At 39.0% G+C, this 144,179-nt stretch overlaps 2 protein-coding genes across 6 annotated transcripts in view; both read right to left on the bottom strand.

The window, feature by feature from the left end:
* Window positions 1-41,820, bottom strand: part of GRIA2 (glutamate ionotropic receptor AMPA type subunit 2) — a 151,053-nt gene extending 109,233 nt beyond the window's left edge. For all 4 annotated transcript variants that reach the window (XM_060011926.1, XM_060011924.2, XM_060011923.2 and 1 more), the window contains exons 1-2: window positions 41,493-41,820; window positions 40,795-40,935 (exon numbers count right to left, since the gene is read on the bottom strand). In XM_060011926.1, coding sequence (XP_059867909.1) covers window positions 40,795-40,935; window positions 41,493-41,580 — 229 coding nt within the window. In that variant the 5' untranslated portion in view covers window positions 41,581-41,820. The remainder of the gene's footprint in view (window positions 1-40,794; window positions 40,936-41,492) is intronic.
* A 28,970-nt stretch (window positions 41,821-70,790) lies between these two features.
* GLRB (glycine receptor beta) lies at window positions 70,791-140,181 on the bottom strand. 2 transcript variants are annotated; one of them, XM_060011579.1, is made up of 10 exons: window positions 140,050-140,181; window positions 137,966-138,116; window positions 110,478-110,584; window positions 108,539-108,606; window positions 94,562-94,791; window positions 94,372-94,454; window positions 92,662-92,802; window positions 87,488-87,640; window positions 79,856-80,148; window positions 70,791-73,236 (listed from the first exon to the last, which is right to left on the bottom strand). In XM_060011579.1, exons 2-10 carry the CDS (start codon window positions 138,085-138,087, stop codon window positions 72,940-72,942), a joined length of 1,494 nt encoding a protein of 497 aa, XP_059867562.1. In that variant the 5' UTR covers window positions 138,088-138,116; window positions 140,050-140,181; the 3' UTR covers window positions 70,791-72,939. The 2 variants fall into 2 exon arrangements, with proteins under 2 accessions (XP_059867562.1, XP_059867563.1); XM_060011580.1 differs by lacking the exon at window positions 87,488-87,640.
* Window positions 140,182-144,179: the final 3,998 nt, after the last annotated feature.

Genomic DNA, 144,179 nt, shown 5'->3' with positions numbered 1-144,179 from the left:
ATGGTTCCAAGTGGAGCTTATTATTATCCCTTCGGAACCTTCTTATTTCCCCTTGCAAGCTAATCAGTAAACAGCCCTCTCAGTTGCTCGGGACAAGAGGCACATCCTTGCTTCTCTCCTCCACATGGAATCAGTCGCCAGGTCTTGTCAGTCATGCCTTTTAAACATCATTCAGATATGCCTTCCTGTCATCTCTGAGCGGCTGGTCCAAGCCACCGTTATTACTGGCCTGGAGCTCCTACCGCAGCCACAGCGATCTTACCCATAATTTAATTCTGAATTGTGCTTAAATTTTCTCTCCGAAAACCATTCAAAGACTTCCTATTACTAGTATTTTATAATCGGAAATCCCTGGGAGACCCTTGCAGGATTAGCCACTGACTCCCTCTCCCAGCCTCAGCTCATAACATCCGCCCACTTGAGTCCCATGTTCTGGTCTGAGTCACACTTGGTGATGCAGAAAGAGGCAAAGACTTCCGATGGTAGAGCCTGGGTCCCTAGATGACTCAGGAGATAGATGCATCCTAGCAGCCCTCCACCAGCTACATCCAGGCCGTTATATGGGCTAAGTCACAGCTGTGGGGTCTCTACTACACAAAGCCAAATCTATATTGTAATTACCAGCATGAATTCAAAAATGGTAGGTAGTCTGATAGGACCAAAGGACAGGATGTCCAGGAGAGATCGCTGGAGTGAAGGAGTGAGACCGGAAAGTGAAGCCCTAGGAAGTCTGGACTGAGAAGGCTCACTTCTCTGCAGTGGGAACCACAGACCATTTTCTAAAGGACTAGGACGTGACCAACTATGCACATTAGAAAGGTAAGCCAAGTAAGGAAGAAAGACTGGACATGAAAGCAATGAACTCTTTTCTCGTAAGAGTCTGACATAAGCTTGTGACCACAAGAGGAAGAGCAGGAATGAGGAGAAATTGTCCAATTTGGAGACAGAACTGATGAAATTGTGCAAGTATTTAAATTAGTCAGAGACTAGCTAGAAGAAGACATAAATAATAATTGTAATCAAAGATAATCTTAAGTTAAGTAACAGGAAAGAAAGTACAGTTTTAGTGGTTGCAACCAGTAGGTTATAAGGATTCTTTTTTGAATCTGTTAAGTTCTGATCAAGTTTAAGGGACCCTTGGAAGCACAAGTGTGAAGTAACTGGAGTTAGAGCTACCCATCTATATCTGGTACTCTCCCAAATACAACGGCAATGGAAGACTTAGTGGTAAACAAAATGGACGAGGAAAATCATGTAAAATGGAAATAAAAGCACAGAAAAACAGAATCGTTATATGACGTTCTTCTTTGAAATTACTTTGTTTTGTTCCTGCTCCAGGATATAGGATGAACAGAACGTAAGATTTGTATTATCTTGGAACACCAAATGGCCGGTGAAGTAACCTACCTGTAGAATGACGGAACCATTGGTTTTCTGGACCAACCCAGTTCGTCACATGCAAAGCGGACTTGTCCAGGGGGGCTTCACTAAGATGGTGGAAAGCTCCCCAGTTCCAGGGGCCTATGTCATAATCTGATGCCCTAAAATTTGTCAGTCATAACAAAGGCAGTCGAAAGCTTTTTCCCTTCCCCTTCACTTCATCTTCTAACATTTCTTTCCATTTCTTTCTGCTTCAGAACCACTGGGACCCTGAGAGCTTTTCAAGATTCAGTCATATTGAGGTTCATTTAGCAAGATGCCGTAACATATGGGAAAAAAAAAATATATATATATATATGTATAACTGAGTCACTTTGCTGTACAGAAGAAATTAACACAACATTATAAATCAACTACACTTCAATATAATTTTTAAAGAAAAGAATACATAGGGAGAAAAAATGTGTGTCTTTAAATGCTAGTCACCTGCCTGGCTAACAGTTTATCACTGTTATTCATTCATTTGTTTGTAAGGCACAATGTTTAAAAATTTAGAAGGTAACCATCATTATCAGGGACATTATATTAAACGCTTTTCCCTAATTCATCAGAAATAACAGGAAACGCTTCCTAACTGAATGGGAGAGTTGCTGATCACTTCTCTGTTATTTCTGCAATCGATTCCAGGTCCTCCAACATCTGCATCTGAACTAAATCCTAACTACTGTCCCCGACCCTGCTCAGTTTCCTACCCCTCCCTGTCTAGATTCCAGATTATCCCGCAGTTCCCTTCTCTGAAGTTGTACCCCCTGCCAGCTTATAATTATTTAGTAATTCACATACTGTCTTAATCCAAGAGCTGCATTTTTCAAATTCATCACCGTACATTAATAGTCAAAATTTTAATATTTTATTACATACTATATCAAAGGGTGTTAATATTCAATACCTTGTAAGATTCAATTAGACAATGAACATGCCATCTCATTTGTATTTTTTTAAGTTTTGCATTCTTCATAGACACTACCACAATTCCACATATGGAACTAAACCACAGTGTGACTTTTGTTTTGGTGTCCTGCTCTAGTTTTTATCTGACATTTACTTGACACCAACCTTTATCTGACAATTCCTTGTTTTGTTTCCCTTGAGTTCTTTTACAATTTTCTTCCAATAGAGTAAAACTACATCTCAAGGTAACAGAGGGGCAAATGTTTCCTACGTACAGCCATTATATTCAGGGATATGATTTGTTTCATGATATAGATGATTTCTTTCAACTTGGGTTAGTTTTTCAATGGCTTTACTAAAACTAGAATAATAACGTTTTTAAAAACTCTACTATAAAAATAATGCTTGCACAGAAATATCTCACTTAATACTCACAATGACCTATAGATTTAAACATCCAATTTTATAACTGATGATTCTAAGAATCAGAGAAATCAAGAAACTTATAGAGCATCTTCAAAATTGGCTCTCCTGATTGAACAATCAGTTTCCTTTCTATGCATCTCAGAGTTCATTCTACTTTCTAGATATCAAGACATGATAAAAGAAAAGTTGTGATTTCTCCTAGTTTCAGATATAAACTCATCTGCCATTGTATTACAGGGAGAGTTTGGAAGTGTCAGCTAGATTGTGGTGGACAGCTCTTCAGTTTCAAGAAGTTAATTACTTAAAAGGAGAGAGGGGTTCACAGAAAGTTTACTTCCTAAGCCTCCAAAGGTCCAGCGTGGCCATGATTTAAGAATTAATTTATATCTCAAATCAGTGATTTAACTTGCGTCCATTTTGTGAACTGATTATGTTCTTTGAATTTCACTAGAAAAAGTTAATATTTAATGAGCCTACCATATTCAAGTACTGTGTTTGGTAAGCATAAGACTTCAATCTAACTATATTTACCACTAATACATGTTCATTGTAAAACAAATTTTTTTTAAAGGAAAGAAAAGAAGAGACAAGTCAAATGGTAAAAGAAAATGAAAATCTCTCATAACTGCGTTACTGATGCAATGCAGCTCTCACTATAAGAAGATATCCTCGGTGTATACCTTCCGAAGACATTTGATCAATGCATATAGACATGTATTACACACACACACACACACACACACACACACACACACACACACAGTGTATTTTTATAAAAGGAATCACAGCATTTTTATACATAACATGATAAAATACTTCTATCTCATTGTATATAAAATGACATATACTTTCACAACTGCACTGAAACCTGTCAAGTTGAGTTGCTATCATTAATTTAGCTAATTCATTATTGGTAACCACTATTTTTACCATTGAAAACAATGAACATCCTTTACTCATATCTTTGAGCATGTAAGTGAATATCCCAAGAATAAATTACTAGATGTGGAATTGCTAGTTTAGATGTCACATTTGGACACTTTGATATCCTTCCAACTGGGCATGAGAGCCTGTTTCACATGCCTCAACTCTGCATGGTTCCAATCTTTATAACGTTGTCAATTTGGCAAATTATTCATTTGTTCACTGGATATACATACCTCTTCTTCTTATTGTATTTCCTGACCTTTAACAACGCTTGCCTTTTTCTTATTAATTTGTAGGAGCACTTTACAAAGATTATACACTATGCATATCGATCATTTGTTAATTGCATATATTAAAAACATTTTCCAGATATGTTTTTTTTTTTCACTTTTCAAATGAGTAACATAAGATGTTTGAGTCTTCTGCTGTCAAATCTATTGTTTCCCTTTGTGGTTCATGTTCTTTGGATACATGCTAAGACAGACCACCTCCATCCCTATACAATAAACGGATTCTCCTAAATGTTCTTACAGTACACATAAGAGGTGGGGAGCTTATGTTATCTTTCTGAATAATTATCTAATTGTCCCCAAGTCATTAAAGGACTAATGTAACTTTTCCCTTCACTAACTGAGCCACTTCCTTTTTCCTTAGAGTATAATCACACTTATGTATTTTGAGTTTCTGGAGAGAAAAATAGAGCATTATTTCCTCTCATTTTTAGTCCAACCCCATGACCACCAGTGTAAAAAAACAAAAGTATATGTGTGCCCTTTCACTTTCAAATATTTCTGAGAAGACTGCTCTTTGGATAAATTGATTTATTTTTACTTGTATTTGACAAATCTATTACAAGAATAGATAAAAAGAATTTCTCTCTAATGTTTACTTTGCTTTTTCCATTATCCACATAAGATACATTTTGCTTTCTGCTAAAAGTTGGGGGAAAGCAGGATTCCTACCAGAGGCAGTGAGAAAAAAGCAGGAGGATAATAGACTTTGAGCTCAACTTGGCACTGGCTTAAAAGTGTCAATGAAATTCTCTGCCTGGGTTAATTTTCCAGGATCTGAAAGAGGAAGAATAACTGGGCCTCACTGAATATTTTGAGCCCTAAAGAGAAGCAATTTTCCCCAGATATAGTAATGTCAATAAGCTTTTCTGAAAGAGATCGATCAAACAAAATGTTTGAAGTTCCCAATTGGTAAGTTCTGGTTTCCATGACATTTTCAGTTCAAGCTTTGAAGTTCCAGAGGCAGAAAGTCTCCATAGACCAAGACCGCAGTTTTCAAATATTTGGGGCTCATCAATGTATCACACTCTTAAAAATGATCAAGGACCTGAAAAACCTTTCTTTACATGAGTTATACTTGTCCCTACTTACTGTATTTTAAATTAAAACAGAGATGTTTGAAGTATTTACTTATCAATTAATTTAAAACAATAAGCCCATCACAAACTAATATTAACAACATATTTTGTGAAAAATAACTACATTGTCCAAAAGAATGAGAAGAGAAGCACTGCTTTCCATTTGTGAAAATCTCTTTAACGTTTAAAAAAAAAGACACTCTGTATGACAGACTCTAGGTCCATCCACGTCTCTACAAATGGCCCAAGTTCGTTCCTTTGTATGGCTGAATAATATTCCATTGTATATATGTGCCACATCTTCTTTATCCATTCATCTGTCAATGGGCATTTAGGTTGCTTCCATGTCCTGGCTATTGTAAATAGTGCTGCTATATACATTGGGGTACATGTGTATTTCCGAATTATGGTTTTCTCAGGGTATATGCCCAGTAGTGGGATTGCTGGGTCATATGGTAATTCTATTTTTAGTTTTTTAAGGAACCTCCAAGAGAAAAACAAATATCATATATTAACACATGTATGTGGAATCCAGAAAAATGGTACAGATGAACCTAGTTCCAGGGCAGGAATAGTGATGTAGAGGTAGAGAAAAGACGTGTGGACGTGGGGGCAGGAAGGGGAGGAGGGATGAATTGGGAGATTAGGATTGACATGTATACACTACCATGTGTAAAATAGATAGCTAGTGGGAACCTGCAGCATAGCACAGGGAGCTCAGCCGGTGCTCTGTGATGACCTAGATGGGTGGGCTGGAGGTGGGAGGGAGGTCCAAGAGTGAGGGGATATGGGGATGTATGTATACATAGAGCTGATTCACTTTGTTGTACAGCAAAAACTAACGCAACTTTGTAAAGCAATTATACTCTAAAAAAAAGAAGCAGCAGCTGGACATAAAAAATGATAATAAAATAAAAGCCTAGAAACACCCCGTCCCCCCCAAAACAGACAGCTGGTTCTCGTATTTTACTTTGGTGGACATACATTAAGAAAATCTGGGGACTTCCCTGGAAGACCAGTGGTTAAGACTTCATCTTCCAATGCAGAGGGTGCGGGTTCAATCCCTGACTGGGGAGCTAAGATCCCACAGGCCTCACGGCCAAAAAACGAAAACATAATACAGAAGCAATATTGTAACAAATTCAATAAAGACTTTAAAACTGGTCCACATCAAAAAAAGAAAATCTGTCTTCACATACACATGTAGTTTTAAAAGTGGCAAGTATTTTGACAGCCTTTTCACACAATTGTGATACTATTCTTCGAAACCACACTAAAAGTTGGCAAGAGGTAGTTTCTTAAAGATTAGTTGTTATGTGGAATCTGAAACCGTATAAATGAACTTTTTAGTATTCTCTTCCATCAAAATCTACTAATATCAATATATCTTGGACTTCGAGTATATCTTTTACTCATGCCTAATTCTGCAATATTGTGCATCGGTCATTTGGAAAATATGTGTTCACTAAGTTAAGTAGTTCTTCCAGATGTTGCTACAGCTCATTATACAACATCAGAATGTTGCATTCCTCAACACTGCTGCTCATCTTTTCAGAGAAGCCTTTAATTATTGAGAAGGTGACAAACACACAGTGACAGATTCACGTTTCCCAAAATCCTATGTTTAACTTAAAAGCTTGAATACTGCCATTGGCACCCCAAATTGTCAGTTGTTTGCCTTAACGTGACAGACCCACTTTGTTCTTTCTCCAAAAATGTTGGTGAAATTATCAAATCTAAATAACCCTAGGATGTCAATTCCTCCTTCAAGCAAAGACGCGGCCTGTGAAGTAAGTAAACAAATAACTAAGTGCTTCATACATACTTTTCATTTTGTTTCACAGAATACAAAGAGGTCTACTTAAGGATTCGGATTCAATAAAATCAACAACCGTTACTGCTTTACGAGAGACACTCTTGCACAAAAACCCTTTATTTTGGGAGTAGGTGACACCGATGAATACGTGGCTTCTCGGTAGGGTCTGGGCCCGCAGTCCTGGTTCATGGTAATGGATGCTCTTGTACCATCAGTTCAAAGCCAACAAAGCGGAAGACAATGTCTTGACATTATTATAAAATAATTCTGACTACAAGGACCTTCTTATACGGTCTCAAGAATCCCCAGGATTTTCAGAGGACACTTGGAGAATCACTCGACTAGTATATAAGGCTTCTGGCCTAATACTGACTACTGATTACACTGATCTTAAAATGAATGAGTGAATGGTTATCAATTTCCCCCTGAATTTCCGTACCCACGGTGGCACGAAGCAAAAGCTAATCCTAGAAAAGGGACACTTTATTGTGAAAGTGTCTGTAGTTAGCAGTGCTATTGGAAGCGCATTTCATCTGTTTGTTCTTCTTTATTAGAAAGATAAGCATCTTCATTGGCTTCATAACCCATTCATAATGTCAGCATTGTTGGTGGGCATCAGGGGGTTGTCAGTACCAAGAAAAAAGAAGTAAAATTAAAGCGGAAAAGTACTAGAGGAATAAAGGAGCTCCTAAGATGAAGTTTTTAACTGAACAGAATCCAAGGAAGAAGCTTTATTCTGTAAATGAGCAAATGAGTGAATGAATGGACTGAAAGGAATTTTCTAAAAGAAAAAAAAAGTACAAGCTAGAAATCCTTGCTGGTTTTGTCCTGCCCCTCCCAGGATACTCGTGTCATATTGTTTCTCTTATAGGAATCTACCTTGTCAGAAAATATTTTTAAAGGTTTTAAGTACTTTTGAAGACATTCTCATGGCCTGTCTCTTTTCCAAGATCCTTCAGATCTTCTGTAACAATGACATGCGTTCCACTCTCTCTCCTGGTTTCTATGGCATTGCTTCCTTTAAAATGACATGATTAGTATAAGACTGGAAGATAAATAAGGTTTTTGGTAGATGCCCAGGGTACTGAGGAAATCAGGTTTCCGTTTTCTATTTCCAAGGTTATATGTCTCCCACTACTCACTCCCTGAAAAGAGATGAAAGGAAGAAAACTTAGAAGGTGGGACAGAAACATGGAGAAGAAGGAGAAGGAAAAGGAGGAGAAGGAGAGGCAGAGGAAGAAGAAAAGCAAACAGGGCAAGACGGCCGGAAGCCCCCTCTCCTATCACTTTCTCTTGCCTTTTCTGATGTCCTAAGATGTCCCCAGGATCACAAAGTACGTGAGGTGATAAGGAGTTTCACTTTGGGAATAACTTAAGAAGATTATGGTTTTTGTAACAGGATGGGGGAAGGTACTTTTATTATACATCATGGCTTCATATTCTTTTCATTATTTGTTATTTTTGCTGGGGAGCAAGATGGAGTTCTTGATTTAATGGTGGGTTTTAACTTGAGAGTGGAGGTGCTCAGGTGTGTTTATATTCTATCTCTCATCGCTGTTGCCTTCTCTATAGATTTCTATAGATCTGTGTCTTGCAATCATTCGAAGGAACTGGGCCCACTGAAACCTTCAAAACTGGATCTGGTCCTACAGTAGAATCAATAAGAAGGAAGGGTCTATAGATGTTTATTTAATACATGCACCTCCCAAGCAAGAAAGAAAGACCCACCATGATAACCCCATTTCTTCAATTATGAAAATTGACCCTGCTCAGCTATCACCCCAGGATATAGTAATTAACCTCCCTGAGTCTCAGTGACAGCACAGAGCACAACCTGACAGTCTCTTTCCTAAGCCCCTCGTCTCCTAAAGTATTTGCTTAAATTTGCTTTAAATTCAGACATATATCAATTCAATAAGCGTCTTCAGCAAGGGAAACTTAATCGCATATGGTTTCATGCTTCTAATTTTACTCTCCATGGGACAATGTCTTTGCTCAAGGGATGCAGTATTGAAACACTTAAACTTGTGCCTTGAACGTAAAGCTTGGAGCTGTAAATATCTCTCAGCAAAAAGGGAGCCATTTCCCTTTGAATTGTGGGATGCGATGGTTCTTGGCAGTCCCGGTAATGCATAATCACTAATTCCAATTTAAGGAGTGTCTGCATAAATGGTAAATTGGAAAATATCTGAAGATCCCAACAGCCAGTTCTCTGCAATATAAACAATCAATAATCATCTTTACTAGAGTAATGGCCCAGCCGATGACCACTGCTTAGTTGCACGGCTCAGGAACCATAAATATTCTCCTTTACACTAAAGACACAACGACAGTAGATCTTAACACTAACATGGTGATTCTCTTTCAAGATTTCTACTCCCTGCATATGAAGATAATGAGAAACAGGTCTGCGTTTACAGTTATTCAGTAAATATATGCTTACCATCTACAGTTGCCTCAGCTCTGCACTGGGGCTCTCGAATATGCAATGCAAGTGTAAAGCGCCTTCTATTCTGAAAGAAATTGCAATCTAGTCAGGGACAAATTGACATCTAGTGAATAAAGCCATCATTCACTGAGCGTCTTCTATAACCAGGCACTTTGCCAGGCACCTGACCGATTTCAGAGTCAGAAGTTCTACACAAATCCTGGCTCTTTCTGTAAACAGCTGTGCTACCCTTAACAAAATCGCTTCATTTATTTGGGATGAGTTTCTCCTTATGTTAAAAATTGCTAAATATGTGATAGTAAATCTATTCTAGCTCTGACGAGTCTATAATTACACACTGTGACTAAAACAGTTCGGAAGTTCTAAAGACACAGGGGGCGGTGAGGATTACAATGGTCCAGGGTGCAAAGTGGATGAGAACTTGGTTTTGTGTTGAGGAAGTATCCAAGCTCATATATATATGTATATATATATATGTATATATATATATATATCTGTGTGTGTTACTGAAGTATGATTGACAGATAACAATTGTCTATACTCAGGTTACACGACGTTCTTGAACAGTCGGAGGAGAGCGGGCACAGCAAGCGCGCATGTGGAAACGGCTTTGGAGGTTCGTAAAGCCCCTCCCGAGACTGCAGAGCCCTTGGTGGCATTTTCCTAACCCTTAGCACAGTGCCTGGTGCATAAGAAGCACTGACGCTATTTTCAGAAGAAAGGGAAAAGAGGCAATACGGACTAGAGCAGAGAATTTATTCCCCAGAGACGTGAATACAGGAAGCCATAAACTAGGCAGAGCTGACGGGCGACGCTTTCCCAGCAAGAACGATCGAAATAAAGGCGGGGCATCTCTGTCCTGTAAACCAGAGTCCAACCCTAACAGCTTCCTCCCAGTAACGGCAGATGCTGTCTGCACGGTGACTCCACTTTGCCTGTGCCTGCGTCACCAACTCTACTCTCCGAAACCCACCTCCTTGCACCCGCCTGCATGCATCGTCATCCTGGCTGAAAAGCTGAAATTCCCTTGAAGTCAGAGCTGGACTTGGGCTCCATTTTGGTCGGGGAGCTCTGATCTCAGCCTTCTCCCCGGGGTTCACGGCAGGGCGGGTGCCTGCTCCCCCCAAATCGCCCTGCAGCCTTCGGCCAGGCTTGCACCAGTGGCTTCTTTCCTCCCAGCCCCGCATTTACATAAAATACAAGGCTGTTCCCCAGTTTCGCCCCTCACAAGGATCTCTGCATCTTCTAGACCCACGCATGACAGGCATGTAGGGACACACGGTATCCCATTTGCAAATCTTCAGTGTGTTTGCCTTTTTGTCTTATGTGCTGGCAGAAGATGACTCTAGGTTCCTCCCTTCAGAGGACCTGGCACAGAGGCACCGGACATACACCTGGAAAGCGCGCGCTGATGACGGAAGAGCACAGGGCATCCAGCCGTATGACCGAAGCTTACCTGATAGGTCCCAAGTGTTACAGACTTTCATCTTTATCTGGGTGAGGCAAAATAAAAGGAGTAGCCAAGAAAAGAAAATGACTTAAATCATAATTAATACAAATGCAAATTATAATTAGAAAAAGGGGTAGTTTTCAATTTTTACCACTAGCTTTTAAATAAGAATACAGAAATCCAAAGAGAAAGCAAGGAGAAAATGAAAAATGAAAATTTAAACTTCATATAGTTTTACATTAGAGTCTGAGAACATGTTTTCCTGAAACACTTAAGGAAACAGTGAAGATTAAGAATGATAATCACTCAGTCTTCCTGAGGAGAAAAACCGGCCCAAAGCCCAGAAGTGCAAATCCCTACAAAACTACAAAAAGAGAGCCTATCAACTGTAGATAACTTCATCTTCATTTCAATATTTGATATTATAGAGGACCTAACAAGATACGCAGCTCACAGCCACTTAGTGGAATAAATCCTGAGCAGATTCCAAAGTAAATTTCTCAAAAGCAAACCAACTTCCATGACGCTGATTTCCATTCTATGGTTTATACGTTTGAAGACAGTGATATTACCACTAAAGTATGAAACTGAAAGAGAGGTAACCTGATTACATCATAAAAATTGTTTACTAAACATTGGGTAAAGTTGAACAAACATCATATTTCATTATGAATACATGTATTAATTTCATATATTACATGTAAAAAAGTGAACTGTACTCAGGAAGAAAACTTGCATTTTTTGAGCACTTCCTATACACCTACCATGTTATTTTTATAGAGACAATATCACCTTAGTCAAATTTCACAGGCAAAGTTACTGAGGCCAAGAGAGATCACATGGCTAACAAGTGGCAGAGTTAGGATTCCTAACCAAACACAAGAATAATGAGGGAAAACAAAAAGTAAAAACAAAACAAGAAAGATCAGGGAGCATCAGAGACCTACTGAATGTACGTTCATCCGCACGATGGCATTTTTCAAAACTCAGTGTAATGTTGGAATGTATTCAATATAAAATGGCATAAATTATCTCAAATATAAGCCTCTACCATCATCAAAATTAGCTAGAAATTATTACCATTTCACCTAGTAGGCCTCAATTCTCTCTTTTTTTCTTAGTAAAACAATTTGGAATTCAGTCATATATGGTAAGAAAAATAAACCAGAGAACAAACTCATGCACTGTGAGAAGGGCTGAGTTCCTTACACAGAAAACAAGGCTGGTTTATGTGCCGCCCTGGGGCAGAGGAAGTCATATCCTGATCAGGAAGCAGAGACCTTTCCGTCCCTTCCTGAGAGGGCTGATTAAAAGAAAGGATGTGTAAATTACAGCAGGACAAAATTGAGCTAGACAGAAGGCAGAACTTCCCAACAGGAGTTATTGGGTGATGAAACATACTATCAAGAGAGGTCTTGAAATCTCTCTCCCTAGACAGCATCCCTGAAATCTGACAAGTAACTGCCTTTGCTATGTAGCACGACATCCATCCTGGGGTTCCGAGGTCGTGATGTTTTACAGTTGGATTTCATTTCTCTTATCATATTTCTAATAATGCAAAGAAGCTTCCTAATCGCTCCATTTTACAAAGTCGTTTGGTTTTAACAGTTCCCCCAAGTATACCCTGTCCCTAACCCATTCCGAATACGTAAAAATCCTAATGAGATACATAGGATATGAATCAAGAGGGCTTAGGGTCTTGGGTGGGATGCTACTTCTTTGAATGACCTGGGACTCTAAGTCTGTTATCACTCACCTAAGAAGAAAGAGAGAGCAAAGTGGGTTTTTTCACATGGAAAGCAGAGCTCACTCCTCGGACACAGATTAAACCCGGCAGCATAAACAAACCCTGAGTATATGATGCCACCGTAATTATCACCTGGAAATAAAAGCAATAGCTGAGTTTGGGGATAACGGTGGGAGGCACACCTCCCTAAAGGATCTGTGTACTCACTCTACGTGCCTGCTACCATCTGCGTGGTAGAATACCCCCATTTTCTGTGTAGACACCTGCTTTTGTCCATGAGAGAAACAAAACAGGCGTAACATAAACTTTTAGAAAACTGACAATCCTGATATTATGGGTTTTTAAGTAGCTTTTTTTTTTTTTTCTACCAAAGAAGATTCATATTCCCGCCATGGCAATGAGGACAGATCAAAAGATGAGCAAACTGAATTAAAATAATACCTCTTTTAAAAGTTTTAAAAGATGACCAAATTCAATTGCATGTTTCTCTCCACCCTGGCTTTCAAGGTGGAGGGGATTCATGCAGCCGATGACCTGTCTCCAGGGAGAACTTTCATCCTCACAGCCAGGAACTGACCCTGCCTCAGCCTTGGAGCTGGAGAGAAACGTGGCGGCCCAAGGCCAGGCCTGCCAGCCTGCGATCCCCTGGGTCTCACAACAAAGACTGCGTAAGTCAAAGACAGCAGATGCCTCGTTCAGAAAAGAGTTTCTGCACCAAGTCAGGGACAAAGTTTGAAGGTCCTGATTTAAAACTTCAGGACAGCATCAGTCACCTTATTTATACAGACAATACACAACCCACAGACCACAAGGCCCTGTCAGCTAAGAACCCAGCCTAAGACTTTTCTCGGGACGTCTCTAGTGGTACTGAACAGGTGACCGCCCCCAAAAACCAGACAAATCCAGATGTAATCAAATGAAGCTATTCTGTCGTCCTAAAGCGGTTCTGTGCGTGTGGAAATAGCATTTGCTCCTTCCCAGTGAATATTTTGGTGGACATTTTGCTCTGATGAAGCTGCGGTAGGGGGATAAGATCTTGGCGTTGCCTTTTGGTTTACCTTCCAGCCTGAGGTGCCTGTGAATCTCGAATATGCATAAGTTAAACCAGGGCTTAACGCTTTCCCTCCCGCTGAATCCCAGCTGCTTGGCCAGCTCTCTGCTTGCCTCCTGAGAGAGCTCACACATCTCATCTTTCCTCGTTCAGGCCCTTCCTGTTCCCTTGCTGGAGAAGATTATCAAGAGACACGGCCACCGGATGAGCCTCTAGCAGGACCCATAGAAGGAGCCGCACCTTATGCCCAGCCCCGTCCTTGGCCTGTACCTCCCACTGTGCTTCCAGCCCAGAAGCCCTTCAAGGACGCAGCCTTGCGAGGACGATGCGGGGCTGGGACCATCTGCAGGGTGCATGTGGTTAAACCCAGGAGAGCTTCTTTTGCTTTTTTTAATTTTTAAATTTCTTTTTATTTTTTTTTATACAGCAGGTTCTTATTAGTTATATCTTTTATAAACATCAGTGTATACATATCAATCCCAATCTCCCAGTTCATCCCACCACCACCACCCGCCCGTCACTTTCCCCCCCTGGTGTCCACACATTTGCTCTCTATATCTGTGTCTCTATTGCTGCCCTGCAAACCGGTTCATCTGTACCATTTGTCTAGGTTCCTCATATATGCGTTAATATACGATATTTGTTTTTCTCTTTCTGACTCGCTTCACTCTGTATGAGTCTCTAGATGCATCCACGTCTCTACAAATGACCCAATTTCGTTCCTTTTTATGGCTGAGTAATATTCCATTGTATACATGTGCCGCATCTTTATCCATTCGTCTGCTGATGGACACTTAGGTTGCTTCCATGTCCTGGCTATTGTAAATAGTGCTGCAATGAACATTGTGGTACATGACTCTTTTTGAATTATGGTGTTCTCAGGGTATATGCCCAGTAATGGAAATGCTGGGTCGTATGGTAGCTCTAATTTTAGATTTTTGAGGAACCTCCATACTGTTCTCCATAGTGGCTGTATCAATTTACATTCCCACCAACAGTGCGGGAGGATTCCCTTTTCTCCACACCCTCTCCAGCATTTGTTGTTTGTAGATTTTCTGATGATGCCCATTCTAACTGGTGTGAGGTGATACCTCATTGTAGTTTTGATTTGCATTTCTCTAATAATTAGTGATGTTGAGCAGCTTTTCATGTGCCTCGTGGCCATCTGTATGCCTTCTTTGGAGAAGTGCCTGTTTAGGTCTTCTGCCCATTTTTGGACTGGGCTGTTTGTTTTTTTAATACTGAGCTGCATGAGCTGTTTATATATTTTGGAGATTAATCCTTTGTCCATTGATTCGTTTGAAAATATTTTCTCCCATTCTGAGGATTGTCGTTTGGTCTTGTTTGTAGTTTCCTTTGCTTTACAAAAGATTTTAAGTTTCATTAGGTCCCATTTGTTTATTTCTGTTTTTATTTCCATTTCTCTAGTAGGTGGATCAAAAAAGATCTTGCTGTGATTTATGTCAAAGAGTGTTCTTCCTACGTTTTCCTCTAAGAGTTTTATAGTGTCCAGTCTTACATTTAGGTCTTTAATCCATTTTGAGTTTATTTTTGTGTATGGTGTTAGGGAGTGTTCTAATTTCATTTACATGTATGTAGCTGTCCAGTTTTCCTAGCACCACTTATTGAAGAGACTGTCTTTCCTCCACTGTATACCCTTGCCTCCTTTGTCAGAGATTAGTTGACCATAGGTGCATGGGTTTCTCTCTGGGCTTTCTATCCTGTTCCGTTGATCTATATTTCTGTTTTTGTGGCAGTAACATATTGTCTTCATGACTGTAGCTTTGTAGTATAGTCTGAAGTCAGGGAGTCTAATTCCTACAGCTCCATTATTTTCCCTCAAAATTACTTTGGCTATTCGGGGTCTTTTGTGTCTCCACACAAATTGTAAAATTTTTTGTCCTAGTTCTGTAAAAAATGCCATTGGTAATTTGATAGGGATTGCATTGAATCTGTAGATTGCTTTGGGTAGTATAGTCATTTTCACAATGTTGATTCTTCCAATCCAAGAACATGTTATATCTCTCCATTTGTTTGTATCATCTTTAATTTCTTTCTTCAGTGTCTTACAGTTTTCTGCATACAGGTCTTTTGTCTCCCTAGGTAGGTTTATTCTTAGGTATTTTATTCTTTTTGTTACAATGGTAAATGGGAGTGTTTCCTTAATTTCTCTTTCAGATTTTTCAGCATTAGTGTATAGGAATGCAAGAGATTTCTGTGCATTAATTTGGTATCCTGCAACTTTACCAAATTCACTGATTAGCTCTAGTAGTTTTCTGGTGGCATTTTTAAGAGGCTCTATGTATAGTATCATGTCATCTGCAAACAGTGACAGTTTTACTTCTTCTTTTCCAATTTGTACTCTTTTTATTTCTTTTTCTTCTCTGATTGCCATGGCTAGGACTTCCAAAACTATGTTGAATAACAGTGGTGAGAGGGGACATCCTTGTCTTGTTCCTGATCTTAGAGGAAATGCTTTCAGTTTTCACCATTGAGAATGACATTTGCTGTGGATTTGTCATACATGGCCTTTATTACGTTGAGGTAGGTTCCCTCTATGCTCACTTTCTGGAGAGTTTTTATCATAAATTGGTGTTGAATTTTGTCAAAAGCTTTTTCTGCATCTATTGAGATGATCATATGCTTTTTATTCTTCAGTTTGTTAATATGGTGTATCACACTGATTGATTTGCGTATACTGAAGAATCCTTGCATCCCTGGGATAAATCCCACTTGATCATGGTGTATGATCCTTTTAATGTATTGTTGGATTCTGTTTGCTAGCATTTTGTTGAGGATTTTTGCATCTATATTCATCAGTGATGTTGGTCTGTAATTTTCTTCTTTTGTAGTGTCTTTGTCTGGTTTTGGTATCAGGGTGATGATTTGATACCATCATAGAATGAGTTTGGGAGTGTTCCATCCTCTGCAACTTTTTGGCAGAGTTTGAGAAGGACCGGTGTTAGCTCTTCTCTAAATGTTTGATAGAATTCACCTGTGAAGCCATCTGGTTGTGGACTTTTGTTTGTTGGAAGATTTTTAATCACAGTTTCAATTTCATTACTTGTGATTGGTCTGTTCATATTTTCTGTTTCTTCCTGGTTCAGTCTTAGAAGGTTATACCTTTCTAAGAATTTGTCCATATCTTCCAGGTTGTCCATTTTATTGGCATAGAGTTGCTTGTACTAGTCTCTTAGGATGCTTTGTATTTCTGCGGTGTCTGTTGTAACTTCTCTTCTTTCATTTCTAACTTTATTGATTTGAGTCCTCTCCCTCTTTTTCTTGATGAGTCCACCTAATGGTTTATCAATTTTGTTTATCTTCTCAAAGAAGCAGCTTTTAGTTTTATTGATCTTTGCTATTGTTTTCTTTGTTTCTATTTCATTTATTTCTGCTCTGATCTTTATGATTTCCTTCCCTCTACTAACTTTGGGTTTTGTTTGTTCTTCTTTCTCTAGTTCCTTTAGGTGTAAGGTTAGATTGTTTATTTGAGATGTTTCTTGTTTCTTGAGGCAGGCTTGTATAGCTATAAACTTCCCTCTTAGAACTGCTTTTGCTGCATCCCATAGGTTTTGGATTGTCGTGTTTTCACTGTCATTTGTCTCTAGGTATTTTTTGATTTCCTCTTTGATTTCTTCAGTGATCTCTTGGTTATTTAGTAACATATTGTTTACCCTCCATGCATTTGCGTTTTTTACGTTTCTTTTCCCTGTAATTGATTTCCAATCTCTTAGCGTTGTGTCAGAAAAGATGTTTGATATGATTTCAACTTTCTTCAATTTACTGAGGCTTGATTTGTGACCCAAGATGTGATCTATCCTGGAGAATGCCCCGTGTGCACTTGAGAAGAAAGTGTAATCTGCTGTTTTTGGATGGAATGTCCTATAAATATCAATTAAATTTATCTGGTCTATTGTGTCATTTAAAGCTTGTGTTTCCTTATTAATTTTCTGTTTTGATGATCTGTCCATTGGTGTAAGTGAGGTGTTAAAGTTCCCCACTATTATTGTGTTACTGTTGATTTCCTCTTTCATAGCTATTAACAGTTGCCTTGAGGTGCTCCTATGTTGGGTGCAATTATATATTTATAATTGTTATATCTTCTTCTTGGATTGATCCCTTGATCATTATGTAGTGGCCTTCCTTCTCTCTTGTAATATTCTTTATTTTAAAGTCTATTTTATCTGATATGAGTATTGCTACTCCAGCTTTCAAAAGATATTCCATGGAATATCTTTTAATATCCAAAAGATATTCCATGGAATAGCTTTTTCCATGCCTTCACTTTCAGTCTGTATGCGTCCCTAGGTCTGATTTGGGTCTCTTGTAGACAGCATATATATGGTTCTTGTTTTTTTATCCATTCAGCAAACCTGTATCTTTTGGTTAGAGCACTTAATCCATTCACGTTTAAGGTAATTATCAATATGTATGTTCCTATTACCATTTTCTTAATTGTTATGGGGTTTTTTTGTAGGTCCTTTTCTTCTCTTGTGTTTTCCACTTAGAGAAGTTTCTTTAGCATTTGTTGTAGAGCTGGTTTGGTGGTGCTGAATTCTCTTAGCTTTCGCTTGTCTGTAAAGCTTTTGATTTCTCCGTCGAATCTGAATGAGATCCTTGCCAGGTAGAGTAATCTTGGTTGTAGGCTCTTCCCTTTCATCACTTTAAATATATAATGCCACTCCCTTCTGGCTTGTAGAGCTTCTGCTGAGAGATCAGCTGTTAACTTTATGGGAGTTCCCTTGCATGTTACTGGTCATTTTTCCCATGTTGCTTTCAATAATTTTTCTTTGTCTTTAATTTTTGTCAGTGTGACTGCTATGTGTCCCGCCATGTTTCTCCTTGGGTTTATCCTGCCTGGGACTCTCTTTGCTTCCTGGATTTGGGTGGCTATTTCCTTTCCCATGTTAGGGAAGTTTTCAACTATAATCTCTTCAAATATTTTCTTGGGTCCTTTCTCTCTCTCTTCTTCTTCTGGGACCCCTATAATGTGAATGTTGTTGCAGTTAATGTTGTCCCAGAGATCTCTTAGGCCGTCTTCATTTCTTTTCATTCTTTTTTCTTTATTTTCTTCCACAGCAGTGAATTCCACCATTCTGTCTTCCAGGTCACTTATCCGTTCTTCTGCCTCAGTTATTCTGCTATTGATTCCTTCTAGTGTATTTTTCATTTCAGTTATTGTATTGTTCATCTCTGTTTGTTTGTTCTTTAATTCTTCTAGGTCTTTGTTAAACAATTCTACATCTTCTTGATCTTTCCCTCCATTCTTTTTCCGAGGTCCTGGATCATCTTCACCATCATTATTCTGAATTCTTTTTCTGGAAGGTTGCCTATCTCCACTTCATTTAGTTGTTTCTCTGGAGTTTTATCTTGTTCCTTCAACTGATACAAAGTCCTCTGTCCTTTCCTTTTGTCTGTCTTTTCTGTGATTGTGGTTTTCCTTCCACAGGCTGCAGAACTGTAGTTCTTCTTGCTTATGCTGTCTGCCCTCTGGTCCAGGACAGCTTCAATATAAATGTTCCAGATTCTGCCAGGCGGGGCGGAGATCTACTCCCCTCCAGGCTGCCCAGCACAAGCCTCATATGTGAGTCCCTGGCTTATTAAATCTGAACCTACTGATCTGAAGCGTCTGCCTCTTTCTTTGGTCTCTCCCTGCCCCACCCCTTACAGGAGCCAATTTGTGAACCAGCTTCCCTGCCAGTGATGGTCTTTCCCCAAGCCTTCACCTCTCAGGCTTGCCTCTCTCTGCCTGGTCTCAGCTCAGATCTCACCCACTCCAAGAGCACACCTGTTTCTCCAGCCAGTTTTCCCATCATATGGGGATTTCCTTTCACACACAGACCTCAACCTACAATTGTGTCTCTCCTGTGTGTGGATTTGGTATCACTCACCCCATCCTAATGCTCTGGGAGGATGTACACCTCCCCAGGATTCCTTGCCATGAACCTCTGTGCTTACAACCACGCTTCACGGGAGATGGACGATACCAGATTCCGTTAAGCCCATGTGAAGCCAAACCATGCGCACATTATGCACAGACACACACAACAGCCATAAAGAAAAGGGACGTCTTTTCTTTATCTCCTTTCCCAGTAAGAAGACTGGCAAAACATGAATGGAAAATAACCTAGGACGACACAACTCACAAGAATGATTGCTTCCTCGACACTTCAAAGGAGCTTAATGCCCTTCAGTGCTTTAAACTTTTCACATTTAGGGGACATTTATTAAAGAAAGAAAATAAAATAAAATGCTTTGTCCTTCAGCTGTGCCATCATGAAATTGAATTTGTAGGAATAAGCATTTTCTTCTCCTTTCAACTCCTTCAGTAGTGTTTAAAGAAATGTCAGTTTCTTATCCTTTCAAATCTAAGGTGTTTTATCATCATAGGTAATTATAAACATTTCAAAGCTGGGTGAAATACCTTAACCTCTAGCAACCTCGTAAAGTAAATAGAGAGCTATCGCCCAAACTAGCTCAAATCAAACAAACAGAGTCAGTTCTCATTATTCGCTAATTTTGTATTTGTAACCTCGCCTACTCACTCAGATTTATTTATAACCCCCTAATCAATACCGGCAGCCCCTTTGCAGTCATTCACGGGTGTGCCAGTGATCGCCCGATACACAGGTTGCCCAGCTGTGGTCAAACAAGACAAGAATGCCTCTTGCTTCAGCCCTCATACTACAAACAAGTGTCTCTTTCCCAGTTTACGTAGTGCCACGTGTTTTGCACTTTTGTGCTTTTTGTTAGTGCTTTTGCCGTTTAAAATGGCCCCCAAGCTTGAAGTCTTGTGCTCCTAAGAGCAAGGTGGCATTTGTTTGGCTAAAGAGACACCAACGTATTCTGAGATGGTCTTGAAGAGTTACACCTAGTAACGTTTAACCAAACATTGGCTTTTTCCCTTCCTACTCATTGCATGGCTATTTGAAAATATAGCTTTTGTGGAATTTTGAAAACCATAGAGAATCACTGGGATAAGAGAAATATATTTCCAAATAATGATATAAACAATACAAACACAAAGACTGAACATTAGAATGAGGAAAACAGAGGAGCAGGTAGGTAAATGTGAGCAATGACATAAATAATATTAGATATTAGGTTTGTGCATTCCACTTTCCTGACTCTTATTTCATCTTTGCTCAGGTGTGAGTTCTAGCCTGCTGGCCACGAGTTTAATGTTAGGGCATCAACAATATATATTAAATAAGGCAACTGAAACAGAGACACACATCAAAGTCACGTATTGATTAGTTGATGAAAATGTGGTGACCAGAGGCTCTATACTTCCCGGGAGCAATGGTCAGTATTCTCTAATTCAGTGTTCACAGCGATTGTATAGAACAACCACAGTGAATAATGAAAATCAACTGTACTTTTGTGGAAAGAGTGTTAAACTCTTCTGAAGAGTCATATGACCTGAGTAATCTCACCAGCACCTCTATCATCAGAAAGCATTCAAATCCATCTCCCTGAATTTCACCAGAAAAAAAAATTATTTCATGAACTGCACCTTCTCTCAGCCAGAAATGTATCATTCATGTGATTGCCTAGTCAGTTGTTCTTTCATTTTCTGAGGCTAAGGATCTCCATTATCACCAAGAAAAAGGAAATGTTAACAGTGAAAACATAAAATCCCGAACTCTCCAGGGCTCTCTTTCTTTATTCAAATACTTAATATGTTTTTCTACTTAATATTTTTACCCTATTTGATCATTAGTGATGTATCTGGTAAAACATAGGTGAAGCCTCAACCGGGCTGATTTTTAGAGTTAAGATCCTAGAAATGAAGCTTATGGTGATCTTCACATTCAAAATTCAAAAGCCATATGCCTAAGATGAAATATCAAAGAGATATAAAAAATCCAACTACGTTGGCAACATAAAGAAGGAGATGGCAAAGATGAAGGTGGTGAATACAGTCGTCCCTTGGAATCCAAGGGGAATTGGTCCTTGGATACCAAAATCTCAGAATGCTCAAGTCCTTTATATAAAATACATAGTATTTACATATAACCTATGCACATCCTCCCGTATAGTTCAAATCATCTCTGCATTACTTATAATACTTAATACAATGCAAATTCTATGCAAATAGTTGTAAATACAATGCAAATGCTATGTAAATAGTTGCCCCCACGAGGCAAGTTCAAGTTTTGTTTTTGGGAACTTTCTGGAATATTTTTTCCAAATATGTTTGATCCGTGGTTGGTTGAATCTATGGACCTGGAAACTGCAGATACAAGGGGTCAACTGTGTATAGGTTTTACAGAACAGTTGCAAAGAGCAAAGAAAAGCAACTTGTAATTAAATACAAGATGAAATAAGAGTCAACAATGTGGCATGACTCTCTGGAATAAACCAGATATCTAATATTATTTAAGTTATTGCTCACATTTACCACCTGCTCATCTGTTCTCCTCATTCTAACGCTCAGCCTTTGCTGTTTGTATTGTTTTTATCATCACTTATAAATATGTTTCTCTTAGCCCTGTGAGTCTCTGTGGTTTTCAAAATTCCACAAAAGCCATTCAATGACTAGGAAGGGAAAAGGCAGGTGTTTGGTTAAGCATTATTAGGTAGAGCTGTTCAAGACAATCTCAGCATTGGTTAGTGTTGTCTTTAGCCAAGCAAATGATATGTAATTTCTTTTAGTTGCATGATATTAGTAAAAATTAAAAAAGGACAGCTTCATGAAAAAGTTGATGGGTGGCCTACTTTCAAATGTTAACATTTGAAATGTTACATTAAATAAATTCTAAATAAGAGCAGAAGTCAACTAAACAACTATCTAGAAAGAAATAATAAAGAAAACGGAGGAGGGAAAATCCTCTAAGTAATAATGGCTAAGAATTTTCCAGATCTGAAAGGGGAGTCTGTTTTCAAATTGAATATTGAGTAGGATGGGGAAATAAATGCCCATCTGGGAAAAATCACTATGAAATTTTTTTTAGGAGACTAAAGATAAAGAAAATCCCAGAAGCTTCCAAACAGGAAATAGTAAAGGCACAAAAGAACAAGGACACAACATGTTATAATAGAACATATGTAGGATTCCTTCTGCGTTCTAAGAAAATGTGATTTTTATCCTAGAAATCAGTATCCAGCAAGGCTTATATATCTATGTATGCGTGCTTTTATATATATATATATATATATATATACACATATACATATACATATACAGAGAGAGAGAGAGAGAGAGAGGATGAAGTTAGGAAGTTTCATTATTTTAGAAAATTGTTTTAAAATAATTATTATAAATGATAAAGAAAAATGGATTTAGCGTATGAAGAAATAAGCCAAGAGTTAGAAACACAAACGGTCAACCACAGAAAGACGGTACTATCCCTGCATAGGAGGATTCAGACCAGTCAGTCCAGACTGCATGAGGAAGATGGAAGCAAGTCTCTGGAAAACTAGAATTCAAGAACTAGATACACAATAGGAAGAGCCTACAGAGATATTAAGGCTACATCATGCAAGAGGAAATATGGGAAATTCAAATATCCAGGAAAGAAAAAACAGTCTGCAATGAAAAATACTCAAATAGCTATAGATAATTATGTAAATAATACTTATTTAATTTCCAGCTTTCAGAATAAACTTATATACAAAGCATATGTATGTAAGGCCAATTATAAACACAGAGGAGAATGTAAATATTCTCAATTTGGATTCAATAATGTTATCACCTCATAAGGTAGGCAGTTGCAAGAGAACTGTTGAAATAAGAGGTATGGTTCTGAGTATATTGATACAAGCTATAATGAAAAACAGAGCAATATAAAATTGATGGTATGATCATGTTATGAATATAGAGTTAACCACTAGCAGAATAACAGAGATGGTTAAAAGTGGCCATCTCTAGAGAAAGACTAGACATGTAAGGAGAGAGACGTAAATTGTTTTCCACTCTGTCTTTCTATGTGATTAGAAGCTTTAAATGTGTGCAGATGTACTGGAGGGGAAAAATTCCAAAAAAAAAAATCTTTGAAACAATACTTGAAAAATAATCCTATGCAAAATTGAAAGGAACAATAATAAACTTAGGCAAAAAATTAAGTAGGTTTTGATGGGCAAAGGGGTCGCAGTTATTGTAGACATTAATAATCTTCTCCAACATACTGTTCTCCTCCTTGGACCCAAGGACAGTTAGTCTCCACTGCCTTGGAGCTGGACACAGCCATGTGAATAGCTCTACCCAGTGAAACGGCTGCTGAAGTGGCCTGGTCCTTGTCTGGCCACAGCATGTAACTGCCCGATGGGCAACTCCCTAGCCCCATCTTCCTCTCCCACACTGATCTTGACTAAATAACTTATGCAACTCAATGGGGAAAAAAATACCAAGATGGCAATGAAATTTGGGTACAAGATTGTAATAAACAATTTGTGAAAAAAAAAAACATAAATGTGTAACAAACATGAAAACTTGTTTTATATAACAAAAAGGATCTTCTGGTGATGAAATATATAAGGATGTTTAAAAATAATAACACTGATCTGAGGGTCTGTGAGATTAGACTTTTTATAGACTCTTGCTAGGATTATAAATTGGTATGGCTTTCCTTAGCGTTTACCAGAAATACTTAACTAAATGCTTCATGGCCTTTTATCCAGTGATAATACTTCAGAAATGAGGGAAAATACATATGCAGAAGATTTGTATTTGCAGCAATATTTTACAATGGATAAAAGAAGGATTCAAAAAAAATCTGTAAAAATAGGAGACGAGGGCTTCCTTGGTGGTGCAGTGGTTGACAGTTCGCCTGTCGATGCAGGGGACGCGGGTTCGCGCCCTGGTCCGGGAAGATCCCACATGCCACAGAGCGGCTGGGCCCGTGAGCCATGGCCGCTGAGGCTGCGCGTCCGGAGCCTGTGCTCCGCAGCGGGAGAGGCCACAACAGTGAGAGGCCCGCGTAACGCAAAAAAAAAAAAAAAATAGATGATTAATTAATCTAGGGGATAAGTATTACTAACTCATGAAAATTAAGTTTATAAATGGCTTTACTGCCATCCAAAAATGTTTCAGGTATGACATTAAGTACAAAAGAACGCTGGTAAATATTAACAAGTGATTATTTTTTGAGTAAAATTAATGTTGATTTTTATTTTCTTTTGTGTTTTCCAAGTTTTCCACCTAATAAGTACTTTTATAATTAGGAAAATTTTTCTAATCAGAACTTTAGAAAGTTTTTATGTTAATTTTGGAGGAAGATTTAAATAAATGTGTCCTGAATTACATTCACCTGAGAAACATTATGATGTACAAATGCCTTGAGAAAACTTAGAGCTAAATAAAAATGAATGGAAATAAGGACAAATATGATTACAGAGTGCTTTGAAACCTGAATTTGCCAAAGAGAATTAAAAGTAAATGGAAAGCTAATTCAAACGTTGAGGTTTTTAAATCAAAACAAAAAATTATTATGACATATATTAATATCTATTTAGACACAAGTGTAAGTACAGCCAAAAAAAAAAGTAAGAAAAGAGAAGCAGAAGTCATCCCTTAAAAGAGAACAGGGTCTGTGCTCCATGGAGTCCTTTAGAAAAATCTGTTTAGTCCACCTTTGTCCTGTTCCAGAAAAATCTGTTTAGTCCACCTTTGTCTGTCCTGTGGGACCAGAACTACATTACATACACCCTTAGGGGTACATCAGCATCTTTAGTTCTGAAAAATGGCTTTTTCTGACTTTCCTTTGCCTTTAGGAGTAGAGTACGGAATGAGACCAAGCCAATGTTAGGAAAATATTTAATTTGTTTAAAGTATTAGCATAAAAAATTAACACTGAAGTTCTGCCTATGTAACTGTTTTATGTTCATCCAGGTAACATTTTTCTATTCTCCAAAAGATATTAAAATAGAAACAGATGACTAGAGACTTAAAGAAACTGAATGAAATACATTTTGTAAAATTGTTATCTCGAAAGTTAAAATCTTTCCATTTCAATGAGCATGGAAAGGCACTTCAGGGCCACATTAAGTTCAGAGTTCCACAAAATGTAGTTGTTAAAGATTTATAAATTCCCTGATGTTTGGCCAAAAATTGACAGTGCATGCCATCCACCATAAGGCAAACCGAAAGCATTCGTTGATGAAATTAACAGTTTAGTATTGTATTTAGCATTCCAGTTTAAATCAGATTTATACCATAGATAGCTGGATACTTGGCTTTAGAGAGACCACATAACTAGTTTCTAAGACAAACTGAGGATGAAACTATAAGCTAATAAAACCACGAGCATCTGAATTCCTTTACCTTTATTGCATATGAACTGCATCCTCTGGTTTTAATATTCTGTTTGTGAACGTATATGGATTGTGACACTAAGTTATCTTCAAAGGGACATTCGAAACCCAAGTCATAACCATAACCCATTACTTAAGCCTTGATACAGGTTAAGAATAGGCAAACCAGCAGTCCATTTAAGTGACATTCGTGCTGTAATGCAAGCCAGAAACATAACACAATCCTTTATTTATCCCTCTGGGCTCAGTGAAACTTCAGAGTCTGATATCCTCTTTATTGATCTGAGACCACAGTGACACAGAACCACAATTTATAGGGACAGCATTACTCAGGAAACAAGTACCTTGCAGAACTTACATTCCTTTGCCTGTAATAGAGTTTTAATCTTGTTTATTTCATTTTCTGCGTAAGTTTCCTTTTTGTTTTTAAATCCCTGAGGAACTATTTACACAAGAAGAATATCTGATGGCATTTCAAATTGAGGAGGAAAAAATGGGTTTTTTTTATAGGCTGTGAAATTTGGCTAACCTTATGAAAGAAATTTTAGTATTTATCCCAAATAAATCCAGATGAAAGATACGTTTCAAATCTTGAAACCAAAATAGGATGGGTATTAAGTAAAAGGATGAGCGGTTCTTTTTCTTTAAACCACCCTGAGTGGGAAAGTCTTTCTGAGCAAAGCACAAAAATCCTGAAGCAATAAAATAAACCACTTCTAAATTTCACTGAAGAAAATTTAAGAATATATGCATTCTTAAAAATTATAAACAGAAATCATGGTTTTAAAAAATCATGAAGAGGTTAAAAGAAGAACAACAGACATGAGAACAGACTTGGGGTTGCCAAGGTGGAGGTGGCTGGGGAGGGATGGACTGGGAGTTTGGGATTAGCAGATGCAAACTAGTATTTATAGAATGGATAAACAACAAGGTCCTACTGCAGAGCACAGGGAACTATATTCAATACCCTGCGATATACCACCATGGAAAAGAATCAGAAAAAGAATGTGTATATATGCATAACTGAATCACTTTTCTGTACAGCAGATCTTAACACAACATTGTACATCAGCTATACTTCAATACAAAAAATCTGGCTAAGATAGTGGCAACTCATGACAAGTAGGTGTTACTTTCATGTATGTTGTATCAATAAATAATAAATAGAGCCACAACCCAAAAGAAAACTAGGCAAAGCTATGAACAGACCCTTGAGTGCGAGCACATGCACAGACATACGCAGAAAGGCAAATAATGTGGTGAGAAACGTTTAACTTCAGTCAAAACGTATCGTTGTAAGTCTAAGCAGTGAAATAGCAATAGCAAACCTTAGACAAGTTTAATGTTGTACACTAGTCCTAAGTGTAGGTGAAAGCAGGCATCGTCCTACACTCTAGGTAGCAATGTAAATCGCATACCTTTTTTGAATAGGTAGCAAAATTTTAAATGCAAACATCCTTTGACTCAGTCATTCCACTCACAGAAATCTATTCTGCAAACCCACTGGCACACATTATTAACATAGTCAGGAAAAGATGGAAACAGTCATCAACAAAAGACAGGCTAAATAACAACAGAATACCACGCAGGAACTCTAAAGGAGGAAACTGTGCAGGTAAAAGAGGTCTCCAGTTTATGTTAATATAGCAAATTATCAAGATATGGAAAGAACAGTGTATTTATGACACTAGTATTTCTGAAAACCATTGATGGTGATTATCTGAGAGAAGCGGAATTAGGGGAGAAAAGACATAGGTAGTATTTATTGTATCCCCTTTTGTAATGTTTAAAAATTACCACGTGACTGAGTTACTTACTTCATAATGTTTAAACCTCAAAACACAATCCTTAAGAATCTAAATTCTAATTTTTGCATGTTTTAGGTTTTAAATCACCCACAATACCTAAATGATATTGTTGATCAATTTTTAATACTTTTATATATTTTTTCTACATGTTAAAACTGATTCAATTTTTTTCAGATAATCAAGATTTTGCCACCTGAAATTTTCAAACTGTTATTATAATCGTTTAGATCATATAAAATCTGTTTCAACATTACAGGAGAACTAGCCAGGTGTGTCTCTTAGATTACTCATAATAGTTATATGCATCAACATTTTTAATATTTTATACAATGTATTACAGTATTGTAAGACTTGCAACCTGCTTCTTCAGTAACAAACTAAAATAGTATTTATAATAATTAAATAATTTACTCAACATCAAATTATTTTATATAAAAAACTACCCAGCAATTTCTGCAGTCTATGATATTTCAAACTGAATTGAAGAACTTTTGGCAGAGAGGCCAAAAAAAAGGAAAATCTTGCAAAATAAAATATAAATTATCATCTCCAAATCTGATTCAAAACTTAAAATTGTTTACAAAAGACCTGCAATTCACATCACTGTTAATATCACTAGTTCCTCATTTAGTTGCCCCATTTTTCAACAATATATTCTAAGTCAGTAGACAAGCAATGAATTTTCAGCTTCTACCTCTTTTATATTTTCTTCATAATTTTTATAGTTACCATTTCTGCTCTTAAGACACTTTGATCCAAATCTAGTTCCAAGGCATACGATAATATTTATACATGATCCGGAAACAATGAGTACACCGTACATTCTACAATAATACGAAAATCATGTAGCTGACCTGGATTAACTACTTCTACTTTTGTCATAAAATAATTCTGCACCCATGAATAATTTCCAATACAGAAACCTTATCTTGTTCTTTGTCACCTGAGACATTACCTAAAAGATTGGCATTAAATAGGTATCTACTAAAATTTTAGAAAGGTAAAGAAAGAAGAGAATCCTGTGATGGATTTGGATGTAGTAAGAGGCAGACGACTGATCCACGGGGAAGAAGCCATAAGGAGCCAGTCCCGTGTCTAATGTCACCCTCGTCATGGGCAACGACACTATCATTTCTATTTGCTCGAGTGTACTGATGGTGGAACGGATAACTGAACAGTATTACATATGCACACTTAACGATAACCCAAATCTGCATTCTTTACCTCATGCATGATTTTTAGTTCTTAATGCTTATCTGTTTTGGGATCAAGAACACATTAAAATTCTTGGTAAATGTGCACACTCACCAGTATTCTAAAAATGACAACAATAAAACCCTAGTCTCCAGTATTAGCTCAAATGGTTGTATTAAAGAAGCTTACTAATTTAAAAATTACACAGAGAGCTATGTTAGATCTCCTTAGCTACTTCCCTTCCATGCCTCTAAAAGCATGGAGCTAAGTGTATGTAATTAATATGCACTCGGGGAGATAGGAAATCACTGAAATTAGCAGCATCAGTCACTGTCTTATATGGAGCAACGATTATCTTTGGAATCTGACAATTTCCTCATGAGGCAGGTATTATAATAGCCCCCATTTTACAGAAGAGGAAACAGGATTAGAAAGTTTAACTGATATATACGAAGTCTCACAACTGGTAAATGTTGGAGCCGTAATTTCAAACCACACCTGCTCATTTTAATATACTGGCTGCCTTGCCCTCTGACACTGTGAAAACACTGACCCAGGAAGCAGAAGATGTGTTTTCTAAAAGAAGTTCCTCCACAAATTTAGAGTTGCTTAGAACAACTCCAATTTGTTTTCTCACCTGGAAATGGGTATAATAATAATTCCATTTATCCTATAAACTGTACAGAGCTACAGTGAAGACCAAACAGCTAGGCAAGTGTTTTGAGAAGACAAAAGTTATGCATAAATATAAAGCTATCGAACATATAAGCTCTCTGAAGACAAGAATTTCCATTTTATTTTCCTCCACCTCTCCAAGCACACTGTTTGGTTCACAGTAAAAGGCTGGGATACAGGGAAGAAGGGAATATTGGGGTCACTTATGACAAACTAATCAAGGCTCTTATTTTCTCATTTCAACCCCCAATAACAACATCAGGCATGATGAGGAAACAGCTCCATCCCACAAAAGAGAAAAATGCACGCTTTGTGTCGTAAAGCTCCTAATCATATTCAAACCCACATCTGTCTGGTTCTAAAGCTTGGGTTCTCTCATCTGCTTTTCATTTAAATAAATATAATTTAATTAATTAGGTGAAATAAATCGTGAGGAATCTATAATGTGTACAGTTAGACAATGTGTGTAGCTATCTTAATTATGTGCTTGAAAGCCCCTCCAGGGATGAACAGCCCAAACTGTTCAACATCCTCCCGGAAGCGACACGCAACATGGTGATAATGCTTGAGTTTCAGCATCTTGGCTTCTAAAAACCATTCTCCTATTTTAGCGCGCTAAACATATCTTTAAGGGGCTTATGCGGTTTGTTTCGTTAGTCTCTTCTTCGTCACCCAACAGTCCTGCCCTGGTATACAAACAGCAGAAAAAGATTCCAGCAAGAAACTAGAAATGCATTTTCCTCTGTCCTCAACACGTGCTTATCAAAACCATCCAAAGATCTCAACACAGAAAGTGACAACAAGCCCGCTAACTTCCATGCACTTAGATGTGCCCAACACAGGCTTTTACGCCTATTCTCCATCTCCAGAATAATCCTATAATGTATGATTCCCTTTTACAAAGGTGGAAACGGAGACTCAGCTGCGCTAAACAACTTGTCTGATGCCACACATCTAACAGTAGGACCAGAATTCCGTTCCAAGTTCAGACTCAACTAACGCTCTTCTGTGTCCCAGGACACCATGGCTGCAAACTGCAAAGAAGCATCGTCTTTTATTTTTGTAGAGAAAACGCTTGCGCATTTATCATTAAGATGACGATTCTTGACTTGTCTGTGTCCTGAGAGATAAAGAAAAAAACCGAAACGCTATTGTTCCTCGATATTCCCTCTGAATTGTTGCCTCTGTTCCTAAAATTTCCTCTCCAGATGGAAATTAATAATAACACTGTAAACTAGTAAAAACTTAAAAACTGATAAAACGAATAAAGCTACAAACTGTGAAAGTGCTCAGGAATTACAAAGCTCAATACCTCCATTTCATACACAAACTGAAAATGAGATTGAAATCTTTCAATTCCTCCCAAGCACAAGATAAGATATGAATAAAGAAGAAACTCATGCCCTAAACTGAAGTGTATCTCTCTAGAAAAACTAGCAAACACACACTTTCCCTACCACGGCTGGAGATCGGCACTTTCAGAACTTTCCTTGCCAAATTCTTGTGAGGAAGAGAGACTTTTTTTTTTTAAGGGAAGCCCTCCTCCCATTCTAGAATCCAGGAGCTACTTCTGTGGTAGCTGGATTATTGAAAACAGGCAGTCCTTTTCAATATCTGCAATTCACAATAAATAGCTTACATGAAACCTTTGAGGAATATGTTTAAAATGTTCCAAATGAGTGCCACTAAAATGTAGATGACAATATTCCCCAATATATGGACTAAACTGATCCCCCTACACCTTACAATCTTTATTCTTCAGATTGAAACTACTCATTGTGTTCTGCGTTTCAGTCCCAAATTGCGCTTCAATAATTTTTTGCGTGACTAACTTTAATGACAAAAAACCCTATATATCACTCAAGAATTATCATTAATTTTGTTAAATATTCTTGTAAGACATGCTAACATATTTTAAAATATATCTAGGATTGTAATGACCATTATCTAGATGTTAAAAAAGGAGAATAGGGCTTCCCTGGTGGCGCAGTGGTTGAGAGTCCGCCTGCCGATGCAGGGGACACGGGTTCGTGCCCCGGTCCGGGAAGATCCCACGTGCCGCGGAGCGGCTGGGCCCGTGAGCCATGGCCGCTGAGCCTGTGCTCCGCAACAGGAGAGGCCACAGCAGTGAGAGGCCCGCGTACCGCAAAAATAAAAAAAAAATAAAAATAAATAAAGGAGAATAAATCACCACCAGATAACAAACTAAAAGACAATTTTTTCTGTGTTCTGCTGATAAGCTCTATTAGCATTTATCAGTTGTTGTGTTGCTAAATCATCTCAGGAACCCCAAGCAGGAGATAAAGTTTATTACGACTCTCATAAATTCAAACCCTAGTAGTATGTTCCACATTACATATTTTTAGCTACAGCGTTTTCTGAAACTTTTCTGTCAATGTTTTACCGAGAACGACTCTTTTAACCAGCCTAGAATGATAAAGTGCCTGAAAGTGGTGTTTTTGCCTATGAGGGATCCAGAATGTTTCTTTTCTTTCTTTTCTCCCTCTGGAAGTAGTTAATAGTATCTAACAAATTCTACCTATCAAAAGTAATATTATGATAAGAATTCAGTGTTTTATAGTAGCTCAATGTTAGTGTAGAAGCCTGACTGCAGCCATGCAAACTAAGCAAACACCAGGTCAACGAGAAGCTTAAACAGAAAGAGAGAGAAAAGGAAAAACTTCCCAGTTCCAAATTCCAACTCCTCTGCCTAGTACACCCAGTTACACTGCCTCTTGGAATGTTTCCTGTTTGTCCACAGTCCCCTTCTGACACATTAAGAAATCTTGCAATTTCAATCTACAACAAAGGATTTTTTTTTCCTTTTGGCGTGAAAATAATTATTTCAAAATGCTCATTCTATCCTTTTATTCTTGCATAAACAATAAAAAATACATAATCACATATTGCTGACATATTCTTACTGCAGTGGACCCAATACTTATGCAAGGGAAATTGTAAAATGAATACTAATTCTGAAAGAGTATTTTAATGCAAAGTCTTAGTATCAGCTGCAAAAGGTTTAAGGGCTGAGAAAACCTTTTTTTTATCAAGTTATATAACATGACCTTCAATTAATTTTATGCTGAAGTTAGAAATGATTGACCAAGGCCATATATTATGTTGTAGCGATGAAAAATTAGGTAACACTTCTCTATGTTTTCATAACAAGCATAGATACACTCAGTTTATATAAACATATTTCTATCACTTCCATCAGTATCACTGGGTTTTTATAAAGATTAGACGGAAAATATGTGCATTGAAGGAACACCTTCTGAGGTACTGAAATTTGATCAGAGTACAAGTATCAGAGCAGCATAAAGTGAATACCATAGTATTTATAGTTTGAAATTAACTTTACACAAAGGGTAAATAGCTCAGTAGAAATATGATGCCCTGTTCAGAGGACTGTAGACAAACTAGAATTCAGGCATTTCTCAATTCAATTCAGTTTGGGCTCATACTGTACATACTAAAATAAAATCAGGAAAAAAATGTAGATATTTACATAACTAAAACTATAAAGTGAAATTCTGAATAACAATTTAAATAGTAAAACAGTGACGGGTATATATCATTTCTTTAAGAAATGTTGAGGTGAAAAGTAAAACAATCTAAGAAACTATCTCCTCATAAATCCCCTTCTATAATGAATCCTTATCTCCCAAACCTACTTGTTCTATTCAGTTGAAGACTCTTATAATTGTCAAGGTTCTACATTTTAAAACTGTCCTTAACCTTAAGCTACACATTAGTACTAAGCATTTTGGATGATTTTTTGCAATATTATGTTAATTAACATATGAAAAATAAAACTATAATTACAAGTTGGGTTTTATTTTTGCTGAAGCAAGCTATCAATAGGATAAAGATAGCTAAATTACTGGAAAACAAATTCTAAGGATAAACTGCCAATACAAAAAAGAAAAAAAAGGCACGCATATAAAATTATCACACCCATTAGTGCAAATATTAAAGCAACTGGTCCGTAAGAAACCGTGTCTATAAATTTCTCATTCTCAAATATCTCTAAAAAAATATATTTTTGTAATTCGGTGCTTTGTAAAAATTTTGCTATGGTTACCAAGGGGGAAAGGAGGTAGGGAGGAATAAATTGGGAGGTTGGGATTGACACTACTATATATGAAATGGATAACTAATAAGGACCTACTGTATAGCACAGGGAACTCTACTCAATACTCTGTAATGACCTATATGGGAAAAGAATTTTTAAAAGAGTGGATACATGTATATGTATAACTGATTCACTTTGTTGTACAGCAGAAACTAACACAACATTGTAAATCAACTATACGCCAGTAAAAATTAATTAAAAATAAAATAAAATAAATATTGGAGTTTTTTTTAATTTAAATAAAAAATGAACGAATTCACAGAAAATTGTGGTATATAATATCCTGGGGATGGGGGGATGGGGGAGATAAGACAATTCTGTGGCTATTCAAGATATATGAACAGTCACTTTTTGTGGAAAGTCCAAAACACAAATGGAAGTGGGGCACACCCATAATCCTCAGGGCCCTGAGAAAGGATCCCTGTATTCTAACCACTGCAACATGGCTTCTGCATCACCCCAACAGCATTTATTTCAGCAAAGCATTTTAACACGGAGCAATGTAGCTTTAGGGATAAATATAATAACTTTGAACATATCTAAGTTGTAGATGAAAATGAAAAATGTGTCACACCTCTATCTAAATAGGATCGGAGGCAGATTTTACCAAATAAATTCTTTCTTCTGAAATCCAAAAGTAGCGTGAGAGCAAAATTCTGACTTAAACAAGTATAATTCTATAACAAGAAATTCCGCTATATGCAGTCTGTGTAACAGATAAAAAAATCGTGAAGGATACAAAGCCAGCAGTAGCATGACCCTGCCATTAAGAGAGGCATGTTTTCATTCTCCACGTTAATTTTTAAATGCCTTCATTCTATAAATTAACATTATCAAAAATGACAAAATACTTTAAATTGAAGAGTAACCAAAAATAATAGGTATTAGACTACTAATGGACACCTCTGTAAGAATCACATTCATTTTTCTCCCAAATTAGTGAAACCTGCTTTGAGAAACCTTTTAGTTTGGGGAAATTTTTAAATCGTGGGTGATTTTGAGATTCGAAAAAAAATCGTGGGTAACCTTGAATTCAGCAACTAATTTTCCTATTGTATTGACGAGGCATAGTTACTTATGACATTTGGCAATGAGTTATTTAGAACATTAGAGAAAACCTCAGAAAATCTGAATGAAAATTGCTGGAATAAAAGAGCTAGGATTTTAATCATGTCTGGGGAGTCTTCAGTAGAATTCAGTTAAAGAAGAAAAATATACTCAGTGGCCACTAACATCCCAATAAAATGTTTAAATCTAATACAAGATTTTAGCTCTGTGGAGTATATCCTCTGCTTACCTAAAAAAAAAAAAAAAAAAAAAAAAAGCTTTTCAATTTAAGTTTATTTCCTGTAATAGCATCTGCTCTGCAGATTAAGCACTTTCAGTGACTTTTTTTAAAAGGGAGGAGAACAGAGGAAGAGGAGGGAAAACACCCCACGCTCTTTGAAAAGTCAACCATACGGCAACACCTGATGAAATAACCAGGGAACAACTGGTCCTCTACAGCCTTCCTTAACATCGTCAGGGCTCCAGAACGTCTGAAAGTGTGAGTGTTTTTGGAAGAGATTCCGAGAGAGAGTCTGGGCTCTGGCATGAATCAGCATTTTACGGTCCTAATGTCAAGGTGCAATGACCCCATCACTTTAAAGGCTTGACATGAAAGGGAAACCTCTTGAGTCAGCAGGTTGAAGTCTGCAAGACCTCAGAAAGGAATAGCACAGGAATAAATTCCTGTTACTATGAAGCTTCTATAGTTTCATACAGTAACTTTTATTTAAATACTCAGTTTCTCACATCCTAAATAGAATATTTCAACCAAAGCCATTCTTTGATTTGTTCGGTATAATGTCTTTTCTTGAAATTCTCTTGTGATATACATGGAGTATGAAAGCTTAACTACAAAAAATCCAATGATAAATTAATTATTCTCACGTATTAAGAGCTACTTCATCCTTTGTAACTTCCAATTGCTTATAATCGAAGATTTACACCCCAGGTTGTAAGGTAGTGTGTTCTGGTACATTTGTCCCCAGTTTTCTTCACACCACAAATTCTCATAATTGCTTAAGAGCATCCAAGTTGATTCTGCTTTTATGAAATTTTGGCATACATTAAAGTGGGTAACTCCAGGCTCTCGTAATTACCTCGACAAAATGACAAAACATGATAGCCCAGCCAATCTATAATTACTCAAAATCTATAATTATAATATAACTATACAAACACACACACACAAATTCATGCAAAGTGTAATAAAGGTTTACCAAGCACCAATTAATGTGATGAACACAGATACACAATCTCAAAAATTCATGACTAAAATTCAATGATAATAAATATACCTTAAAATAATATCTGAAGGACCTACTGGATAGCACAGGGAATGCTACTCAATATTTTGTAGTAATAATAAAGGAAAATTATATATATATATATATATATGAATCGCTTTGCTGTGCACCTGAAACTAACACCACATTGTAAATCAACTCTACTCCCATAAAATAAGTAAATAAATAAGATCTGAAGAGTCAAGGTTAAAAAGCCTTGATTCTTTCTCCAAGGAAAAAGTATACTTTTAGAATTCTCTCTCGTCCAAGAGCATTTATAATCAATGATGTTCCTGAATTTCTTTCCAAATCAAATTCACAAGAAGATTGAAGATAATCTATTTTTAAAATAAAATCGAAGGCACTCTTTTTAAAAGGAATTCGGAGTTATTTTTCAAACACATCATTTTAAGTGAGTTTTTCCAAAACAGATGCCATTTACACATATTTCTTCCATCTCTCTAAATGAATGGGTTTACGTTGCTTCAAAAGGCAGTGTGCGCAGCAGTTTTACAAAAGAACAGTATTTCTCCAACATCTCCATCTGCTGGCTTAGAGGAAAAGTAGATTTTATCTGGTGTTTCTTGAAATTTAATATTTTTATAATTTATTGTTATGAAATTGAAATATGAAACTATTAAATTATTTTTAAATAGCCTAATAGCTATTTGTCAAAGTCTTTCAGTAAAAAATAGGAGAGATTTTGAAGAGGACATTTACTATTTAATATTTTTAATTCCAAAGCCCTATGTGATCAAATACTCATGTTCATAGCCCTTTTAGACAGTTTTATGTTGTTTAAAATAAAACAAATTTACTAAAATAAAGTTTTAGTAAATAGTACATTAAGCTTTATTAAAACATTTTAGAATGTAAACATATGTAGTATTCGCCTAAAACCTGCTGTTGATTTTGTTAACCTAGACACAATGTGTGGTGTACACACATATGCCAATATCACATTTATTATTGTCACAAAAATGTTGAGTTACAGTAATAAATTGCTTTTGTAGAAAAACTACTAGAATATCTCCACATCCTCAGACTAAACTTCTTAGACGAGACCCAGCAGACAGTTCACAGGAAAGGCGCAGGCCAATAAGGATTTGAAAACTATTTGAAAGAGCATTGAGGGGAAAGGTTAGGAAAAAATGAATCACTATAGGAACAGCATTCATTTATTCTCTGACATCTAGAAGACACTCAGAAAATACTGAAGGGGGCAGGGGGGAAGGAAGGAAGGAAAGAATTCTTGAGGTCCATTACTGATTCAACTGTTGAATATCAGATGCTAATTTATTTATTTTTCTGATTTCATGGATTTTCTCATATTGAAGTCTTATGTTTGAGCAACCTTCAGGGGAAAAAAAAAAACACCTCACTTTAGTAGGCTCTCTAGCTAATCAGAAAGAAGGAAGAAAGGAAGTGGGGAGGGAGGGGAAAATAAAAGGAGAAAGTAAGAAATTGGAAATCTGTCTTTATTTCCTCAGGTACCCATGGAAACAAATGGGAACAAGTAGGTTCTTCCATTATTCCCACTGTGACTGTGAAAGAGGGAGTGGGAGGGAGTTCAGAGCCTGCACAGTCACTTACCCAGTTCAGAATATAATGACTTCATTTCGTTTGCATAACTTTAACCCATTCCATGGATCCTGCTGGACCCTGAAAGCCCCAGCGGCCTCAGCAGTTCCAAAGAAGTCCCTCCATCTCAGGAATACAACCAAAATTAGCAGACTAATATCTTTTCTATTTTGAAATTATATTATTAAGGTTTACAACTCTGCTTTCGTAATATATTAAATTTATACGTTACATTTAGGGTTAAATTTACCCTATGGGATTTTTACGGTTTAACTCGGAGGAAGGACAAGCTACTTTATGAACACTGATTGATGATACACATTTTAATACTGGAGTGAAGAAGCAGAATTCCTTAGATTTCTGGAGGAAATGGATGAAAGTCGGTTGGGTTTCTATCAACAGATTTGACATTGCTGCTTCCACTTCATATAGGAAAGAATCATGGACTCCCCTGTCTGAGAAGACAAGGAAACAAAGGCTAAGGAGAAAAAGCCTTGAGCACGATTTAAGTGATCAAGGCTCATCTTAATAAATTTGATATTAGAGATCTCCATTCATTTCTTGACTGCTGACTTTGTGTGTGTAGTTTATACAAGCATCTCTCTCTCTCTCTCTCTCTGAAAAGAGATAAACTAATTTTACATTTTCTATTGCTCTTGGGAAAAAAAAAAAGGATACAAACACTCCATTTCATTTTGCAAACTCTAGATTGTAAAATTCCCAAAGGAATGAAGAAATTGAGTGCCTGGTCGATGAGTTAATGTCAACTCCAGAAAATTCTATTCAATGAGTCTCTCTTCCATACCAGGGCCTCAACTAGCTCTGCTCAGCAATCAGTAAGACTACTTATAACACGGGAGTTCCAGAGACCATGGCTCTGAATTCCCGTGTCGGGAACTTGAAAATGCATTCAATTCTTCACCATCATTTGTTTTACTGTCCTAGAATAATCCATGGAGGAGAAAATTTGGGACCTGGACACATGTAACTTTTTATCTCAGCTCCATTTTCTATGAAAAACAACAAGAAAAAAATCTGTGCAAAATGAAGATCTGATTTTCCCATTTTCTCAGAATTATGGTCAAGCAAATTAAATTGTGTTTTTTTTAAATGAAATCTATCTCTTATTACATGGATATACTCATTCTGTGGAAATGTATGGATTTATATATGTGTTGAATATATGTACAGTTTCTGCCTACATATCTTATTTCAATTAAATTTATATTAAATAAATCTACCCAAAAATACTGAGACTGAGGACCTAAACTAGTCACCTAACCTTACCTAACCATTACTTTTTAGTCTTTACAAAGGCCCAGCACAGTCATTCAGCATTTGGGATGAAGACATATTCATTGCTTTCAGGGGACCTATCTCCTGTGCTCTCAGCCAGGCCCTGGCATGATTTTCACCAATGAGTGAACTTCTCTGTCATTGACCATATTCAAATTCTTTTCACCTTGTTTTAAAAATCTAGATCCTTCCAATAATCATAGTCTTGCCTTAGGTTCCTTACTTTCCACAGCATTTTCACACTAGTATACAATTACATACAGTCAGATACTTAGCACAATTGTGTGTCAAACTCACAATTCAGGGGAAAAAAATGGAAACCTGATATCAAATAAAATGAATAATCAAAATCTGATAGGTAAACAGGTCAAGCATAAAAAACCTTCAAAACTTAAACTACAGCCAGTTTCTTTGTATACATACATATATATATATATAAATTTTCCAAGATATATATTATTATATTCTTCTATGGAGTTTTTTTTTAACTGCAAATCCACTTAAGCCTCTCTCTCTCTCTTTCCCTCTCTCCCTCTTTCCCTCTCCCTCTTTCTCTCTCTCTCCTCCCCACCATGCCCAGTTGCTTTTCTCACTTAGAACCAATATCTGAAGAAAACACACAACACTGAAATCCTCTTAAACAGGTTTTCATAAACAGTTGACTTCTAAGCATCTAACAGGACCGTGATGACGACCCCTGCTCTATCGGTCAAAGCCGGTGGTTTCGTTCCTTCATTCATTCGGTGGACGGGAGCTTCAAACCGAGCGGATGCTGTTTCTGACGCTACAGTCAAGCTAACCCATGGGCTCTACGATTAAGGCTTATCACAGAGCAGCGGGACGGCCACCAGCTGCCTGTCTACCGTGGGGACTCCGCGGTCGGCCTTTCTCTGCGGTCATGTTCCGCGGGCTCCTTTGCAAGTAGCCAGAGTGGGAGGGGAGCCATCTGCAAGTCCCCCCGCGAGACTGTCAACTGTGCAGTAAACACTGAGAACGTCAAGTCCGAAAAGAGTCCCCGCAACCCAGCCGGCAGGAAAGGATGCCAGCCGCTGGCAGAGGGCAGGGGGTCCGGGAGCGGCCGCGCCTGGACTCGGGCCCGCCAGCCTTCCCACGGAACCGCGCGGGGACTTAATTGCTTGGGTCCCAGCACTCTGAGGCCTGGATGGAGCTCCGCGGCCGGTCCCCGGACACCGCGCTCCGCGCCGGGACTAGCAGGACGGCTGCGAAGACTAAAATGGCTGGTCGGCGGCTTCTCCACCTTCCGAACTCGGCGCATCCCGCCGCTTTCGGGTCCTCCTCCTCCCGCTGCCTCGGCGGGAGCCCCGCGACCTGCGAACCAGCGCCCCGGCCGGCGAGGGCCCGCGGCGCCCCGGGCACGCTCGCCGCTGCGCTCGGGCCGCAGCTCCCGGGGCCGCGATCCCCGGCCTGCGTCAGCCGCGCCGCGCCCCTCGGGGGGCCTCGGGTGCCGAGCGCACTGCGGGACCGCTGTGACAACGTGTCCCGTCTCGGGGGAGCATACAGGCTCACGGGGTCCGCACGGGGACCCCGAGCGGGGCCTGCAGATTTCAACCCGGGCCGTGGCGTCTACCCAGCAGCCCGACGGCGCGCCCCGGGGCACCGCGTGCTCGCGGGGCACAGGGGTGAAGGGCTCGCCTTGAAGACTCCAGCTACGCCGGTAGCCCTGCACCCAAGGGCGTCCCCTCACCTCCGACACCCACCCCACCCGAGCCCCAGAGCGCACACTCCCCGCCGCCTTTCGCTGGCTCTTCACCGCCCCCCAGGCCCCAGCCAGCGGGCGTCCGCGCGATCGCCGACACCTTCCCCCGACGCTGCCACACGCACGCGCGCGTGCAGTCACTGCGCCCCGACACGGACACGCAGGAACAGACACACACACCAGCCCGCTTTCCGCGTGCGGCCCCCCGAAAGGACATAAATATTCCTTACTCACAAGCATTGGTGACTGCGAAGCTGTTGGCTACCTCCAAATTGTCGATGTGGGGTGTCAGTCTGAACTCCGAAGTGGAGAACTGAACCATCCCTACCCGAAATGCACTGTATTCCTGATCGGCGCCCCTGGGAAACAGCCCCCCTGCAAAGAACAAACACCAAGCGGGAGGACAGTGTCAGCGCCCGGCGGAAAGCAGGGGAGCCCGCTAGCGCCCGACTGCCCCGGAGCCCCTCGTTCACACTAGCAGGCCGAATAAACACATCCACGGACCCGGGAGCCGGTGTGTGTGTGTGCGTGTGCGTGTGTGGGGGGGCGGCAGCATCCTAGGCCGAGGGTCAAGGCACAGGGGGGCCCGAGGACAAGGTGGGTGGCCAGAAACATCCTCCCTCCCTAGTGATCACAAGCTGTGCGTTCAGAACCCCTACAGAACCTGAACAAACCGGAAGATGCTGTGACGGCAGAAGGAATAAAAATCTGGGGGTCATTAATGAGAAGCCCTTTCCCTCTCTTGTATCAGAGGCATAGTCTTCTGCCCTTGCCTCATCTTAAGAAAAACATATATATTCCAGGCAGTTTAAATCTGGAATGCAGTCAAGGTATGACATAAGTCTACATGACATGAATTAATTTGTCCACCGTGAACAAAGATTACCACCAAATTATGCACAATTCAAAAGCAGAGCACAAAGGGTACCTACCTATCTGTATGCTGTTAGAAGAGACACCAAAAATCAGTCCCCACAAAACAGGAGAAAGGAGGACAGATATATGCATAATCTTTTGCATTTCCAAGAAAAGTAGAGCATCCACAAAATACCCTTTTTTTCCCCCCTTTTCCTCCTCTTCCTTCTTTGGCCGTTCTCCTCGGCAAATTAGATCCTCTGCATTTTGAGACAGCAATGTAGCACCGAGCTGCTAGAAACCCGACGTGGTGGCAGAGGAATCCCTATTTCCAAGGTCCTGCGGGTGGCTGCCGCCCTGCGCCCGGTCCCCGCTCGCGAAGTCCGGAGACTGGCTGGATGCAGCTTCCAGCAGGCTGCCGCTGTGGTCCCAGCGCCTCGGAACACTCAGCACCCTCCCATGCACTCACACACTCACCCTCGCGCGCTTCTCCCTCTCCCCGCTCTCACACGCGCGCGCGCGCGCGCACACACACACGCACACACGCGCACACGCGCACACACACACACACACACACACACACACACGCACGCACGCGAGTCTCAGAGACGGGTCCGGCGCGCGTGCGCGAGTCGCGGCGGGCGGGCTGCCGGGGCGCCCCTCCCCCCGCGCGCCCCGCGCGCCACGGCGTCGCGCGCGCGGGGCTGGGAGCGCGGCTCGGAGCCGGGGTGCCGCGGCCCCCGGGCGAGACCTCGGGTCTCGCGAGCTGTCGCGCCCACCGGCGCTCGCCTTTCAGCACCGCGGACAGCGCCCCCGCTCCCGCCTGCGCAGCGCGGCGCGGCGCTACCTTTGTGCCGCCGCGGCAGCTGCGGCGCCGCGAGCTGCTCCAGCACGGACCGGACGCGGCAAAGCCCGTTTCCGGCTGCCGTGCGAAGCCGAGTGGCACCGTGCTGCTGGCGGTGAAGTGTTCTCTCACCAGGCCCTGCTGCCGTACGATACAAGCAATTCTGATTTTTATCTTCCAGAGCCTGTAAAACCCTCCTAGCAATAGGGAAACGCTGCCTGCCACCGCACCTGATCCACCAGGAAAGCAAGCGAGCAAACAAAACACCCATGAGGAGGGGTTCCAAAACTGTCAACTTTAGCTAAATGGGAGGTAGCCAGGATCCAGGGAAAACCCCGAGGTCTATCTTTAAAGGCCAAAGCCGCACAGGAGAAGATCGAGACTGAACCTTTGAAATACTTTGCATGGAAATCCCATCTTTACACTGTGCCCAGCCTGCTGCGTGCGGGTCCCTCTCGCAGCTTTCACTGCAGACTTCCCCCCCTTCCCCCCCAACCCCGTCGTAGAGACATATGTAGTCTTGGCTCCGTAGAAGTATGTCTTTACACAGCTTGAAAGCAGACGACTCCGTTTCAAGGAAAGCTTCGTAGGATAAAGAAATTAAAAGATGAAGCAAGTCTGGAAAGGCCGCTGAGCTGCACACCCTTTCCCAGAGACTGAGTTAGAAACCGGCTGCTGCATCGCGTTTTGGTCGCGAGTTTTGAAAATATCACCGGCCAAAGAAAGTAAACTAAGCTCTCACCCCTTTGAACCCGCGAACTGGAGACCACTGGAGAAGAAAGATGACGCAAGGGATTAGAAGTTTGTGGGGAGGGGCATGGTGGGCAGGATGGAAGCCTGGACTTAAGTGTGGGAACTTACGGGCCTCACACTGCCTGCCAAACTGATGCCTGGGACCTGCTGTGGCAGAAATTCCTCACTCCGTCTATGGCTTTTGCGGTTTAAATGAAGAAATCAAGGACGACTGAGTACAAGTGACTGTTTCCAGAAGGCGGGAGATCGGAGCCCACGATACGGAAGGCGTAGCCTGGTAATATGTCAGAACGCCAAGAGTTAGTCTATCGTGCTGCTATCCTGGGCACTCGTCCCATGAGTATCATTCGTACAGCCTCCTTGTTGACCTTGTAGGGTCTCATACTTGACCCTTAATCACTTTGGGCCTCAATTTTTTTAAAAAAATGAGAAAGATGAGCAAAGCGGCCTCTATGGCTCTCTAATCCTGTAATCCTGATTTCAGATCATGGTCTTTCCCTGTTTTTGATTTTCGGTATGTTTTCCTAAGCCAGGAAGTAAAAATATCCATAATCAATTATCAAGTTTTTTTATACCACAGGTAAAAATACCTCCCAATTTTGTCACCGAGAATTTATTTTAGTCCGTTAATAAACACTTCTCTGCATATAACAGGTGTTGTGAGTCAAAATGCATTTAGCCTTTTAAAAAATTTAAAAAGAATAAAAATGGTAAGGAGGACATAAATAAATATATATCCAAGTTTACAATATAAACAATAATTAAATACATCTTATCTATTCAATCACTAGTTGTGATGGAAGACACCAAAATGATTTGAATTATTCTCTAAAATATTTTTAATGGGTAAAAGAATGAATAACAGCTCAGGGCAAAATAAAAAATACTTTTTTCAGCCATATTTTTTCTTCATTCAATTTTTTTCCACAAGAAAAACTTCAACTTCATGCCAAGTAACTAGGAATGAAAGAAGAGAGAGAGAGAGAAAGTTAAATGTGGATAATTGGTCATGGTTGAAGTATGGGTCAATGTAAATTAATTTTTTTTTTAAAGAGGACTTTTTAAAAACTATTTTCATCTTAATCTATTTTAAAGTCAGGCGAAAAGATGGACTCAAAATGGACTGAATTACATTCTATAAAAACAAACAATATAAAATAAGAATTTGCTGAATCATAGAAGCACCTTTCCTAGTAAATCATATGTAATAACTCAAGGCAAGTATTACTGTTTAGTGGCCAATTATAATTCATGTATAAAATGGAAATAATTTTAGTAGGCATGCCTTGTAATTCAACTGTTTTTCTGTTAATGTGCCTTTCACAAGGCATGTACGTTTGGCATCATATATAGATACATCTCCTGCAGTATTAGCATCACTGTACTTATATTATCATTCATGGAACTTTTTCAAATTCACTATAACATTTATTACATAACATTTTTCAGGCATAGAATACTGTCAGTATCAATGTGATAAATTTAAATTGGCCGAAGGAAGTGGTTATGCAAATAAATGAAAAATACTGCAATTTATTTTTAATACTTAGAAACTCTGTTTCAAGAAAATACCTCAAATTGATCAGTAATAAAATCAAATTTGAAATTTTCAAAACTACCAGGAATACAATTGAATATAAAAGCGTGCTCAAAGAAACAGTTTGCTATTTTCTGCCCTCTGCTGTTCAATTTTGGTAATTATCTAAAATGTAAGCGTTTCTGAAGCAAGGATAAAATTACAGTAAAAACGGAAGAAATAAAAATATTATCCATTCTGTCATTTGTTCGTTTGCTCGGTCGCTTTTACTGTTGCTGTTTTGTGTGTATGTTTAAATATAACTTTAGCATTAAGGCTAGAAATAAATATTATACATAAAATCTTCATTTCTGTTTTACTCAGTCTTTGTTTCAATATAGGAAATAATCATTTTCTTTTTAAATCTGGTTTGCAATGCTTAAGATTTTATATATGCGTACATATTCTGTGAAGTTTCAATTTGTGTTCCGTAATGAAAAAGCATCAAGGAAAGTCGTTATATGTGTGAGGGGTGGGACAGGGGCAGGGGGGTGACAGCTTTGAAATGACTGGCAGAGCCTATTTTAGCTGAATTCGTTACCAAAACTGGATTATAAATGTCAATACCCTAGTTTCCCGTGATGAAGCTTCAATAAGATGAAGATCATCACCTGCCTTCCTATCGATCCCCTGGAACCGTGAACATGTAGGCTATCGGAAAGGCTTGGACGCAGATGCTGCAGAAGGATCTGGGTTCCAAACTTGAGACATTATTGGCTGAGACAGAGAAAATAAAAAGAAGAAAAAACACGAGGATTTTAATCACTCAGGACAGTAAATAGAAAAAGATATTCATTCCGGGGAGTTTCAGTTCTTCAATTAAAGATAAAGATAAATATTGATATAAGTAGTTATTCAGATGGAAACAATATTGATTATTCTTTTCTTTTGTGACACACTTGATCATTGATTGAATAAAATCAATTTATATGACTCAAAACATATATCTAAAGTTAAGCTTTTGTATATTTTTAAAAATGAACTTAGAATGAAGTCCAAAAATGGAAAGAATAAGTGAAGGTTTCATTTTGTTTTCTTTAAGGCTCTGATTACATGGATTTTAATTAATTTTACCCCAATTAATAGCAATCCTATAGCAGAAATATTTATTGGAAAAGTGTTTCAATCCATTAATTAATTCAACAAATTAAACGGGACAAGGATATTCTAAATAATGAGCTTGACGTAACAGTGGATAAAACGTGGGTACAACAGAAGCTTTCCTCAAGAAGTTTCCAGACTTCATTCAAGTAAGCAAATGGTTAGGACCGTGTGAGAAGGGCAGTCAGAAATGAAATAAATAGGCATATGATTAAGAAATATAACAAGGCAAAAGCAAAACTTATTATGCACATTATATCTTGGAGCTCAGGGCAGAGGAAAATCACTAAAGGCTGACACCTAAATTGAGTCAAGTAGAGATTAACCAGATGAAGGTTGAGATGTAGGTAAACAGAACACTTCTTTTTTTCATTATTTTTTAGCTTTATTTAAGTATAATTAACAAATAAAATAGAAATTAAAGTATAAAATGTGATTATTTGATACACGTATACATCATTGTGCAAGGATTATCCCCATCAAGTTAATTAACACATTCATCGCCTCACAGTTTTACCCTTGTTTGTTTGTAGGAACATTTCAGTTCTATTCGCTTACTAAATTTCAATTATACAATACTGTGTTATCAACAATAGTCACCGTGTTATACACTAGATCCTCAAACCTTATTCACCTTACACCTAAAAGTTTGAACCCTTTTACCAACTTCTCCCTTCCCTGACCCCCACCTCAGGCAACCACTTTTCTATTCTCTGTTTCTGTAAGTATGACTTTTTAAAAAAATTTTTCACATATAAGTGACACCATGCAGTATTTGTCTTTCTCTTCCTGGCTTATTTCACTTAGCATAATGCCCTGCATGTCCATGTATATTGAGGCTGAATAATATTCCACAGTGGAATATATATATATATATATAAAATATACATAGTACATAATATATATTATATATATGTATCACATTTTCTTAATCAATTCATGCATTGACAGAGATTTAGGTTGTTTCCATACCTTGACTCTTATGAATAATGCTGCAGTGAACATAGGCGTACAGATATCTCTTGGAGATGATGCTTTCATTTCCTTTGAGTAGAACCCAGAGGTGGGATTGCTGGATCATATGATAGTTCTATTTTTAATTTCTTGAGTAAACTCCATACTGTTTTCCATAGTGGCTGCACCAACTTGCATTCCCACCAACAGTATACAGTAATTCACTTTTCTCCACATCCTTGCCAGCATTTGCTATCTCTTGTCTTTTTAATAATAGCCATCCTGAAAGGAGAAGTAATATCTCATTGTGATTTTTGATTTGCATCTTTTTGATAATTAATGATATTGAGCACCTTTTCATGTACCAGTTGGCCATTTGTATGTCTTCTTTGGAAAAATGTCTATTCAGTTCCTTTGCCCATTTTTAATTCAAGTTATTTGTTTTTATGCTATTGTGATAAATTCCTTATATATTTCAGATATGACCCCTTATCAAATATAAGAATTGCAAATATTTTCTGCCATTCCATAGGTTGCCTTTTCATTCTGTTGGTGGTTTTCTTTGATGCACAGAAGCTTTTTAGTTTGATATAAGCCTACTGGTTTATTTTCGCTTTTGGTGTCAAATCCAAAAAAAATCATTGCCAAGACCCATGTCAGGGGGCTTACCCTCTATGTTTTCTTCTAGGATTTTTATGGTTTCAGGTTCTATGTTCAAGTCTTTAATTCATTTTGAGTTGATTTTTGTGTATGGTGTAAAATTGGGGTCCAATTTCATTCTTTTGCATGTGACAATCTGGTTTTCTCAACACCATTTATTGAAGAAACTATCATTTCCTGATTGTATAATCTTGGCTCCTTTATCAAAAACTAATTTGTCATATATACATGGGTTTCTTTCTCTATTCTGTTCCATGGATTTGTCTGTTTTTAATGTCAATAACACACTGTTTTGGTTTCTAAAGCCTTGTGATATAGTTGGAAAGCAGAGAGTCTGCCTCTAGCTTATTTCTTCTTTTTCAAAATTGTTTTGGCTATTTGTGGTCTTTTGTGATTTCATACAAATTTTAGGATTTTTTTTTCTATTTCTGTGAAAAATGCTATTGGAATTTTGATAGGGATTGCACTGACTCTGTAGATGGCTTTGAGTAGTGTGGACATTTTGACAATATTAATTCTTCTATCCATAAATGCAGAATAACTTTCCATTTATTTGGGTCTTCTTCGATTTCTTTCATCAATATCTTATAGGATTCAGTGTATAGTATTTTATTCTTTTTTATCCTATTGTAAATGTATTGTGTTCTCAATTTCTTTTTCAGATAGTTCATTGTTGGTGTACAGAAATGCAACTGATTTTTGTATGTTGATTTTTTATTCTGACACTTTAATGAGTTTATTAGTTCTAACAGTTTTTTGGTGAAGTCTTTAGGGTTTGCTATATACAGTAACTTGTCATCTGCAAAGAGAGACAATTTTACTTCTTCCTTTCCAGTTTGGATGTCATTTATTGCTTTTTCTTACTTAATTGCTCAGGCTAGGATTTCCAGTACTATGCTGAATAGAAATGGTGAGAGTATGCATCCCTGTCTTGTTCCTGATCTTAGAGAAAAAGCTATCGGCTTTTCACCATTGAGTATGATGTTAGATGTGGGCTTGCCATATATGGCCTTTATTATGTTGAGGAACATTCCCTCTATACCCAATTTGTTGAGAGTTTTTATCATGAAAAGAATTGAATTTTGTCAAACGTTTTTCTATATCTATTGATAATTTTTATCCTTCCATTTGTTAATGTGGTATTTCATACTGATTGATTTGCAGATGTTGAATCATCCTCACATCCTTGAAATAAATCCTGCTTGATTATGGTGTATGATCCTTTTAATGTACTATTTAATTAGCTTTGCTAATATTTTGTTGAATTTTTAAAATTTTAATTTTATTTATTTTTTTTTATAAATAAGCATGTTCTTATTAGTTATCTATTTTATACATATTAGTGTATATATGTCAATCCGAATCTCGGGGCAGGAGGTGGTGGTGGGATGAATTGTTGAATATTTTTTAATGAATGTTCACCTGGAATATTGTTCTGAAATGTTCTTTTCTTGTAGTGCCCTTGTCTGGATTTGATATCTGGCCTCATTAAATGAGTTTGGAAGTGTTCCGTCCTCTTCTGATTTTTAGAAGAGTTTGAGAAAAAATTGGTATTAACTCTTCTTTAAATATTTGGTAGAATTCACCAGAGAAGCCATCTTATCTTGTACTTTTCTTTGTTGGTTCAACCTCTTTACTAGTAATTGACTAGCCTCTTACTAGTAATTGGTCTGTTCAGATCCTCTATTTCTTCATGGGTCCATCTTTACGCCCACTATCTTGAACTCTCTGTCAGGTAAGTCGCATATCTGCATTTCACTAAGATCTGTTTCTGGAGATTTATCCTGTTCTTTCGTTGGGAATGTATTCCTCTGTTTCTTCATTTTCCTTGACTCTGTGTGTTGGTCTCTGCACATTAGATAAAACGGCCGCCTCTCCCAGTCTTGACAGAGTGGTCTCGTGTGGAAGATAAACCTTGTCAATCAGCCTGGCCCGAGCTCCGGTTTGTCTCTGAAACGTTTGTGATTGTCCAAGCCACCGTCTTCATTCTTATTTGTTCTAGCAGTTGAGAACATGACAAGACCTGTCAGTGTCCCAAAGGGGAGAATTGTAGTCTGCACCTAGAGATGCAGGCTGATTGGAAGGTGGGTCCTCAGACAGCAGCTGGCATAGTAAGTAATTAAGGCCCTTCCAGGGGTAAACTTGGAGATGGGTGTTTTTCCTGCTCTCCCTCTGTGCTGGACCGGGTGTAAAGCCACAGAGGAATGGGGAGGGTGCTCCTGTACCCATTAAGACCTGCTTCTTTATGAACGCAAGCTTCTGATAGCAAGGCTATCAGAGCTGGTGATCCTGGGGCCTGTCCCTTAGGCAGCAGCCCCAAAGCTGGGGGTCCAGACGTGGACAAGATCCTTCTAGGGGGATACTGGCAACTTAGCAACTTAGAGAGGACTGGAGGGATAAAACAGGGGAGGTGTCTGCTTAGCTTCCCCAGTCTCCAGGGAGGACGTTGGCCAACCCCTAGATGCGTGCTAAGTCAGAAGCCTAATCCTCAGATAGCAGCTTTTTTTAAATTGCAGTGTCATTGATTTGCAATATTTTATTAGCTTCAGGTGTGCAACAGAGTGATTCAATATTTTTATAGATTATAATCCATTTAAAATCATTATAAAATCTTAGCTATATTCTCTGTTGCTGTACAGTATATCCTTGAGGACTCAGTGGGTCCCTTTCATTTTTGCCTGCTTCCTCTGTGCGGAGCCCTGAGGGGGAGAACCACAGAGGCCTCCTATGTTGCCATCTTGCTTGACCCCAAGAACACCTCATTTAAGTGCAGTCCCATCAGGACAGGCATAAGTGCGATCCAGGAATTACACACAGTGCAGTGTTTGTAGGATGGGAAGTGTGAGACAAGGGGAAACAGGAATAAGCCAGACCATGGCAAGAAATATGTAGCTTATCCAATAGGAAAGGGGAATCATTTGAGAGTTTTAAGTAGAGAGGTGAGTTCTTAAGATTTGCATTTAAATGGAACACTCTGGAGGCCGTGGGGAGAATGTATTTACGGGGAAACATTGAATGTAGGGGAGTGGGTAAATGGCTGTATTCCTGGTGGGGCTGACTGGATTAAGAGAGTGAGACGTGCAGAGAGGAAGGAAAGGTTGGTTTCAGGAAGTATTTAGGATGGAAACTCAGTAGAACTCGTCAGTGAACTTGTACGTGCTGGAGATACAGGTGATGCAGAGACGAAGTTGACTCCCAGGACAGGAGGCTGAGGGCCCAGGAAAATGCTGCCTCATCTCAGGACGAGCTGTAGAGAATCCGGGAAGCACGCGAGGTGGTCTGTTTACTCTCTAATGCGTTGGGTTCACAGGGTCTGTGGGACACGCCCTCTCCAGATGTTGTGTCAGCACTTGCCAATGATTCTGGAACTCGGGGAAGAGGTCTCACACAGAGGTTAACGTCGAGAATTATCATCATTTGGTGTTTCATATGATAGTTACTATTTCTTTAAAAAGGCAGTTAAAGTAAAAAATCTAAAACAGAGAAGACATATGCATACCTTAAAAATCCTGCTTTCGTTTCATACTGATAAACATAAAACCTTTCCTCTTATTGGAAGAGGAACCAGGCCGTTACCTTGAACATGGCTCTACTGAATAGTTTCCCATTTCAGTCTGTTTAAAGTGGGACGAGAATTTAAGAGTATCTGTGGAGAAATCTTAACATTAAATCTTTTTCCACTTTTAGGGTTTTTCTAATATTATATGGTAGTCTCACTCACTCCTAACCAGAATCAAATGTGTGCCTGTTCGCATGACTGACCCTTTCCAGAACATTCGACAGAGTTTTCAACAATTCTCCTTTCACATGGTGTCAATTTAGAAGGTATTTTAACTAAATTATGTAATCACAATATCAAATTCAACTGTCATAAAATGTTTTCTTTTTTTTTTTTTAATACATTTGGCTTTCAGTCAATGGGTGACAGCAGAAATTAGAAGGGCAAGCTGCTAGCCAAAAGTATTCAGCAGGCCTCCCCTGTGGTTCTCCTATCATGTAAGAGGGGACAAAAAGGAGAAGAAAAGAAACAAATAAATAGCTTACACCATAGCCACAACCATTTTCCAATCTGCAGATGGTTACAAGATTTAAATATGTGACCGCAGCCACCTTCTTCAAGCACCGGCTCCATTTCCACATTATTTTGTCAGCGCTTCAGCTAGACGGAAGTCTTTCCTTGGTGTATGGGATCCAAACCTTCATGCCTGCAGGATCTGAGTCCCTCATGGTCTTTTCTTTTGGGGATTTCTAGAGTTGTGTCTTGCCTGAATACTGGACGAGAGAACACAAGAAGCACTGCAGTGGACTGTTAATCACGTCTCCTCCATCGCATGTCCATCTCCTCTCCCCTGGTTCGGGTCACGCCATTTCTACTTCACAGTGGTACGCTGCTGTGCGCGGACAACCTCGTGGTTCAGTGGGTCACATGACGTCACTTCTTTAGGATGGGGATAGTGGGTCATAGAATCATGTCAAATCCTCTGGACGGAAGCCCAGTCCCAGTGCCCAGTGGAAAGTCAGAAGCTACTTTTGAAATGGAAAGTAGTTGGCAGCAGCGGGGAGCAAGGTTTTACTTCAAACCCTAGGCATCTGGGCTGTGATTCCCTTATTAGAGTTTGCCACAGTCTATGTCAGCAGCCGTCTGCCCCAGACACTTCAAATACCACTGGGTCTACTAGGTCTCAAGACTCAGGTGTCAGCCTGCTCTGCAGTCTGAAACTGCTGTTGTAGTTTATTTCTTTGGGTCCAACCGGCAGCCTCGTAGGTGAGCACCAATAAACGTGACAGGGCAGCAATCCCAAATGTGGTGCACATTGCCTGCAGAATGCAAACAGGTCTACCAGACTTTGTTTCTTTCTGTGTGATAGGTGCTGAGAGGTACAGCCAACCTCAGATCAATGATGCTTAAAAAACTTTACCTGGGGCTTCCCTGGTGGCGCAGTGGTTGGGAGTCCACCCGCCGATGCAGGCGACGCGGGTTCGAGCCCCGGTCCGGGAAGATCCCACATGCCGCGGAGCGGCTGGGCCCGTGAGCCATGGCCGCTGAGCCTGCGCGTCCAGAGCCTGTGCTCCGCAACGGGAGAGGCCACAACAGTGAGAGGCCCGCATACCGCAAAAAAACAAAACAAAACAAAACAAACAAACAAAAACTACCCAATTAACAGCCCGAGGAGACCTGGGGAAACACTGTTTACACTGTTGAGATCAGTTTTTAGGGGATTGGTTCCCTTGCTACCTTTCCAATGTGACCAAACTAGAAATTAGTCTGATCTTCTGAAATTAATTTCTTAGACGTAACTTTATTAACAGGTGTACAATCCTAGCTTAGTACTTAGACATGAATTTGCAATTGTTTTCAACACTGACTAATAAGAAGTGTAAAAAACATTACCCTCTGGTAGCTTTTCTTTTTTCTGGAATATAACGAACATAATCTATGCAAAGCTTTTTAAATGGGGCAGTTGTCCTAAGGAGTTCTAACTCAAATAATATTAAAGAATGAATAGTCTAAATTTAGAAACTATCACATGGAGAGTAACAAGAGGATAGAGTACCTGGATGGGATTGTGCAAATGCCCACGTCTGATTATCAGGTTGACTTAAATTATTTATATATTCAAAGTTTTATTTTTATTGCTCAGTTACCTTTTAATACATTCAACAAATATTTATTGGTCATGTAAATGCTGAGTACTAGAGAAATTGAGGGTTTTTTAAAAAAATTAATTAATTAATTTATCTTTGGCTGCGTTGGGTCTTTGTTGCTGCACGCAGGCTTTCTCTAGTTGCGGTGAGCGGGGGCTACTCTTCGTTGCGGTGCATGGGCTTCTCATTGCAGTGGCTTCTCTTGTTGCAGAGCACGGGCTCTAGGCGTGTGGGCTTCAGGAGTTGTGGCACGTGGGTTCAGTAGTTGTGGCTCATGGGCTCTAGAGCACAGGCTCAGTAGTTGTGGTGCACAGGCTCAGTAGTTGTGGCTCACGGGCTCTAGAGTGAAGGCTCAGTAGTTGTAGCTCACGGGCTTAGTTGCTCCACGGCATGTGGGATCTTCCCGGACCAGGGCTTAAACCCGTGTCCCCTGCACTGGCAGGCGGATTCTTAACCACTGCGCCACCAGGGAAGTCCTGAGAAATTGAGGTTAATGTGATAGTTTTTGCCTTCAGAAAGCACACATTCTAGTGAGAGAGAGAGACTCCTGCTTTGAGTGGATAAGGTGTTATTGAAAAAAAGGGGAGGCATGATTCTCATGACAGGGAAGATAAATCTGTTTTTCCACAGAGACCTGTGGAAGTGGATCTACAGCTAAGGAAAGGCAGAGACAGCTAGATTACACTTATTTTTTTTAAAAGGAGGAGAATTGGATTTCCAGAAGACACCCAATATAAGTGGCCCAGAAAACAGACGCAAAGAAACACAGCACAGCAGGAATCAGGATCCTACAGAGGAGATGGTCAGAAATTCATGGGAAAAAGGACATAAAGTACTTACTAAGAAATGAAGATCTAATATTCCAAGTTAGCTTGTCTTGCTAGGCTGTAACCCTCTTCCTTACCCTAACATTCCATGAAACCTTGCTGTGAGGAAAAGTTCCACTTCTGCATCAGCAGAGAGCAGAGCAAAGTTACTGCAAGGATTTTGGATATTCAGAGGAATATCTACAGCCCTGTCCCACATTTTAGAAAAAATATTTTTTCAAAGGGGAAAAAATTTAAATAACTATTGGAGACTGAAGGCTACAGAAAATTTTAATCAATTTTAATATGGCAGTACTTAAGTTCTTATTATACCTGAATGGGATGGGAAGGAATAAAAGTTTCCTTTTCTAAAAAGAGTTATTTGGTTGCTAAGTACATGAAGTTTTATGCAAATAGCAACAACAAAAACTCAGTTCCAACTGTCTTAAAAATAAGCTAAATATATCAATTCATAGAACTATAATCCCAGAGTTACAGTAGGATTTGATTGACCCAATCACTCTGATTTTCTTTCAATCAGTTTTAGTCTAAGATTAAGATGAAGTCTCCTCTCTCTCTCTTCTTTTTTAGATTCCTTATATAAGTGACACCATATGACATTTGTCTTTCTCATTCTGAATTACTTCACTTTGTTTAATAATCTCTAAATCCACCCACGTTGCTGCAGATGACATTATTTCATTATTTTTGATGGCTCAGCAATATTCCATTTTATGTATGTACCATATCTTCTTTATCCACTCATCTGTCGATGGACAGTTTAGTTGCTTCCATGTCTTAGTTATTATAAATAGTGCTGCTATGAACATAGGGGTGCATGTACATTTTCAAATTAGAGTTTTCTCCAGATATATTCCCTGGAGTGGAATTGCAGCATCATATGGTAATTCTATTTTTAGATTTCTGTGGAAACTCCATACTGTTCTCCATAGTGGCTGTATCAATTTACATTCCCACCAACAGTGCAAGAGGGTTCCCTTTTCTCCACACCCTCTCCAGCATTTATTGTTTGTAGATTTTTTGATGATGGCCATTCTGACCAGAGTGTGAACTTATTTACAAAACAGAAATAGACCCACCCACATAGAAAACAAACTTATGATTACCAAAGGGGAAAGGTGGGGCGGGGGGTGGGGAGGGATAAATAAGGAGCTTGGGATTAACATACACACACTCCTATACATAAAATAGACAACCAACAAGGACCTACTGTATAGCACAGAGAAGTATACTCAATATTTTGTAATAAGCTATAAGGGAAGATAATCTGAAAAATAACCATATATATATATGTCACATTCCTTCATATATCAAGGAATGTATATCAAGTATACTTCAGTTAAGAAAAAAAATGAATTCTTCTCATGGAGGTAGCAACTGGTGTTTCCAGCTGAAAAGAAAGCAGTTTCCTTGCCGCTTTCCAAAAAGACATGCTAAGATTTGAGGTTTATCCTAACCAGCTTGCTGAGGTCACATTCCAGCTTTAACCCAATGCCTGTGTCTGGAAGGAAGAAATAACAGAGGTTGGATCTGGGACCCACCATTACAGCCAGGAGTTAGTGGATCTGTGGGTGCCATTACCAGTGGGAAGGAGGGAGAAAGGAGAGCTGGCGCAGAGACCAGCCTGTCCATCAGAGAGCATAAATATGGGAGAATAAGGGTAATTCTAATCAAGGAGAAATTTTATGACTTTATACAGAAACATGCTTTCTCTCATCTTAGAAACATTTACACTGATTCGATCACTTAAGTAGAATTTGCTATGACTATAGCCTTCTGTTCACTTCAAAGGCTATTCCTGCAACATTGTATAAATTCCAGTAACACTATAAACTCCTTTGAAACAGCATCATTTGCTACCACATGTACAGCTTGAGAAAAGTTCAAGGCCGTGAAAGTGCTTTGAGGCACAAATTAACCCTCAACTGCCCTGAATGCCCTCTCTGTTCCCAGCAGTTTTATAACATCATAAATATTTATGTATCTGATACCACTAATGAGTTCCATAAAAGAATTTCTGGCCCACAAACATACTAGTTCAGACTCCTTTGGGCAGCACTAATTAGGTATTTTATGTGACTGTGCTAAAAAACATCGTAGTTGGATAGCTATGTTTAAAAATTAAAAAACAAAATTTTATACAGTCATAACAGAAAGACAGAGTTTTGTTTTTGTTGTCGGTTAGATTTTGTCTGTTTGCTTCCCCTCACCCGGCATGAAAACAGAGCCATGTCTGACTGGTTTAGTACCAATGACAGATTTTTGCTGCTCTGTATCCTGTACGGAGGAACACATTAAATTTGCAACCAAAAAACGTTTTTCAGATGGTGACATGAAAGCAAACATTCCAGTTCGAGTACACTTCATTTCACCTATGGATCAAAGCTACTCACTGAAATAAGGAAACCAACCACCTGAAGTTTTGAAAGTTAATTGTAAATTTGCACAATCTGTCTAGTTCATTATTAATTTTGGAAAAGTACTTCTGCCAGGTTAGACACAAAAGCCTCATTCAGATGTGCCGTTAACCTTCCTTTTCACTGGAAGGCATCGCAGAGCGGACGTTAATGACAAGAAGTCTTTTGTTCTCGTCTTATAGAAGAATCCTGAAGAATGAGAACTATTTTCTTTCTCTCTCCGCCAACCCCCTTTGAAATGTTTTGCTGGGTTTTGAGTCCTAGAGGCAGATGGATGCCTTTACCCTAGGGTCAGGTTTAATGGGTTTCGGATTAAATTGTTATACGCTGAAGGGTGGAAAATTAAGGCTGAAAATGTCTAAACCACTAGACAATTTCTCTGACGTGAAGGATAGAGATGGGTGTTTTGTTTGCTTTGGACTTGATTATTTTTCATGAGAGTTGTGGGGAATGCGGTTCTTCAGAAGACATGGAAAAATATGGAAGAACTTGAATGCTGATAGAAGCCCAAACGGGGTGGCATGTGGACACTTGGAGAGATGGAGAACCCTAGCACGACCGCCTTGGTGTTGAGCAAACATTCTGTGCTGAGGTTTGTGCAAAAAGATAGAACCGCCCACACAATGTGAAAGATCACAGGACTCAGAAAATGGCTTGATGCCCTGGAGACTGGAATTCTTTCTTGCATTTTCCAAGCATTGCTAAGTTCTCCAGTTTATTATGCGAAAGGGAAGGTCCCTCAAAATACGACAAAATTGAATTTCTTGCCAGCTGGCGAAGCTAGGGCATAGGCTGAGATTTAATTTAATTTATCAAAATAAGGGTACTGTGGACCTTCCTTATACTGTCTTTACGACCGTGAATGGAACTCATACCTTCTGTCTGTTGTTCTAGCTTTGGTCAGTGCTACAGTCCAAGTGACACAAACCATCAAAATTTTCCTTCAGTTGCCATTTCCAAATATTAAAAGAATTTCCACCATTTGACCCTGCAATCCCACTACTGGGCATATACCCTGAGAAAACCATAATTCAAAAAGAGTCATGTACGACAATGTTCACTGCAGCTCTATTTACAATAGCCAGGACATGGAAGCAACCTAAGTGTTCATTGACAGATGAATGGATAAAGAAGATGTGGCACATATATACAATGGAATATTGCTCAGCCATAAAAAGAGACGAAATTGAGTTATTTGTAGTGAGGTGGATGGACCTAGAGACTGTCATACAGAGTGAAGTAAATCAGAAAGAGAAAAACAAATACCATATGCTAACACATATATATGGAATCTAAAAAGAAAAAAAATGGTCATGAAGAACCTAGGGGCAGGACAGGAATAAAGATGCAGTTGTAGAGAATGGACTTGAGGACACAGGGATGGGGAAGGGTAAGCTGGGACGAAGTGAGAGAGTGGCATGGACATATACACACTACCAAATGTAAAATAGCTAGCTAGTGGGAAGCAGCCGCATAGCACAGGGAGATCAGCTCGGTGCTTTGTGACCACCTAGAGGGGTGGGATAGGGAGGGTGGGAGGGAGACGCAAGAGGGAGGGGATATGGGGATATATGTATATGTATAACTGATTCACTTTGTTATACAGCAGAAACTAACACACCATTGTAAAGCAATTATACTCCAATAAAGATGTTAAAAAGAAATTAAAGAATTTCCGTCTTCAAATCTTACACAGAGCACCTAGAAGGAATTGCTTAGCTGAAACGCTTCCATAAACATTAGAGCCCCTTTCTGCTCACAGAGCCATGTCAGTGTCCACAGCAACCTCTGAAGGAGTCTCAGCCATGATCTTTCCACATAAAGTCACATCAGAGCTGAAGGATGGGCCCTAAAACGGTCTGCAAGTATGATCTGCAATAGCACTTGTCAAATTCCTCAATAAATATGAGTGACCAGGAGATCAATACAGTAAGTCCCCTACATGCAAACGAGTTCAGTTCCGAGAGCACGTTTGTTAAGTCCAGTTTGTTCCTAAGTCCAACCCAGTTAGCCTAGGTACCCAACTAATACAATCAGCTATATAGTACTGTACTGTAATGGGTTTATAATACTTTTCACACAACTAATACATAAAAAACAAACACAGAAATTGAAGGAAACATTTTTAGTCTTACAGTACAGCATCTCGAAAAGTACAGCAGTGCAGCACAACAGCTGGCCTCCAGGGGCTGGCATCAAGGGAACAGGCAGGAAGAGTTCCTGACTGGAGGAGGGATGGGAGATGGGAGGTGGTAGAGCTGAAGGATCGTCAGCAATAAGAGGCGGAGGGCGAGCTGCAATGTCACTCACGCCTGACGTTGATGGAACTCACGCTCCCACCTTTGAAAGTTCGCAAGTTGAAGGTTCATACGTAGGGGACTTGCTGTATAGGACAAGGAAGAAGAGCTTGACAATGAATGAAGCTTCTGGACTAAGTTGTCAAGCACATGCTTCCCTGCCCAGAGCCCAAAGTCATCCCCTTGGGGTTGGGGAGGGTACCCTCAAAGGCCCAAGGCTGAAAGTGGGAGGATATAAAGACATTGAGCTAGGAAAACCAAGCTAGGGATGGGACCGCAGCCTGGAAACTGGCTGGGTGGATGAGTCTGTGGCCTCATTGCCTTTGAAGACATCATCACTGGGATAGACGTTACATGTGAATGGGACACAGGGATGATTTTCCTGAGGGGTGTAAATGAAGTCTGCCTTTGGCCAAGTTTAAATTGGCCACGATGACCGGGAACTGTGGAATCCCCTGAGCTCTCCTCAGTAGTACACGTTAAGCAAGATAAAATCCCAGACGGGCAATGACCGATCACTGCTCTGATTAAGGAACCAGTTAAAGGGTTATTTTGTTTGTCACAATCCTGTCCAGCCAGTATGTCAGGCAGGAACAAAAGGTGAACAGTGGCTGATTAAGGGTTAAATGTGGTGAATCCTCTGATTGGTCAGTTGACTTGATATGTAAAGCAAGATCATCCTTTTCATTCAGGACTCCTGTTGGCTTCTAATCACAAGGTCAACAGAAAGAAATCGAAATTTTTTAGGAGGGGATTTAAAACAAAATTTTATTGAAGTGTAGTTGATGTACAACATCAGGTGAGTTTGAGCTGTAGAGCACAGCAACTCAGTATTACATAAACGTATATAGTCTTTGCAGGTGATTTTCCCTTATAGGTTATTACAAAATATTGAGCATAGCTCCCCATGCTGTATAGTAGGTCCCGGCTGGTTATCTGTTTTAAGGAACTCTGAATTTGAATTGGGCTCTGAGCCGACAGGAGCACTGAAGTGTTAGAGTGCTGCCCCCCCGCTGAGCCCTGAGGACGGAGCTGCTCCCATTACCTTGGAGTTATCTGCAGCCCAAACAGACACAGACTAGACCTTTTGGCAAGATGTGAATCAGGCTCCCCAGAGGAGGTCCCGCAGGTTTTGGATCGGAGAACTTCCTAAAACCGCCGTTCATTCTCACCTGCTTGAAAGGAAAGTGTTGACTTGTTGCTGGATGCTAATCCAAACTCCCCCCACGGCAGGCAGGGTTCAAAAATCTAAGGCCAGAAATATCGATGACCACTGAGGTGACGTCATGGAAGCATCCTCACAGGGAGAGAACCACACAGCAAAGTCTTCTCATAAAATAGAAGTGGGATTAGCAGATGCACACTATTATATATAGAAGGGCTACTCAAAAAGGGCCTACTGTAGAGCACAGGGAACTCTACTCAATATTTTGTAATAACCTATAAGGGAAAAGAATCTGAAAAAGAATGTGTGTGTGTGTGTGTGTATATATATATATATATAACGGAATCACTTTGCTGTACAGTAGAAATTAACACAACATTGTAAATCAACTACACTTCAATAAAATTAACCTCTGCACACCAGTGGATTGCCTCAAGTTACATTTGTAAACTTTTACTTTTAAATACATTTTTATTTACAGAAGAGTAACAAGGAAAATAGAGTTCCCTATACCTCCCCTGTAGCTTTCTCTCATGTGGACATAGAAAATAAACTCAGTATATGTATCAAAGCTAAAACAGCAACATTGGCACAGTATTGTAACTAAATTACAGCCTTCATTCTCTTTCCCCACATTTTTCGTCAATGTCCTTTTTCTGTTCCAAGATCTCGCCCAGGATACCACACTGCCTTTAGTTCTCATGTCTTTCCAGTTTCCCCCAAACGATGAGAGTTTCCTTGTTTTTTCACGACTTTGACACTTTCGAAGAAGACTGTCAAGTCTTTGGAGGAATGTCCCTCAGTTTGACTTTCTCTAATGTTTTATTATGATTAAGGCAGCGCTCAAGTTAGATTTTAAAGCAACCCATATGACATAGGCAGTTCATAAGGGACACACCTGAGGCAAAGCAACATCAAAAAGATGGAAAAATCAACAAAGAGAAAGCGACATGACAAAGTTAACATCAGGCAAAATAAAATGTAGAATTAAAGTAGAAAGGCGTGAAATGGGACTAAACGGCACCGTCCACACAAACAAATGAAGTAATTCATCAGAAAATGCCAGTCTTGCATTCAAACGTGTGCAAACTTTATACATATGTGTGTGTGTGTGTCTGTATAATATATATAGAGAGAAATATTCATAAAGCCTCAAAATATAGAGAGCCAAATCTAATAGAATTATGAAAAGAAAAGGACAAATTTTAAGCATTTTTCTCATAATGTTCGACAATCACATCTAGTAAAATAAGATATCAATAATAAAATAGATATCCCTAATGGTAGCCAAACATGCATGAATTTGGAGTCTAGAAGTCACACTCTTAAATAGTTTCAGGTTACAGAATAAATTAAAAATAAACTTAAAAGCATTTATAACTCTACTTCAACAAAAATGCATATAAAAATTTGTAGCATCCAGCAGTACTTAAAGAGGAATTTATAGCTTTAAATGTATTTGGAGAATATGAATGGTTGGAAAAACATGGACTAAGCATTTGAATCAAGAAGTTTAGGAAAGAACACCAAAATAAATCCAAAGAAAATAGAAGAAAGGCAACACTGAAGAGGAGAAATGAATGAAATAGAATGCACACACATTAAATCAGAGTTGATCAATAAAAAAATAAACTGGCTCTTTGATAAGACTTACAAAATTGAAAACCTCTGTAAGTGTGATTAAGAAAAGGGAAATCACAGGAGCAGCTAAGCCCACGCGCCACAACTACTGAGCCTGCGCTCTAGAGCCTGCGAGCCACAACTACTGAAGCCCTCACATCTAGAGCCCGTGCTCTGCAGCAAGAGAAGCCTCCACAATGAGAAGCCAGCGCACCGCAACGAAGAGTAGCCCCTGCTCTGCGCAACAAGAGAAAGCCCGCACGCAGCAATGAAGACCCAACGCAGCCAAAAATTAATTAATTTATTAATTTAAAAAGAAAGTGGTATGGATTATAACAGAGAGTTTAGATGTCCCAAGACATTATTTCATGGATAATTGTCAATAATTTAAAAACCATAAAAAATTGATAATTTCCTAGAAAGAAATGTTATCAAAATTCATCTAAGAAGGAAAAAGTCTGCATAGAACATTATGTACTTCTTTTTAATGTGCTCAGAATAATAAATGTCCCTAAATCTACCCTCAATAACAGAAGGATGGATCTGTTTTATAGGAGTTTTAGAAAACTCAAAGAACCATTAACTCCAGGCTTACTTAATTTCTTCCAGAGTCCAGAAAGAAGTAGGAAGATACACAACTCATTTTATGAGACGAATGTAACCCTGATGCAGAAACAGAATATGGATGACATGAGAACATGCTATTATTGGCCAATCTCACTTATAAATACAGACATAACCATTTACAGAACTCGAAAAACTGTACTAAAACGAAAAGGAATGTACCAAAATGAATACATCACAGGCAAAACCAGTTTATCCCAGCAATTATTTCAAGTTAGAAAACCTTTTAACACAGTAATTATGTTACAGTTTATAGGAGAAAAACAACATCATGTCAATAGCTGCAAATTGAGACAATGAGTTTCTTCAGCATTTTAGCTTGGCAAAATTTCTGCATGTTAAATTCTGATTACACCACTTATTGAATGGAGGATGGGAAATGAGTTCTTTCTTACAATCTTGCCAGGAGTGTAAATTGATACTGTTACTGTAGAAAAATTTTGCGTTATCAATTAATTTTTTAATTGCACAGGGGTTCTATCTGTAGTTACCTACTATACAGAGTCAGTCTCCCATAAATACTAGAATATATACACAAGAATGTTTATTTCAGCATTGCTTGAAATAATGAAAAATTTGAAACAATATAAATATTCTTTATTAAATAAAATGTGACACATGCATATGATGAAATAATCTGGATATCTATGTGAATAGCTCTCAAAAAACCTAATGTGAATGACATGCATAGCATTAATGTAAATTTAAAAACACTAATATTTGTTCCTTTTTTCTTTAAAATATTATTAAATTTTTTGGGAAAGTACAAACAAACTGATAATCACGGTTGCCTCAAGGTATAACTGCAGAGAAGCAAGATAAAGGCTTGGAGGTGATGACAATTTCAAGTTTATCTTTAAGGTTTAATATTTTTTAAAAAGAGACAAAGTTATATATTACTTAATAGATAAAAAGAATAAAACTTCAATCAAATATGTCAGAAAGTTAAAGTGATTTAATTCTCAGTGTTGGAATATAGGTAATTATTATATTTCCTTCACCATTTTTCTGGCTTTTATCAACTCCCGCCCCTGTCTCTCTCTCTCTCTCTCTCAATCTGTCTCTTTCGTAGATACACACACACACACACACACACACACACACACACACACACACTTAAAAGCATAATATAGGAAGATAGTTCAAGCTCAGAAGAAAAGAGTTTTACATAGTACAATGTTGTGAATGTTTGTTACCCCCCAAATTCATACGTTGAAATGTTGACACCCTGATCCCAATGGGATGGTATTTGGAGATGGAGGTTTGGGGAGGTCATTAGATCATGAGGGTGGAGCCCTCCTGAATGGGATTTGTGCTTTTATACACGAGAATGAGCTGGCCAGCTCTTTTGCTGCCATGCGAGGATGCCGCCAGAAGACGTCTCTCTGTAAACCAGGAAGAGGTCCTCACCAAGGACCCGACCACACTGGCACCCTGATCTTGGACCACCAGCCTCCAGAACTGCGAGTAATAAATGTCTGCCGTTTAAGCCACCCAGTCTGCGGCAATTTGCGAAAGCAGCTCAGGCCAGCTAAGACACATAGGTAGAGAAATAATCTGGGAGCATAATTAGAGAGCAAGAAAAATGCTAATTCGAGTCCCACATCCCTAGATGGTGAGGGAAAATAAACAGGGGCCACTTGAAACATACACGGTTTGAGATCTAGTTCACGGTGTGAGATCTAAATTAAACAGTTCTCTGGAGCATTCTGACTAAGGTCAGGAGAGGCAGGAAAATAAAACGCTAAGGTTTTGTTTATAAGGATGGAGACCCCAGAAGTCAGAGAGGGAACGAGAGGAGGACCGCTCCTGGGGAGGGAAGAGCGACAAGACCAGAGTAGCTGAGGTGCAGGCTGCGAACAGGCTGACGGTTCTCAGGTACTAAGATGGTACATCCCCACGAGATGGGGTATTCTGCACACGCCAGTATGCCCTGGAGGACAGGTGTGACCTGGCGTGTGTGAAAGCTGTCAGATTCAGCCTAAACTACGTGTGAATCCAAAAGAACGAGACCAAGTGAGCAGGGACGCACCTGGGGGTGTTTCCTTCCAGGACCGTTTGGCAAGTAGAAAAGAGGAGCTGTTCTCCATGTCTGGAATGATGGGGCAGGAGAGGGGATGTGCGCTTTCTGAGGGGGGCAGGGCGGACCTGGCCTATATACAAGAATGGGAGTGGTTTCCAACGATTGCTTATAAATAAATAAATGGAACAGTCCGCTGAGGCTAAGATTTTTTCTGTGCGCCGTCTGGTTCATATCAATTAGCACACACTTCTTTGACCCTTAAATAGGCATTCCCTCCAGAGCTCCTAGTGTAACCTTCTTGTGAGACTGTCCCAGACATACATAAAATAGGTTACCCTGCAGGACTTCCAAAAGGGCAAAAACGTAGTATGTCTTAGTCGCAGATAAAACACCAGTTAATGTTACATACTCTATGTATCCATATATACATGTACAGATATGTATCTACATATACAAATATAGACCCGTATTTACCTAAACCTATTCACACACACATACATACACACATTCATATACATATACACACATATATATACACATTCATATATGTACTTTTTAAAATCTAATATCTTCCCAGTATTATACTTAGGTTTTAAGAACAATGTTTCTTCAATAAATGGATAACTATTGTTACTATAATATAAAATATATTGCCTTAAGGAGAGTTAAATATGGTTTTATTACTTAGAGGTTGACCTCATACATTTTTAGTATGAATTCAGAATGCAATACATTTCCATTTATACAGAATTGGGTTAACTGGATATTTTGATTAATTGAGAATAACCATTATGGTCAGTAGTTGGATTACCAATCCTCAGAGAATGAGAATACAATCAACTATTTTAACATGACAATTCTATCGAACACAATTTAGTGTTTTCTCTCTGTTTCAGGAAGAATTTCACAATCATGCAGTTTGCCAGGATGACCATTATGAGCATTAAATATCTTTTGTTAGTACCATACACGCATGACATATAAGAGATCCTACAATACGTGCATCAGTACCATACACGCACGAGATATGAGATCCTACAATACATGCATCAGTACCATACACGCACGAGTTATAAGAGGTCCTACAATACGTGCATCAGTACCGTACACGCATGAGTTATAGAGATCCTACAATACGTGCATCAGTACCATACATGTGTGAGATATGAGATCCTACAACACGTGCATCAGTACCATACACGCACGAGTTATAGAGATCCTACAATACGTGCATCAGTACCATACACGCATGAGTTAATATGATCTTGATTTGTCATGTTTAATACACCTAGGAAATTCTTTTCCTTATGTTTTTTTTTTAATTCTGAAGTATTCTCATTTATTTTTCTTTTTAAAGGATAAATGTAAAATATGACCCTTAACTAAATGTATTCTGAATTTTGGGCATTCCATTGCCCACAACCTAATTCTTAAACTTCGGAACTCCAAGTAAATAATCTAAGGACTCCTTAACACACTCCAAGAATATTTTAATATGCAACTGATAGTTTCTGCTATTGTTCCTTAAATTATTTTATATTCAAAATTGTGTATAGCTGATTCACTTTGTTATTAAGCAGAAACTAACACACCATTGTAAAGCAATTACACTTCAATAAAGACGTTAAAAAAAAAAATGAGGGTTTCCCTGGTGGCGCAGTGGTTGAGAGTCCGCCTGCCGATGCAGGGGACACGGGTTTGTGCCCCGGTCCGGGAGGATCCCACATGCTGCGGAGCAGCTGGGCCCGTGGGCCATGGCCGCTGAGCCTGCGCGTCCGGAGCCTGTGCTCCGCAACGGGAGAGGCCACGGCAGTGAGAGGCCCGCATACCACAAAAAAAAAAAAAAAAAAAATGAGCTCAATGATTATGGATGTCAGTGCATTTTTTATTTGAAAGACAAACTTCATTAAAAGTAGTTTTAGTATTTTATTTATGATTAAAGTTTTATGTTTTAGTGGAATATTTGTATATAAATGTTTTCAACAAATTACCAAATCAGTGACAATTTATGGAACATGAAGAGCTGAATTAATAAATTCATTTGAAGAGAAAAAGAAAAGTAGTTTTAGTGCTAGAAATAGTGCAGTACTAAGGGATAAAAGGACATAATAATAACCCCAATTTATTGCACAATTACTATGTGCTGGAACTCTGCTGAGCACTTTACTTAATACATTAAATCCTCACAATAATGTTATGAGGTGGTCATTATTACCATGTTTTTTTTGTTTTGTTTTTTTTTGTTTTTTTGGGGTTTTTTTGCTGTACGCGGGCCTCTCACTGTTGTGGCCTCTCCCGTTGCAGAGCACAGGCTCCGGACACGCAGGCTCAGCAGCCATGGCTCACGGGCCCAGCCGCTCCGCGGCATGTGGGATCTTCCCGGACCGGGGCACGAACCCGTGTCCCCTGCATCGGCAGGCGGACTCTCAACAACTGCGCCACCAGGGAAACCCCATTACCGTGTTTTATAATTGGGGAAACTGAGGCTCAGGATGTTAAAAAAAATTTGCCAAGATTTACCGTAGTAAATGCGACTCTAGCCTAGACTATGTATTTGAAAATCCTTGCTTGTAACAACTATAAAAGATAGACTTACATGTTGTAATCTGTAACTCTTAGATTATTTTTACTCCCTCTTCAGGAATAAGGTAATTGAGAAAACCGTTCTTTGACAAGGTTTGCAGGGTTGTGAAAAGCAAACCCAGAACTCTAACTAAACTATAACTATAACGTATTCTTATTCCTTCCAGCCCAAGTCTTTCTACCCTCTCCTGTTCCCTCTGTGTCTACATACTGGACTGGCTTCTGACTTAGCGTAGCTCCTGGGATTATTTCTGTAGGATGCACCTCCCATGTACATGCCTTAAGAAATTTCACATTTTTATTGGGACGTTTGAAATTTGAAAGCTTCCAAGATGTCAGTGGACCGATTGGAAACTCTAGAGATTTTTGAATGAAAGGGCTTTTGAGTATACAAATGAATAAACCAGAGAAGGGCAGCTGTGTTTAGAAAGAGGCTTTATAACAGTCCAAGGCAGAATTTATTAGGTATTCCCTCTAATGGGTTCCATAAAATATTCTCTCAGTTAATAAGTGAAAGATCATCTTTGTAGCTGAGAAGCCTGCAGATTCTGACTCAGATTTATTAAAAACGCTGAAGCTCGTTAGTAAGTCAGCAGATATGATGCTGCTATCGTGTGCCGAATTCTTGTCCTCCGCAGGTTTCTAAAAGCTTTACGGCACGAGGTCGTGGTCCTTGAAGAAGAGCAGCTAGAGTGTTTACTATTGCTAAATGCCATGTTCCTCCTGCTACGTTGCCAGCTCCATCCCTTGAGAACAGACTGTAAAGTCAGCCGAGTTTTTCAAAAGCTAAAATCCTTTGCCTCGTCATCTAGTTTCCCATCTCACAAAATAGGGTTTCTCTTGCGCGTCAGCAGTGGCTTAGGGGCAAGGCAATGTTAATTGACTAATAAAATCCCTATTTGATGTGGTAATTGCTGCATTCTTGCTAAATCACGGAGCCCAGGAGGTGACTCCTGGTCACATCACTGTGCATAATATTAATTGAACTGCCACTGCCTCGGGCTGCAAACTGAGATTTACTGAAAATTCTTTCCAGTTATAGGATCAAGATCAGATGGGAGTTTTAGTTAAGAAACAAACAGCAGGTAAAGCGCCTTCCATCATCAGCTGTGGAAAATCTGCTTTTTCCTCTTCATTATTTCCTCAGCAATGTTAACTAGGAAATAAAATTCAAAGAGCACTTTAACTTTCTTTATGGCAATGTTTCTCCACTTTACAATTCATAATTTTTCTTTTCGTTAATGTCTAGCTTCAAAATTCTATGATCTATAGTAAAATGGCCTTTATTTAACTACAGTAAAGTATACTTTACTTAATTTTCTTTAAGACGAGTCTTTTCCTTTCAAATCACTGATTTTCTTCCTTCCCTTATGCTTTTTAATGACATGCGTTATGTATTCTGATTTGCATTATAGAGAATTGTATAATTAGCATACGTTTCCTTCTCACACTATTGACTATCATTTAAGAGAGCTTCCACTGTTAAATGTTTTCTTCATCTTCACGGTTTTGGGCTGACACAAGACCCTCAAAATATCAAGTACCCAAGAAGCATTTACTGATTTACATTTTTGTTGTTGTTATTTAGTATTCTACTCTGAGAGGATTTAGAAAGACCTGTTTTGGGTGTGATACATGAGATTTGGAAACTGTAAAAATACTTATGACAGTGAAAGTGCACTTATTGTTTGGAGTACAGAAATTCCAACTGGAACAAAATTCACGAGTTTTCTCATTGTTCTTGCTGGTTAAGGACAAAGTTTTATAATACATATGTAGGGCTTCACTGGTATCGCAGTGGTTAAGAATCCACCTGACAATGCAGGGGACACGGGTTCGAGTCCTGGTCCGGGAAGATCCCACGTGCTGCGGAGCAACTAAGCCCGTGCACCACAGCTACTGAGCCTGCGCTCTAGAGCCCACGAGCCACAACTACTGAAGCCCACGCGCCTAGAGCCCGTGCTCCGCAACGAAGAGTAGCCCCCGCTCTCTGCAACTAGAGAAAGCCTGCGCAAAGCAACAAAGACCCAACACAGCCAAAAATAAATAAATTAATTTTAAAAAATACCTATGTATATATGTGTGTGTATGTGGAGAAAATGCAAAATGTATTAAAATACAAAATATCAAGTTTATGCATATGTGTATATAAACACCCTAAGATTATAACCACCCTTGAATATGGCATCTATATTATCCTTTCATATCAATCACAAGAAAGTCGGTAAAGCATATTTACTCCATTGATGCTTCCAATGCTTTGAAATAACTGGACCCTAACCTCTTAAAAGGTTACGAACAGCTTCATAAAAAAAGGTTGGGGGGAATTAGTGAATGCTAGATTATTGATAGGTTGTGTAAACATATGCACTTCATTTGAAAATATAATTGGAATAAATCTGCTTTTCTAAAACAAGATAATAAAATTTTAACAAGAAATCCTTATTAAAGGTTATAAAAAAAGATTTCAAACTATTTCTCATCTTAGGCCTGGTACTTTAAATTTTTGTATCCAGCTATTTATGTAAACTGAAATTTTCCATGATATAGATGATGATAAATTGAATGGTTTTTAAAGCAGCTTGATTTGAACACGGCATGTGCAATGGGAAATATTTTTAATTTTATTATTCAGTAGAGATGAAACTGTATAACTGACGCACGCTTAATGTTGAATAAAATCATATCAGTTAACATGAGTATGGGAAGACAAACCATCCAAGACTGACCCACTTAAGAGAAATAATGAGACGTAAAATTAAACACTAACCTAAAAGGAAAGGTACCTCGCTGAACTTAGCAATCCTGTCACTAAGTGTGATAAGCAAAGGTCGGCTTCAGTTTGGTTGGAGTTTGAGATGTGAGCAATGTGAGAAACAGCTACAAGATAAGTTAAACTTTAACAAGGAGAACTTTATATGTCAGAGGGAGGACTTTTTTCCTTAGTTCATCAGGCAATACAAAGCTCTAAAGATGTTTGAGCAGAACGCCGTGATCTCAGCTTTATTTTAAAGAAGTTAATGTCATGACAAGTAAATAAAGAATGGGATACTGGATTACATCCTGAACCGAAACAAACAAACAAGAAAAGGTGGGACAACAGGCAAATCTGAATAAGGCCTCTAGATTATAGTAACTTATCAATGTCAATTTCTTGATGTGGCTTCCTGGTACTACTGTGGTTATGAAAGGATGTTCCTTGTTTAGGAAACATACATTGATTGAAGTGTGTAAATACAAAGGGTCATCATCATCTCTGCAACTGTATTTTAAATGTTTCAGAAAAAAAGTGTCTCGTGAGCACACACACAGTGGGAGAGGGAAAATAAACCTAGTGTGATGAAGTACTAACCTTTGGGGCACTGGCATGAATGGCGTACAGGAATTCTTTGTAATATTTTTGCACGTTTTTCTGGAAGTCTGAAACAAGGTCAAAAAAAGTTTTTAAAAAAGAAAAGTAATACGTACATTACATACAACAGGTTAAGAGATGACCAGGCTGTGAGAGTCTGCACACAGCATCTTGACAATCTAAAGACATTACCAGAATTTAAGATGTAGACATCTTTCAACTCAGCAACTCCACGTCTGGCATCCACTTCACGGAAATATACGCATGTGTGCGCAAAAATATTTAGTACAATGCTATTTTGTATTAGAAAAGAAAAACAATCAAAATTCATGTTTAAAAAGAAGTTAAATTCAGACACATTCATGCTATAGAATAATAGGAGGCAAAAGGTTTATCAGCATCCAATATATCCTCACATAGAAAGAGCTCCAAAATATAGGAGATGAAAAACAAATTGCAAAACCGTACATACGGTAAAATCTCATTTACGTTAAATCCCGTTACGTTATCTTTTATATTTAAAAGGTAGATAGAGGTTGTAGATGCCTAGAGGTCACTGTGGTGACCTCTGGGAAAAGAGAAAGGTTTGAAGATAGAAGGTTATGACAACGTTAAGGGCTTACTTATTTTAGACACACCTGTTTTTCTAATACGTCGAGATATTCATGTATTACTTATGCCATTACAAAATAAACATCACAAAGTAAGTTTGTAGACTGCTGTAATTGTCTGATGCATGGGAAAGGGAAACTGAATTAGGGTGGTGTCCGCAGAAATGGAGAAGCAGTGGTTGGTGTAAGGGGGGAAATTTTAGGACTTGGAACTTGACAGGGTATACCGTGTGACAAAGGAAGGCAGATGGCCCACGGGGGACTGGAATAGTGATGGCTTTACTGGAAACAGAAAATAAGAGAAGCGGTTGATTTGTAAGGAGAAGATCTTTTTTATTTTGGAAACATGGAATTTGCGATACTGACATCCAGGTAAATATACTGCAAGTTTCCTAGAAAGACATAATATGTAAAGTACACAGATCAGAACTACCCTGGGGTTAAGTGACTAAATTCTCAAGATAACAGTAGAAAGCAACCGTTAGTGGACACCAATTGTACTACCTTATGATCATTGCGTAATGTTCCATTTGTAGTTATACATACACACTGAATCCGGGGATACCTAGTTATATATATTTGGGTATTAAAATGGATATTAAGAGGCTACAATATTGTATTACAGAAAGGAATTCATTCACATTATTTTCAAGAAATAAATTCTTATGGAATGAGAACTGTCTTCCATTTCATCCATTTCCCACTTAAAACTCTATATCTAAATCAAACTCCCTAAAATGAATGAAATTGGCAAGAATGAAGAACAGAGATCACAAGCAAATATAATTATTATAACTACAAATTTAAATGGTCTAAGTATTATCCAAGACACTTTTTCCTCTCAGCGTTTAAGATGTTATTGTCCGGGTCCTAGCAGGATGTTGAAGTCCATCAACAGGGCGACTTGTGGCATTTTTAAAGTGACTCAGGTGACTGTGCTTTTGCAACTAGAGGGTGCTGAAGGACCGCAGAGGACTAGATATATCTCGTCTTTTAAAGATTCAGTAATCAGTGACTCTTACAAATTAAAGTCTTCAATAAAATAACATTGAATTATAGATGCAATTTGCATAAACAATATGTAAACACATTTTATTATTGAATTGACAATCCAAACCCTCAGCTGCTGCAAACTCTCCAAATAATGTAAATACACTTATTTGGTCTTATGTTTACGTTACATGGATTACTGATAGTCCTAGTATCAGCTATGGAGAAATAAGAAGGTACATTGGCTCTGATATTACTAGGGAATACAAGTCTTATAGACCAGAAAGTACCTGTTTTGCAAGTTGGCATAAGACCAAAGCAATTAATCCAAGTAGCCTGGACTTTTAGCAAGAAAGAAGATACAAATGGAGGTGAGATCTAACTACGTAATCGTTTACTTAACCTTTAAATGTCTTGTAACAAAATCAAACACTATTCAAATAAGAAAAAGAGAAATTCAGGAAAAACATTTAATTTTACTTTAAAAGATGTGAGCATTTTAATAAAATAAAGAAGTTAAAATCCTCTAATGATTATGGATTTTTCTTCCCAACTCGTTACTTCTAGTAAGAAGGTATTTTCCTCTTGGTTTCTTACAAATGGTACGAAATCGCATATTCATTGCTATATTCCAATTCAAAATACTTATGACTCTTCTTAAGGCACAATGATTTTGTATACTCTGTATCAACAAAATAAAATCCATGAAAATATATCTAGGTTTTAAAGTGGACTAAATAGAATTTCTTTTATCAGAAATATTTAATCAATATATCTCCTTTTATTTTTATTTCATGAGAAACCAGAATTCAGCACGAATTTAGGTAAATCTAGATTTCCCTTTGTTTCAAAAATGCTCACTGGGCTTCATTATCTGGCATTTGACAACACAGGCACACTTTAAAATGAGCTGCTTTTGCAAATTAGGAATTTGTTTGAACTTTATTTCTCCACAGAGCTCATGTAGTTAGAGTTGATATACTTCTACTTATAAAGTTATACCATATGTAATATACTTTTGCTTTATCTATGATAATACCATCTAAAATTGTACAAGAATAAGATGGCTTTCTCCGAAAGTTACAAGGAAAGGGATCTGAAACACTACGTACATTGCGATGATGACAAAACAGGGTTCAGAGTGCACCCCATTTTATTATCAGAATTATCGGAATATTTGCAATTTACACTAACTGGAGAGAAATGTTCGGATTCTATTTTACGTAGTACGCTTATCCTCCATTTATTCCTAAAGCAATTATGTTTGCTTTACATAAATACATCATGATTAGAGCACAGACGTAACAAGATCATGCTGCCATTCCACATGATGAAGGCGCCATATTTGTATTACACTCCAATGGCATCCAAAATGCAATATATTGCTATGAAAATGCAAGGAATGTTCACAGATTGGCATTAATGAACGAGGTTGTTCACAATGCAATGGGACTTGACTTTATACGAATGGAAAAGGTTTATCATAAATATATAGACCAGTAGATAATGTTGAAGAATAAGAAGCAGAAAGGAAACAATGCCCTTGCATAAAGATCGATCCTCTTCGCTGCCGTCGGAATAACGGGTTTGGCAGGAGGCGGCTTCTTGTTATTCTTGGCCTGGGATTTCCCAAGTCCGTTGTTGACCTCAATGGGTTTTCCATAGCAGTCATAATTGGACAATTCAAAATCTCTCGGTAAGCTTCCCACGATGCTGAAGTCGTTAGATCTCAGATCAGACTTGGACGTACAAACCTTTTTGCATCGGGTCTCTCCAACCTGAGAATAAAAATTAAAGACAGGATATTTAGAATTTTTCTATTTATAAAACGTCTTCAAGAAGATATTTTAAAAATCTGATGGTTTATTCAGTTGACTATTATGTCTCTTTGTCAAACAGAAATAATAGTCAACTGATTAAAGCACGGAATTACCTGAACATTTAGGGCTCTAAAATGTTGCCTATACAACAAGGCTTACGTCATGGAATAAACTTTTGGTAGGTTATTTTATGTTAAGGGATCAAGGCGCAAATCATCCTTTATCTTAGGTGCTCCCAGGCTTGTGAGAGTTCTCAGTTGAAAGACTGACCGATACATGAAAATCCAACATTTAACCATGACACAGATCATATTAGCAGAACATACGGAATACAAACGTCTTCTGGTACCTCTGACCTTTGATTTCCCCAGGGCTCCTATTGCCAAATTGGGTTGTTTATAAAAGACTGAGGCATTTATCCTTGCAATGAGACAGACTGTGTCTCTAAACCACACTCACAAGTAAGAACTAAAAATGGTCACAATGATCATGAACCAAAGATTGACCAACGAAAGGCATTCCTCACTTGCCGCCTGAAGATGAATTAGCCAGAGAATCCAAACTCAGAAAATCCAAAGAAACTGTGGCTATTTCAGCCAGATCATATGCTACAGAGACTGTTCAGTTGATCATCTCTGAAGTACTACTTTTTACTCAATTCCCTACAATATACAGAATAATTATTTCACACTGAACTCTCTCTGGCCGTCAGAAAAGCTCATGGAAAAGACAGAGGCTGACCAGTGGCTTAAGGAAAGGCCACAGAAGGGGGAGCCCATGATTCCACTGCTTCATCTTTCACTGTTCTTACTCCCGACCTTTGTGATTCACCTTGGGAATCTTCACTAAAATATTTACTCTTTTACCGAAAAAGGAAACCATGTCATTGTACACTCTTAGTACACTCTAGTTTTTGCCTTAGTTACAATAATACATTGACGACTTATGTGGATTCTATTCACATTTACTAGATTATGGCTGGGTAAAAATGATGCTTAATGTAAGATGTAAAACAAATCATTCCCCAGCAGCCCTTCAGGTACCAGGACGGTATCCTTTATCCGAACAAACACTGAGGCATATTTTCTGGGCAAAAGGCAGATGGCAGTGCTCAGAGGTGGATAGCAAAGGTAACCAACATACACTGAGTGAAAAAACGAATGAAAATGTGTCACCACATCCTCTGGCTTTATACATTTAGGTTGTTTCCTTTTTTTTTTTTTTTTTTCAATTTTGAACAAGTGCTGGTAATGTTATTTTTTTAAGCTGATCTATGAATGTTGGCTTTAGTATTATATCTTTATGCCACATAGACATTTGTACAATCCTGTTGGGTAAGAACTTTCGAAAAAGATGTTTATGTAAATATAATTGTACAAAAGTACACAAGAAAATGTTGATAAGTAGGAATGGGGACTAAGGCACTGGAATTTCATCCTTTCTGAATGTCTTATAGGTTAAAAAAATGTGAATCACCAGCATATTACAATATTTAGAAAGTGTCGATTTAGTTCCGTCCCGGTTTGATGGGACTTGGAGCTAAAGGAGGCCAGCCGGAAGAAAGAGGATTACCGTTCCCCGTTTTTTAACGTACAGTCCCAGCTTCCCCATGGTGAGGACCCCGTGGAGCTTAAAGAGGAGCTATATCCTGATGGAGCCACCATTGGTCCGGGCTCTGGTCCACATCAATTTAACCCAGTGTCTAGGAAAATGTCTGGCCAAAAATAGGGACTGATCAATGGAATGAGACAGAACAAAGCTAGCAACGAGAATCTAAGTTATTTAAATGAGACTTTGGGAAATCGTTCATGTATATATTATATATATGTATATATATATCACGAATTGTGAAAACATATATTTAAAATTTACTTCCAGGCCTTTTATTTAAATTCCCCAATTTGAAATCTTAAAAGGTCACTTTCAGCAAGCAGTCTGTCACCTAAGCTCTGTCTCCACAGACACACACACACACACACACACACACGTTCACACTCACATACCCTCCTGGTAAGTGTCCCAGACAGAAGACCGCATTTGAAGCTCTGGTTTTCCAGGACTGTTTGACGAATGGGTAAGTCTCAGTGTGTGTCAGAGAACTTGTGAAAAGACTAAATCACGACCTTCATCGGAAGAGAAGCTGGGAATAGCCTCTCCATGTCAAACCTTTGTCCTATTCTCAGACTCTCAGAGCAGCCTGCAAGCTCTGGGACTCGGTGGGTGTCCCAGGCTCTCTCTCACTTAGAATCCTCTGCTCCAAGAGCACTAACTGTGCTTTAGAATCACGTATCAAAACAAAGGAGGACTCTGGATTCTGACAGCAACTCAGGAAGCGTGACTCCTACCAGTTCCTTTTACTTTTGCACAAAGAAGGCCATACATATTTACTACAGAAATGCATTTACTCTGAACCGTATTTTATTCATGGCTTTAGGGGTAGTTTCAGTATCTATAAGTAACTGGACAAGTAGCCCAATTTATATGATATGATAACCTAAGTCATACATATTAACACTTCAAATTTTCTAGTGTTTTGTTTACATAAACACATTCTTAGATTCTGCCAGCAATTTTGTTCGTTTTTTGTTTGTTTGTTTGTTTTGCAGTACGCGGGCCTCTCACTGTTGTGGCCTCTCCCGTTACGGAGCACAGGCTCTGGACGCGCAGGCTCAGCGGCCATGGCTCACGGGCCCAGCCGCTCCGCGGCATGTGAGATCTTCCCGGACCGGGGCACGAACCCGCGTCCCCTGCATCGGCAGGCGGACTCTCAACCACTGCGCCACCAGGGAAGCCCTGCCAGCAATTTTAATCATTATATAATTGTACCTACACAGCTCATTCAAAATGTAGACATAGAATGTTACATTTATTCCAAGAGATTGTTTAAATATAGGAAATAGTTAAGGGAAGAATAATTACTTCAATGTTGAAGTGATAACAGGAAAAATCACTCCAAAAACTTCAGTTTGGTTACACTAAATGCTTAATCATTTAGTTTATTGAACACTCTTCTATAAACGTATTTGCAGATTCTTATATTTGAAATGAGGTGTGTGTGTGTGTGTGTGTGTGTGTGTGTGTGTGTATGTGTGTTGGTGAAGAGTAGGTCTACTGCAGAAGTAATTTTTAACGACGTGTCAGAGCTGAATAAGCAATAAAATTAGGTTCCATACTGAGAAGTCCTCTAGTTGCTTAAACAGCTCATAATTCATTACCTCATTCGCTGGTCTCTTCTTCTGCTCATCAGAGACTTTACACAAACACAACTTTCTTTAGTTAATACTCTCCACACATCATTATCAAATCAAACATGTACATAAGAGTACAAAGAGTTTACAATATAAATGCTATTTTAAACAATTATAATATCACATGCAGAGGGATTAAATGAGCTACTTAGAAGTAAGACAGCAACCCCACTCAACACATTCTTAAAAGTGACCTTGGTTCTGCAGATCTCCCATTTATACTTTCCCCATTTTTCCTCATATGAATATGTGTCTCATTTACTTTCATCATATAAACTTGTCACTTCTGAAAATTACTGGTAGCAAAAATGAGGCACTACGACAATGAGGCTGTCAAGGATAAAAAATGATGACGATAAGAACTTCCAAAGGCTTCAAACTGTAGCCTCTCAGATTTTCTTTGTGGTCCTTTCCAGCTTGAATCTGCACACAGGTAAAAGCGAATCACCCGAGGCAATATTTCTGGGCCAGAAGACTTAGGTGTGACTTCACGGTGGTAACAACAGAGAACTTACTAGAAAAATGAGCAGAGCCTCAGTGGTGACGTGTGGGCCTGTAACAGACCATCTGACATCTGTGTCGTCACAGCCCTAGAAGGATGGAGGAAAGGTACTCAAAGGAATAACAGCTGAAAACTTCTCCCATTTGGCAAGAAGCATGCGCCTGCATTTTTTTCTAACAAGCTGAACAAACCCCAAACTGGATGAACCCTAAAAAAAACACTCCAAAATACATAATTAAACTTCTGAACACTAAAGGCAAAAAAAAAAAAAAAATCTTGAAAGCAGCCGGAGAAAAATGACATTTTACCTAAAGGAGAAAAACAGTGTGAATGAAGCAGAGTTCTTCTCAGAAGCCACAGAGTCCAGAAGGAATGGGCACAATACTTTTTAGGTGTCAAAGGAAAAGAACTTTCAAGGATCCTATTCCCAGTGAAGAGATCCTTTGGGAATGAAGGGAAACCAAGACATTCCCAGATGAAGGAAACTAGGAGGATCTGTTACCAGCAGCGCTACCCAAAATAATGGATAAAGGCAATTCTCTAAAAGGAAAGAAACAATAAAAGATAGAACCTTGGAATATCAGAATGGAAGAAAGATCAAAGTAAACAAAAATAGGCACAAATACAATAAACTTTCCTTCTCTCTCTGAGTTTTCCAAATTATGTGTGATGGTGAAGCAAAAAGTGTAACACTTTCTAATTAGGTTCTAAGAAGTATTTACAATAATTTTGTCATGTGAAGAGGAAAGCAAAAGGTGTTAAAGGGAGGTAGCATTTCTACACATCACACAAAGTGGCAACAGAGTGACATCAGGAAACTGTGATAAAGTCATGTGTATATAATGGGACACCTGGAGCAGCCTCCAAGCAAGAGAGTGACATGCTTACAAACAATACAGGAAACTCAAAATGTCATTCTAGGAGCTGTTCAAGCAGTCCACGTGGAAGAAGGAGAAAGAAGAAAGAGATTAAAAATAGAACAAATAGGACACAAAATACACACCCTGAGAAAACCATGATTCAAAACGACACATGCACCGCAATGTTCATTGCAGCACTATTTACGATAGCCAGGTCATGGAAGCAAGCTAAGTGTCCATCGACAGATGAATGGATAAAGAAGATGTGTCACATATATACAATGGAATATTACTCAGCCATAACAAGGAACGAAATTGGGTCATTTGTAGAGACGTGGATGGACCCAGAGTCTGTCATACAGAGTGAAGTAAGTCAGAAAGAGAAAAACAAATATCGTATATTAATGCATATATGTGGCATCTAGAAAAATGGTAGAGATGAACCTATTTGCAGGGCAGGAATAAAGGTGCAGACGTAGAGAATGGGCATGTGGACATGGGGGTTGGGGGATGAATTGGGAGATTGAGATGGACGTATACCCACTACCACGTGTAAGTCAGATAAGTAGTGGGAACCTGCTGTGTAGCACAGCGAGCTCAGCTCAGTGCTCTGTGGTGACCTAGATGGGTGGGACAGGGGTGGAGAGGGGAGGCCCAAAAGGGAGGGGATATACGTACACATATAGCTGATTCACTTCATTGTACAGCAGAAACTAACACAACATTGTAAAGCAACTATACCCCAATAAAAAATAATAATAAAATTAAAAAAAATAAAATAGACTGAAGCCCTAAATATATCAATAAGTTCATTAAATTTAAATGATCTAAATATACAAACTAAAACGTGAGAGGGCTTCCCTGGTGGCGCAGTGGTTGAGAGTCCACCTGTCGATGCAGGAGAGGCGGGTTTGTGCCCCGGTCCGGGAAGATCCCACGTGCCGCGGAGCGGCTGGGCCCGTGAGCCATGGCCGCTGACCCTGCATGTCCGGAGCCTGTGCTCCGCAATGGAAGAGGCCACAACAGTGAGAGGCCCGCGTACCACACACACACACAAAGACAAAAAAATAAAAAAAGACCTGCAGACAGCATCACGTAAGAACAGTTTGCTTGCCTCTGTCTATAAAACCGTGTCTAACGTTCTAGGTGTTGGTAGGAGTGGCGGTCAGCAAATGGACATGGTCTGGGGCCAGATGCAGGCAAGGTTTCCAAGGCTGTAGGATGGTCTGGACCTGTTAGTCTCTTGTGGAACTTACCATGCTACGTTCAGTGGAAATGGTCCCCTGGCCTAGGGTCTTCTCAACTAGAGGTCATCAAGTACAGGCATGCTGGAGTGAGTGGACCACTGTCCTCAATCCATGACGTGGTCTGTGGCCCCAGGATGTATCAGTACCTGAATCTAGAGGCATGGTCCGCTCTTCTTAGACCCATCACCAAGTGACAAGGCAAGGTCATGGGTTTTAACTGTTCAGTTCTTCTCTAGCTACTCACTGCGCTGGACAAATCCCAAGCCATGGGCATAGTTTCCCTATGAGCCAGGCACCCAGTAAAGAAGTAGCCTGCCTGACATGAGCATTGTGAAGCTCTCCAACTTGATGGGGAATGGGTGGGAGATTGACTCAAGAACGTGGGCCCCGGAAGCCTTCAGCCCCCCGGCCATTCGCAAAGGTTTGTCAAATGAGAAAGAGTAGGAAGGTCTGTCACTTGGGCAAGGCCTCCACATTCAGTGGTGACCATCAGAGCAAAGGAATTGAAGCATCCTTAAACTCCACGGAAAGTTCTCCAGTCATTTGATAAAGTGTTAATATTTTTCTCGGTTACTATTGGACCTAACTGTTTTCTATTCTTTTCCAAACAGTAGGTTGTGCTTAGTCCCTTTGCATCTGTGAGAGAAAAACGAGTGAGAACCAATTCTACCAAACCTTTAAACCCGCAGAACGCACTTTGCTGGCCGACGTCGTCCTTACCTGTAAGGTGCTGATGTGAACAGGTGTGCCCGTGCCGTTCACAGTGTTCTTCTTAGCTGCACTCCCCCCCTTCCCATCTGCTTGCTCAGCCTTGGCAATTCTGGCTTTTTCCGCTTCGACTCTCTTGGGGTTATTGAGCATCACCTGGACGACCGCGTACTCCACCAGGGACGCAAACCCGAAGAGCAGACACGCGATGAGCCACACGTCCAAAGCCTTCACGTAAGACACCTTGGGAAGTTCCGCAGCCAGGGTTGTGCACTCAGAGGCCAAGCTGAGCACTGAGAAGATGCCTGCAGGACAGAAACAGGAAGTCAAGTTGCTTTTACTCCCATGAAATGTTCTACAATCACTGCTCTTTGATGAAATCCCCCTCCGATAACTTTCAATGCCCCTCAGGTCCCCTTAAAACTCAAAGAGTAGAAGAAATACCACGTACTTGCTTCTTATGTAAGAATTATTGAATGTGGGTGGTATGTGTGTAAACACTTAACATTTTAAAAAGTAAATATTTATTTTTTATTACCCTAATAATGAAAGATGTACTTGGTTCTCTTTGCTCTTGCATTGGGAATACGGGAAACACTATATTAGTATCAATAATCATTTAAAACACTGAAAAATATATATTCCACCAGTTGCATCATTTCAGAGGCTCCTGAAAGGTGTGGAGTTTTGGGGATTTTTTTTTTTAATATTGAAGAACTAAGAGACTCTCTCCTAGAAAGAAAGGCTTTTAGTAAAATATAACTTCTGCAGATTGAAACAATATTACATATATATATATATATATATATATATATATATATATATACACACATATATATTACTATTATATTGTAATTATCCTCTATCTTGAAGAAAACTAATGAACAGGACTATGTTTTAAAAGTTAATATAGGTTTTAACATTTTCTAACCTGGAAGTGAAAAGTAACATAAAAATACAAGATCTTCTCAAACATTGCCCTAAACTCAGTTAATTATACCTATGGGCATTAATTTAGCAAATCATATTCCCAAGTTATTTTTTTATTCTTAATCAAATGTTATGTCAGCTTATCAATCAATCAAAAACAAGCCTTGAAGTAGCATATATTGACACCATTCTCTGTGTTTCCATAGCATTTCATGCTCATCAATAACACAGAATGTATCAAATTGTAGTCAATTTAGTAGTATACCTGAATCTTTATCCTGATATATTAGCAACTTTATGAATGAAATGGAGAATAGTGCCAGATTATAGAAGGCCTTCAAAGTCCTAGAGTGGATCTTTTATCGTATTTGGTAGAGAAATGACATTATCAAGAGAATATTTCAATAAGGTCACTCTTCTAGGGATAAAAAAATAAACTGAGAAAGAAAAATATAGGAGATGCAGAAACAAAGAATAAGAAAATGAAGGATAGGATGAATGTGAAAGGATTTTGGAGAAAACATTTTTTAAAACTTGATTACTGTTTAAAGGAAGAAGGAAAAGATTGAGACAAACTTCTAAACAGAATGACTGGGAAAATACCCATGAAATGTAGGAAGAGGAGAATATAGAAAAGATGTGACTTTGGAAAGAAAACACCGAGTTAGGCCAGATAAAGGCCGAGAAACAAAGAACTGGTGACCACGACTCAGCACAGGGCACCCGGGACCTTCTTGAAGGACAGATTGGCCAGTATCGTTCAGGGGAGGTTGTGGTGGAAAGGGAGGGGACTCCAGAGAGGCTCAGGCATCAGAAAAAGGAGGTCAAAGGAGCAGAGAAAGATTCAGAATAATAGGATATTAATGGACATTTGGGAGATATTTATAATCCCAGGCGTTAAGTTAAAAACCATGGTGACCAATTCCAATAAGATCTGTATCATTTCGAAGATGTAAGAATGGAAATGGAGATCAGTTGAGAAGGAAGGGAATGTGGACCTCACTGTGTGCCTTGTCTTCAGGAAATCACATTAAAATAGGAAACGTCCACTTGCTTTTTTATCCTAAAATAAGAATTTCTGAGCAAATATTTCTCCGGGCAAATATTTCAGCCTTATCTTAACATGGCCTTCAGATGAGATCACTTCATTGTTTAAGTAACTCATAGTGAAATGCTGCCTGAATTTTACTACATTGTGAACCAATAAAAAGAAATGTGAAACCCATCATTCAAAAAAATGGGGATATTTATAATTTCAACATTGTGTTCTTAATATATTATCCCCACTTAATGGAGCACCTCTCTAATAAATTCCAGGACTTCTTGGTATAATCTTTCTATAACGTGTTTAAAACATATAGTCCTTATTTGTCATTTGTTACTTTCTCTCCCTAATGCAAAAACAAACCAAGTCTAGATTTCAAATCAGGGAGTATGTCGTAAAATTGCTATCAACTCTGATAAGCAGGCGTGAGGTCTACATCTACTAAAAGTTATGGCTAACAAATAATATAAATCAAAGTATTAATCAATTAACTACATAAAATAGTTAACCTGAATAAAAACTTCTATAAAGAATTCAGGGTGAAGATAAAGTTGTTTAGCTCATCAATACGCAGAAAGAACTTTATAGTGATAAAATCCTTATTTAAGAGACCACTATTGATAGTGAACTCCCATTGACTATGGGATGTCCAGAGATTTCTCGTTCAGACAATCTCAGAGGAAACATCTGAAAAATAATTCTTTAATAGCATATACTCTAGCAATCTATTGCCTAAAAGAGGAATACCAAAACCTAGAAGACTGAAAAAGGAAAGCAAGAAAAAGGGTGAAAAAAGAAAAGGAAAAGAAAGGGGAGGTAGAGATATTTTTTTGGTATTTCATTTATTTATTTATTTTATTTCTTTTCCTTTTGGCTGTGTTGGGTCTTCGTTGCAGCCCGCAGGCTTCTCTCTAGTTGTGGCGTGCGGGTTTTCTCTTTCTAGTGTCTCATGCAGGCTCCAGAGCGTGTGGGCTCTGTAGTTTGTGGCACGCAAGCTCAGTAGTTGTGGCGCGTGGGCTTAGCTGCCCTGCCGCACGTGGGATCTCAGTCCCCCAACTAGGGATCGAACCCACGTCCCCTGCAATGCAAGGTGGATTCTTTACCACTGGACCACCAGGGAAGTCCCGGTAGTATTTTTTATTAACAACAAATAGAACCAACAGAGCAAATCAAGGAGAAATTGTGCCCAACAGCTACTGTCTAAACCTGAAATCATCTTTATCCCATACTGAGACAAACTATACTATGCAGCAAATTCTTATATGGAGTTGTGATTAATAACATGAAAATTCATTTAGAAATACTGCTAAATTATTACATCAGCATGTTATCATTGCACAGCATTCTAATCAAAGGATACTAAAAGGAAAACTACAATTACTACCATGTGGGAATCCAGAAATAATATCTGACATTTTTGAAAGAGATCCTTATAATCAAAAAGATCTTGAACCACTGTTCCAGATGATAAGAAAAGACTATAATAAGGAAGAAAGGTACTGTGTGTGACCTGCTAGAGGTCTGAATTGCGACCTGAATTATTCATCTTTTTACATTTATAATTAAAAAGTATTGTTTAAAAAAATCATTTTTAGCAGCAACTAAACCATTTCATGTACCAGAAAAAGAATGTGTTACAGTAAAGTTTACGTAGGGTAAAAAGTGTAAGATGTTACCTCCACAGTTACTTTTATACTTAAAGAAATAGCTGAAGACAAAGTCTACCTAAAGTTCGCAGAGGAAGCTTTGATACTTGTTAACAATGGGAAAAGTAAATCAAAAAGAGATAGGAAGAAAAGTAAAACTAGAACACAAGACTGATTTTATTTTAAAAAGCAAAATGAGTCTAGGGTAAATGATATATGTTCTTCTCCTAAATTTTAGAAAATAAAAATTATGGGCCATAGAAGGAAAAGATTGGCAAATTGATTTCATAATCTTTTGGAACAATGTAGGGGAAAAAAAGTAGAAAAAGGAAAGATACACTGGGTCAAAATAGCTGTATTGACAGAATATTCTGATATTTAATCTGTCAGTAATATTATTTCTTTTTTTTTTTAGATAAAATTATATATATATGTGGGTCTAATCACAGAGTTTCAAAATACCTGAAGCATAATTCCATAATTAGAGTTGGGGATTTTAACAACTTTCTCATCAATAACTATAATAACCAGACAAAAGACATAAAAGATTTTAACAGTACTATCAACCAACCTGACTCCACTCATATCTACAGAATTCTACACCCAAGAGTGACAAATATACAGTGCAAGTGACATGGGATGTTTGCCAGGAGACATAATGCTGGGCTGGACCATTAACAAACTCTCAGTAAACATAAAAAGATTGAAATCATAGAGTATGTTCCCTGACAAAATTAAAAACAAATCATATTTGAGTACTCATGAAAACGCTAAATATTTGGAATCCAAACTACACATATATAAAGAATCCGTGGGCCAAAGAAGAAATCACAAGGGAAATTAGAGAATATTTTTTTAATGAAGGACGATGAAAATACAGTATACCAAAATTTGCGCACTGCAGCTAAAGCAGGACTTACAAGGGAAATTTGTAACTTTAAATGCCCGTGTTAGAAAAGAAGAAGGGTCTAAAATCGGATATCTGAGTTTCCACTTCAATCATCAAAAAAGATCAAATAAAATCCAGACTGAGTAAAAAGCAATAATAAAGACAAGAGCCAAAATCAATGAAAAAGAAAAATAAACAAATAGATAGAAATGAATGAAATGAACGCTGATGTTTTGAAAATACCAAGAAAACGGATAAGTCTTTACCTAGAGTGGTCAAAAAAAAAAAAAAAAGAATTCACAATTTAACAATATCAGTACGTAGGAATGAATACTTCACTACAGCTAGACAGGAAAAGGAAAAACAAATGTTATGAACGTGTTTGTGCTAATAATTTTATCTACTCATCTAATAGCTAGGAATCAATTGGTAAAATTTGCCAAAATAAAGGGAAAAACCATACAAACCTTTAAATATACTCAGAGAAAGCATTGAAGCATTTGGCAAAAGTCAACAGTCATGATAAAAACCCTCTGCCAACTAGGAAGAGAAGGGAACCTCTTCAACCTGATTAAGAGATCTGTAATAACTAGAGCCACTATTACACTCAACAGTGAATACTTCAACTATGTCTACCCAGAATCAGGAATAAGCATCTCTCACAACTGTATTCAACATTGGACTAAGGTCGAAGGCACTACAAGAAGTAAAAAAAATCAAGTATTTGGGGAGTATATGACACAGGAGTACGAATCAGGCAAAACGGTACCATTATTTTGATAAACACTATGCTAATATTTTAGAAGAGTTAAACATACTTTTCCTATAAAATGCAGAAATTTCATTTCTAGGTGTTTCCCCAAGAGTAATGAAAATGTATGCCCACACAGAGCCTTGTACGTAATTATTCATCACATCACGTATAATACCCCAATCCCCAACAACTGGTTAATGGAGAAACACACGGTGGTGTAGCCATACTATGAAATGCTACTCGGCAATAAGATAGAACCAAACATTAACACACGCAACAGCACATATAAATCTCAAAAACCTAAACATGTCCCTAGTTTTCTTTTCATGAGTCAACATGTGGACTGATCCCACTTTCAATTTACCACCACTGACCTCCAGAGGTCCGCGATCCTACCAGGTAATCAGGGTGTATTTCCCCAGTCCCTTCACCAGTCCCTCTCCCTTCAGAACCACAGTGCTTTTCCCCATCACCCTTGCGACTCATGACCTGGCTTCCCATTTCACTAAGAAAACAAAATCAGAGGCTAGCCCCCATGACCACGTCTGCCCTCGCATCTCGCCGTGTGCCCATCAGCTCTGCCTTCTCTCCTGACGCTACAGACCAGCAGTCAGTCAACCCGATGCACCAGGCACATCTGACCCACCGCCTGTTTTTATAAATACAGTTTTACTAGGACATATCCACACCTCTTCAGCTATGTATTGTCTAAGGCTGCTTTAGCGCTATGACGGCGGATTTCGGGGTTTCAGCAGAAACCTCAAATGTTTGCTATTCAAACTGTCGCCAAAGGAGTTTGCTGACCCCGTGGACAAATCCACTGTGTTCTAGCAAAGGCCAATCCCTCGTCTCCTACCTCCCATCCCCTCTCACTGCTCCTGCACTTCTACCCACTCTCATTGTTTCCTTCACTACCGGTTGTTTTCCACCAAAAATAAACGTGTGTGGATTGTGCCCCTTAGAAAAACAAAACCAAGAAACCTCTCAGCTCCCATCCCCGCTGGCTATCTCCCCACCCTCCCCTCCTGTGGGCAGCTAGACCTCCAACAGGACGTTTACACCGAGGGCTCTAGGTCCCTCTCCTGCGTTCTCCTGAGTCACTCCGACCAGGCTTCCCGCTTCTCCTCACTCCATGGAGACTGTCTCTCTTCTGGATCCCAGGGACCCCCTAGGCTGCTAAAGCCAAGGGCAATCTTTAGCCCTAACCTTGACCTACAAGCAGCTGGCTGGTCACTCTCCTGGCCTGGACACACCTTCTCCACTTGGCAGGATTCTAGGAAACCACATCACATAGATTGCTCCTCATCTTCTCAATCCCAAGGCTTTAGCCCTGAGATTCTTCTACCTACACTCCACTCATCGCCTTAAATACCATCTACAAGATGTCTTGCATGTGGGATTTAAGAAAGCAGAATCAGGGCTTCCCTGGTGGCACAGTGGTTAAGAATCTGCCTGCCAATGCAGGGGACACGGGTTCGAGCCCTGGTCCGGGAAGATCCCACGTGCCGCGGAGCAACTAAGCCCGCGAGCCACAACTACTGAGCCCACGTGTCACAGCTACTGAAGCGTGCGTGCTTAGAGCCCGTGTCCCGCAACAGGAGAAGCCACCGCAATGAGAAACCCATGCACCACAACGAAGAATAGCCCCCGCTCGCCGCAACTAGAGAAAGCCCGTGTGCAGCAACGAAGACCCAACACAGCCATAAATAAATGAATTAACTTAAAAAAAAAAAAAAAGAAAGAAAGGCTCTCGATTATTTCCCCAACCGAGACTATTTAAGCCCTATAGAGACAGAATTTTCAAGTCTGGCTATTGGTGTTTCTATGTCACAGAGCATTAAACATCACAAACTGGAGAGCGTGGCCTAACCAGCCCTTCCTCTCTCTAGCCTCTCTTGGTGGTACAGCACACAATAACTAGTGTTTAGGAAAATGATGCAAAGTCATGTTTAAAAGATAAATTCTATTACATATTCCCTGATGAACAGTATGAGACAGTATAAGATTTAGAAAGATTTCTATCCAAATAGTCATTTGTTTTTAAGCTTGGCACCACTGGGGATTTTAGCCTTCCGTTATCCGTGAAAATCGCTTATTAATAATTATTTCATGAGCGTCAAAGTAGGATGGATTAACTGCTTAAAATACCCCAAGGACATAAAAAGAGAAAACTTAGTTTAATTATAGAATGCATAAACACGGAGAAAATCTAGTTCAATGTCAAGGACTGAAGGAAGTCTGAAAAAAAAAGAAAAAAGGTTGCCATCAATTCCAAAACTCACTGTCTCAAAATCATTTGGTATAATTTCAAAATTATACAGTCATTTCTATAAAGATGCAGCGCACTCGCGACCCCCCGAGAGAGGCTGGAACACGTTACCCAGGGGCACTCTGGCAGCACTGGCGTCGGGGTTGATCCAGAAAGACAGCCAGGACAGAACCACGATGAGCAGGGTTGGGGCGTAGACGCCCATCATGTAGAAGCCCACCTGCCGCCTCAGGGTGAAGATGACCTCCACGCACGTGTAGTACCCTGCCAGCAACAGACACGGGCAAGAGTGACACTCCCGCAACATCCCACCGCAAAATCACATCGTGCCCGGAAATTACAGGTCGCTCCTGCTTGAGGCAACTTCATAAAGTGAACTCCACGTAAAAAGGATGGGGGCTGGTTCTGTAAATATGTATCCTTTACGTGATCTAAGAGGACGGCATGATGAGACCTGTTTCACCCGACCTCTTGCGACTTCATTATGAGATTGACAAACAGACACCATGTGCTGCTCTGGGATGGCCAGTCCCGGCTTTTAAGTCTTTGCTCCGAGATTTTGCAGTGACTTAAACTTCCCATTATCCTTGGGTCCTCTGGGAGCAAAAGATCTAAAGAAGCCACCGGGAGCATCAAATCAGAGCAGAGCAAGTCTAAAAAGAAACATGCCTGGATTACACGTTGTCAGTATAATTTTCAGCCACGTGGACCACTTCTTATCTGGAAGGGATGACCGTCTACCAGAACTCATACGCACATTTACGCATGAAATGTGCAGACAGTCTTGGAGGTAAACACGAGCAGGGTAAGTGAGTGTTCCCAGTCCATGCAGGTAAAAGTTTGTAAAGGCAAACATCGGACATCCCAACCAAGTCTCCCCTGGTTCCACTCCAGGACCTCAAATGTTCTGGAATCGAGGGAAAGGGCTTCACTTTCACAGGCTGAGATTAAAGCAGACGTTGCCCTTACACATCATTCTAGGACTGCCATGATGTCAAGTAGTCTCTCAAATTAATCACAAATTATGGGCAGCCTCATAATAGCCTTTGCTGACTGGAGAAAGAAAATAAGTGACACAAATAGCCTCCCAGCACTGGCATACAAGAGACGTTTCCAGATGTTTGAGATGAATTTTTAAAATGTTCAATTGAGATAAAAATGTCATTTCCCATTCAACAAAAGGAAGGGTATGCATGAATTCCAAAACGTTAAAATATCTTCAGTTGCGTTCAGCTTAAACTGTACATAATTATTTAAAAATGCTGAGACAAATGAATGGGCAGTGCATAAATAAAATAATTATGGGGGAAAAAGACAAAATTACCTTTTTACTGTGTTTTAGTTTAAAAAGTTGTACTTATCTAGTTTTCCGAGTTGGGAAGAAGGTATATATTTCTGATGCTAGAATAATCTTCATATTTATTCATTAATAGTATCTAGAGCAGTAATTGCACACAAATAGGGTCTTTCAAAGAATGGCTATTCTCATCCCTTTATCAAATAGCTTAGATTAGAAATCTATCCTTTTCCCAATAATCATTGATACCTCGGAGGGATTAGAAAGATGTTAGGGCTAATCTGTAACAAAAATAAATAGTTGATTTGAACTGAAGTAAATTCTAATTATGCCAAATGTTTCCATATTATATCAAAAAAAGACAAGCATGGGCTTCCCTGGTGGCGCAGTGGTTGGGAGTCCGCATGCCGATGCAGGGGACACGGACTCCTGCCCTGGTCCGGGAAGATCCCACATGCCGCGGAGCGGCAGACAAGCAATGCAGAGTGTTGTCTTTTTTAAATTTTAAGTTCATTAAAACTAGGCAATTCATTTAAATGGTGCACAGGTCCTAAAAAGATATGAAAGGCAAAACGATGGAAAATCCCCCTCCCTTTTCAGTGCCCACCTCTTATCTCAACTTCCTGCCTGGACAAATGAGAACATATGCTTCCAACTAACAACCATGTGCAAAACTTCCAAACCATAATCTTTCATAAGCGCATTTGCTGCAATTAAGGAGGCCCACAGCGTTTCCTACACGCGGTTCTGCAGTACCTTGCTTTCTAAGAGTGTCACTCCCTCAAGGTAACTTTACACTCACCTAGTGCCTGTGAAATGGGGAATAACACATATGTGCTTATTATGTATCTTTAGCAGCCTAGGTTGTCACAAGGATTATAACAATTTTCTATAAAGTTGCTCACTTTCCAATGCATTTGCGCATCCCATCCACCACATTTAGATGACAGCCTAGTAACCGATTGCTTCATCTGAAGCCACCCCCCGGGGAGCTTCCCAAGCCGTGGATGCATTTAGCAGTAAAATATACGCCTGGATGTCATAGTGGTTTGCTCCATAAACTTTTATGAGAAACATCCCTTGATCTTTTTTGATTTCCTGGTACTGTTACATTTATGAGGGGCAGGTGGGCAGCTAATGGGTATAAATGCTCACTGGCAAATTCAATTTACTTTCTATTTCCTGTGAGCTTTTATTTGATTATTATTCACTCAGGCTTCCAATTTAAAGATTTTTCTATACTTGTGTACCCATATATTTCTCCACCTGTGTAATTTCTACTATTATAAATAAAACCCTAATTTTTAATAAAGTTAAAGCCAAATCACCATTTCGGATAATTTTGTACAAATTAAAGAAAATATTGGCCATCATTTTATACATTGCTTTCTGTATCTTTTCCAGTATTCTGCACTGTTAAGCATTTCATATATTTTGGATGTTCTATTTTCCTAGATACATTTCTAAGTATTATCCAAACATTAAAATGTTTTTCTTATATCCATATACTGATTCATATAAATACTGACAAAGCATGTTTACTGAAATATAGTGCCAATTATTATTATGTTAGCCATGAGTTTTTTCTTATTTTCTGTATCTAATGAGATATAAGCGACTTATTTATGATAACTCAAAAAATAAATACCACACACACACAAAAATCTATGAAAGATTTACTTATCGTAAATCTTGTGTATATACCCAAATACTCTCTACCACAGCACACCCTCTTATTTCCTTCTTAGGACTAAAAGAATTATATTTACTTTACTTGCTTGCCATGTAAGAATATGGATCTATAAAACAGCAGGGATCTGTCCTTTATTCACTGCTGAGTCCCCAAGTAGAGGCTTCTTTTTTGTTAAGATTGTTTTGATGTGGACCATTTTTAAAGTCTTTATTGAATTTGTTACAATATTGCTTCTGTTTTATGTTCTGTTCTTTTGGCCACGAGGCATGTGAGATCTTAGCTCCACGACCAGGGATCGAACCCGCATCCCCTGCACTGGAAGGTGAAATCTTAACCACTGGACCTCCAGGGAAGTCCCGAGACATTTTAAGTTCAGGGCTTAAAGGTGAAAAAATGAATAACCCCATGATTTTCAATACTATTACATGATTTTATACTACATAAAATTAGAAATAAAATTACTGGTTTTATTTTTCATCTCTAGATGAAGTTTAAAAAACTTCAGTAAACTCTATTTCAAGTTTCTCAAACAATTTAGAGACTACTCATTTTGAAATGTTAATCATATAATCTGGATGTGGGTAACTATTTTCCAAATATAATAGCACTCACTGAACTCACAGGATTGTTGTGAGGATTAAATGATAGAATTCCTGCAAAGTGCTTAAAGCAATGCCTGACAGATAGCAAGAACTCAAAAAGCCATCTAGTAAATGTTTCTGTACATCAATCCTCCAAAAAACTTCTCTTGGCTTTCAAGTTTATTTTTTCCATTACTAGGTGAGAAATCCCTGAAAACTGTAGTCAGTCTCAATTTGCATGAGTCACAGAGAGGAGAATGACTGTGCCCAGGTTACAGCTGACACTGATTTGCCCTTGACATTCAGGAAGTCGTTGACCCTGCATCTCAGTTATTTTATGTGTTCAACAGAAGAGCTGACTCAGCATTAGCCGACCGATCACTTCCACATCTGACAATCAAGGTATCTACGATTTCTTCACGGAGTACTTTGATGGTCAAATTTTTAAGAGCTCTGTTTTTCCATTAAAAATTTTGATAATTCTTTCAGCAGTGTATTTGCTTATTTTGTCTCTTGTCCTAAAATACTATAAGCTCTACAAGAGAAGGGACTATTTATATATAAATGTTACATAATCTGTTAATTTAATTGAAGGTCAATGACAACAGATGCTTAAACTAACGTTATGTCTAAGTTGGCCCGTGTTGTATCTATTATTACAACAACGTAGATGTGCAACTATTCACTCTATCTTTTATTCTAATCAACAGGTATGTTTTAAATCATACCTTGTCCTTGATGAGGTCACGATGCAGCATTTCAGCTCAAACATCTCATCTCAGTAAATTTTCCACAATTACTCTACACGTTTTTATTTTTGCAAAGTCAACATAAATGTTGCAATAAACTTAAACTTTAATTACATCTATTCCTGAATATCTTTGTCATGATTTACATCCTGATACAGAATTAGAATTTTGTGATAATTTATAAGTTAGACTGATTATTAGTGTGAATGTACTGGTCAAAAGTCATTCACCTTTTTATTTATATTGCTGAGGAAAATAGCACTATATTTAACATCTAGAGCCTTCAATAACCTATAACCTCTAGAGGAGACTCAAAGGTTGAATACTAACCATATTACGAAAGTATTGATCAGTGAGTACTGTATTTTCATTTCTGTAAAGCTTGACGTGATTTAATGCGTGAGGTTAATTTGTTGAGCTTTCATAACTGGCCGTTCCATAACCTAGATCAAGAATATTATACGGCAAATTTTTACTCATGTCCAATTATTTCATGTGTTTACTGTTTCCTGCACAGCATAAAGATCAAACTTTTTGAAAATTAAGAAAATGGGTCAACCAACAATGAAAAACCGCCCCAAAGACAGCAGACGAATATATATGGGTTACATTGTTTATATCCATAACGTTTGGCCCTAATATGAATCCTGTCAGAGCAGAATTTCTAGGCAACATCTAAGAAAACCACTGCCTGGAGAGTTCATATAAAATAAAACGTTGAAAACCTCTTGTTATCCGGAATTACATAGAGAAAAGCAAAACTATCTAGTGATAAAATAAATTTTAACTTTAGTGGATGTCATTTTATGAAAGATTTAAATGTATCAACATATAGATATAATGTTTATAAATACTGAATTTATTTTTTAACTAGTTTTCTCTGTTCTGTCCCTAGCATATTTTAATATCGAAACAAATCTTTGAAATAAGACTTAGTTTTGTTTAATTTAAAGACTATTACTTACCAGTGCCTTTGTAGTATTTTGTACAGTTACCATATTCAATATCTTCCTTTTTAATATCAAATTGAGGCAAGGCAATCTTTTCTAATTGAACAGGATCCCCTGACTGCCAGATAAATCGTAAGTCATCAGTTGTGTAACCAACTGTAAACAAAAGGAAATAAAATATTAGTTTGAAATATAATTATGGACACTTCTTTAACATTTTAACATCCAGATATTAAACACAGAAATGGTAAAACAATAGGCCCTTTTATGAAACTTTTGTTAGAAATGTAAAGACGTAAAATCTATGGCCACTAATAAAAATATTAGCACAAGTTACAGATAATTGGCTTAAAGAAAGAACAAGCTAAAATAATCAGCATATCACAGATGGTAAAAATCCTCGGGGGGCATGAACAGTAGTACATCTGTCTATGTCAGAATTCCGAACCGTCATCAATGAAAAAGTAGCAAATAAGTGATACCAGCTTTCTGAATGTACACGTTTACAATCATGCAATATGCTACCTGGAGATTTTTAAAGAAACTTAAGCACCAAAATGGGTTTTTTTGAAGAATTCACTACCAACTTCCCTAGAGGAGTTGCATGGCCAGAGGAGAGCAATAAAACAGCCCCTCAAATGGACATCACTCCATCACTAGAGCCTCCTGGAACCCACATTGTGGGCTTAGGTAACCTGGCTACAACTCAAGGGCCCCATGGGTTTACAGCATGTTGTAGCCTACCGTTCAACTCTTACACGCCTATGTTTTTTAAAGCCGTACTTTAGTGTATCTAGTAATAGAATTGAAGGTATATACACATGTGGAAGTATTTATAAAAGATGCATATGGACACACAGGCACACGTACATACAATACACACACAGACGTGTACCTACATACATTTATATCTGCAGAATCTCACATGATAGTTAGAAAGCAAAAAATATTGTTCAAATTTAGGATCCAGCTTCAGTAAATTAAACAACAACAAGAAGTAACCACTAAGTGACTTTAAAGCACGTCATCAAGCAATCACCTACATTTTATAAGGTGTAGGAACAGGTCACAGTATATGGGTATTCAGGCTGAAGAGTCCTTCCATTAGTGTTAGTTTTTCAAGTTTTATTTCCTACTTTGATTTTCACATGACAAGCTTCATAGCAAATTAATTAATAAATATATTTTAGAGATAAGCATTTCAATGACTACACCTGGTACCTCTTTTAGAAACTGAAAAATACATGATTCTAGAAATAGAGAAAATCTGAAATCCAACTTTGTAAAAGATTTTTTTTTATAGATCCATAGAAAATGAATGCTTGGTAGGATTTAGATAATATTTTTCAATGTTTTCCAAATTTTCTGCTCTGAAAAATGTGGTTTTAGCATTAGAAGAGTTATTAGGACATCATTTTCTCCTTTACCTTGTCTATATTACTAACTCAAATGCAGGTGGCAACTGGAATAAGTTAGAAGGGTACACACCTACACCTACGGCAACTCAACTGAAATCAACTGGTAACAAAAGAATTCATCTATCTTAGTATACAAATTAATACAGTAAAAGGAGAACTATAATTTCCCTAAATAACTTATTCTAACGTCTATTTGGAATCAAAAGCATTAGTTTCACCGTTATTATCTAAGATATTAGTAGCATGTATTGCCTAGAAATTTTAAGCATTTTTATCCCTATGGTGACTTAGGGTCTCATTTACATACAGCTCTCAAGTTGCATCTTGCAACGTTGTGTATCCATGGGAAACAAGGTCAAGTCCAAAGGGCACGAAAGAGTAATAGATAGCCTGAAAGCAGAAACAGACGTCTTAGAAGTTGTTTAACACATGTCTCCGTGATACACTGATTTTTAAAGGAAAATATGAATCTACAAATATTAGAGAGAAAAGAGTACCTCATGCTGACGAGGACATCTCCATCCCGAAAAATAAAGAGGAGGATATTTTCCTGGGTTACATCATGGAAATTGGCACTTTTTTCATTTGCAAAAAATAAATCAGGTTTCCACAGACACTTGTACATCGTGGGGTCCACCGTCAGGGCATCTGAGCCCCGGAAATCGCTAGGCAGCTTCAGTCTGGGGTCGTTCCACTTCTGTCTCAGGAAGATGTTGACTCTATAATCCTGGGAAAATTACGTGTGCGTGTGTTTACTGCCATTTTTAAGAATGCGTTCAGCACCAGGATAAAAAGGGTTCAATCGTTAGCAGCACAAATACGTTTGCTCTTCCAACATTAACAAGGATCACAATAGCTGGGTATAAAAAGCCCCTCGTGTCTTTCTAAGACTCTCTACAGACATCCTCTTAGCGCTTGCGAGTTCAAACGTCGTCATAGAACTTTACCAATAATTGCTTTACTGTAATACAAACACCAATTATACCAGGGGGTTAGTGGGTATTGTCAAAAAAGCACAGGAACTGCTAAATACTGCCATTATTCTTTCCCCAAAAGTAGGATACATTTTCATTAAAAATAGATAAGAAGCCAAGAGAAAATATTTCACTTGTATCTTACTAAGTAGCAAACTACAGAAATAATTTATATGTATATAAAGCTACAAGGGGGTTCGGGAGGGAAGGATTGGGAGTTTGGGGTGTGCAGATGGAAGCTGTTTATCCATAGGATGGATAAACAACAAGGTCCTACTGCAGAGCACAGGGAACTACATTCAGTAGCCTGGGATAAACCACCGTGTAAAAGAATTTTTAAAAGAATGTGTATATAAGTGTAACTAAATCACTTTGCTGTACAGCAGAAACTAACACAACACTGTAAATCAACTGTACATCAATAAAAATAAAATAAAACTCCATATATGTTTAAAACACATACTTTATATATATACTTGAGGAAGAAAAGGAAAAATGATCCTTGCCTACTCATACATGTAAATGGTTATACAGAGGTAGTCAAATAACATTTGGATTTTGCCAGATGAGAGTACATGAAACATGTGTAAATGTTATATTCAACTCCAGTAGGAAAAGGTTTTGAAATCCACGAAACAGCTGATTCTTTTTCTTCAGTTTTTTGCCTATCTCCAAAGTTTTAATTGTAAAAGTTTGTAAAAGTTGGATTATATCAAGACATGTATATTCTAAGAATAGATGAACCTGGAAACATTGTTTAATACCTTAATACATTTTATATTTGCCAGTGAAATGAGGTTCTACCACACATTGGGTTACTGGGGTACATACAGTCCAAAGCAGCATGGTGGCATGATGCTCAGGCTTTTTTATTTTAATTTTATATGCTGAACTCAGAATATGCACCAAAGTGCTCAAGGCATAAATGACATTGGGCTTCAGCACCCTTATTTTCAACCATTCAAAATTCACAAAATACTATTATCCATGGCCTTTTGACATGATCAAAATGAATCAGAGCATAAACTTCAAATCAAAATCCAAATATTTAAATAGGAAGAGATGATAGATTTTCTTTCTTTAAATAATAAGACCTAACATATTTATATGAAACATAAATGCGCACATTTTATTTATGTATAAAATATAAAATAAGCAATGCGCAGTGACTAGGAAAATTTGAGGAATTCACTGTCTCTCTCCTACGATGTTCAGATTCCATAATAGTAATCAGAGGAGGGTAAGGCACATATTGATAATAGATATTTCCTGAACTACAGACAGTGAAGTAAGATTTAACTTACCTACATCTAACAGCTAAACTTGATGTTTATAAAAACTGCAACACATTGTAAATCAACTATACTTCAATTAAATACATGTTTAATAAATAAATAAACTTCAACACATAATATAAATTGGTTGTTAAAAATCATACGCAGATGGTCTTGAAGTGCAAAAGTCAAATAAATTAAGAATTATGTAAGCTGGCACTGAACATATCTGTACCACTGGCAGGGAAAACAAAAATAACATTTTCCTAATCAAACGAACATGGAATCAAGGAGGACGTGAAGGAGACCTAGGACCCTGGAAGATGAAGACCTGCACTACACAGCTCCATTAACTTTTTGTCAAATATACACATATCTTACAATTCATAATGGGACTTAAGTGGTTACCTCATATCTGATTGTGACAGCTAAAGAAATTAGCTCAAAACATGTCCAGGACATAGGCCTATCAGCTGGTAAGCCTTCCAGTGGCCACAATGCTGCTTCCTGACCAAAGTTTTTCTCATCCCAGAAAAACATGCATGGCCCCCAGCTTAAGAAGAAATATACCATAGATCTGATCATTTTCAAATAAAATTCCTAGTATGCTAGCTTCGCGAAAGCACATGGTTGAGTACACTTGCCATTACTTTGCGCACTTAACAGTATCCAATTCCAAATTATTTGCTAAAAAGCTTTCCTGTAATGATCGGCCAAAATGACTGGTATTCTAAAATTATATACAGTCAAAGCTGTTCTATTACCCTCGTATAACTACTGTTTCTTATCCAGGTAAATCATCAAACACTACATCTTTAAGCTGTGGTATTTGAAATACGCATTCACGGTATTATGATAAAATACTGTGTCCTAAGGGTCAGATGAGGTTGCCGATGTATCTTTCATAAGCTTATTATTAAAGCTATGGTCCCTTATTTTGGTCAAGAACCATGACATGAAAATACTGAAGATGAATTTTTCTTTAATTTTTCATTTGCTCATCCATATATGACTATAATACCTTTGTAGAGGTATTTACTACGTGCTAGCCATATTTGGCCTAAGTGCCTTACAAAAATATGACTATTTTTGGAAGTTTATACTGTGCAAATGGTCTCTTGGTGCTCATAAATGCTTCCTGTTACTGGGAAGTACCAGGTAAGCTTATTGTCGTGTTTCCTTTCTGTCTGGCAGCTAGGGAACTGAAAGCTAAACCCTGCAGCTAATTGAATTCATGTATAGCTCACATCCTGGTATGACTGTCATGGTATGGCTCTTACACATTTAGTACTGTTTCAATTCCTTCACTGTATTTTTGTTATTATTATACACTGTAAATCCTCTCCAGAAACAGGGGGCTGGATAAAAAAATAAATGAGGCACTGCCATATACTGACAAGACTCTTTCGGTATCAAATTATTTGGGCACAACTCCCAAGCAACCTTACCAGTGTGGCTTCTAAAACTGGATGCTTTGTTTTAGCCTAATATTAGGTTTTATTACTTTGAAGAGGGTGAGAAATATGTGTAGAGATAGAAATATTAAGATCTCATTGGTATTCTTTATCTAGACCCAAGCAACTACATTTTGCTTCTCAGTAATTAATTTCTAAAGACATTATATCACTATTTTTTTAATATCAGAAAGATATCCGACAGGAATTAAAGCAACGCTAACCTTTAACTTCAGCATATTTTGCATAATTAAAAAAGAAGCCATCTTACAATGTTTGGGGTGGAACTTCAGGAATTAAGCCTGCATTATGTCGAGTTCCCCTCGATATCTCCACACAGGCACACATTCTTTTGGGAGCACTGTTCTACTTCCCACCTATTTCCAAAATGGAATGGTTAACTCATCTAAAACTGTATCGCAAAATTATGTTTCTTTTAAAATTTTTATAGCAGTTGCAATAGTGTTTTTCCATGTGAAGTCCATTTTTCTAAATTCTTCTTGAAGTCTAAATCAATGTTTCCACACCATCCCAGAATATATTCATGTCATTTATCATTTATTAAGTTCAAAGCATTTTAATCAGCTGAAAGCTGATGAAAGCCCTAGATAGTATCAGAGACCTTGACAAAATAAACTGTCTGTGTGAAAAATTACAAAATTACAAATGATACAAGAATGTTTTAATCTACAGTCAGCCCTCTTTTTATTCTATATGTCTGAGACAGGCTGGGACCTGGGACCTGGGACCCTTTGCTGCAGGGCTTGCACCTGGACACACGTTTCCTGCAGTCATAAAGAAACTATAAGGGACTAAAAATAACTGACAACAGCAAATGGAAATGAGGGTGTGGAGCAGTAGGAACTCTCACTGCTGCTGGGAATCAAAATATGACAGCTACTTTGGGAGACAGTTTGTCAGTTTCTTACAAAACTAAACATACTCGTATCATATTGCACTCCTTGGTAAGTACTCAAAAAAGTTGAAAACTATGTCTACACAAAAACCTGCAAATAGGTATTTATTGTAGCTTTAGTTATAACTGCCAGAACTTGGAAGCAACCAAGATGTCCTCCAGTGGGTGACGGATTAATAAACTGTGCTCCATCAGGCAGTGGAATATTATTCGACACTAAAAGGAAATGAGCCGTCAAGCCATGAAAAGACATAAAGGAGCCTTAAATGTATGTGACTAAGTGAGAGAAGCCAATCTGAAAGGGCTGCATACTGTATGATTCCAACTATAATGGCATTCTGGAAAAGGCAAAACTAAGGAGACAGTAAAAAGATCAGTGGTTGCCAGGGGTTAGGGGGAGAGAAGAATGAACAGGCAGAAGACAGTGGTTTTCCAGGGCAGTGAAATTCTTCTGTTTGATACCATAATGGTGGATACATGTCATCATATGTTTGTCAAAGCCCATCAAATGGACAAGGCCAAGAGCAAACCCTAATCTAAACTCTGGATTTTAGGTGATGATGTGTCCATGTAGAGTCATCGATTGCAACCAAAGGACCACTTTGGGGGAGTAAATCCACAGTGGAGGAGACTGCACGTCCAGGGGTAAGGGGCCGACAGGAACTCTCTACGCTTTCTGCTCATTTTTGCTGCGAACCTAAAACTATTCTAAAAAATAAAGTCTACTTAAAAAAAGGAAATGCAAAAAATTATGTCAACAAAAGGAAAGGGAATAAATAAAAGCTTAGCCAAAATTTGGAGACAGGCAAAAAGATGGCCCTTTCAATATCACACTAAATGCTATCTAACAAGCCCACCTAAGGGCTGTATGAGTCTCTAGGAAAATGTAACTTTGTTTGACTTGCCATTTTCTACAGATTAGGGCCCAGACTCTGTACAATTATGTCATTTCAAGAAGATTACTAAATTACAAATGATTTCTGTCAGGTAGGACAGACACTCCCAAAGGTATGCCTTTACTGCCCTGTAGAACATTAACAAGTATATCTAATTTAGCAACCTAATTGCAGCATTCTTTCTCTCCAGTCTCCTGAATTCTCCACTGAATCAGCTTTACTATCTGGCTGGTCCCCTCATTAATGAGTTAAATAAATCACTGACATGTCCTTACAATATTCATGTTTTTAACTTTTTAAAAATTGTGCTTTGTTCTCAAAACGTTAAGTATAGAATTACCATATGATCCAGCAATTCCACTCCTAGGTACATGCCCAGAAGAATTAAAAGCAAGAGACTACAACTGATATTTGTACACCCTCGTCCATAGCAGCATTATTCACAATAATCAAAAGGTGGAAACAATCCAAGTGCCCATCAACTGATGAACAGATAGACAAGCGTGGTACATACATATACACACACCGTGGAATATTATTCAGCCATAAAACGGAATGACATTCTGATACATATTACAACATGAATGAACCTTGAAAACACTACCCCAAAAAATCAAGACTAAGAAAGAGTTTGTCCAATATTCCTACCTAGAGAAGGAATGCAGGGGAAAATATAACCCTAGGGAGGGTAAGCATTTAAAGGGCTGGCTTTCTCAGAAGTCTGAGAAAAAGAAGAAAGCCCTGAGAATGTGATTTCACCAAACCAGAGTCAAAAGCTTCAAGATGGTCCACAGCAATAAATGCCACCAGAGGTCAAGTACAGTCGAACTGAATACTTTCAGCAAATGAGGGAGACACTGATGATTTCAGCAAAACACTGTGGCACATAAAAGCAAGATGACAGAGAGTTAGGACGTGAGCAACGTTGCCTATCTAGAAGATGAAGATAATAATGATATACCCACAACACAGGCTTTTTACCAGCAATAAATGAGAAAACATATGTAAAGTACACAAAGTTCATCTGGCTATATTAAGCACTAAGCAAGTATCGATATTTTGTCTCATTATGGATAGTATATATCCTTAATGTTGTTATTCTTTTATAATGTTGGTAATAGAGGTGAATAGGCTTTTTGCCTCAAAAAAAAAAAAAAAAAATCAAGCCTATACCGTAATTCATTGGGTTTGCTCTGTACTGTGATCGACCTACGATTATTCTAAACGGTAATCCATTTCTAGGTCACAAATCTTGAAACTGCTTTGAGCATCTCCTGAAATGAACTCTTCTTGCTCTCAGCTGCACTGATGTAAGCTCAATATACCATAAGCTTTGAGTCTCTACTGTAATCCTTTTTCAAATTTTATTTCTGAGTAGAACTCCAGAGTTGTATTACAATGAGTATCACTGAAAAACTGGAAATCAGTTACTTCATTGTATCATTCTTGGTCATTATGTCTTATTAGCTCATTAGGAAAGTGCTTCCAAGATGCTTTTCTATTAGTTATGTAGCTACGTAGTATTATATTCAATACAAGTTGCAGCACGCTGATGCGTCTTTTAAGAGTGTTTAAAAATTCCACAATTTAAATTAATAGCTTTGGCTTAATATTCATTAAAAGATAAAAGATTATTAATTAGTATGCTTTGGTTCATGCTTTATGGGCATTTCTAAATAATTGCTACTTATTGGCATTTCAAAGCCTCTGTATCTAGATAACTAACTTAGAAACCTATTTATTTTCATTTTCATTTATTCAATCACTATACTTATAGCTCTATCATTTATTTTGCAATAAACAACTTCCCATCAGAAACAGACCTCTTTTATCACTGGGAAATTACTTAATTGTTTTGAAAGAACTTGGTGACAAATACTGTCATTATTCATTCCAAATAGCACACTAATAGTCATGATCTGGAAAATGGATGTTCTCCAAGATTTTCAGTACCAATTAACACCCAAATTACACTACTTATTCAAGGCAATAAAACATTTCACAAGAAGGCATTAAAAATGGTTAGTTTCATTAATGATATTTTAATATTAAGAACTGTTCATCTATGTTCTGTTTTGTTGTTAGGATACCTCTTCTGGTTACTTGTAATTTTTACCTAACTCTCACATACGTGATGTTTCCTCATTTGATTTCTTTACATTACGATAAAAAAAAATGGCGTTCAAGGAAATAAAGAAAATCAACTCTCATAGCATCCGGCAGCATCATAATTAAAGTTCTGTCAACAGAGCTGTTATAAAGTCTGGTGTGAAAGGGATTTAAATTTGGTTATTAGTGAGGTTAGAAATTTCATGTAAGAACTGCAAGCTACCAAAATGTCAGTAAAAATTCTTAGGTTATGCTTTATCTATTTTTCTCAATATGTGATTTTTAAGAGTTTTTAGTTAAATACTGTTTAATCACACCCTACGAATATTTAAATTTTCCTAGACCTATGTCAACATTCCACTTTTATTAGGGGTGCCTGCTAGGTGATACAATGCGACCGCCCTAAACTATAAACTACGTGAGTTGCGGTCTGCTGGACTGGATATCTAGCAAGCGCCCAATATATTTCTGTTAAAGACAGAAGGGAAGAAATAATTTCTATGACATTTTGACAGGTTAGGATATTTGGATAGCACTGTTTACACCATTAATTTAATTTTTCTGTACCAGCTGATAATGACAAATTTTGGAAGGAGAAGATAAAACTGGGACATTTCTCATCCTTCCTTCTTGTCTGAGACAGTTGACCCTCGTACAGCGCAGGGTTAGTAGTGCCGACACGCCACTCAGTCAAAAGTCCGCGTGTAACTTTATTGTGTGCCCTTCTGTATCTATGGATTCAACCAACTGCTGTAGGTCGTGTAATACTGTAGGACGTACATGGCCCTATAGTGACAAAAATCTGTATAAAGTGGACCCGTGCAGTTCAGAAACGTGCTGTTCAAGGGTCAGCTGTACAATCCTCTTACTTATGATGTCTGATCACCAGTGCTTCTGAATAATATCGCTAAGAGAAATAGGATAGAGAGTAACTTAGTAAACTAAGACAAGTTGTAAGGAAAGAAATTTAAAGTTACATATAGAAGAAAATACATAAAATCCAATTGTTTTGAAACAACAAAGATAAGTAAGTGCCAAGAACTAGAATTAAGCTCTTTTAACTGATCCCAAATATGATTTTCTTCTTGAAAAGGTCATGCAGCACAAAGGCATAGAAAGCTTGGCAGGATCATGGATCGTAATGCGACAATCATTCAATATAATTACAAAGCGTGTCTACACCAAAGAAAATGGATTGTATAATCAGGCTTTTATTTCCATGAAAGAGTTCTTACGTACTTCTGATGAGGCAAAGTGTCTGTGTACAGATCGTTACAATAAACCTAATACCTAATTTTCCCCACAAGTGCAACAGTTCACATTTTCAATTCTAAAAACCAACTGATGTAAGCCAGAGGTTGGAACTGAATGGAAAAATCAACAAATATTTTCAGTATAACCATGGAGCAGACGCCACCTCGCCTCTAACAAACCACTCTTTTGTTTTGAAGGTCTTATTTCAGTAGTCGCCAGCAGTAGCATATAAACTGATACAAGTGACTGCTGTACCAACTTCAAGTGAGGATGATTACATTTATTTGATGATTTGGGTAATGCTGCTATTAAGTCAGTAAATATCACTTACAGCATTAACAACGATGTCTTACAGAAATGGAAGGTAGCAGAATGCCAACGAACACACCGACATGAGAAATAGGAACCATGAAGCTCAAAAATGAGATTGTGAAACCAGCTGAAGGAGCACATACATAACCGTGGAGGTTAGAAGGGCTTAAGGAGTATAATATGGCTGTGACGTTGTTTCTTCCACTACACAGTTACAGTTTGTGAACAAACGTGAGACTGATTTTAGTTTAGCGAGTTAGCCTCTGAATTATGTCCCTGCCACTCTCTCACTTCGTCCCAGCTTACCCTTATACGCTACCAAATGTAAAATCCATAGCTAGTGGGAAGCAGCTGCATAGCACAGGGAGATCAGCTCGGTGCTTTGTGACCACCTAGAGGGGTGGGATAGGGAGGGTGGGAGGGAGACACAAGAGGGAGGAGATATGGGGATATATGTATATCTATAGCTGATTCACTTTGTTATAAAGCAGAAACCAACACACCACTGTAAAGCAATTATACTCCAATAAAGGTGTTAAAAAAAAATAGCCTCGGAATTAGAAGACAAATAAGTAGGAAGGCATGTTTTCCAAACAGAATTGGCTAAAATGTCCTTACAGCAGTGTTAATGTGTACCACCTCGATGGCTTCTTTGTTTGGTAATGAACTTCATACACTGGAGGAAAGGGCTGCCCTCCTCCTTCAGAAGTTGCCCCACCTCTGTCTGCAGTTCCTCACGCTACGCCCATCCCAAGCTCTGTGTTCTACATTATGTTTTCTGGAGTAAGCAACTGCCGGTTAAAGTAGAAAGATCTGAGCTGCAGAGGAAAGCTCTGGGCAACACTGAAGCTTCCAAATTTTAGGGCTTCCTTTATTTCAGCAGATCTTTATAGGGGAAATTTCCAGGGGGCCATTCATAAACAAAACCACAACCGTACAGTGAAGCTGCTAACAAACATAAATGGTTCATTTTCTTTAGGATGAGATTCTATCCTGACAGTACGTTAATTTGCAAATGCATGACAACCAAACAGTGAACCACTCCTAAGAGTTACTATGTCATGCAAAACACCGTTGCTTTATTTCTATAGTTTTTTCACTCTTTTTAGGGTGTAACACATCAAGTACACAACAGATTCCAGCACAAGCCTGTCTGATATCACAACTTACACACTATTCATCATACTGTTTCTATGAACATATATCTTATATTTAGACAAATCTAAGGCTCTCTGCTTTTCCAACCTCTTTTTTTTGGAGGCGTCTTTTTGTTTGTTTTCTTTTGTTTTTAAGAAATATGCTATCTGGCTATTTTCAAAAAGACAAGAGATCTAACACAACATTGTAAATCAACTATACTTCAATAAATTTTTTTTAAAAGACAAGAGATAAATTCTGGTTAGAATGTAGAGAAAGGGGAACAATTGTACACTATCAGTGGGAATGCAAACTGGTACAGCTGCTATGGAAAACAATATGGAGAGTCCTCAGGAAATTAAAAATAGAACTACCATATCCAGCAATCCCATCTCTGGGCCTATACCCAAAGGAAACAAGATATCTAGAAGCGATGCATGTATTTCCATGTTCACTACAGCATTATTTACAATAGCCAAGGCATGGAAACAACCTAAGTGCCCACCAATGGAGGAATGAGTGAGGAAAATGTGGTATATATATACATATATCGTGGAATATCACTGAGTCTTAAAAAAGAAGGAAATACTGTCATTTACAATAATATGGATGAACCTGGAGACCATTATGCTACGTAAAATAAGCCAGACAGAGAAGGACAATTACTCCGTGGTATCACTTATATGTCGAGTCTTAAAACAACGTTGAATTCATAGAGTAGGAGAGTGATTGCCAGGAATTTCAGGGTATGGGAAATAGGGAGAGGTTGGTAAAACGTGCAAACTTTAGGTTGTGAGATGAATAAGGTCTGAGGATCTAATGTGTAACATGGTGACTGTAGTTGATAACACAATTGTGTAATTGAAATTTGGTAAAGGAATAGAACTTAAATGTTCGCATCAAAAAAAAAGAGATAAATGTGGATATGCTAATTAAGTTGATGGGGGAAATCCTTTCACAATATAGAGGCATATCAAATCATCACATACACTTTAAATTTCTTACGATTTCATCTGTCAGTTATACCTCAATGAAGCTGAAAAAAAATAAGCCCACCCTGGGTGATTGGAAGGAAAAAGAAAGAAATAACTGCTCTCCACACGTGGACCCTCTCAGTTACCCTGCTGAGTCATCACTATTATTTCTGACTGGTGTCTATAACAAGTAATGAAGAGCAAGCTTGTCTTAGATAACACTTTTTTCCCTTAGAAGACATCCTAATGTTATCTCTATATCGAGAATAGCTTGTACCTTTCCTAACTATTAAGCAACCAGGTATTAGGGCGTCTGTTTTTGGAAAGACTGAGCAAATCTATAAAATATGACAGGCTTAAAACACACATCTATAAAACTCTGTCTTACAGGTATGCATGAAATAAACACTGCAAAAGCAAAAAATAATACTTATGATAAAATGGAACATTTAAGTCTATTTGATGAGTATGGTTCCAATTCTGAACCTTTAGGCTGTATCTTCACAACACAAAGGGAAAGCCAGGTTATTTCATCAAAAGAAACAGTAAATATAAATAATTTGGTTCCTCCGCATAAAGGTCTCTAAAACTAACCCTCTACTATTATAACATTATTTGCTCTTTTTTTTTTTTTTTTTTGCGGTACGTGGTTCTCTCACTATTGTGGCCTCTCCCATAGCGGAGCAACAGGCTCCGGACGCGCAGGCTCAGCGGCCATGGCTCACGGGCCCAGCCGCTCCGCGGCACGTGGGATCTTCCCAGACCGGGCACAAACCCGCATCCCCTGCATCGCAGGCGGACTCTCAACCACGGCGCCACCGGGGAAGCCCTGCTCTGCTTTTTAACCCAATAAATGTTCAACATGAGTCTATTGTTTAAATTTGCTTTGCCAATTTCTTTATGGCTACGTGGACTCACTTTTTGCTAGACAAATAGCAGAATTTATTTGTTCATTTATTTAACCGGTATTAGTTAATAATATGACATTATTTATGTGTTCACTAACTGAGGGCCTATTGTCTCCTCACTTTACAGGAAATGAAGAAGTTGAATACATTTTTCCTGACTTAAGGAGTTAAGAGTCCATCAGAGATCAAAAGGAAAAGACACAAAAATACTTGCATTACAGTCAAGAAGCGATCTGGTTTAACAAACAAACATGACAGAGCTGAAAGACCTGGATGGAAAAGGGGGCACGGGGTGAATGGGAGTAGCTCAGAGTAAGAGGCCCTGATTACAGACGAGAGATGGAAGTTCGAGGCAAGTAGCGGAGACAAAGATGCTGCTGAAAACTGGTGGGATCTGGTCCCAGCAATGGGTGCTTTTGGGCTCGCTACTGTGAAGAGCAGGCAGGAGGACAAGAGAAGATTATGTGAGAAATCACGCAGTATTTTGTTATAATCCTCAAATAGCCTGTAAGAAAGTTCTTACTCCTTTTCTATGTCCCCCACGTGTTTTCAGCTTGATACAGTTAAGTAACTACTGACGGGACCTAGAGAAGTGTAGCATCTGATATTTGGGAGGCATTCAATGTTCATTAAAGAACAGGTACATTAACGGTACTGCCTGAGTTGGGACACATATGTAGCCTTCATGCAAATGAGAAAAAACATCCCTGCATTGTCCTAAAATGCAAGATAGAGTTGGGGATGTTTCCCACAGGCTGAAACACCTCGATGGTGGTGTTTCGGGATTAGCGTAACGGTACCATGAAAGATAAAACAGGGTACAGGGAAGAGTATAGAGACCAAATAGATCCCCTCAAAGTTTCACCTTGAAATGAAATTTCTCACTCTTGTTAAGTGAAGTGCTTAGATAAACTAGTCATATTTTCAAACAATGAGGGCTATCCTTGTCTCCTGAGTGATATATGGTTGTCTGTCCTTTATTTCAGAGCTGTCTTCTAGTGATCTATACTATATTAGACATACAGCCATTTAGGTGAACTAAAGTCGCTGCAAGTGAATTTTGGACTTGAGTTCAAAATCTTTAATTATCCAAAATATCTACACACTGTCTAAAAAAAAATCAAGTACTCAGGGCTAAAGACATGGTTCTATAAAAAATAAATAACATTCTCCTCACAATTAATATATTATATTCTTATATTAATTAATATAAAAATAGGTGTCATCATTTAAATGCAATATACAATTGCTTTTGTAACATACTATGCTGCTCCTAAGAATAAAGGAAAACATATTTAAAATCATTCTTTCTCTGGTCTGAGGTATTCCCTGAAAAACTCTACTGTGTTCTAACCATTGCTATTAGGCTTTTAATCCAAACCTTACATTATTCCTTAAGAAAAATATAAGTGTCTCAAGAAAAAAGATACCAAAAAAAAAAAACATTAAGCTTTCTTTCTCCCACCTAAAGTATCATTTCTGCATGTGGTTTTTCAAAAAGGGTACAAATCTAATATGTTAAAACATTAATAAGCAAGTGGACTGTACCGAATGTCTTCTAAAAGCTGAGGGGTAATTGCATCACACATGGCTCAGGGCATCTACTAATCACCCTCCACAGACATCTTTGCCCCTAACGCCCAACTCACCCTGGATGGCAGCCCCACCTCAAGCCTCCCTTCTCTGTTCCTTTCGCTCTTTTCTGTCCCTCCTTTCTCTTCCTGGCCGTCTCCTTGCCCTTTCTTTGTGTCGCATAATCTTTTCAGGGAGCTCCGCTGCTCTAGTTCAGGAAAATCAAATTTGCTTTTTACTATTCTCTGCTCCACACATCACAAAATTAGCACAAGAGAAAAAACAAAGATTCTTCTCAGGAAATTGGAAGGAAAAAAAAAAAAAACCATGAACACTTAAATATTTTTGAATGCTTCTACACATAAGCATATTAGGAAAAAAATGTCACTCCAGAATATTAATTGCATAAATCCTTTTCCCAGGTGGTCTCCAATTAGTCGTTCAGAGTGAGTACATTAATTCTCCCAAGTCTGTAAGTTTCAATGCAATATAAAGACTAAATTTGAATGGCAAAATCACAAAGCCATTGAAATCACTGATTCAACAAAATGCTGAAATTTGAATATTTTATACTAGGAGACAGCTTGCATTTTTTTCCCTGAGAGTTACTCCTTATTCTTCAGTTATAATTTCTTCCACTATCCTCCAGTTAAAATCTTCTCAATTAAAAATATTAAATTGGTTGTAATCTTACCATTGTTGTCTCTTGAATAGATCCAAAACTGTTGATAAAAATGTTGACAACTACATCAACAGGAATGCCTGTCAATAAAAATTAAGGATATATTTAGTAGCTGTAAAAAACTTGGTCAGAATCTTCATTTTTTATGGTTTATGCATTTGATTTTTCTATTTTTTCCAATCCGTACGGATGTAAAATTATAAATCTATGGTTTCAGGATACCATGTTCACAGTTGCTATTGACTTATTTTTCTAAATAGGGATCAACACACAAATAAAAAATGAGTTACCTTGTACTTTATAGCGTTATTTATTCAGAAATATTTCTCTCTTAAATTGTAGAAATTCTGGGAAAATACATTTACCTTAAATTTTTTTTTTAATTGGGCTGATGCGTTTACTTTAAGAGATTGTAAATTATTCTTTAAAAAACATCATTTTTAAAATATGGGGTTTTTTTTTTGCATTTTATAATCATTTTAAATTGTTACCTTAAATGGTAATGCAGAATTCAATTACAATTGCTATATTTTGATTTTTAATTCATGAAAATGCAAAGTTAATCAGACATATAACAGAATCATTATTAAGATTCTTGCCTGACCTGCTGGAAAATAATTTTAAAGTTCATGGAGTGAGAACTAAAGTACAATGTTGCCAATTTCTTTCTGTTTCTTTTTTTTTTTTTTTTTACTCATTGTGAACTGCTGCTTGGGCTAACAAAGGGAAAATGTGAATTTAGCCTTTTAGCCACATAACCTCTGACTGATGAAAAACAGGTGTTGAATCAATACAGGGTAGACATGTGACAACTCAGAGCACAGTGCTGCTGAAAGTAACCGCAGGTTCTGGTAACGAACAAAAACCCTGTTTTTATAACAGAGTCGTATAACTTCACTTGACTAGAAGCAGCTGCAAGCTTTTCTTTCTTTCTTTCTTTTCTTTCTTTCTTTTCTTTCTTTCTTTCTTCTTTCTTTCTTTCTTTCTTTCTTCTTTCTTTTCTTTCTTTCTTTCTTTCTTTCTTTCTTTCTTTCTTTCTTTCTTTCTTTCTTTCTTCTTTCTTTCTTTCCGTCCTTCCTTCCTTACTTCCTTCCTTCTTTCTTTCTTTCTTTCTTTTTTCCGTAAAGGAAAAATAATCAAGCCTTATAATGTTAATCCGATCTACATTAATACCTGTCCTTAACCAGCAACAAAGATGACAGTTTTCCAGAGATATGTTCATATAACTTTTCCTAACTCATCAAGAGGAAGCAAGAAGGAAGAGAGAGAGGAAGAAAGAAAGAAAGAAAGAAAGGAAGGAAGGGAGGGAAGGAGGGAGGGAGGGAGGGAGGGAGGGAGGCAAGGTGTACCATCTTCCCACAACTTTTAGCTCAAGTACAGTTTTGGTTCTTGAAAGGAATGATAGGAGATAATGCTTTGTTGAAGAATACATAGTCATTTTATTCACAAAGTTAACACGCTTTTAAAAACCATATGGCCATTTTTTTTCAGCTAAAGAGTAGAGGGAATTTTTTTAATCAATGTAAAAACCTAATAAAGATTTTTAAAAAAGAATTTAAATGTCTATCAGAGCATTCTCTATCCTCAAATGAGTATATGGCCATTCTCCTACAAAGTAGAACTTTGGTGTCTGAATGAAAGTCAGAGCGTAAATTTTAAATTATTAAGGTTAAGAATACAAAGTACTTAGAAAACCCATCAGATCGGTTAGCCTATTAATTCACAACATATCTTTTTTATTTTTAACTGGGAACTACATAAGCCTATTAGAACGAATGCTTTGCTTATCTTTAAACATCTTTGCATTAAATTGCTCTGACTTAAGCACATTACATGACAGATGTCCATTTAGAATATACTCTTTTGAATAAAACAAATAAATGATCTTATACAGATAAAATCAGTTTTTAAACTGCAAAGAATGGAGATATTGGGGTGGAGGGAGACCAACCTTTGAAATTTGGTCTTATCCTGGGATCATAACTGACCAATAGCCTATTCAAGATATTGCTAGTGGAGTTGGCCGGTACTCGGGCAAGGTCCTCGGCTGACTGCTGCCTATAGGAGAAAAAGCAAAACAAAGCCCTGGTAAGTATTTAGAATAGCAAGCAACAGGAATGCGTGATGTTCATTGGAGAAAAGAGTTCGCTTTTTGAGATAAATTTGCAGCACGGCTTTTCCAAATAGAGGTGAAAAGTAGTAGACTTATCAGAATCCCAAAAAGTATTTGTCATAAAGAATAAAAACAAACACAAAAAGTATTTTAGCGTTTAATTTTACCAAATGCATGAAACACTGCCCTAAATACTTCATGTTACTTTCTTTAAATAAAATTAAGCAGACCTCTCACTTGTCCTGAAGCAACATGCAATCAAAATCTAGACAAGCGCAAAAGAATGGCAGACAAGGAAACAAGAGCAAAAAATAGTTTTTGAATAATATATATAGTATTAACCTTACACCTAAGCAAAGGAGTATGTGAATACTACAGGATGATACGGCCAGAGGGTCCAAGAATTCACAAAAAAATCGTGCTGACCCATAAATGATATTGTCCAAGAAACACACAAGGAATGCTCTCTGTGGAGTAAAATACACCGGGGATTGGTAAAAGCAGTTCCTCAAATATCAGACCAATTAAAAGGGGAAAATACGGAGCTCCGAGACACAGCTGCCTTTTCTTTTACATGCACATACTTGCTGTCCACTATCGAAAAGAGAAAAACTGCCATTTCTTCTACTTTAATCAACTTTGAACAATGAATCTTGACTAAACTGGTAGTTGCTTGGGAGCACGTAAACGCTTCCTTGGAAGCCAGTGGAAACTGTTGTTCTTTACTGTTGGTTTGGATTCATTTACCACCTGTAAAGTCTTATCATATAATCACTTTCCCAGTCCAAAAATAATATCCATGAAAATCACAGGGAAGGTTAAAACTACACTTGGAGCATCCAGCATTGTCTATCCTGTACCGATACGGTAAAAGTGTCAATTTCATAAGTGACATTATAGGAAGCAAAAAATGTCATGTGCTTGGCTTTGTTCTAAAATCCCAGCTCTGACCTACCAGACAATTCTTTTCTGTGTTAATTATCGTACAATGTGCTGATAAGATACAACCACTACAGGTGAAATATGACAGACATTAAGAAGCGTATGAAAAAATCTAAAACTACTGTGAGTTGATACCGACAACCTTTTCAAGTAGCTCTCAGAAAGAATCCAAAACATTGGAGAAAAAAAATGAAAACCAATTCGTTAAACCCCCCAAAGGTGCAGGAGATTAAGTAGATATGTTTCTCAAGACCTTATCAGCTCCCATATCCTAGCTGCAGGATTTGGGGACCAGTAATGAGATTTTTCCATTTCATTCTCCAGGATTTGGGGACCAGTAATGAGATTTTCCCATTCATTCATTTTCCATTTCATTCTCAAGAGAATGAGGTTATGTGGAAAAATTAGATATTAAGATGCAAATTAGTGTCCAAACCCATCTACAAGTTTTCTCATTCAAGGGAGGAAAACGGAACTGATGGATTACAAACTACACTTGAATTGGATCAATTAAGGACGGCTATTATTATGTCTCGATATAAAATCCTTCACAAGTACATTTCTTCTAAGGAATAGAATGAACCCGACAACATAAAGACAATTAACAATTTCTTTTCTTTTTGGACCATTGTGTCAATACATACATTCATGTCTCTGCTGCAGGTAACCTGATATGAGTCTTTAATCAACACTTCACCTTTCTTTATATTAGAAATTCAAAGACATTTTAAAATTGAAGTGAAATCTCATGTAATTTATATTCACATGGACGAATTCAGGGATTTTTTTCCTACTAAATAAAAAAATAGAAATCATTCTTTTTCAGCTTGGTCAATCCTAAAATAACATTAAAGTCATCTCCACACATTAAAATATATTTTAAAAGCCTAGATAGCTACATCACTTTCTTCAAGAGAGCTGAAACAATTTGCATACAGCACATTTTCCTGTGTTTGCACTTTACTATACATAACCTTATAATTTGGAAAGTGGCTAGTATTTATACAAAATAACCAGGAATAAGAAGAGTTAAATGATTTTAATTAGGTTCCATGCTCAATGTCTATTTCATCATTAGAGATTTCACATTCTGAATCTCAGTCCAATGTTTTATCCATCTGATGAGGCCACTGTGTTTTCTTTCAGTAAATCTATCAAGGATTATGATATTATTACACAACAGGACTGATTTCATGGAAATATGATATTAATTTAAGACAATAACTGAGTCTACTGAGGCAAAGTCATCAAATGACTAGAGAAAATAATGTCTTTTATATCAAAAGCCTTTTTACAGCCTGCCTCTTTTGTTCACTCACCTAAACTTGAACTGATGTCATGACTAATATGCTAAGGAATGGACCAGGCTGTATAGCTGGATGATGTAATGTTTTCCAGCACTAAAGGAAACATCCAGAAATGTCTTTCCAAAGAGGGAAGCTCAGTTTTCCATTAACTGCAGAGTGTACTTATTTTCCATGACCCTTTAGCGACCACACAGCACTGCTGCATTTCAAAGCCGGTGTGCGCGAGCATATTGGCTTCACATCCTCCCTTAAACCAGGAATCTGAGTCAAAGGACCGTTTTGTTTCTCCAGTTATAAGTGCAGCAACCATGGTCACAGGTCTTCGCAGACCTGAGTGTGGCAGGGCACTAGCCAAGTCACCTCAAGGAGGGAGCTGCCTGCTGGCTGTGAACTAAAGCAAGCACCGCGGAGGGAGGAAAGAGCAAGGCGTGCGAAATGTGTACGTTGTATTATTTCTCCTCTTTACTCTAGGGCAGTGATTCTTTACCTCTTTTTTTAGCACTACAGATACCGCTGGGAATATAATGAAAGCTATGTGCTTCCCTTAGAAAATGGCCACAAATTTGCAATGCTGAGGGTTCCCGGATGTGCCCCACAGGTTAAGAAACCCTCCTTCGTGGAAACAAATGCTGTTATCCTCACCTAAAGTGAGATAAGGGAAGATTTTTTTTTTTTTTAAAGCTGATGGGACTTTGTCAAAAAGACACAGGAGCCAACTGAAAGAGCTCCCTATGGCCAAATCTAGGATGACTTGAGCAATAAAATAAAATTGTACTGGCTTATAATCCAAAGTATAAAATAAGAACGCATGAGTCCAAAGTATAAAATAAGAACGCATGAGTCCATAAAGATGTAAATAAAATGGCTGATTGATTGAGTAAATAACTAAATGGTAGAGCACAGACGAATCTCCCGTGCAGAATTCCAAATAACTGGCATAGATCCTCTGCTCTCAAATTGCTGGATCATCACACCCCCAGCTTGGTGTGAGCTGTGCACAGTGACACCTTTCCAAAGAGCATGGGATGGAAAGGGGGAAAAACAGGAAGTTCTCCGGGGGAGAAACCTGACAAATGCGACCTCACCCAGGTGATTAACCTTAACCTCTAACCAGGTGATAAGTCATGTTGACTCTGTGTACGTTTAATATGATGTGATGGGACTGTCATTTCTAAACGAGTGTTCTTCCTTCCCAGAACACATAACTTCAATCTAGTCCTGACAGAAACATCAGACAAATCCCAGCGGAGGGACATTCTACAAGCTACCTGACCACGATTCCTCAAAGCTTCCATGGCCACAAAAAACAAAGTCTGAGAAACTGTCACAGCCAAAAGGAGCCTAAGGAGGTGTGAGGACTGGATGTCATTTGTATCCTGACTGGGGTCCTAGAGCAGAAAAAGGACATTAGCTAAACACTAAGCAATCGAAATATAGACTATAGTCAATAACAATATACCACTCTTGGTTCTTTTTTTTAACATCTTTATTGGAGTATAACTGCTTTACAATGGTGTGTTAGTTTCTGCTTTATAACAAAGTGAATCACCTATACGTACACATATATATCCCCATATCCCCTCCCTCTTGCATCTCCCTCCCTCCCACCCTCCCTATCCCACCCCTCTAGGTGGTCACAAAGCACTGAGCTGATCTCCCCGTGCTATGCGGCTGCTTCCCACTAGCTATCTATTTTACGTTTGGTAGTGTATATATGTCCACGCCACTCTCTCACTTCGTCCCAGCTTACCCTTCCCCCTCCCCGTGTCCTCAAGTCCATTCTCTACGTCTGCATCTTTATTCCTGTCCTGCCCCTAGGTTCTTCAGAACCATTTTTTTTTGTTGTTGTTTTTTAGATTCCATACATATGTGTTAGCATACGGTATTTGTTTTTCTCTTTCTGACTTACTTCACTCTGTATGACAGACTCTAGGTCCATCCACCTCACTACAAACAACTCAATTTTGTTTCTTTTTATGGCTGAGTCTTGAGTTGTAAGAAATGTGCTAAACTAATGTAAGACGTTAATAATAGGGGAAACTAGATGCAGGATATTGGGAACTCCATATTATTTTGACAATTTTTCTATAAATATAAAACTGTTCTGATTTTTTAAAATTTATTTATTTTTTGCCGCGTTGGGTCTTCGTTGCTGCGTGCGGGCTCTCTCTAGTTGTGGCGAGCTGGGGCTACTCTTCTGTGTGGTGCACGGGCTTCTCATTGTGGAGGCTTCTCTTGTTGTGGAGCACGGGCTCTAGGTGTGTGGGCTCACTAGTTGTGGCTCACGGGCTCTAGAGCGCAGGCTCAGTAGTTATGGCACACGGGATTAGCTGCTCCGTGGCATGTGGGATCTTTCCGGACCAGGAATCAAACCCGTGTCCCCTGCACTGGCAGGTGGATTCTTAACCACTGCACCACCAGGGAAGTCCCTGTTCTAATTGTTTTAAAAAGTTCATTTGAGGAACACAAAAGAAGAGGGGGGACAAATAATAATAATAAAACACCTCACCAAAGATGAGCAAGGTGGCAAATAACGTATGAAAAGATGCTGCACATCATGTACCACCAAGGAAATGCAAATGAAAACAACAATGAGGTACCACTACACACCGATCGCAGTGGCCAAACTCCGGAACACTGACAACATCAAATGCTGACAAGGAGGTAGAGCCAGTAGACGCTCGTATTCGTTGCTGGTGAGAAAGCAAAATGGTGCAGCCACTTTGGAAGACATTTTGGTGGGTGTTTATAAAATGAAACATACTCGTACTATACGATCCAGTAATAGCACTCCTTGGTCTATACCCAAAGGTAATGAAAACTTACGTCCACACAAAAACCTGTACACGAGGCTTACAGCAGCTTTACTCATAACTGCCGAAACTGGAAGCTACCAACACGTCCTTCAGCGGGTGAATGGATAAATAAACTGGGGAACATCCAGACAGTGGAACGTTATTCAGCACTAAAAAGAAATGAACTGTCAAGGCATGAAAATAAAAGGAGGAAACTGACATGCATATTTCTAAGAAGCCAATCTGAAAAGGCTGTATAGTTCCAACTATATAACATTCTGGAAAAGGCAAAACTAGAGACAGTACAAAGACCAGCAGTTGCCCAGGGGTTGGAAGTTTGGAGGAGAGATGAGTGGGCAGAGCACAGAGGATTTTTAGGGCAGTGAAAATACGCAGTATGACCCAATAATGATGGACACATGTCACTGTCATTTGCCCAAATCCACAGAACGCTCACCGCCAAGAGTGAATCCTCGTGGAAACTATGGACCTTGAGTGATCACGACGTAGATTCATCAACAGTAACAAATGTACCATCTGGTGGGGATGTTGATAATGAGGGAGACTGGGCCATTGTAGGGGCAGAGGGTACACGGGAAATCTCTGTACCATACTCTCTATTGTGCTGTGAACCTAAAAATTCTCTGAAAAATTAAAGTTAAGAGAAAGAACAAGAAGGAAGCTAAAAGATTCAGAGAGGCACTCACACTTTCTTGTTCCAAAATCCACAGCTGTAACTGGAGGTAAACTCTCTATACAGTCAGGTAAAACTGACATTTTGATCATACGTGAAGTCTGGGGCTTATGAAAACCACTGGTACAAGTCTGTACCTATCCCCTTACTAAGAGGTTAGTTCCCATTTTTATCTACATGGAAGAATTTTTAATTAGACAATCAGATAGACATACAAAGACAGACAAACACTTCCTAGAGTCAGGTAATAAATCAGGTCAGTAGTTATTTAAGAATCCAGATAATTGTGGGGTTATTGTACTTTTATTTGTTTTGTATTCGCCTTACTATAGTATCATTTATTATCACCTCTCTTAACAGCTTCAGTATTTATTTTCCATTCGGTTTTCCCAAATTGTGAACGGAAGGTTTATGAATACAGGGAGTGATACCTTTGACTGACTAGTTGACTTTAATTAGTTTTATATTATTGGAAAAGAATGTGTTTATGAGTGTATGTGTGTATGTGCAGCAAAGTCTGTTGTGTTATAATTGTCCAAGAATTATAATTACAAACAGTGTTCCTCAACAACCATTTTGTCACTCCAGTTGGGCTTAAGGAACTGTTAAATCCCATGGAAACATTTGACAAACTTGTCTGTCTTCAATTATGCAATTACATTACCCATGGCTCATAGAAAAAAATATTTTTCATGAAGCAGAAACACCTATTTAGAGATGCTATATATTGGACACTAGTGATTTCCGAAACTCATCAAAGACTGCGGTCCTTTTGATACAAGCCTCGTGGTACAAGGAATTAAACTTAAACCTCAACCCAAACAAAATGTTTACTGTGCAATTATTTTCCATACTACACAGAAATGGTATTCCATCCAGCCCAGCAAATCAGAATCCATAGTGTTGCAATAATACCTCTGACTCTGAGACAAATTACAACTGGAACAGGACTTATCTTCTGTCAGTTTTCCGCACATGGCATAAGTGTAAAATACTTCCCTTCTGGCCTAAGAGACGTGGTAATAAGATAAGCTCCACAGTCACATAATAAAGTTAAGTACGGGTATCACTGAAGACGCTCTTACCTTAAGAGTGGACACTGTACTAGTGCCAGACAGACTGCGAGATTGCCACGTGACTCTGGCAAATCACTTCCCCTCGCTGAGCCTCCGTGTACTCACCTTTAAATGAAGGTCTAAATGAGGTGAACTCTAAGATCCGTGCAGGTGCCAATCCAGATCCCCCTGTGATGGACCCTGGGGTGCTGCTTCCCCCCAGATCTCCCAGCACAACGGAGGCTGCCAGAAATGTGGCTGCTTAAGGCTCTGAGCTCGGTCTCTTCAGAAACAGCCTTCAGCTGAAGGTGAACCGTGTCTGAAGACTCTCTGTGAGGACACCAAGCCCCAAGTCCCTCTCTACTCACCGAGGCCGCCCTAAAGGCCATCCCAGCCTCGAGCTCCTGGGGCATCAACTGGAGCCTCAGTTGCAACTGCCTCGTTCCTGTGTTTGAATCTGCCTTTCTCAGCCCCAAGAGGTCTTGTTCCCAAAACAATCTCATTCTGCAGGTCAATCTCCATCTCAGAGTCTGTCCCTGAGAAAACTCAACTTAGGACATGAAACAATAAGATCCCTTAAAGAACAACCAAAGCTTCACCAGCCACGCCACTACAGTCTGCTGCATTTCCCTTCTACTTCAGTCGTTTAAGGTTTCGTTTAAGAAAGCTCTTGGCGTTCACAACACGGCATGCACAGTGCATGGGCTAGTGAGGTATTCAAGGGTCCAACACACATACGGGTGATTCTCACATGAAGGTGGTATTGAAAGCTGCAGGTTCTGATGAACGTGTCCAGCGATTCTCAGCTTCGACTGTGCACTGAGCCCCCTGGAGGAGCTCTGCAGACTACAGATGCGAAGTCGCACGTCCCACCTCCAGATTGAGTTAGTGCGGGATGAGACCCAGGCATCAGGATTTAAAAGCTCCTTGGATGATTTTTTTTTTTTTTTTTTTTTTGCGGTACGCGGGCCTCTCACTGTTGTGGCTTCTCCCATTGCAGAGCACAGGCTCCGGACGCACAGGCTCAGCGAGCCCGCTCCGCGGCACGTGGGATCCTCCCGGACCGGGGCACGAACCCGTGTCCCCTGCATCGGCAGGCGGACTCTCAACCACTGCGCCATCAGGGAAGCCCTCCTTGGATGATTTTAATGATTAGACAAATCACTAGTTAGAAAAAAAAAAAAAGTTTACAGTGACAAAAAGGACATGGAATTGAAACACCAGGAGCCCCAACATGTAATGAGCAGATGTAGGAAGATAAGCCGACAATTAAGGCAAAGGATAAGCTGCCCAAGAAGAAGGAGGTGTGGGCAAAGAATGTTGCCGCCAAATCAGTAAACAAAGGATGCTGCAGCCATGAAGCCAGCACATGGCAGCCACCCCCGGCGGTGCCCCCTGAGGGGACTCAGGATGAGAACGCTGGTCCCCGGCAGCCGAGGTGCACGTCCAAGGAAGAGTTTCAGCGAGCCCGGACTCTTGCATCTTCCCATACATAGAAAATTGCTAAATTCATTACGTTGAGATGTCTGGCTTTCGTTAATTAGTGGTAAACTTTTGATGTTCCGATTACTTGGTCTTTGTTGCAAAAACTGCTCCGTGTTCTGGCTCTCCCCTTACCTCTTTGGAACAGTCCCTCCGAGCTATTCTGAGAGGCTGCATCCTGGGCTTAAGTCCTCAGTTTTGTCCGCCAAATAAAGCATAATTCTCAACTTCTGGTTGTGCATTTTTTTCCATCAACAGAGAAAACCCACAAGTGTGGCGTCAACAGAACTCCGGGAAAAAAAATATTTGATGGAAGGGTTGGTTCACAGGACCAAAGCTGCTGAGAGGTTAATAAGTTGAGGACTAAAGACTCTTCACAGGATTGAGCAAAAGGGAGAGCTGCTTTCCAGCTGAGGGAGAGACAGAAGCCACACTGGATGGGATGGTAAGATGTAGGGCGGGAGATGGAATGAAGAATTTGATTGGAGGGACTTCAGGAGATGGAACAGGAAATCCTGGACTCTCCTCCCGCCATGGATACACCATCTCAACAGCAAGGCACGGATCCATCCCCTCTGTGAGAAATCCAGAAACTAACAGACAGGCTTCTCCACCCAACCAGCCTCAATGGCCCCTGTAGGAAAAGGGGAGACACTGTATCCCCACAATCCCCACCCCCCAGGCACCGCCCACCACAACACAGACCAGAGAGAACAGGGAAGGAGTGGAACCAGCATCCCAGCTCATTGGGGTGCCACCCCAGGGATGGGCTTCTAGCTTGCCTGCCTCCAGACACTGATGGGGCCGGTGGATACCAATCCCGTGGGGACCACAGAGATCCAAGCCGGGGCTGGAACCAGGAGAACTGGCCACGGCCCCTCCCACCACCTTAGTGCACAGTGTTGAGCTCTAAACCCCAGCTCCGGGAGGACTTCCCTGGTGGCGCAGTGGTTGAGAAACTGCCTGCCAATGCAGGGGACACGGGTTCGAGCTCTGGTCCGGGAAGATCCCACATGCCGCGGAGCAACTAAGCCCGTGCGCCACAACTGCTGAACCTGCACTCTAGAGCCCACAAGCCACAACTACTGAGCCCACATGCCACAACTACTGAAGCCCGTGCACCTAGAGCCCATGCTCCACAACAAGAGAAGCCACCTCAATGAGAATCCCGCGCACCGCAATGAAGAGTAGCCCCCACTCGCCGCAACTAGAGAAAGCCCACAAGCAGCAACAAAGACCCAATGCAGCCAAAAATAAATACATAAAAATAAATAAATTTATTAAAACAATAAAAAATAAAACTCTACCCCAGCTTGTCCCCGCATCTGCAGCTCAGGGTCCCTGCCACACTCTGCACAATAGACACTGTGTGGAAACAACCTAATGCCTATTGACAGATGAATGGAGTTTTAAAAGCAGTCCATGCATACACACAATGGAATATTACTCAGCCCTAAAAAAGGAAACCCTGCCACATGCAACAACACAGATGGGCCTGGAGGACAGGATGCTAAGGGAGATAAGCCAGTTTCAGAAGCACAAATACTTCAGGATTCCACTTATATGAGGAGTCTAAAACAGTCACACTCATAGAGACAAAGGAAAAAATGGGGGTTGGTGGGAGTGAGGAGGGAACTGGAGTTGGTCATCAACAGGTATAAAATTTCACTTAAGTAAGATGAGTAAGTTCTGGAAATCTACTGTACAACGTTGTACCCAATGTCAACCACACTGTATTGGACACAAAATCTGTGAAAAGGAGTAGATCTCATGTTAAGTGTTCTTGCCACAATAAAAATATTTTAAATTAAAAAAAAAAAAAATATCCAGTGACAACTCGCCCCAAAAGAAAATCCACACGGTATTTATACATAACAAAATATTGTGACTGAGTTATTACTCAATTTAAGACAGAAAAAAAATCAGTCAAATTACTAGTTTGCTTTTGTTTTTTGTTTTTTAAACCAAATGGCTGATTATTTGAACTATTTCCCTAGCTAATATTCGAAAACCAAGTTTAACGTCCTGGCTTTCTTCTAAGGAAAATCTGGCCCATGAAGAGATAAAAAAGTGAACACTAGCAAGACAAAATATCACTGGGTATAGTTCCTAAATACTTGGGCTTCAAAAATTAATAAAATAAATCTACTCTTTGTTACCACCCCCAAAAGAAGACTTGGACTATACTGACTCCAGAAAAGGAGAAAAACTGACTAGAAGGAAGTGTGGGTTTCAGAAACATGTGGGAATTTTTCTTTACATTAGTCTGTGTTGTAAAATCTAAGGAGATGAAAGATGCAGTTGAGTGGAAAAACTTGGAAATATTAATTCCCATTTCAGATTCCCTCCCCCCCAAGACAAAACCCAGAGTCAATGAAATCTAAGACATGGGAGACATAATGAGTCCTGGATGGAGGTGGGGAGTGCCTTCTCTGAAAGGGAAAAGGTGGGGAATACAGGCAGGATCATATGCCTGGTGGGAAACAGTCAGACAGATGTCCTGTCCTCCTTGAAAGTTTCACTCTAACAATCCAGAACAATCCTCTTGTTTACCTGCCAAGAACTAAGCTATCACAGAGCACCCAGAAGATACAAAATGACATATCCTGAATTGCATTTGAAAACAATTCCGAACCTTAAATGTAACCAAAAATACATCAATGTGACTGATTTTGAAACTTACGTTTTAAAGGTATTATGATACAGTATCCAATACTGTTGCCAAATGATTCACTAATCATGACTAATATCAATTATGGCCTATCATTGTCTATATTTGTTAACACCTTTGGGGGGAAATGTTCTGTGAGTGTAAATGTTTCAAGAGTTGAATCTATCTCTCCCTCACAGAACCCACACTTAAATAGAACTACCATTCTTCGTATTCTGCATGGGTAGCATTCAACACATATTGAGTTAGCCAACTGCAGCCAGGCGTCTTCCTCAGCCTTGGAAACGTGCTCAAAAAACAACATGCGAAAGCACCTGCCCTCCTGGAGCTCAACCCTGGACTCATGGAGTGATTGCCACCGGACAGGAATCCGAAAGCCCCCAGGTGCCAGTCCTGAACGTGCACTGTTCAGTCAGTGCTAAGGTTTGCATCTGATGTGGTTTCAAATACCCATGATCCAGCCACATTTAGGAAAAGGTGGTTATCACAACTTGACGATAAATATCTCCACTCCCAGTTCATTTGCTTTGCCTATTTTCCCACGTACGTTTCTCTGTTTACCTTTTTATTTCACGTTCGACTAAAAATTAGAAACAAAATCGAGTCCATACCATGTTAGGGACCACCCCAAGCTTTTGTATCTACCTGTGTGAAGATGGATATGCTGATTCTAAACTTCACAGGGAAAGGCTACGAGCCCAGGACGGCCAAGGTGACACGGAAGGAGAACCAAGCAGGGGATGTGAGGCTTTCCACTCCCTTGATGGGGGGTGTGTCACTGCACGAGGTGAGCAGTCCCGGACCAGTGGGACAGAAAAGAGAAGCGATAACCGACCTACAGTGAATGTACACTTGCCAGTTAGCAAAGTAAGGAGAGCCTTTTGCATAAATGAGCTGCCCTCACTGGATGTGCCTATCCCATCATACACAAGCGATGAGCTGAAGTGGGCTACAGAGCTAAATGTGAAACACGAAACAGTGACAGCCTCTAGGAAAATAACCAAAACAGACTACTTCGTGACCTGCGTCCGAGAAAGATTTCTTAAATAAAACACAAAAGCATTAATAAAAATTAATAAATCTGACTTCATTAAAAAGAAGCACTTTAAATTAGGAGTTTGGAATTAACAGATATACACTCCTATATACAAAACAGATAGCCAACAAGGGCCTACTGTGTAGCACAGGGAGCTCTACTCAGTACTCTGTAATGACCTACATGGGAAAAGAATCTAACAGTGGATACACGTACATGTATAACTGAATCACTCTGGTGTACCCCTGAAAGTAACGCAACACTGTAAATCAACTATACTTCAAAAGAAAAAAATAAGCACTTCAGTTCATCAAGAGACACTGTTAAGACATGAAAATGCATAACAAAGATGGGAGAACTGACTGTAGTACAGTCATCCGGCCATATCTGCAACCAGGATTCAACCAACCTCAGGTGGAAAACACGTGAGGAGAAAAAAACTTCCAGAAAGTTCCAAAAAGCCAAACTTGAGTCTGCAGTGTGCTGGCAACTTCTTACATAGCGTTTACGTGGCCTGAGGCACCGTAAGCGCCCTAGAGATGATTCTTTGCACTGTACATCGTTGTTATAGATACTTTTTCTGTGTGGTTTATGATGATTTTGAGAGTGTCACCATATCATTCTGAGCCTTTCTAAACCATATATTAAAGGCAAGATCCCCTTCTCATCTAAAAAAAAGAAATATGTAGCCCTTGACATGAGAGGCACCATTAGTGACAGCATCCTGGCTCTGAAAGCCATGCCGCCTGGGTGTGAATCCTGCTTTACTAGCAGCGTGGCCCTGGACACCTAACCCCGTGCCTCAATTAGCTGTCTTGTAAACAGTGCTGATAATCCTGGAAAATCACTCTTTTTCATAAAAGGCATGTTTTCAGAATCAAATTAGGTGATTTACGTAAGAGCTTAGAACACACCAAATACTTGGTGTTACACATCAATCAGTGCACGGTACCCTATCTTGGGTCATCGGCAAAGGAACAGAAACTGGTTACAATTAAGAAGACCCCTAGGGCTTCCCTGGTGGCGCACTGGTTAAGAATCCACCTGCCAATGCAGGGGACACAGGTTCGAGCCCTGGTCCGGGAAGATCCCACGTGCCGTGGAGCAACTAAGTCCGTGAGCCACAGCTACTGAGCCTGCGCTCTAGAGCCCACGAGCCACAACTACTGAGCCCTCGTGCCGCAACTATTGAAGCCCACGCGCCTAGAGCCCTGCTCCGCAACGAGAAGCCACCGCAATGAGAAGCCGGCGCACCGCAACAGAGTAGCCCCTGCTGGCCGCAACTAGAGAAAGCCTGTGCGCAGCAATGAAGACCCAATGCAGTCAAACATAAATACATAAAAATAAATTAATTTCAAAAAAAAGAAGATCCCTAGTCAGAAAACAGCTGATCCAAACCTGTTGAAGGTTTCAGTATGTGATTTGATCCACAAATACGTAGAATATCCTGATTTCTTACACATACACATAACGTACATTCACGCATCTTCTTTTCCAAATCAACACCCTATTCCTACTGCTCCCTCGAAATGTATAGCACCGAGCTAGTAAAAGGGAGTGTTTTCCTTGCTACTACAAACAAAACTCAAAAACAAGATACTCAGTAAAGAGAGGTCAGAGCAGGGCTTCCCTGGTGGCGCAGTGGTTGAGAGTCCGCCTGCCGATGCAGGGGACACGGGTTTGTGCCCCGGTCCGGGAAGATCCCACATGCCGTGGAGCGGCTGGGCCCGTGAGCCATGGCCGCTGAGCCTGCGCGTCTGGAGCCTGTGCTCCGCAACGGGAGAGGCCACCGCAGTGAGAGGCCCGGGTACCACAGAAAAAAAAAAAAAATTGTCAATGTTAATTTTATTTCTCTATCATTTAATTGTGTCTAGAGTAGGGATTTAATAGACTAGGTGACTCCTGAGCTGGGCTGGAAGGATAAGGAAGTAGGCAACAGGTGGAAAGGGAAGGAGGACGGCAGATTCCAGGAGGTGGTCACAGTGAACACAGCAGATGACTAACAGAGAGGCACTGAGAAGCTCACCATGGCAGGAAAAGAAGGTGTGGCACATATATACAGGCACATATATACAGCCATACAAAGAAGGAAACTGGGTCATTTGTGGAGATGTGGATGGACCTAGAGACTGACATACAGAGTGAAGAAGTCAGAAAGCAAAAAAACAAATATCTATTAATACATACATGCGGAATCTTGAAAAACCGTACAGATGAACCTCTTTGCAAAGCAGAAATAGAGTAACAGACATAGAAAACAGATGTGTGGATACCAAGGGGGGAAAGGGGGTGTTGGGACGGATTGGGAGATTGGGATTGACACATACACACTACTACGTATTAAAATAGATAACTAATGAGAACCTGCTGTAGAGCACAGGGAACTCTGCTCAGTGATCTGTGGTGACCTCAATGGGAAGGAAGTCTAAAACAGAGGGCATATATGTACACGTATAGCTGATTCACTTTGCTGTACAGTAGAAACTAACACAACATTGTAAGGCAACTATACTCCAATAAAAAAAAAAAAAAAGAAAAGAGAAATACATGGTTGGATATACAATAAGCATCTCAAATCTGCTGACACTAGAAAACAGCAGTTCTCAAAGAGTGGTCCACAGACACCTGAAGGTGCCCGAGACCTTTTCTGAGCGTCCAGAAAGTCAAACTATTCTCTTCATCTCCATCATCATCATCATCCTCCTCCTCAAAACAACATTTACTTCGTTTCACGCTGCAGACGTTTGCACTGATGCTGCACAAGCAACGGTGGATAAGACCGCCAGTGCACAACTCAGGAAACTAATAGTTTTACGTAGCAAGAGTGCTCGTGTCCTTAACCACTAGACACCAGCAGTAAGAAATAAATAAAAGATGTGAAAGATGGTGTTCCCATGTACTGTTCTTAAAGAAGCAGTAAAAAATATTAAATTTATTAAATTTTGCAATTTAAATCCATATTATTTTAATATTCTGCATGAAAAAAATGGCAAGTATCCAGACAGCACTTCTGCTGCACAGAAAACTGAACTACGAGAATTGTTCCAAAGAACAGCACTTGGATGACTGTTCGACTTGCTAGTGAACAAGAGACTTTTCATGCAACACTGTTTTCATGGAAGACCATGGGAAACCTATGGTGATTCAGACTTGGATATTTGGCAAAAAAAGTTTTCACAAGTGAAAGAAGAAAGACTGTAAGTTCAAGAAAAACTAATGAGGGTATTTGCTGCCGGTCTGCTGATACTAACAGACTTTCCAGTGAGATCAAAAGTAATAGTAAATGGATGTGATTATTTGATACTGTATAATGAAACCTGTCAACATTTGGAAGATCTGTAAAACCCAGCAAACCAATATTTTCCAAATGATCAATGCATGTTATAAATTCATGTTTGGGCCAAAAAAAAAAAAAGCCATTCAAAATGAAAGACCAGCAAATTTTAATACAACAGAGATCAAAATGTTCACTGATCTGAATTCAGATTTTACATCACAACTAACTTTTAAGGAACTATCACTTGTCCAATTTTGGCATGGCATTAAGAAGGAATATTCATAATTATAGAAAGGCTATTGAAATACTCTTCCCTTTTCCAATTATATGTCGGCATGAGGTCATATTTTCTTCACCTAATTCAACCAAAACAGTATATCACAACAAACAGAATCCAGGAGCAGCTATGAGAATTCAGCTGTCTTCCATTATGCCAGCCACTGAACAGATAGGAACATTGTAAGACAATGCCACTCTCCGCACTATTTTTTTATTTTTGAAAATATAGTTAATTTTCATAAAAATAAGTTATTCATGTTAATCTACAATGAGTATATTTTAGGTAATTTAATAAATATTTTTTAAAATTTCTGTTTCAATTTATAACAAGGCAACATCAATAGATAACTCCCACATAAACTAAAGCTCACTGTGTCCTTAAAGATGCTTCAGATTGGAAAGGGGTCCTGAGACCAAAGTTTGAGAGCCGCTGTTATAGAAGATGAACTACAGAGGACAGGATGGAATGCAGGAGTCTGGGGAAGTCCCTGCAACAACAGCTTCAAGGTGAAATGATTAGAACCCAACAAGGACCACACCCGTTGAGATGCAGAGAAATAGCCGGATGCAAGAGTCATTTCTGAGCAAGAATCAACAGAATGAGTAACTGATGAGATGACCCAGGTGAGCGTCCGGGACAGAATGGAAGATGTTTCAGCAGTTTCTCATGAAAGGCTGGGTGGAGAGCTGAGGAAGGCTGATGGCAGAGCTGGTTTGATATATTAACTCTGAGGTCCAGTAGGAAGTTACAAATAGTGCCCTGGAACTCACAAGACTAGTTACATCTGGAGATAAGGATGTGTGTGTAACCACAGACACAGGGAGAAATTACTCAGGGGAAGAGCGATAAGTAAGAAGCTAAAAGGACCAAGATGAACATCTAGCAACATCCAGGATATGAATATGTGGCAAAACCCACTATTTCTGGACAGACAAAAAAGAATAGCTAGGAAGGTGTCTAATCAGGGGTAGCAGGAGAGGCAGATGCAAAGCTGGAAGGCAAATCAGGGCAGAGGGGTTGAGGGTAAGAGATCACTTCAGGACGCAGAAGACAATCATTTGTCCTTGTCAAGTAAAGTAAGGACTCCGAAGAAATTTTGCAGATTTGCTTAAAAGGAATAAAATAAATATCTTCATCAAAAAACAGAATGGTGGCAGGAGTCAATACTAATAGGAGAATTAAGTGGTTCTACTGTTTCCTTTGTTACAACAATAATGTCTGGCTTTTTCAATTCAAAGAAATTCAAGTAAAGAAAAGGAAAAAATTGTGAATTAGAGCTGAAATTGTGGGCTGTCAGTTTAAGAAATGTGACAATGAACACAGAGGAAAAAACAAATTTGATGAAATAGGAATACAAAAAATGTGCATTTGGGACTTCCCTGGCGGTCCAGCAATTAAGACTCCGTGCTTCCAATGCTGGGGATGCGGGTTCAATCCCTGGTTGGGGAACTAAGATCCCATATGCCATGCAGTGCAGCCAAACAAACAAACAAAAAAACTGCATTTTTTCAGGTAGGCGACGCTTCAGCGTAGTTTTAAGCCCTTAGAAAAAGGAGCCAAAGAAGAGAAGATATGAAGCATGGGCAAGCAGAGTGTGGTGATGGGGCGCGTCTCAGAAGGGGGTGGGGGACGGAATCCAGGACTGAGAAAAGGATGTCCCTCTTCCTCTGGGTCAGGAGCCAAGGAGAAGAGAAAGGATGATGCCACAGGCAGCTCTGGAGGGAAGATGGAGGGGTGAGTGAGCGCGAGTCCAGCAACTTCTATTTTTTTTCTTTAAAGTGGAAGTTCGTATCGTAGGTGAAGACTAAAAGGGGTATTGATCAAGGACTGAAACATTATTAGGGAAAGAGAAACATGGAGCCACTAAGGGCCAGTGAAGAATTGAGGCACCACAATGAAGACCCAGCCAAGGCTACCTCAACACAAAATAAACCAATGGAGATTCCAAACAACATTTGTAGAATGAAACCGAAAACATTACAGATATTCCAGTCAAATACATATGGAACTCCTGGGAGATATTAAAGGATGTTGCAATACGACCTTTGGATTATCTCAGCAGCCACGTCCGTGGTGTAACTGAGAGCTGAACACAGACGCAAAGAAGGCTACAGAGTCCACTCATTAAATGTGGGCCTTTTCTATCAGGTTACTCTTGGGAGTGGAGTCCTAAACTCCCCCGAATCATCAAGAATTCCTCCTACTGTTTTCTCACAGGAGGTCTCATAAAGGTCAGATGTCTCACATTCTCCAACAAAGTCTACTAGTGACTGAATCATTGTTTTGCTGTTATTCCAATCAGAGCTCTTAGAAAGGTAATTTCCTATTTACATCATCTCTCAGAGGAGCTATTTGTAGGTACATAAATTTGAATAATTTGCTTCTTGAATTCTAAGTGTAAATTTCCAAGTTGAGGGCAAAGGGACTCATTTATGACGTGCTCTCTGCTCTCTGGAGGACCGCAGTGATGTGCTTTTTTCAGGTAGTAGCTCAAGAAGAATACAGGAGACTTCGGCAAAGATACTCTATCCTTTACTGCATTACAGAAATTATTCACCTCCAAAAGAAAACAAAAGACAAACACAGGACACGTTTTTGTAAGTCAAATTCCTCAGTTTGTGAAAAATTATAGAGTTAAGAATGGGTACAATTTATCTTGCACACATGTGATTCTCCTACTTGGGAGGATGGTTACATACCTACATTTTGATAAGTCAATTCTGCAATTAGATCCCTTAGTAATTAACTTGCTTAAGAAACAGAATTTTGTGTATTCTCTTTCCATTGGTTAGGCTTGTCTAATTCTAAATCAGAAAATGAAAAATCTTGACAAAAACAGGAATAGTTAGCCCTGAATATAAAGGTAGCAAAACAATCATAAAGAAAACTTGACTGCATCATAATAGAGTTGGAATGAATGACTGAAATTAGGAAACTACTGAGATGAAACTTTTCACCATAAGAATGAGAAAATTGAGACCTAAATAAATTAAATGACTTATTGAAAGTTATAAAGCCCATCAACAAAAGTCCTAATTGAGATACCGCAGTGGGCTTTCTCCCAAATTCCAAGGTTTTATCCATCTAGATTAAGCAGACATACAAAGGGAATTTTAAACAATGCATGTTTCAAGGTGATCTCTAAACATGGTCCCAGAGAGCCACTGACCCATCAAAAGATTAATTTATGATTTTTCTATTTGATCAGTCACCCATTTGGTTTAGTAAGTATAAACATAGCTGAAATGCAGAGAACATTGAAATAGGCAGAATATGAAACTATATATATATACGAAAGTGTGTATCTTTACGAAAGTGTGTGTGTATATATATATATTCTTCCTACTTCAAAATTCCTTGAATCAGAGCTTTATTTATGCTTACTAAATGAAAGTGTATATACTGTAATGAAAGTGGAGAGAGAGGGAGAGCCATCTCATCTCAAGTATTTATAATCTGGCTGAAGAGTTAACACAATATATACATTTCAACTAGAAAATAAAAGGTATCATAGGAAGAATATTACTATTAAATCTAATCAAGTGTCAAAACACACAGGATGCACAAAAAGGATTCTAAGAGATCAAGAAGAGGGAGTTTAATTTTAGCTCTAATCATAAGCTCGTGAAACCTTGGTGAAAAGAACTTTTAAATTCGGCAACTTCCCAGTGATACTTCGTTTAGGTAGTGTCCCTACCCAACCTTGGGAGGTTCTGGTGACAAAGAACCTCCCAAGGAAATCCTTGGATAGTTATATTGTTGGATAGTTATATCGTATCCTTTCAAATGAAATGTCTTCCTCTATGTTTCTCTCTTTGGTCTTGGTTCTATAACTTGAGGTCTAAATATGAATTCTAGCTCCTATTATATGAAAACTCCTCACAATGGTGGATTACTCATCTACTCTTAATGAAAATAACCCACGGTAAACCTATCAAACCACAGACTCTCATGTTCCTGCAAACGCTGATCATGATTATCTGAACAAACTCCCACGTAAATCCAATCCTCACAAACGAATGCAACCAGAATTCAGCACAATGTTCCAGGTATGATATACCCACCACGAAATTAACCCTTTTTTTCCCTCTGCAAACACTGTATTTCTAACAAGGTCCAAGACCTTAATGCATTAACAGCCATAGCATGCTAATAATTTGCACTAATCTTACTTTCACTGAACACTTCTAATCGTTTAAAAGGTTTCATCAGGCAAGGTAATGACTGAGATGAGCCCTGAAGGACTGCGTAGATTAAGCAGGAGGTTGTCGCTCTATAACCATAAGCATGTCTAAGCATAAGCAGTGGCAGGTTGGCACAAGGACAGATCAGCCTTTCTAAGATGAGAGAGTAGTTTCGCACAAAGTTCCGCATGTAAATCAGAGAGACCTTTGAAAGTCAGAGTGAACAGTCTGCCCTGGATCCTTGAGGGAATAAGAAGACATTGTGGGTCTGCAACATAAGATTAACAAGATGAATATGGAAACGGTATGTAAGACGAATAATAATGAGCGGGGAAAAAAATACGGCAAGTAATTAGGAAACTATTTTAACAGACTATGTTGAAAATGACGGTAAGAGGAGATGCAATGAACAGGACAGATACAGGAGATCATTTTAAGAGAAAACAGGTTCCATTTAAGTTTCATGCTGGAATAACTAAAATAATGAGGATTCCGATTTCAAAATCTAGGAAATTATTTGGAAAGGGAAGATCATTAATTCAGTTGACTGCAAAATAATATCATGCCATTAAATCAGAATTGTTTGTTAGGTAGTAAGAAAATACATAACTGCCCATCAATGAAAAATTTGATCTACCTTTGTTATAGTAATAATAATACAGGCAGTTTTCAATTATATTCATTGTACAGATTCTCCATATCCATTTCCAATCAGCCTTTCATTTTTGGGCCAATGTATTTATCTTGAACATTTCCATTAGGAAGTAAGGAAATGGAACTAAACTGAAATCAGTCCATTCTATTAATGAATAACAGGTAATAAAATCAGAATAGGAAGAAAATGGCTAACATTACACTTAACCCAACCCTTCATACTACACAGAACTGATGTCTATGAACACTACCATTAAATGGTATCTCTCTGAAGGAGACAAAAAAAATCTCATATTGGTATCAAACACATTTATACACACACAACTTTTTTAGGTTGTGAAGAAACTAATAAAAAGTAATCAAATTGTTTCTCATTACACACACAGAACCATAAATCTTCATGTCATGATTTTAAAGCTAGAGTACCAACAGTTTGGAGGAAATATCGTTAGGATGAAGTAAATACATGCAAACATGACCGAACAGTCATAGAAATAATAGCAGTCCTCCTCCAGGATCAATTAAGGGCTTCTTATGATGCTTCTTCACACCTAAGGTACAAGTCTGGACCCAAAATGGGAGAAAGATTTCAAATGTAACTTGTAAGCAAATTAGTTACACTTATGGTGAGCTATCAGATGCCTGGAATTCAAACAGTCCTCAACAAATGGTAGAAAGTTCCCTAACTCAGCGATGACAAAAATGTCAGTATGTGTCAAGAGGTTACAGTCGGGCCAAATTCAGTATTAAAAAGTGTTACTGTGTCTGCTATGAGTACAAATAGAAATGACAAATAATGCTTTGGTTTTGGTTCAAATAGTTCTGTTTTGTTTTGTTTTTGTTCATTCAATCAAGAATTCCGAAAGTATATTTTAGAATGTTCTGGTTTCATATACAATAGACGTATAAACACAAATCCATAAACCTAAGCCTTCTTCTCATCAGTTATGGCAGGCATTGCTCAGATAATTAATATTCGTCATCCCTCAATCATTATTTCTTGAGATTAACAGTAGCTTGACATATTTATTCCGATTGGTTTAGGTCAGAAAAGAGAAAAGATGGTCTGAGTTTGAAAGATATTCAAAAAACCTGATTACTTGTGAAATTTCAAGAAGAAATGCTACCACTGCAAGTTTTTAAGTCCTGATTATTAGACCAAGGTATACTTATTTTATATGGTAGAGCTCTCCACGACAATGTACCAAAATTAGCAGCCAAGCTCTTTAAATCTGGGTGGAGATTAAATTTTTAAAAGGCGATTCTTTCTATATCATTCTGCAATTGGATAATCATAAGACCGTCATCACATACAATATACTAGAGTCAAAGACTCTTAAAAATCTCACAAATTGAAATGTCCTTAAACACCTCTGTCTGCCAAACTACCTACCCAAGGCTCAAACTTTCTATAAAGTATGCCTGCAAGTAATTATCCCCTGTGGCTTGGGGTTGCTGTGAGCTCCACTGCCTCTGTTCCCAGGCAATTATATCTGGCAGAATGCTATTAGAAAGTTCTTGCTAATTTGGAGCCAAAAATATCCCTTCTCGAGGTTCTACTCATTAGTCCTGGTTGTAAGTATTGGTGCCAAGCAGCAAAGTCTACTTTGTCATCTGAATCACAAGTTTTCACAAAATTGAAGATAACTGTCAAATACCTCAGTTCCTTCAGCACTTCCTAATATGACATTATTTTAATTACCTCAACTATTCTTATTTCTCTCCGCTGAAGGTATTGACCAGCACAGTGCAGAAATCTCTGTAAGTCTTGCTTTAAATAATATAATTCTTTTAAGGCTAGTAATATGCTTCACACAGGATTGGTAAAATAAGAACACTGATTTCTTTCTTAAGTAACTATGCATATAGTTATATTTAGCTGGGATGGAAAGATAGCGTACAGAGCTACTCATCTGCATCAGGTACATATATTATATATCATATTATATTATGTCATATTATACTATACTACAGTATATTATTATTCATTTGTATTATGGTTACAACACTATTTAATATTTTTTCCAAGTGTGTTCAGCCACATTGCTTTCCCCATCCTATACTTGCACACATGATTTCTGAACCAAAGTGCAGTTTATACTTCAATCTCGTCAGATTCAGCCCATCGCTTTGGACTTCCAAGGTCATGTTAGATCCTAATTCTGTCTCACGTACCCACCATATGTTTCAGTATCACATTACTCTCCATCTGGATGTTTCCTCTGTATAGTTTATTTTAGTCATTGATATGATGTTTATCACGAGAAGGCCAAACTTTCACCAGGAAGCATCTTCCAGGCTGAAGACGCTCTACCAATAACCTAGACATTAACTCCCTTCTTCTCCTTATATTAAGACTATATGTCTAAATACTGTCCAGGGAGATCATATAAATTATTTTCAAGTACTGTAACAAAATCCAGATACAGTGACTTGTAAGGGTCAACGATCTTGAGTTTGTGTTCACTCTTTAAACAAATGTTTATGGCATGTACATTTTGAACCAGGCACGATGTTGATCTCTGGTGACTAAGTCAGTAAGACAAGCCCTCGCGGAGTTTACCATCTAGTAGGGGGAGCAGACAATTACAGCTGATGTCACCACGTAGTTTTATAAGCAGGATAGGCAATTAGGGAACCTCGAAGGCACAGAGTGTGATTGTCTAAATCAGACCGTCAGGATTAAGCAAGGTTTATACTCCAATAAAGATGTTAAAAAAAATAGATATCCACCTTGCAAGATGGGTTATGAAAATCAGTCAGGATTAAAATGTTATAGAATCTATAATTCAACCATTTCATAATGTTTAAAAAACAAAAATAAATCTATCCTTGTACTTAGCATGTAATAAAGGAATATTATATGTAGCTGAAATTATGTTATTCAGGAAGCAAGGATGGCCTGGAGTCTTTTGCTAGTGTCTGTTTGCGCATATATTCAATGCATTATGGTGTTAGGCGTCTGTGAATAATTAAGCAAGAGTCATGTGCAATAATTCAGAAATGATTCCATTACTGGTCAGAATTTTTCTGCATATTTAAAGGAAGTAAAAGCATATGAATATGTGTGTGTATATATATATATAGGCATATACATGCGCACATATAGAGAGATTTCTGATTCAGCGGCCAGCATTAATTTTAATTTTTTGTTAACAGGTGGTGGAAATAGTAAACACTTTATAATATGGAAAAAAAAAAAAAAAAGGTTTCCCAAAGGAGACAACAAAGTTTGAGTGTGGGGTCATTACGGGACAGTCAGATTCAAGTGTTGGATGTATGGATGTGGTGCTCTTCAGAGAGATCTGGGCCGGGCACACAGATACAGGAGTCGACAGCGAACACGTGGTATTTATCGCTGTGGATTTTCATAAGACCGCTGAGGCAAGGGTTAACTCATGGAAGAAGGAAACCTCTGGCATTTTGGTAAAGGGAAGAACACTTCGGAAGTGTGAAGGAGCAAGCGTGGATGAGACTTGAGTAAGGGCGTGATCGGGATGCAAAGAGACAGACGGAGGCGTCAGAGGCCAGTTCAGCAAGAGTTTTGCGTGCTGAGCCAAGAAATCAGAACCTTTCCCAAAGGTTATGGAGTCCCTCAGGGGACTCTAAGCGCTGGAGTGGCTTGAGTACGCTGTGGAAAATACACTCTAGGGTCCGGGTCGGGTAGGAACTGGTGGAGGAAGCCGAGAAGAGGGAGACCAATAACGAGCTCACTAGAAAGGCTGGGGGGAGAAGTGACAGCGGCGTCACGATGGGGATGGAAGTGAGGGACACACTCACAAGATGGCGCAGACTCTGAACGCGGAAGTCTCGGCAACGACTGGACTTGAGAAGCTAAGGTAGAAAGAGGGGGTCCTAGGTAACCCCTAGGATCTGAGTTTGGATGGCAAAGGATGCAAATGGAAACACCGTATTAGGAGACGTACTCGGGTTTTTATCATTTTGAATTGAGTTTTAAGATCAAGATGGGATAACCAGGCAGAAGTGGTGGATGCATGGGTACGTTCTTCAGAGAGGCTGGGCTGCATACAGCACCTTAGGCGTTAACAGTGCACAGATGGAGGTACAGCCAGAGATTTGGACAAAATCGCTGAGGCAGAACGTATAGGAAATCAGAAGACCCATAGAGTCAGGTCAGTGTCAAATTCAAGCTTTAAAATAAAAAGCTAAACAGTGTCCAAGGACTTAATCTAAAACATAGCTTCTAATTTAAAGTTTACTGTGTATTTATTAATATATACTGAATTTCTAAAATTTTGGGACTCAAATTTATCAGGTAGTTTGGCAACCTGGTACCGCTGCTCCAGTTACACACCAAAAAACAATGAATAACAGCATAAATTTATCATTTTCGAGCTTCTCAAAACAATTAAAGGTTAAAAAAATCATAAAGAGCCAGGGAGAGAGTATCATACGATTCCAGCTCCACATCAACCTAGAGTACGAAGGGTCTTAAGTCCTTTCTACATTTAGAAACAGTTTTCCTCTTATTTCCAATCTTTGGGAAGAAACGTTTCAAGAATAAAAAGGGAAGTTTCTGCTCCTGTTTACTACACGTGCACAACACATCAACTGCATATATCCGTTCAACACCATTGCTCTTCAACTCTATTCAAAAAAAAATGTAAAGAAATCAGAACATCACTGGGCAAGATTTCACCATATTGAGGAGTGTATGGAAGCCTGTACGTAACTTCCGGGTTTTGTGATCTCAAGTATTCCTCTTAATCAAGATGTTTTATACTTAGTCAGCTTACACAGGATGGGCAAACTGGACCATCCGCTGAGAAACAAATAATCTGCATGTTCCTTCCCAGACCGTTATTGTAACTGAGATTCCCAATCTGGATATTCAAAGAAATTTAATACAATGGATCCAACAAAAGCCAGAGAAAACCTTAGCCTTCAGAAGTTCAGTGACCATGAACTCAAAATTCTTAGTAAAATGCTCAAACAAAAAATATGCAAATGTAATTCTCCAAAGTACATCTACTTTTTAATAAGCTGGCTTTGGGGCAGTATCACCAGGGCTCCTGTTAATAAAGCTTTATTCAGTCTCATAATTGAAGAAAGTAAGTAATATAATCAAAATTTGAAAACTGTGGTAGAAAATTTCAGAGATAAAACTTTAATTTCTCAACATACCTAAAACACTGCGATACGGGCTCACCACGTGTATGTTGGGCCTTCCGCTTGGAGGTTTCCATATGCACCAAAGAGAACCTTCATTGTTTCACTCTTTATCTATCAGATTTAATGTTAAAAATCTGTCCTAACCAGAGGCAGCCTAAGCATATACAGTCAGTTTACATATAAGGCAAGAGCGCAGTTCTGGGAAGAAATAGGATGCCCTCTAAAAGACTCTTGTAAGGTACACGGCAGCCGTAAGGCTTGCAGTTGCCACATTCAGAGCTGTGATTCATGACATTTAACAGCATGGGGGGGCGGGGGGGGAAGCAGGCTGGGGCGAGGGAGACAGGAGCCCCATCAGCTTCCACAGAGAGCGGAACCCGACTGACCACAGATGGCTTGACTCCACGCATAGGATCAGCGCGCCTTCAAGACAAATACAAGAGTTCACATCAATATGCCAAGATTTATCCAACAAACCGTTAAAATGAAGGATATCCAAAATATGACAAGGTGTCCTTATCCTTGGGAAGAGTAAGGCCTGACCGTGTCCAGTTCCCGAAAACGCGAGTCCCCTGGTTGCAGCTCAAACACTCTTATCGGTGAAGATGAGTCACACTCAGTAGGGCGGATGGGGCCATCCTGTCACACCCAGAAGCCTGGCCCTGACGTCAGGCTGTGTAGACTGGAAGAAGCAGGACTATTAATGCTGAAAACTAGGAGGTATTTCTTAACAGAGAGCTTTACGTACTACGGGACTTTATATGGGTCACCATACCGTCCCCAGACCTTCCGTCTCACATATTCATACAGACGTCCATTCCAAAATACCAACTCTAATATCCTTTCTTCACAAAATTTACTTCCCAGAAGGTATCTTAATAATTCTTATGAAACATCTATGAAACTATAATAATCAATATTTAAGTAGTGATGATGCTGGAATAATGTTACCTGAGATCAATATAGCACTTCGGAAATCTTAATGTAAAAATAACCAGTACCAGCAACTTAATTCTTACTCCACATTACTGCATATGTTCTAACATTATTACTTAAAAGCACATATTCTGTGAAGGTTATTGATTTATATACTGTTCAATTGTTCTAACTATTGGGTATTATTTACTGTTATTCACCAGTAATAGTAACACTTTATTTTTCTTTTAAATGGAGTCCAAACCATAAAATTTTTTTGCTGTTTTTTTTCTGAGTGGGGAGGGAGTGGGAATTGGATTTAGATTTTGTTTTTACAGGTAACTTCAAATTTAATGACATTTTTTGAGAAATATACTTATTTCCTAAGATAAATCTTTTACCCAAAAAAACCCCATTGAAATGGAAAATGGATCTACCACGTAATTCTTCTCCTGCCATGCCTTAATGTGAATTAAATAGACCTTAAAATCATAGTCTAGCAATCTGATTTTTTAAATGAATATTCAATTTCAGTAGTATTTTTTTTCAAAGTCAACTTTTTGAACTGGCATTTGCTCAAAGCAGGGAATCTCAGTAACCAGCGAAAGTTGCACATTCAGGGTAAGAAAGAAATAGAAACTTTTTTCTACTTTTATAAAAGATGTATGAAAATTACAGAAGCCCAGGGCACGAACAAAACTTTATAAAACTTTACCTTTATCATACTGAGAATTAGCTTTCCCATTGTAAAGCCCTCTTCACTTTGTCACTTTCTACCTATGAAACAAATGGGTGCAATTCTAATAGGGAAAGTTCTGTTGCCATGTGTTTCAATAAACCACTTTGATGAAAAATGCAATAATATTTCTCCATATAAGAATATAAGACATGAAGAACATACGATGGGCATAGGTACTGCTTCTTTTTCCCCTTCCCTTTCTTTGAAGACTTCTCTTTAGAACAGGCTTCTTCAACACACAAGGAAATTAAAATAAAAAAGGCCACCGCCAATACAAACTTCATCTTGAAAAGTTAAATTTCAGGAGATCGATCTACAAGAAAGAACAAGAAAATGTTTACATTTATGAGGCAAACGGTAACTACACGACTCTTTAAGGAGTACGACCATTACTACCCAATGGACAAGGGTGTCTTGTACATCAAGTTCTCATTGCTTGTGGCAAACATCTGTCTTGCATACAGGTGCAAACATTAAGATTTTATCATATTTTGGGGCTTCCCTGGTGGCGCAGTGGTTGAGAATCTGCCTGCCAATGCAGGGGACACGGGTTCGAGCCCTGGTCTGGGAAGATCCCTCATGCCACGGAGCAACTAGGCCCGTGAGCCACAACTACTGAGCCTGCGCGTCTGGAGCCTGTGCTCCGCAACAAGAGAGGTCGCGATAGTGAGAGGCCCGCGCACCACGATGAAGAGTGGCCCCCCGCTCGCTGCAACTAGAGAAAGTCCTCGCACAGAAACGAACACCCAACACAGCCAAAAATAAAAATAAATAAATATTGTTTTTAAAAAAAGATTTTATCATATTTTAAGCTTATTAAATATATTCAGTATAATTTTCTATTCTTTCTCTTCTGAAGAAAGAACTCTAAGTTCCATCTTTGAAGTCCAGTTTTAGACTTTTAAAATCATATCATGTGTGTTTTCATGTATAATTATGTACAGTGTCTGTGATTTGTTTTACTTGCATAAATGCTACTTGGCTTTAAAAAAAATTCTCATTGCTCAAACCTACAAGATACATGGAAAGATGTTTACACGGTTTTAAGATGGTTACGACGGACTAGGTCATTTAAATCAATGTTTTGTTTTTTAAATTTCCTCTGTTCTTTGACTTTCGCATGTATATTTTTTCAAAACCAATAAAACTATTCTCGAAAAAAAGATAATTCTAAGTATTAAAGGACTGATAGAGAAAAAAGAAAAAACTATTATCAAAGAGTTTCACTGTCTAAATTCATTGTTTTTATTTATGTACATTAAATTCGCAGTTACCTTTTACCCAAAAAAGGTGCTCATTGATTTAAGTTAGCTTTTGGCTTTCCCACTCACATGATACTGACATTTATCATTCAAATGATGATTTCTGACTCCAGAAATTCTAGGCAACATTGTATGAAATAAAATAGCAAATATAGTCAGCCTTCTCCAAATACTCTTCTTTGCTGTATTTTAATAACATTTTCCATGCTCCAGGAGAACTACATTCTTGCCTATCTGATACATAAAAAACAAACAAACAAACAAAAAAAAACCTTTAAGCATCTCCTAAACCCTGTACTATTTAGACCTCTTCCGCATCTTTAATTCCCAAACCATAAAGTGTCTCCTTCACTGTTTCCTGCACAGGAAGAGACCGGTCTACTCCTCAGCGTTCACGGAAGTCCCAGCTCCCCCTCATAATTTGGCTTCTCCTGTGTCACGTTTTTCATCTCTCTTCCTCCCAGGAAGTCTGATCTTCTCACGTTTCTCCTTCGCAGCCCTAAGCAAGCAGGAGGGGACGCCTCCCTGGTCCTCTCTCCCGAAGACGACGGAGGGGCTCACCAGGCCCACAGCTGCCTGCGGTCACCTCGCAGCACTGGACTCCCTGCCCCGCACCCCAGCCAGCGGCGGCATCCGGCCCCGACACCTGTGCCCACGGCCGCAGGGACTGCGCCCGCCTTCCCTCCCGGCAACAGGAAGCCCGAGGCCGTCCTGGAGGTCTGAAGGGCGGAGAGAGAGATGCCACCCCGTCCTTCTGCGCCCACCCACACCTCCCGAAGGGGGCAGCGGCAGGGGCTGACGGGCCCCGCAGACCAAACGCCGCCGACTGCACCCCTGCGGCCAAGCTCACCTCCACCGCAGACTCGCGGGAGGCGCTGCGCCTCCGCCTCCCGCCGCCGCGGCGCCCCGCGCCCCGGCCAGGCCTCGCCAAAGGGGTGCTCATCCCGGACCCCCGCGCCACCCCTCCCCCCGGAGCCGACCTACCCTGGCGCCCCGCCCGCAGCCCCGGAGGACGCGCGCTCGGGCCGGACGCGCCGGTGCGGGGGGAGCGTCTGCGTCCCGTCCCCGCGTCCCCGTCCCCGCGTCCCCGAGATGGGCTGACGCGCCTGCTCCGGCCGCCGAGCCTGCGCCGTGTGGTCCGCGCCTGTGCGGTCGGGACGCTGCGCGGCCGCGGAACGGAGCGGGGACGGCGTTGGGGACGGAGAGGGGCACGGCGTTGGGGACGAAGAGGGGCACGGCGTTGGGGACGGAGTGGGACGGAGATGGGGACGGAGGTGGGGACGGAGTTGGGGACGGAGATGGGGACGAAGATGGGGACGGAGTTGGGGATGGAGATGGGGACGGAGATGGGGACGGAGATGATGGAGATGGAGTTGATGGGGACGGAGTTGATGGGGACGGAGTTCGGGACGGAGTTGGGGACGGAGTAGGGGACGGAGTTGATGGGGACGGAGTTGGGGACGGGGATGGGGATGGAGATGGGGACGGAGTTGGGGACAAAGATGGGGACGGAGTTGGGGACAGAGATGGGGACGGAGTTGGGGCCGGGGCCGGGGAGGGCAGGGGTGTCCCGGCCGCGCGAGCGTCCCCTCCCCACGTCTAGCGGGAGAATGTGGTCCCCGCCAGAGGCTGGAGACGATGCGGGCGGGGGTGGTGAGGGCAGGGGTTGGATCAGAAGGAAAACCATTTCAAGGAGCTGGAATCGTTTAGGGTCTATTTCTGACCATTAGTTTGGGAAAAAAAAAAAAAAAAACAAACCAAACAACAACCAAAAAAACCCAACAGTAGACTAACAAATGACCTTCTTGGGCCAAAGCGGGTAACATACATTTTCTGTGCCTTCATCGTCTGCCTAGTCTCCTGGCATCTAACTTCATCTCGGAGTCTTATTTCCAATTTCTCAAAACCTGACCTTTTAAGCGCACTTAAATTGAGCAGAATCACTAAAGCCGTATAAACTTGGACACAGTTGTTTTCATACCTTGGCTATTGTGAATAATGCTGCTATGAACATTGGGGTGCATGTATCTTTTTGGATTTTCTTCAGATAAATACTTAAAAGTGGAATTTCTGAGTCGTATGGTAGTTCTATTTTTAAAATTTTGAGGAACCATCGTACTGTTTTCCATAGTGGCTGCACTAATTTGCATTCCCACCAAGTGTAGGAGGGTTCCCTTTTCTACACATTCTTGCCAACGCTTGTTACTTCTTGTCTTTTTTGAAGATAGCCGTTCTGACAGGTGAGGTGATAGTTAATTGTGGTTTTGATTTTCATTTCCCTGATGATGAGTGATGTTGAGCGTCTATTCATGTGTCTGATGGCCATCTGTATGTCTTCTTTGGAAAAATGCCTATTCAGATCTTATGCCCATTTTTTATTGGGTTGTTTGCTTCTTTGTTTTCATATTGAGTTGTATGAGTCCTTTATATATTTTGGATATTAACCCCTTATTGGACATATTTGCAAATATCTTCTTCCATTCGGTAGGTTCCCTTTTCGTTTTGTTGATGGTTTCCTTTGCTGTGCAAAAGCTTTTTAGTTTGTGTCCCATTTGTTTATTTTTGCTTTTGTTGCTTTTGCTAGAGGAATCAGATCCAAAAAATATTGCTAAGACAAAAAATATGTCAAAGAGCATAGTGCCTAAGTTTTCTTCTCCGAATTCTATGGTTTCAGGGCTTACATTTTAAGTCTAATCCATTTTCAGTTTATTTTCGTATCTGGTATGGGAAAGTGTTCTAGTTTCATTCTTTTACCTGTAGCTGTCCAGTTTTCCCAGCACCATTTATCAAAGAGGCTGTCTTTTCCCCATTGTGTATTCTTGCCTCCTTTGTCCTATTAATTGATCCTGTACATGTGGGCTTATTTCTAGGCTCTCTATTTTATTCCATTGATCTATGTGTCTGTTTTTGTGCTAGCACCATACTGTTTTGATTACTATAACTGTGTAATATCATTTCAAATATGGGAGTGTGGTACCTCCAGCCTTGTCCTTTTTTCTCAAGATTGCTTTGGCTATTTGGGGTCTTTTGTGATTCCATACAAATTTTAGGATTATAAAATTCTGTGAAAAATGCCATGGGTACTTTGACAGGGGCGGCACTGATTCTGTAGATTGCTTTGGGTAGAAAATATATTTTAACAATATTAATTCTTCTAATATATGAATACTGTGTATCTATTTATTAGTATTGTCTTCAATTACTTTTATCAGTGTCTTACAGTTTTCAGAGTACAGATCTTCCACTTTCTTGGTTAAAGAAAGCATTCCTAGGTATTTTATTCTTTTTGGTGGATTGTAAATGGGATTGTTTTCTCAATTTCTCTTTCTGATATTTCATTATTGCTGTATAGAAATGGAACAGCTTTCTGTATACTGATTTTGTATCCTGCAAATTGCTGAATTCATCAATTAGTTCTAATAGTTTTGTGGTGGGGTCTTTTGGGTTTTCTATATATGGTACCATGTCATCTGCAAATAGTGACAGTTTTACTCCTTCCTTTACAACCTGGATGTCTTTCATTTCTTCTTCTTGTCTGATTGCTGCGCTAGGATTTTCAATACTTTGTTAAATAGAAGTGGCAAGAGTGGGCATTCTCGTCTTGTTCCTGATCTTAGAGGAAAAGCTTTGATCTTTTTATCATTGAGTATGAGGTTAGCTGTGGGTTTGTCATAAATGGCCCTTATTATGTGTAGATATGTTTCCTCTGTACCAAATTTGTTGAGGGTTTTTAATCACAAATGGATTTTTAATTTTGTCAAATGCTTTTTCACATCTATTGAGATGATCATGTGTTTATTCTTTGTTTTGTTAATGTGGTGTATCATATTGAATGATTTGTGGGTATTGAACTATCCTTGCATCTCTGGAATAAGTCCCACTTTATCATGATGTATGATCCTTTTGATGTATGGTTGAATTTGGTTTGATAATATTTTGTTGAAGATTTCTGCATCTATGTTCATCAGGGACATTGGTCTGTAGTTTTCTTTTTTCGTAGTATCTTTTCCTGGTTTTGGTTTCAGTATAATGTTGGCCTCTAAGAATATGTTAGGAAGTGTTCCTTCCTCTTCACTTTTTTGGAACAGTTTGAGATGGATAGGTTTTAACTCTTCTTTCAACATTTGGTAGAATTCCCCTGTGAAGCTATCTTTTTTTTTATTTGGAGTTTTTTGATAACTGATTTGATTTCACTACTAGTAACTGGTCTGATCAGATTTTCTCTTTCTTCCTGATTCAGCCTTGAAATATTGTATGTTTTTAAGAATTCCCATTTCTGCTAGGTTGTTCAATTTATTGGCATATAACTGTTCATAGAATTCCCCTATGATTGTTTGTATTTCTGTGATATCAGTTGTAACCTCTCTTTCATTTCTAATTTTATTTACTGGGCCCTCTTTGTTTCTTGTTAAACCTGGCTAAAGGTTTATTAATTTTGTTTATCTTTTCAAAAAAGCAGGTCTTAGTTTCATCGATCTTTTCTATTGGTTTTTACTTTTGGTCTCTATTTCATGTATTTCTGCTCTGACTGCAAGTTATTTTAATACACTTATTATCTATGAAAAACCAGAGGCTCAGAGAAGGAATTTGTTTCTCCAGGATAATAGAGTTGAAGGGGAAGAGATAGGAGTATTTCACCTCTAATGTCCTATTAGAACATTAAAACTCCAGTTTTAGTTGCACATGAGTTAATGCAGCTTATTTTTTAGACATAGACTTGGCTTGTACAGAATTCTGGCTACAGTTTAGGAAGTTGAAGTGAAAGAGGCTGTTCTAGTAGTAGATCCAGAATTTTACTTCCAATGTCAGGTTGGTCCTAAAGATTAATGAATATGTGAATTGTTTTTCACTTAATTTTTCTTTCTGTTCCATATAATAGCAATAATAATAATTATCATTTTCAGTGATTGAGGGTGTACTATTTTCCAGGTGCTGCATAAATTTATTATCTCCTCTCCACCTTCATGAGGGCAATACTCTTCTTATTACCATTCATAGATAAAGATCCAAAGGCATCATATAACTTTTCCCAAGTTTGTTAATAACATTCCTAATACATGATTGAGAGAGCTATGCACCTAAGTATGTCTGATTTTGGAAGCTGGGCACTAAAA

The sequence above is a fragment of the Delphinus delphis genome, chromosome 5 (assembly GCF_949987515.2).
Source record: "Delphinus delphis chromosome 5, mDelDel1.2, whole genome shotgun sequence".
NCBI lineage: Eukaryota > Metazoa > Chordata > Mammalia > Artiodactyla > Delphinidae > Delphinus > Delphinus delphis.
The sequence above is the reverse complement of the archived record's forward strand: the minus strand, read 5'-3'. Positions and strand labels throughout refer to the sequence as shown.

Coding starts and splice junctions, on each gene's coding strand:
- GLRB (XM_060011579.1), bottom strand. CDS start 138,087: ATGAAGTTTGTATTGGCGGTGGCCTTTTTTATTTTAATTTCCTTGTGT. Junction 94,792..108,538: donor CTATTCAAGAGACAACAATG/GTAAGATTACAA, acceptor TAATTTTCCCAG/GATTATAGAGTCAACATCTT. Junction 94,455..94,561: donor GATGTCCTCGTCAGCATGAG/GTACTCTTTTCT, acceptor TTCTGCTTTCAG/GCTATCTATTACTCTTTCGT.